We start from the raw sequence: 144,179 nt of genomic DNA, 5'->3' as shown, positions 1-144,179 counted from the left end.
AAGGAGGGTTACTTCTTAGGTTGTAGGAAGCGCTCGCAGCTCCTTGGGACCCATCATCTGCCCAGCCAGCCTATCAGACTGTGCCTGTTAGACTTCAGAGAAAGGATACATTCCAAATGAGTTGTAGTCTTTATTCTACAGCTGCTAAACATGTTCTTCACAACTATTGAGTTACAGCAACAAGCATAGCTGGCCAGCCACAGAATTAACGCTTGCTGTTTTCACTTTTCCCACGTAGATTCGTGATGCTACATCAACAGCTAGTACTTGTTTTTGGAGTATCACTGGCTAGTTACATATGTGCACTCAGAAGCTGTCACTCAGAAGACCAGGTGTCCCTGTATAATTTCTGCAACCTCACAGATATTCCACTCGTGCCAAAGGATACGGTGAAGCTTTTGGTAAGCTTCAACTACATCAGGCAAGTGTCTGCGACGTCGTTCCCCCTGCTGGAGCACTTGTTGCTGCTGGAATTTGGAATGCAGTATGTCTATCCTGTTACCATTGGAAAAGAAGCTTTCAGGAACCTGCCAAACCTCCGTATCCTAGACTTGGGATTCAACAAGATTCTTCAACTGGATCTTGATGCTTTTGTGGGCTTGTCAAGCTTGACTGTACTTCGTCTGTTTAACAACCAGCTTGGAGATTCCATCCTGGAGGAACGTTACTTCCAAGGTCTGAACTCACTGGAAGAGTTGGATCTCTCAGGGAATGAAATCGCAAACCTTCGTCCTCATCCCTCGTTTTGTAATCTCACAGTCTTGAAAACTGTGAACCTGAAATCCAACCACGTAGCCAGCCTGTGTCAAAGCAATCTTACCTGCTTCCAAGGAAAACAGTTTTTGTATTTAAGCCTCAGTTCTAATCTGCTTTACAAGACAGATGAAACGGCCTGGGCCAGATGCACAAATCCTTTCACAAACGTCAGGTTTGACTCACTAGACCTGAGTGAAAATGGCTGGAACACAGAGCAAGTCCAATACTTTTTAAAAGCCATTAAAGGGACTCCAATTAGTGCTTTAACATTTAGACATCATATAATGGGTTCAGGATTTGGCTTTGATAACCTAAAGAATCCAGACAGCGACACGTTTGCCGGGCTAGCAAGAAGTGATCTTCGTTTGCTTGATATTTCAAATGGCTACATTTTCTCTCTGAATTCCTTGGTCTTTCAAGCCCTTGGTAATCTGGAATTGCTGAACCTTTTCAAAAACAAGATAAATCAAATCAAAAGGCGAGCATTTTTGGGCCTGGGTAACCTGAAAACTCTCAATCTCTCAAGCAATCTTTTAGGCGAGTTGTATGATTATACTTTTGATGGTCTACATAGCGTGACGTACATTGATTTACAGCAAAATCATATTGGGATGATTGCTCAGGAAGCCTTCAGGTGGTTGGTAAGTCTGAGAGTAATTGATCTCCGAGACAATGCTCTTAAAGACCTCCCTTCCTTTCCACGTTTGACCTCTGCCTTTCTAGGCGACAACAAGCTAACGTCTGTAGCTGACACGGCAATGGCAGCAACACACCTTGACTTAGAAAGAAATTGGTTGGCAAACCTGGGTGAGCTGTATATTCTTTTCCGAGTTCCAGGTGTGCAGTATCTCTTCCTAAAGCAGAATCGCTTCTCTTACTGTGAGAAAACTGATGGTGCTGTGGGAAACAATCAGTTAATATACATGGATCTAGGCGAGAATATGTTACAGCTCGTGTGGGAGAGAAATTTGTGTTTGGGCGTGTTTGGGACACTGTCCAAACTTGAGGTTCTACATCTGAATAACAACTACCTTAGTGCTCTTCCACAGGAGATTTTCAGAGGCCTGACATCCCTAAAAAGACTTAATCTAGCTTCCAACCTATTGTCTCATCTTTCTCCTGGGCTTTTTCCACAAAGCCTAACAAACCTGAACTTATCTGGAAACCAGCTTTTTTCCCCTGAGCCCAAAGTCTTTATGACTTTGAGTATTCTGGATATAACACATAATAATTATGTCTGTGATTGTGCTTTACAGAGCCTGCTAGTGTGGCTAAATGAAACCAACGTAACCCTAGCTGGCTCGCAGTCTGACAGGTACTGTGTATACCCACCTGAATTTGCAGGGGTACCGCTGTCAGCTCTGATATATGATGGTTGCGATGAAGATGAACTCCAGGAGACCCTCAGGTTCTCAGTATTTGTCTTCACCTCTGTCACTCTTACACTGTTTCTGATGGCAGTCATCATTTTTACTCGCTGTCGGGGGATTTGTTTCGTCTGGTACAGAACTACCACCAAAAAACTGATCGACAGCCAGCCACAGGCAGCAGATAAAAGTGAATACAAATACGATGCCTACTTGTGCTTCAGCAAAAATGACTTTGAATGGGTCCAGAATGCTGTGATAAAGCACCTGGATTCACAGTATTTTGATAAAAACAGGTTTACTTTGTGCTTTGAGGAAAGAGATTTCTTGCCTGGGGAAGAACATATCAACAATATCCGTGATGCCATTTGGAACAGCAGGAAAACAATTTGCATCGTGACCAAGCAGTTTCTCAAAGATGGGTGGTGTGTGGAAGCCTTTAATTTTGCCCAGAGCAGGTACTTTTGTGATCTGAAAGATGTCCTCATTATGGTAGTGGCTGGGTCGCTTTCTCAGTATCAGCTGATGAAGCACAAACCAATTCGAAGCTTCTTACAGAGGAGTCGGTATTTGCGGTGGCCTGAAGATTATCAGGACGTAGACTGGTTTTTAAACAACCTTTCTTACCAAATTCTGAAGGAGAAGAAAGTGAAAAAGCAAGGCAGGGATGTAGCCTGCAGGGATATAGAGCTGCAGCCTGTAGCAGCAGTCCCACGCTGACACTGCATGGGTCGCTGCCTCCTTGAATATTCCATTGCCAGCTGGGCCACAGCAGGAATAAACCACAGCTGGCTTCGTCTTTCCTTGGGCAAGCAAGTAGGAAGTTAGCTATTTCAGTATAAATCCTACTAAACATGGAGAGAGTTTGCAAAGCAGCCAGTGAATAGATGGAAATGCAACAGTTTTATGGACTGTGACACACATTTTCAGAAGAATTAAACGAATCACAGATGCTTCACGGTTTAGGTGCTTCATTTCAGACACTTTAGTGCTGATTTTCAGGGTACTGTTTTCTCACAGGTCTGTTTCAGTTAGAGAAGGATGCCCCTGGTGGGTTTGTTTTAAAAGAGCCTAAAGTACTGCACAGGAGTGGCCAAGTATGCTTTCAGGTATGGCCTAGCTGGCTGTCAGCTCATGGGCTGCTTATGCCTGCGCTTTCTGATCACTGTAACTCTTCATGCTCTGCTTCAAAGGAGAACCAGTGCTTTGCACCTTTGTGCTTTAAACTGGTGCAACACAGATTGCATTTACTTGTTTTCTACTTAAGTTTGCCTCAGCTTCTCGACTGGAATGTACAAACCTTGAACTCCATTCGTCCCCTTGCCCTCCACAGTTTCTCTGCATGGTGGTAAAACTACAGGCATTAGTCTACTTCATTTGCTGCTATTTCAGCCTGGTAGCAGTTGAGCTGCCTCCTGCCCTGCAGGGAGGAGCAGGTATCCCTTCAGATGTGAAGCAAGCCTCAACTTGAAAAGCAAACAACAGACTACCTCAGCAGCCATGCAGGCTCTACACCAGTGACATCACCAACAGCCCAGTGACTGCCAGACAGCTTTCACATCCTAGGAGTGGGAAGTGTGGACAACTGGGGTGTACTTTGGGTTCTTCTCTCTACATTCTGTGTCCCAATCAGTTCTAAGGTGTTTTTTTCTGCTTCTGATGAAATGTTTTTCTAGAATCATTAATTCCTGCTACTGTCTTGCCTCTCTAATTGTATTAGAATCATAGAATTGTTTCAGTTGGAAAATACCTCTAAAATCTTCAAGTCCAGCCATCAACCCAAAACTACCATGGACATTAAACCACTGTGTGCCCAGGTGGCCAAAAAGGCCAATGGCATCCTGGCCTGCATCAAGAATAGTGTGGCCAGGAGGAGCAGGGAGGTCATTCTGCCCCTGTACTCAGCACTGGTTAGGCCACACCTTGAGTCCTGTGTCCAGTTCTGGGCCCCTCAGTTTAAGAAGGACATTGAGAGTCTTGAACGTGTCCAGAGAGGGGCAACAAGGCTGGGGAGAGGCCTCGAGCACAGCGCTGTGAGGGGAGGCTGAGGGAGCTGGGGTTGCTTAGCCTGGAGAAGAGGAGGCTCAGGGGAGACCTTATTGCTGTCTACAACTACCTGAAGGGAGGCTGCAGCCAGGAGGGGGTTGGTCTCTTCTCCCAGGCAACCAGCACCAGAACAAGAGGACACAGTCTCAAAGTGCACCAGGGGAAGCTTAGGCTGGAGGTGAGGAGAAAGTTCTTCACTGAGAGAGTTGTTAGCCATTGGAATGTGCTGCCCAGGGAGGTGGTGGAGTCACCACCCCTGGAGGTGTTCACAAAGGGATTGGATGTGGCACTTGGTGCCATGGTTTAGTAGTCATGAGGTGTTGGGTAAGAGGTTGGACTTGATGATCTTTGAGGTCTTTTCCAACCTTATTGATTCTATGATAAAGTACAATCCATGTGATGTGAATGCAGTTGTTTGAATTTAGATGTGCCTGTGGCTGATCTAATGTACTCTCAGTGCACCAATATACAGGATTTCTACTGATACAATTACTACAGTAAAATGTTACCTCCTTCCCAATCAGTGTGGTCACTTGGGAACACAAAAAGGGCTAAACCCTGGAAAATTGTCCAGGCTGCATGGGGTGTGGAGGAGCAGATTGAAAAAGGGATTGACTGTGCTGATGAAGCCCTGGGTGTCGCTGTTGGCTCAGTTAAGAGCCAGGGCTTCCCCATCTTCTCCTGCCTCCCCTCCCTGCAGCTGCTGCTGTCCTTAGGGAAAACCCTGCTGCAGAGGGAGGTTTGGAAAAGGACTTGCAGCCCTGGAGCCCCTGGGGGCTGTCAGAAAAGCTACCACTCGCATTTCAGGCTTTCATTGCTTAGATTTCTCTGAAAATGTCCCACACCTTTCCCCTCCTTCTTCCCCAAGCAGTGCAAATCTTTACAGGCAGCCTTTAAAGTCAGAGGTCATACCGGGGTGTACTGACCATAAAAATCGCTGAGAGATTGCCAAAGAAGGAATTAATCTGCAGAATGAGGATCATGTGCAGGTCTAGGCTGTTAGTCCCTGCATCTATGCATGGTGTAAGAGATGGGAACCTTAAAAGCATACTTAAGAAACTACATTTGAAAATGAAATAAAACACCTGAGCCCTCTCCAGTTAGGACAAGGCACTTCCTGTCTCTTCAGGTACTTAAAGGTTCTGCTAACTCCTGTATGCATGAATGTTAGGCAGATACAGAGGTTACCAAGATGACCTTTAACCAAAGGCTTTTCCATGTTGTTTTAAATGCTTTGGTCTACTTCATGCTTATGGCACTGGTGGGAGGTGGCTACAAAACTCTTGCATGTACTTCAGTCTCTGGAAGGCTCTGACTTTTTACCTAATGGTCTTAGTCAAACCTGTGGTGGAAATTTCATTGTCTGCCTCCATGCTTATTTGGGAAACTCAAAGAGATCAAACCTGTGTCTGGAGGAGCTGGGGAAACTTCTTTCTACCACAGAGGCACCTTAGAAACATAAAAGTAGCCCAGCACCTATCTGCCCCTTAGAAATCCTATTGCAAAGGGTCTACAAAAGGCATAAGAGGAGTTTTGGAGAGCATGCTACAGAAGCATTCCTGACTGTGGTTTGCAGGCATATGAATAACTGTGGTGTCAAACTTTGAAGAGATTCAAAATTGCCTTCTTTTCTACTCACTGTGAAACTGCTCCAATCCTGAAATTCTCAGAACAGATAGACTGTACTGACTCTATCACATGCAATGAAAAACCGACTTCAGGTAGATCATAGGACCCTGATCACCACCTCTGCAGAGTCACCTATTCTTAAATGACAAAGCCCAGGGAACTGTCAAGAGAGGGCTTGTGGCAGACTTTATACCCAGCTCAGCAGGAACCACAAAAGCATCCTGTACCAAAATGGAGAATGACTATGCTTGATGAATTAAGGCTGTAAATTGAGCCTCAACCTCCAGCTATTGATCAGGCTCCCTTCGGGCTCACTGGGTACATTACTGCTCTATTAGAATTTTATGGCTCCTTAGTTAAGGATACTCTCATCAGTTTTACTCACCTTCCTCAGTGGAAGACATTAACTTGCTGGAGAGTGTCCAGAACAGGGTATGAAGCGTGGCACTGGCTCTAAAGCAAGCTATTAAGACGGAAGCTGGTGAATTTATTTGCAGTAGCAGCACAGGGAACATTCAGAGGACAGTGACTCAGTGCCACATGGTATCAGCTCAGCTATTAGTAAAAGTCTAACCCCACCATTGCAACACATATTATTAACTGGTCAAGCAGGCAGTGTTGTTCAACAGAAACAGCTAACCAGCCTGTCAGGGAGCAAAATGTGCTTGGGCTCTCACTCAAAATCATAGAATCACAGAACTGTTGAGGTTGGAAGAGACCTTTGAGGCCATCAAGTCCAACCACTTGCCTAGAGCTCGCAATCCAATGACTACTGATAAGCCATTACCACTAAACCGTGTCCCTCAGCACCACATCCACTCATATTTCAAACACCTCTGCCACCTCCCTGAGCAGCCTGTTCCAATGCTTGAGAACCCTTTCTGGGAAGAAGCTTTTTCCTCATATGCAACCCAAACTTCCTCTGGCACAGCTTTCATTCAGTGGCTCCTACTCAAAATCAAGGCACTCGGTACCAGAGCACGAATAAGAATAAGAATAAGAATAAGAATAAGAATAAGAATAAGAATAAGAATAAGAATAAGAATAAGAATAAGAATAAGAATAAACCAAACCAGGTTGGAAGAGACCTTCAAGATCATCGTGTAAAACCCATCAACCAATCCAACCCACCCAAACAGCTAACCCATGGCACCAAGCACCCCAGCAAGTCTCCTCCTGAACACCTCCAATGACAGCGACTCCACCATCTCCCTGGGCAGCCCATTCCAATGGGCAATCACTCTGTATAGAACTTCTTCCTAACATCCAACCTGAACCTCCCCTGGCACAGCCTGAGACTGTGTCCTCTTGTTCTGGTACTGGCTGCCTGGGAGAAGAGACCAACCTCTGCCTGTCTACAACCTGCCTTCAGGTAGTTGTAGAGAGTGATAAGGTCAATTCTACAAGCATGCTCCTGTGGAGGTTAACAGAAGCCCACAGTGACATGCCCACATGTTATTTCACATTCATTTTACATGATTATTATTTCACATACAGTGAAATCAAGCTTCTCTTCCCCTCCCATCTGACATGACTAGTGCCAGCAAAGCGCTGTCCAATTACATTTGCTAATCCCAATTGCTAATCTCTCCTCAGAGAGACTGTTCCAGCCTGCTGGTAGATCTATCACCCTGTTAATTTACAGTGAGTATCCATCATTGCCCCCCACCCCAATAGCTGTACTACCTGTGTGGAGAACACTAACACAGATAAGACTACAGAGAGTTCAGTCTTGAGTGGGACACTCCTACATCTGTTGCCCTGCCTTTCATTGTTTTTGTGTGTCACGTCATTAACTCAGTTCATTTGCTGACTTCTGGATCTTTTTCAGCATGACAGCTCTCCTGCTTTTCACTGCCAGAGGCCATCTGGGTTTCAGATTATTGGATCCCACCTTCTCAATTTCATGTGGTGCTGATTATTTTACACTGGCTTGAGCATGTTCTCTTCTTGCTGGAATCGTGAGTAGCGGCAGTCCAGTTCCATCATAAAGCAGGGGCCATACCTGGCAAAATACTTACAGATGCAAAGCAATACACAACTGAGTGGCAGGAGTAAGTGATCAAGACACTGCAAATGGAGCAGAAGCAGCACATGCAAATTCCTGGGGAAGCAGCAAATTAGGGAGGGTACACGTGGCAGCCTAAGCATCTTGCATCAAAAGAGGACTTGGGTTCAGTGAAGAGTGGAAACTTGAAGCAAGCAAAGACTGACAAGGAGCACATCTTTAGGATAATGCCCTAGTACAGTAAGCAGATTTACCTTAGAATAGGACTAGCACTAGGCATATTGGTAAGATTATTTTTGCAGTACACAGTGCAGTATTACAGAATCACAGAATGACCAAGGTTGGAAGAGACCTCAAAGATCATCAAGTCCAACCTGTCACCACGACCTCATGACTAAACCATGGCACCAACTGCCACATCCAATCCCCTCTTGAACACCTCCAGGGATGGGGACTCCACCACCTCCCTGGGCAGCACATTCCAATGGCTAACTCTCTCTGTGACAAACTTTCTCCTCACCTCCAGCCTAAGCTTTCCCTGGCACAGCTTGAGACTGTGTCCTCTTGTTCTGGTGCTGGTTGCCCGGGAGAAGAGACCAACCCCTTCCTGGCTACAACCTCCCTTCAGGTAGTTGTAGAGAGCAATAAGGTCTCCCCTGAGCCTCCTCTTCTCCAGGCTACGCAACCCCAGCTCCCTCAGCCTCTCCTCACAGGGCTGTGCTCAAGGCCTCTCCCCAGCCTCGTTGCCCTTCTCTGGACACCTTCAAATGTCTCAATGTATTGTACATATACAGCACAGTGGGTGCCAAAAATAAGTCCACATTTCCTTTCCCAATAGGCAAAAGTCAGTATATAGGTATGACATGAGTTATTTCGTAGTGCAAAGACTATCTATTCATAGCAGACCATGTTTGTTTGAGACATGAGGTTTTCCTTCCTTTTAGATAGCCTATTGTTTTGTCTTTTCCATTTGTATTCAAAATAAAATCTTTGAAAACTGCAAGTAAGAGAGGGGGGCTAAAAAAAAACCCACATATATATATTTCTTCTGCAACTTAACAATTCTCCAAACAGGAAAGTTAGCTTTTTCCTGTTTAGACATTATGCTCAAAGAAAGGAAGCTGGGATTTTCAATGATAATAATAATAATAATAATTACATGGCATGTTAACATCAGTAAGTATCAAAGGAGGCTTCACTGTTTATTTAGTGTGTCCCAGATGCTACATGCTGCTGAGAGTACCTCTCCTCTGAAGACAGACAGCTCACCAGCCTCCTGCAACAGTGGATTGATGAGTATCATAGTATCATTCAGGGTTGGAAGGGACCACAAGGATCATCTAGTTCCAACCCCCCTGCCATGGCCAGGGACACCCCACACTAGATCAGGCTGGACAGAGCCTCATCCAGCATGGCCTTAAACACCTCCAGGGACAACACCCCAACCACCTCCCTGGACAACCCATTCCAGGGTTTCACCACTCTCATGGTGAAGAACCTCCTCCTCACATCCAGCCTGAATCTCCCCACCTCCAGCTTCATTCCATTCCCCCTAGTCCTATCACTACCTGAGACCCTGAGAAGTCCTTCCCCAGCCTTCCTGTAGGCCCCCTTCAGATACTGGAAGGCCACAATTAGGTCACCTCAGAGCCTTCTCCTCTGCAGACTGAACAGTAGTCATTGTACTGTGTTGATCACCTGTATGCAAGCTTCCACAGACTAAGACTAACAGCATTATCAGGCTGCCTCAAGCTTGCATGGACAGGAGAGCAGGAATGGAGAGGAGTGGAGCAGAGAATCCTCAAGAAAAAACAGTTCAGTGCAGCAGAGTTGGGGTTTTTGTATTGTCTGGATGACACATACTAGGTTGTGGAACCTTTTCATGTTGCTGCTCAAAGCTAAGTACTTGAAGCAATGAAGCTCCCTGCCATCTGAGGAAAGGCTGGGAGAACTGGCCTGCTTCAGCCTTGAGAAGAGAAGGTTTAGGGGAGACCTTATTACCATGTTCCAGTACATAAAGAGAGGCTACCAAGAGGATGGAGACTCCATTTTCACAAAGAGTCCCATGGAAAGCACAAGGGGGAATGGGTACAAGTTACTCCTGGGAAGATTCTGATTGGACTTTTTCACCATAAGAACAGTTAGAGATTGGAATCATCTCCCAAGGGAAGCAGTGGATTCCCCAGCACTGGACAGTTTGAAGACTCAGCTCAACAGGGTGCTGGGTCATCTCATTTCAACTACATTATCACCTAGAAAGGTTGGACCAGATGATCCTTGGGGTCCCTTCCAACCTGGCATTCTGATTCTGTAAGTCTGTTGATGCTGTTCCTAAAAACTGAATGGGCAATGTAATTTCAAAGATATTTGGTACATGTGGTACCTTGTAATAGTGAAACTAGAAGTGTTTTATAAAGATCAGTGCCTTTTATTATCTGCTCTTTAAAGATGGAAGAATTGAGGCTGAGAGAATGAAGCTCTGTACCTTTTGTCATGGGCAGTGCTGGGAAGAGGACTCAGCTTTGACAAAGGATAAGCTGTTGGGTCTGTTTGCTCTCTTGTGTGGGAGTTTTACAGCATGCATTTTCATTACCTTGGAAACTAAAATCTTCTTTATCTGAAGAAGTGATTGACAATGTAAAGTTTCCACTGAATGTGCTACCAGTTTGCCTGTGTGGGCCAAAAGTGGTTTTACAAGGAGAAGAAGGTAGCTGAAGATTCATTGAGAGTTGCCAGCTTGGGTGCCAGGGATTTGGGGATGGTCTCAGCCTGCTCAGGACAGGAGCAAGAATTCACTGGGCATTTCACTGGGAGCTGCTAACACTTTTCAGATAGCCACATGGGCTGGTATTTCTAACAAGGGCCTGCAAATTGAGAACAATAGGAAAACCAGTGAAGGACAAAAGGCTTGGTCCAGGTGAAAATGCACCTGTGGGAACAGCAGTAATGGAGTAGGGAGAAGGCAAAGTGCTTTCAAACACCTGAGCTCTCTTTTTGAGACCTCCTAAGGTACTAAAATCTCATCAGTGATCAGGAGAGAGCTTTGGAATAAGCCATTTGGATATGTGGCTTCAAAACAATGAAACCTCAGAATTTAATGTGAGCAAGATAAAAACAAAAAGAAAATAAGGTGAGAAATTGAATGTTAGGAAGTACAAGAAATGAACAAACACATCCCAACTACAACCTCCTTTTGCCAAAGATCTGACCTTCTGGAATTTATGCCCACAGCAGCCCATCACAAAGGAAAAGCCCAGGCCTATGCACCCAGCCTTCCATATGGGATGGTGACAAATGCCAGGGTGAATCACTTCTTTTGTTGTGAGAGTGTTAGCACCTGCAGCCCTCCTGACCTAAGCATTCAAAACCAGGCCTTGAATTTCTCACTCTTTTCCTGTTGGAAGCATCCTGCAATTCTCAGTGTCAGCTGCTTTAATTTCAAACCTTAACTGCTTTGCAGCTCCTTTTTGTAACTTCCCTAGTTCTTACGTTGTCAAGCATCTCTGGATCATCTTTGGTTGGAAATTGATTTGCCATCTGGACTGCACATTTCCTGCTAGAGGCATGACTTTTAAAGATGCCAGCTCAGCCTTCAGCTGCCACAGCCAGTGCTGCCCCTGACAAACTTAATGGCATAAGGGGAAATAGAAGCTCATAGAATCATTAAGGTTGGAAAAAATCATCAAGTCCAATCTTCCACCCAATACCCTCCATGGCCACTAGACCATGTCCCAAAGTGCTGCATCTACTTGTTTTTTGCACACCTCCAGGGATGGTGACTCCACCACCTCCCTGGGCAGCCTGTTCCATCACCCCCACCACTCTTTCAGCAAGAAATTCTTCCTAATTCCCCTGGCACAGCTTGAGGCCATTACCTCTTGTCCTCTCATTAGTTACTTGAGAGAAGAAGTCAATGCCAGCATCACTACAACTTCCCTTGAAGTAGATGTAGAGAGCAGTGAGGTCTTCTCTTAGCCTCCTCTTCTTCAGGGTAAACAACCCCATCTGCCCCAGCCTCTCCTGATAAGACAGGCCCTCCAAACCCCTCACCAGCTTTGTTGCCCTTCCCTGTACCTGCTCCAACACCTCAATGTCTTTCTTACACTGCAGTGCCCCAAACTGGACACAGTACTAGATGTGTGGTCTCACCAGTGCTTAATGCAGGGGGACAATCAGCTTCCTGGTCCTGATGGTCACACTATTGCTCATCCAGGCCAGGATGCTGTTGGCCTTCTTGGCCACCTGAGCACACTGCTGACTCATCTTCAACTGTTTGTCAACCAGCACCCCAGGTCCTTTCTGCCAGGTGGCTTTCCAGCTCATGTGGAACAAAGGAAAATCCAGCACACAAAGCACCTTTACCAAAGCGCCTCGATACCCTTCAGGGATGCATCCAGCAAGGGGAAAATGTGGACTGCCAGTTACTACAATAGTGGTATTTCACTCAGTTCTGTCTTCACAGTTCTTTATCAGGAGTGATTTTGAATATGACTTGATGGAGACCAGACTCAGGCTGGGAATGACAGAGCTTGCTGAGTTTAAATAATGAAGGCATTTCTTCCCTTTTGTTCCCAGACGGGCTTTACAAAAGCTCGTTCAGTTTCCTGCCCTGTTTTCCATTTCTGTGCAATTCTCCAAGCCTGGGTTCTGGCTGAAGATGGAAACAAATCACTTCATGGAAAACAGGTTGCAGAAGATCTGTAGTCTGATTTGAAATAGCTGAAGAACCCAGAGAAGCAAAAGAACTACCAGCACCAACGGCAGCAGGAAAATTATAGCTGAAGCGAGCAGAAGTTTCCAGTGTGAAGGAAGAGCAGCTGCATTGTTTCAGAGGGCAGTGTCCCTGCCAACTCACTGCCTGTTCCTATTGCAGGTGCAGGGACTAAAGGAAAGGTAAAAAGGGGTGTAAGAGGCAAACAACCCAAAATAAAGGAGATGAGTCCAACTTTCAGAGAATCTCGTGCAAATCACCCTCTTTGTGCCTCACCTCTCCATCTTCTTCCATGGGAAGACCAGCACAAGCCCTCTGTCCTGGGGGTGCTGCCACTGTAAATACATGAAAACTGAGAGATGGTTAAACAGCTCTCTGATGCAGCAGTGTAAACACAGAAGACAGGTAAGGGCTGCACTTCCTTTTAACTGACTCCCCTCCTAAAGAAGGAATCTATAGGCTTGTCCTGTGGCCATGGAAGCACACTGGCACTTGTCTTCACACCCAGGAGAACTTTCACTGAGGACAGACATTACTTCAGTTGCTTGCTGGGGAAAAAAATAAACCTTTCCTATGTAGCATGAGCTCTGAAAAGAAAATAATGTAGTTCACTATAAAGTAGGAACTCCCTCCCCATGGGTGTTCTTCCTTTTGAGTATTTGCTCATACTTCTGTGGTCATTTCTTTTTGCTAACAGTGTCCTTTTCATCAGTGTTCGTCTCTGAAGAGCCTCATTCAGAATATTCTCGTTTGGGTATACACACATTCGCCCCCTTGACACTTCAGAGCTCCACAGATCCTTTCATACCCCAGCACACACATCAGAAGGCTGTTTAAAAAGCCCCAGGAAGTTTGCTCAGACGTGCTATTTTAGGAGACTTGGACTGAGGCTTGGAATTTTACAATATTTAGAGGATTTGGCAGGGTGACTCTTTCCAGGGCAGGCCACGTGCGCCCTCAGGATGCGTGCCGTACACCTCATGAGAGAGGATTAAGCTACCTGAAAGCTAAGAGATAAAGAGGAAGGCCTGTAAAACGCTTGTGAGAAGCTGTAGTAAATATTTGAGGGAAGGACCAACCCAGTCAGCCAACAGCCTGATTCAAAGAGAGGAGCAGGCCAGGCTGCAGCTGGAATCCCAGCACACGCTGAGATCCATCTGCTGCCTGTTCTGTGTGCCCTGCATGGAGGAAGGGCAAGCACAGAGAGGAAATGTTGGTCTGTCTGAGGATGGCTTAGAACGTGGTGTCAGCTGAAGGGACAGAACTCATACAGTGCTACAAAGCTCTGCACAACTCCACTTCACCTGTGTATGTGTTTTGGTCCTAAAATCCTCAGCAAATGTGCTGAGGGACAGGGTTTAGCCCCAGCCTTGGGGCTGAGAATGAGGCTGGGGAGAGGCCTTGAGCACAAGCCCTAAGAGGAGAGGCTGAGGGAGCTGGGATTGTTTAGCCTGGAGAAGAGGAGGCTCAGGGGAGACTTTATTGCTGTCTGCAACTACCTGAAGGATGTTTGTAGCCAGGAGGGGGTTTGATCTCTTCTCCCAGGCAACCACAGTATCACAGTATAACTGAGGTTGGAAGAGACCTCGAGGATCATGGAGTCCAACCTATCAACACAGACCTCATGACTAGCACCAGAACAAGAGAACACAGTCTCAAGCTTCACCAGGGGAAGTTTAGGCTCGAGGTGAGGAGAAAGTTTGTCACAGAGGGAGTTGTTAGCCATTTGAATGTGCTGCCCAGGGAGGTGGTGGAGTCCCCATCCCTGGAGGTGTTCAAGAGGGGACTGGACATGGCAATTGGTGCCATGGTCTAGTAGTCAGGAGGTTTTGGGTGACAGGTTGGACTTGATGATCTTTGAGGTCTTTTCCAACCTTATTGATTCCATGATTCTATGATTGGACTTCAGGATGCTGAGGGTATTTTCCAACTAGGGCCATTCTGTGATTCTCTGGTTCCTAAAGATAAAAGGCCTGCCCAGTCATATGAAGCCTAAGGATGAAGAACAAATATGATCACAGTATCACAGTATCACAGTATCACCCAGGTTGGAAAGGACCTCGAGGATCATCGAGTCCAACCTGACACCGCAGACCCCATGACTAGACCATGGCACCAAGTGCCACGTCCAATCTCCCCTTGAACGCCTCCAGGGTCGATGACTCAACCACCTCCCTGGGCAGCCTGTTCCAATGATGAATGACTCGCTCGGTGAAGAACTTCCTCCTCACCTCGAGTCTGAACCTCCCCTGGCGCAGCTTGAGACTGTGTCCCCTTGTTCTGGTGCTGGTTGCCTGGGAGAAGAGGCCAACTCCCTCCTGGCTACAACCACCCTTCAGGTAGTTGTAGAGGGCAATAAGGTCACCCCTGAGCCTCCTCTTCTCCAGGCTAAACAATCCCAGCTCCCTCAGCCTCTCCTCATAGGGCTTGTGTTCAAGGCCTCTCACCAGCCTTGTTGCCCTTCTCTGGACACGCTCAAGTGTCTCAATGTCCTTCTTAAACTGAGGGGCCCAGAACTGGACACAGTACTCAAGGTGCGGCCTAACCAGAGCAGAGTACAGGGGCACTATGACCTCCCTGCTCCTGCTGGCCACACTATTCCTAATGCAGGCCAGAATGCTATTGGCCCTCCTGGCCACCTGAGCACACTGCTGGCTCATATTCAGGTGGCTGTCGATCAGCACACCCAGGTCCCTCTCTGTCTGGGAGCTCTCCAGCCACTCCGACCCTGTAGTGGGGTCGGATGATGCTGTAGTTTTCTCCAACATAGCTGCTGGCAGCTGCCAAAGGCACCAGAGAGGCACCCTGTTAGCAGAGGTGCCCAGGGACAATCCATCCTGCTGAGACTGTGCTGGCTGCCAGACTTACCAAAATTTCCAACAACAGAATGCTGTGGCAGTGACCACTCTACCAGCTTTATCCTTCTCATTCAAGAGCCAGCATGAAGCACCTGCTCAGACACTACTGACTGGTTCCAGGGAGCAGCACCAGGGACACTTCTTAGCAAACAGTAATTTCTGCCATTCAGTTACTCTCCACGGGCTCCTTGCAGGGTCCAGGGTTTAGGAAGGATCTCATGACTCACCTCAGGTTTGCATATACTCAATATTTGCAAACCACTGGGAGAGAGGCCTGGCACTACAGCTTAGGGACCCATCAGGACCTATCAGGAATAATATTTTCCAAAGCAGGTAGCTGTAAGTTACCACTAGGCTGGGCTCTTCCACCTTCTCAGCTTTCAGAGAAAGGTTCCACTTCTCATGTATCTGGTCTCCTACAGGAGCAAGAACCTGGCCCATACTTCTCATACAAAAGACACAGCAGTAGGTGATGAAATCCACTGAACAGACTTACATCTTGGGGAAGCAGCCCAGCAGCCCTTCTCTGCAAATCCTCACTCTTCCATCTGCCACACTGTAGATTCTGCTGCTTCTCAGATGACCTCAGAATACAGAGATTTTAACTTAATTCACTGCTCTCTGACCTCGGCTTTACCCCTTTGAAGGAAGAAGCTTAGCAGGAGAAGCTCTGGAGGGGGATGCTGCTTGTACTCCACATGTAGAAGCCCAGCTTTTCTTTCAGTGACCCTTTAGTAGCCCTTACACTCAGGTTGGAGATCTCCCCATATCCTGTTGACTGTATTCATTGGAATGACAAAGCAGCACATCCTGCCTGAACCTGTGAACCTTTGGCCAGACTCTCATCCTTGGGGCTCCAGGATACATGCATTAATAATGCCTGCTGAGCTATCCCCAGGTGCTTGATGCCTTAGTCACTGAAATTTGGCTTTGCACAATATGATTCTGTCCTCCTGGGATGTGCCTCTGAGGCCAGACTCTTCACTAAAAGAATAGAATAGAATAGAATAGAATTAACCAGGTTGGAAAAGACCTCAGAGATCATCGAGTCCAACCTATCACCCAAAAAAGCTGCTACACCCCATCCTCAGCAAACCCAGCAGAGATTTTAGACAGAAGCCACTGGATTTATTCTGACTTCCTGCAAAGGCTAGAGATGTATCAAGCCTCAGTTTTCCAAACAGCATCTGAGCTCAATGCAAAGCTTTGACACGAGTGGCTCAAGGTGTGAGGCTCAGGTTTGCCTCCCACAGAGATCCCGCAGCTGCAGGGACTTTTGACAGGCTGATAACTGTTTATGCAGCAGTAAATATTTTCATGCCCCAGCTATTTATACATTCATGTCATTTCAGGCTTTGATTTTTTTTTTCCTTCTATTTTTTTTCCCCTTTCCCAATCAAAGATGCCAGGAAGGCTATAGAATTCTATATGTTACTTCACAGCTTGATAGAAACAACATGACCTCGGAGGGTAAGAGTCTGAGAAGTGAGATGTGATTGCTTTAGCAGGAAGGTTAATTAAATAAAATTCCTCAAGATCTAATCCCTCCTGCCTAGCTCCCACTTGCCTTTTGTGACTGCTCTGCATGTTTCAATCTACCCACTGAGAAGTTGTTGGAGGGGATAATGGTTGCAGCCCTGCCTGCCCTATAGCCACTGGCTTTGAAGAGGAGGGGAAAAACAAGCCCTATGAGGAGAGACTGAGGGAGCTGGGGTTGCTTAGCCTGGAGAGGAGGAGACTCAGGGGTGACCTCATTGCTCTCTACAACTACCTGAAGGGAGGGTGTAGACAGGCAGATGTTGGTCTCTTCTCCCAGGCAGCCAGTACCAGAACAAGAGGTCACAGTCTCAGGCTGTGCCAGGGGAGATTTAGGTTGGATGTTAGGAGGAAGTTCTATACAGAAAGAGTGATTGCCCATTGGAATGGGCTGCCTGGGGAGGTGGTGGAGTCGCCGTCATTGGAGGTGTTCAGGAGGAGACTTGCTGGGGTGCTTGGTGCCATGGGTTAGTTGTTTAGGTGGGTTGGATTGGTTGATGGGTTGGACACGATGATCTTGAAGGTCTCTTCCAACCTGGGTTGTTTATTATTATTATTATCTTTGAACCATTTTTTTCCCTTCAGTACTAATACACCTACTAGAAATAAACCTAATCAGTAAGATGGTGACTGATTAATGGGTGGTTTGGCTTTGATGAGTCAGCTGACAGGAGAGCCTGAGAAATATCTAGACAGTTTGCAAGGTGGGTGAACTGGGAAGGAGAAATCTTACACAACTGTGTCATGGTAAAAGGTGAACCAGGGACCACAAGGCAGACAAAGCCAAAAGGGCTCAAAAATCAGAGAATCCTAGAGAAAACCAGAAACATGCAGAGAAAATCAAATGGGTTTTTTACATGTCAACATAGGAAGTTCCATCTAAAGACAAAGAGGAACTTCGTCGCTTTAAAGGTGGTAGAGCACTGGAAGAGGCTGCCCAGAGAGGTGGTCAAGTCCCCAGCTCTGAAGTCATTCAAAGCCCAACTAGGGAGCATTCTGTGCAAGCTGCTCTAGGTGAACCATCTCTGCCAACTAGGGAGCATTCTGTGCAACCTGCTCTACTTGAACCATCTCTGCCAACTAGGGAGCATTCTGTGCAACCTGCTCTAGGTGAACCATCTCTGCCAACTAGGGAGCATTCTGTGCAAGCTGCTCTAGGTGAACCATCTCTACCAACTAGGTAGCATTCTGTGCAGCCTGCTCTAGGTGAACCATCTCTGCCAACTAGGGAGCATTCTGTGCAGCCTGCTCTAGGTGAACCATCTCTACCAACTAGGGAGCATTCTGTGCAAGCTGCTCTAGGTGAACCATCTCTGCCAACTAGGGAGAATTCTGTGCAACCTGCTCTAGGTGAACCATCTCTGCCAACTAGGGAGCATTCTGTGCAACCTGCTCTAGGTGAACCATCTCTGCCAACTAGGGAGCATTCTGTGCAACCTGCTCTAGGTGAACCATCTCTGCCAACTAGGGAGCATTCTGTGCAAGCTGCTCTAGGTGAACCATCTCTACCAACTAGGTAGCATTCTGTGCAACCTGCTCTAGGTGAACCATCTCTACCAACTAGGGAGCATTCTGTGCAACCTGCTCTAGGTGAACCATCTCTACCAACTAGGTAGCATTCTGTGCAACCTGCTCTAGGTGAACCATCTCTACCAACTAGGGAGCATTCTGTGCAACCTGCTCTAGGTGAACCATCTCTGCCAACTAGGGAGAATTCTGTGCAAGCTGCTCTAGGTGAACCATCTCTACCAACTAGGTAGCATTCTGTGCAGCCTGCTCTAGGTGAACCATCTCTGCCAACTAGGGAGCATTCTGTGCAGCCTGCTCTAGGTGAACCATCTCTACCAACTAGGGAGCATTCTGTGCAGCCTGCTCTAGGTGAACCATCTCTACCAACTAGGGAGCATTCTGTGCAGCCTGCTCTAGGTGAACCATCCCTACCAACTAGGGAGCATTCTGTGCAAGCTGCTCTAGGTGAACCATCTCTGCCAACTAGGGAGCATTCTGTGCAGCCTGCTCTAGGTGAACCATCTCTGCCAACTAGGGAGCATTCTGTGCAACCTGCTCTAGGTGAACCATCTCTGCCAACTAGGGAGCATTCTGTGCAAGCTGCTCTAGGTGAACCATCTCTACCAACTAGGTAGCATTCTGTGCAACCTGCTCTAGGTGAACCATCTCTACCAACTAGGGAGCATTCTGTGCAACCTGCTCTAGGTGAACCATCTCTACCAACTAGGTAGCATTCTGTGCAACCTGCTCTAGGTGAACCATCTCTACCAACTAGGGAGCATTCTGTGCAACCTGCTCTAGGTGAACCATCTCTGCCAACTAGGGAGAATTCTGTGCAAGCTGCTCTAGGTGAACCATCTCTACCAACTAGGTAGCATTCTGTGCAGCCTGCTCTAGGTGAACCATCTCTGCCAACTAGGGAGCATTCTGTGCAGCCTGCTCTAGGTGAACCATCTCTACCAACTAGGGAGCATTCTGTGCAGCCTGCTCTAGGTGAACCATCTCTACCAACTAGGGAGCATTCTGTGCAGCCTGCTCTAGGTGAACCATCCCTACCAACTAGGGAGCATTCTGTGCAAGCTGCTCTAGGTGAACCATCTCTGCCAACTAGGGAGCATTCTGTGCAGCCTGCTCTAGGTGAACCATCTCTACCAACTGGGGAGCATTCTGTGCAACCTGCTCTAGGTGAACCATCTCTACCAACTAGGGAGCATTCTGTGCAACCTGCTCTAGGTGAACCATCTCTACCAACTGGGGAGCATTCTGTGCAACCTGCTCTAGGTGAACCATCTCTACCAACTAGGGAGCATTCTGTGCAGCCTGCTCTAGGTGAACCATCTCTACCAACTAGGGAGCATTCTGTGCAGCCTGCTCTAGGTGAACCATCTCTACCAACTAGGGAGCATTCTGTGCAACCTGCTCTAGGTGAACCATCTCTACCAACTGGGGAGCATTCTGTGCAACCTGCTCTAGGTGAACCATCTCTAGGAGAGGGATTGGACTAGACGATCTCCAGAGGTCCCTTCAAGTCTGTGATTCTTTGATTCTAAGCAATCTGAGATCTGACCCAGTTTCATCAATAGAAAGGTACCCAGGGAGTTCCATCAATCTTATTGTTAAAAGAAAAGAAGAGGCATTTTTACTGCCTCTTGAGTAGATTAATCCCACAGCAAAAAGGGCAATACTTGTTTCCCCAAATCTTAGCCCTCTCTGAGAACTTTTCAAAGCAGTGGTAAGATCTTGATGGGGAGAATCAGGTGACCTCAGCCTTGGATAAGCTTCTGATTTACAGCACCCAAAAGGACCAAGATTATTCTCCTGCAGATGTGGCCTTCATCATTTTAGAAATATTCAGCTCCCTGTGAATTCCACATCTAAGAAGTTGTTACAGAGAGGGACCACCATGGTGACTCACTGCTCTCAGAGCTGCTTTGCAAAAGTGATGTCTCTATCCCTTCCCAAAAGATGAGTCACAAATCTCTGGAGTGGGCCAGAAAGCAGCCCTCCAGTTCTCAGAAAATGGTGTTTGTAGCAGTAGCTTTTGTGGCTCATGATTCAGGAATTGCAAGGCCCCTCTGAGAAACAAAAAGAGCTGCTACACCCAGGTTACCAGCACACAGCATGACCCCTGGAGAGAAGACACTCTTGTGGATGAGAGTGAGGATGAGAAAACCAAGTTGGAAGGACTGCTCTTGATAAAGCACAACCTCTGTGTGTTCCCTGTGACTTCCATGGTCATAACAATTTGTCACATGGTAACAGAAGCTTGCCATACTTATTGTAAGTGATTCCCAGATTTTGATGCCTCTAGAAACTTCTTCCAAAGGTGTCTTAGCAAAGAGGTTCTTGTGTTTCCTCAGTAAATTAGAGTATCAAGCACACAGGAAAATCAGCTACCCAAGGACTTCTCTCAGTAGGAGTCCTGCCCTGGTGCATTACCTTCTCCATTAGCCTTCTGAAATGAGATGTGACTGTGAAAAGCAGTGTTCAGGTACCCTTGTCAGTTCCAGAGGCATGAGGCAGGAATGGCACTTTAATGACCCACTTAAAAGTAATGAAACAGCCATTTATCCTAATTGGAGGAACGCTAATTATATCAGAAAGTGGCTGCACTCTTAGCTAGCAGAGTGCAAGTGCTGTCTAATCAAACTTAATGAATAGGTGAGGTATCCTGACAGAGCATCTGTGCATCACTCAGGCATTCCTGCAAACAGAAGAATTAGCCTGTAGGGAGCTGATCTGGAAATGGAGGGTTTAAAATGGAAGGCTAATTATGGCAGTCGACTACATGAACTTTGTCTCAAAACAAGTTTGTATCACGAGCCTCAAGGGATGTTTTCCTTCTGAAAGCAGTGAAGATAGCTGAAGGGTAGCTGGACCATGGGGGAACACCCAGTGTGGAGGGGGTATGGTGGTTACCAAACACATGGGAGGGGCTTCCAGTCTTTAGTCACAGGACAGAAGAAGGAGAGTCAAGACAGCCTTGGAGTGAAGCTCACCACTGCTTCTACACTATAGGGGTAAATCTTATGCTGAAATGTCTTTGGTGTTTTCTCTAATTGGCTCCCAGTGAGCAGAAGAGAGAGAGAGACTCTTTGGCACTGCTGCTGACAGAGAAAGGTCAATCCCAGTATCTTCCCAGCCAGCCCAGAGTGCAGCAGAAGCAAAGTGGATGCCCCTGGGCTGACATGAAGCACATCACATCCTTCACCCTCAGGTTTAAGGACAACAGGGCTGCTTGAGCCAGGCTTCAAATGAGATCCCATTTGCTCTTCATTAGCAAGGAGAAGGGTGGTTGAATTAGCTCATAGTAAAGTATCAATCAGGGTTGGAAGGGACCACAAGGATCATCTAGTTCCAACCCCCCTGCCATGGGCAGGGACACCCCACACTAGATCAGCCTGGCCAGAGCCTCATCCAGCCTGGGCTTAAACACCTCCAGGGTCGGCGCCCCAACCACCTCCCTGGACAACCCATTCCAGGGCCTCACCATGAAACAAGATGAAACAAGGATCAGAGAACAGGACCTGGGGAAAGCATCAGAGCCCAGCAGTCCTGGAAGAGGAGATTATTACTACAGGGGAGGTGTAGGAGTCTTGCCTTCAGCGATTACATGGACATACTAATGTGTTTGTGTGAAAGTGAGCTGGGCTTTCTATGGGCTGTTCACAGCTATGGGACACCAACAGCTATGAAACAAGAATAAAAACTTTGCCACCTCTTAAAAGAAAAAAACCCCTCTGAGGAGGAATGGCAGTGAATTGACAAAATGGAAACCTCTGCCAATGGGGGGGAGGGAAAAAAGGCATCAAAACTTGCTCCTGTGAGCAAGACAGAATGTTAAAGTCAGAAAGCATTTACCCTCAAGCCACATTAGTCACAGCCTTAAAATATTAGCAGGATTGGCCTCATGGAAGCCATGCAAACAGCACTAGTTTTATACACTGAAGATGCCAAATAAACACACACTTCTGGAGACCAAACAAGAACTGCACTGACAGCTCAGCTAAAAAAAGAAAGGGGGGGGGGGGGGGAGAAAAAATCCATGAAGCATGTCATAAAACTCCAAGCAAAATGTGTTCCCAGCCAAAAAACAAAACAAACCTCAACAAGTCAGGATAAAAAGGCATTCACAACCTCTGCATGCTTACTGAGATTAGACATAAAAGACTCTTCAATTTATCTTGAGCTGTGCTTTCCTCTTAATGTCAAAGGGGACCCTGCTGCATAGGGAGATGTTTATACCCTCTCATGGGAAGCCAGAGGCTTCAGATAAGGGAGTGTCTTTGGAAGAAGAGCTCTTTAAAGGCTTGGGAAGATAGCCTTTATTATCAGCCAACCCTCTATTAGGTTGGTGAGATTCCTGTTTGATTTGGCTGCAGTTCTCTGGCCTCAAGTTCCTGCCCTAGCTTTTAAAATAGAATGAGATCTGCCTGCAGCTGAAAAAGGGCAAAGGGTGGAACGTGTAAATAGCAATTACAGCAAAACTCTTGTTTTTACCAAACCCTCCCCTAAAAGATACTTTGTGCTCTTCCCTAGTGGCCAAGGCTGGCAGAGCCAGAAGTGCTACACAAACCAGTTCAAGACAAATGTGACTTGCCCAGCTAATTCAAGCTGTGGGCAATACAATCCTGACATCACCCTTCCTTGCTCTCATGATAAAGAACAATTCAGCCAACAGGACAGGCTTCTGGACTGGGGGTTCATGAATTCTGGGGGCTGTTCTGGCTCCCCTATCAGTCTGCTAGGTAATTAACCTTGGGATATCTCTGTTGCTTTACCTTTCTGAAGTATTTTTGAGACCTATTAAGTTCTGGATCAACTCTTGCTATATATTCTTATTATCAGCAGCTATTGCTCCATATATATAGGTTGGTAAAATCTTGCCAGTGGAAAAACAAAACAAGTAAGCAAACCAAACTTGGTTTGGGGTGAAAAGGGATGTCTGTATTGGGACCAGTGCTGTTCAATATCTTCATCAGTGATACAGACAGAGATGGAGTGCACCCTCAGCAAGTTTACAGATGATACCAAGCTGGATAAAATACTTGAAGAGGTTGCCCAGGGATGTGGCTGAAGCCCTCTTTCCAGAGACATTCAAGATCAGACTTGATGTGTCCCTGGGCAGCCTGATCTAGTTGGAGTTGTCCCTGCTGACTGCAGGGGGGGTTGGACAAGACAATCTTTGAGGGTCCCTCCCAACCCAAAGCAATCTGTTACTAAGAGCCCCTCATCTCCTTCCTTGCCCTCATGGAGAAGCCCTGCCAGACTCATGCTTTGCTGAGTGCACTCAGCTCCCATTTACCATTCATGTTTTGTGACCTTACCTCATCTGCTTCTGAGTTTTTCACTGTACTGGCAGAAATCATGGCCATCTTGTCTCTCAGCACTTCAATCAATACATAAAATGTCAGCTCAGATAACTGCTACTCTCTCCATGCACACTAATGCAATTTCATAATGAGATTTCATTTTTCAGAGGGGAAAAAAAAATCCTAGAAGCTCTTTAGTGGAACAAGGAGAACTGGGTAATCAATCAAAGGCATGTTAAAGGCTAAATTCTTGGGAGCTTTGGGATCCACATTTGGCTTGGGATTATACACAAGTGGCTTCTGTGACTTCCAGGAGGAGAGGCTGAGGGAGCTGGAGCTGCTTAGCCTGGAGAGGAGGAGACTCAGGGGTGACCTTATTGCTCTCTACAGCTACCTGAAGGGAGGTTGTAGACAGGCAGAGGTTGGTCTCTTCTCCCAGGCAGCCAGCACCAGAACAAGAGGACACAGTCTCAGTCTGCACCAGGGGAGGTTCAGGCTGGAGGTCAGGAGGAAGTTTTACACAGAGAGAGTGATTGCCCATTGGAATGGACTGCCCGGGGAGGTGGTGGAGTTGCCATCACTGGAGGTGTTCAGGAGGAGACTTGACAGGGTGCTTGGTGCCATGGGTTAGTTGATTAGGTGGTGTTGGATGATAGGTTGGATGCGATTATCTTGAAGGTCTCTTCCAACCTGGTCTGGTCTGGTCTGGTCTGGTCTATTCTATTCTATTCTATTCTATTCTATTCTATTCTATTCTATTCTATTCTATTCTATTCTATTCTATTCTCTCTGCAGAGGCTACAAACCAAAACTGTTTCCAAAAGCTAACACAGCTGAGACAGGACAGAGCAGACTCAGAGGATGGTGAAGTGCCCTGTGCCTTGGGAGGTCAGTTAAGTCCTGGAAGCTTTTCAGCATCTCTGACTTCTTTGTCTACAGCATTAGTATCACATGGAAGAAGTCATGCTCCAGCCCATTGTTTTCAAGCTCATTTCCAAGCAATATCTGACATATGGGATGAATCTAAGCTACCACGTGCCTCCAAGTATGACAGCATTGTATAGAGATCTTGAAGAGCTGCAAGATGTGAGGTGTGAGATAGAATCAGCTACAGAACCTGGGGGAATGATATTATGGCTTTAAGAACTGGGATATCTTAAGCATAGAGAAGCCTTCCAAGGACCAGAAAGGTGCAGGGAGGGGGACACTAGGAAAATGTAATCTTTTGTTATTTCATCCCATCACACTTGCATCTCCCCTACATAAATGGACATTTCTGGCTGTTCTGCTCTTCTCTCTCCAGGACTGCAGCAGCTCCAATAGCACAAGCCCTATGAGGAGAGGCTGAGGGAGCTGGGATTGTTTAGCCTGGAGAAGAGGAGGCTCAGGGGACAAGGTGGTTGTAGCCAGGAAGGGGTTGGTCTCTTCTCTCTAGCAACCAGCACCAGAACAAGAGGACACAGTCTCAAGCTGTGCCAGGGGAAGTTTAGGCTGGAGGTGAGGAGAAAGTTCTTCACAGAGAGAGTTGTTAGCCATTGGAATGTGCTGCCCAGGGAGGTGGTGGAGTCACCATCCCTGGAGGTGTTCAAGAGGGGATTGGACGTGGCACTTGGTGCCATGGTCTAGTCATGAGGTTGGTGGTGTCAGGTTGGACTCGATGATCTTTGAGGTCTCTTCCAACCTTGGTGATACTGTGATACTGTGGCTCCTAGCTCTGGTTTGCAGGGGAACAGGGTTTTGAGCTGGCAAGCTAATTTCCTTGCTGTGCAGTGTGGCTTGGGGAGGGAAGCCTTGAGGCCTTTTGGCCTGCTGCTTTTGGGGGGGCAGGGGGAAGCAGTCGTTAGCCTGTTTGGGGGCATTGAGGTCTGGGGGTTTGGCCTGGTTGGCCTAGTGGGGATGTCAGCACTTGATTAAAGATGTAACTTTTCCTAAGAAAGAAGCAAAGAAGGAGGAGTCTGAAGAATCAGGTGTCTCCATGTAGAAAGTTCAGTAATATGAGAGAAAGAAAGGCATTTCTCTTCAAATCCTAAAGGAAGTTAAGACTTCACTGAAGCTGGATTTCATCCGGGGTTTCTGTTTGCAGGGACTCATGTTGCCATGCCATTAGACACACATGGCAGAGCTGAGAAGTCTGGGCAGATGCTGCTTTTAATCAGGTTACCTGAGAAAGTCAGAGCAGAAGGTGACCTTCGCTTGAGGTGACGGAGATAAACCAGATATCTTGGACCCTGTTACACAGAGACAACTTAATGTCAGTGCATGCCTTAAAGCAGGGAAGGTTATGTGGGCAATTTGACACAGGCATACCTGACATTTTTCTCAAATTGGAGTGAAAAGACCAGCCCATGATTTATACAGAGAGGAGACAAAGCTGCACAAAGGCCAGGGGCAGGAAACAGATCAAAGTTCCGCACAGAACGAGCTATCCTTATCAGATTGAGGCTTGGGGCTTGGTTTTGGTTTGGTTTTCCATTTCAGGAAACACTTAAAATATTAATTTCTAGCAAAAAAAAAAATCTTAGTATCAGAATCATCTTCCTCAACACCAAAAAAAATCAAGTCTGGATTAAAGAAGCTTCAGTTTTGTCGTCTTTTTTTGGGGGTTGGTTCATTTCTTTTATCACTTTTGCTCTGCTTTCACTCTTTTTTTTTGTTTTCAGTGACAAAATATAAAGGTTTAGAAAGAGAGAGAAAATTTCAAGCAGCCACAAAGAAACTTGGCTATTTTCTGGACAAAGGCTGGTGAACATCTGAATCAATGAGGTTTTGCTGTATGCAAAGCCCTTCAAATTAAAACTATTTTCTAAAGGTATTTTTTTCTTAGCACCATTACTTCCCAGTCCCTGAAGTAAAGCTCTGAGCCTTACAAAGTATTTCTGACATTTCAAGACTTTTCCAAGCTGCAATGGGATGAAAATCATAGCAATTACAGTCTAAACAAAGAATCATCCTGGAGGTCTGAGGCTCTGGATTCAGGTAATGGTCAGCATCAGTTTGAAAACACAGACCATAACATGATTGCTTATTTCCCCTCTACTCGGCTCTGGTGAGACCCCACCTGGAGTACTGCATCCAGTTCTGGAGCCCCTGTTACAAGAGGGATATGGAGGTGTTGGAGCATGTCCAGAGAAGGGCCAGGAGGATGAGCAGAGGGCTGGAGCACCTCTTCTATGAGGACAGACTGAAGGAGTTGGGGCTGTTCAGTCCAGAGAAGAGAAGGCTCTGAGGTGACCTAATTGTGGCCTTCCAGTATCTGAAGAGGGCCTACAGGAAGGCTGAGGAGGGACTTTTCAGGATCTCAGGTAGTGATAGGACTAGGGGGAATGGAATGAAGCTGAAGGAGGGGAGATTCAGGCTGGATGTGAGGAGGAAGTTCTTCACCATGAGAGTGGTGAAGCCCTGGAATGGGTTGTCCAGGGAGGTGGTTGAGGCCCCATCCCTGGAGGTTTTTAAGCCCAGGCTGGATGAGGCTCTGTCCAGCCTGATCTAGTGTGGGGTGTCCCTGGCCATGGCAGTGGGGTTGGAACTAGATGATCCTTGTGGTCCCTTCCAACCCTGACTGATACTATGATACTATTCTCTCTCTCTCTCTCCAGCTTCTCTTTTTAAAGACAATGTTTACAGGAGTACAGGGCTCACTGTTTCTTATCCCTGCCTATGGTTGAATGGCAAGCAGAACAAAACTAGCACTTGCTACTGCCAATCCATGGCTAGACACAGCTAAAGATACTCATTTCCAGGGCTTATAACCAGGGTTTATTTCTTTAAGTGGCTACATTTCTTGTAGTTGTGTTTTCCCTAAGAGTTTTCTGCTTCAGAAACGTTCTGAGGTTTTAACTTAAGGCTCAGGCCTCCCAGATATTGAGATTTCTGACAACTCCATGCTCATTCCTGGGCTGTGATTCTGCTAATTCTCTCCAGGCTGCTGGAATGACAAGGTAAAGCAGCAGTCAGTCAGATAGACACACTCATTTTCATCTCTCGTGCAGCTGATATCTGAGAAGAACATCTCAGAGAGGCCCTAAGGGCAACAAGGACTTTGATTTACTCCAGAAACTTTCTTAGACAAGTTGCTCTCTTGGCAAAATTTAGAACAAATTCCTGAGCTATAAAGGCTTGGGGAAGGTTCTGACTTCCTGCCTGGCTTGAACAAAGATTGTTTGCAGTGTATTTTGTGTGACACCCCCAAGGAACAACACTTACAATTTCCTGGTGGCATGTCAATACGCTGCGTGTTTAAAGCCTTCATTGTTCCTAGTATCAATAATTATTCTGCAAGCACAAGGCTGAAGAACTATTTCAAATCCTCATTAGCTTGAGTGCCAACAGGAAGAGGAAACCAGGGCAGGAAAACCCAGCAATGACTGTGATGCATTCCCAGTAACATCAGTCACACCGCATCAGGACACTGTCTGCCTTGTTCTTCATCTCTTCAGCTCAGATATCCTCTGGCAGAACCAGCTCCGAGAACAAAAGCTGGATTAGACATTTGTGCAAGTCAGAAGAGTAGCTAATATTACCCTAGCTAAAGGAAAAATGTCCAAAGATATCAACTGTCATGCTTTTAAGGGGATAAACTGAATGCCAGCTGAGGTCAAGACAAAATAGCTTCCCCGCTCCCCCCTGCCCCCACCACTTCGATGTGATCACAATGGGAACACAAGAGAGCATTTCAACCCTTATTTTGGAAACAGCCACAACTGGATGCACTGGCAAGAAAACACTTGAGCAGACAATTTATGTGCCTCAAAAATTCCTATAGCAGTACAGAAAACAAAGCAAAAAACTAGGCAGGGTAGCAATCCAGCCCAAGGTAATGGAGGAATTTTGGCTTTCCTCTGGAAATGCTGACAGATGGGCTACACGTGGCTGGCTGCTGCACTCCATGCCAGCACATTCATGAGTGACTGTTAAGGTATTACAGTTACTTTGCCACATAGAATCATAGAATAAGCTTGGCTTGGAAGGGCTGACCTCAGGTCATCTAGTCCAACCTCCCCTGCAGTCAGCAGGATCATCCTCAACTAGATCAGGTTGCCCAGAGCCCTGTTGAGCCTCACCTCGAATATCTCCAGGGATGGGGCTGCATCCACCTCCCCAGCCGACTTGTTCCAGTGCTCCACCACCCTCATGGGAGGATGTTGACTTGCAGGAGCGTGTCCAGAGAAGGGCAACTGAACAACCCCAGCTCCATCATAGGCCATGTACTCCAGGCCCTTCATCAGCCTCATTGCCCTTCTCTGGACATGCTCCAGCACTTCAACATCTTTCTTACAGTGAGGAGCCCAGAACTGAACATAGTACTCAAGGTGTGGCCTCATCAGTACTGAGTACAGGATCACCTCCCTGATCCTGCTGGCCACAGTGTTTCTAATCCAAGCCAGGATGCCATTTGCTTTCTTGGCCACCTGGGCACTCTGTTGGCTCATGTTCAGTCAACTATAAACCAGTACCCCAGGTCCCTCTCCAAGTTGCAGCTTTCCATCCATCCATCCATCCATCCACCCATCTGCTCATCCACCCATCCCCTGTATTCCCTAGCCTCTATTTACATGCTGGAAGACTCTGAACTGGAACTGCATTGTTTTAGCTTACAAAAAGCACACAAGATTTATAACTTTTGTATTAATATGTCTGCTGCACACAAAGAAATATTATCAGGTGTCCTGGGTGAGTGCTGTCTGCTGCTATAGACTAAAACCCACACCTTTTCCTGTTAAAACCTACACAAACAAACAAATGGGAACAATAGCTTAGTCATTTGAATGAAGCTTTCCCAAGCCAGCACACAGCTGATGGCTGACTGTTAGCAAGAAGATGAATTGGGGTTCAAGAATCATCATGGGAGAGGCAAGAGCTGGGCTCAAGGCATTGGGCCCAGGGTCTACTGATTCTACCCTATCATGAAACAGGTAATCAGTTACCCAGAAAAGGAGATGCTGTCCCTAAGAGGCAGCTATCAAAAGTCTATTAAATTTACTTCCAACAGCACAGAGATACATGCAGTAACTTGAGTACTGAAGGCAGAATAAATAAGACAGACCAGAGCTTGTGCTGTCCCAGCTCAATTTCTTTGGTGGCTAAGGGGAGAAGAGCAAGCATCTCAGGTAAGGCTGGCAACCCTTTCTTTTGCCTGGTCAAATAAAAAGATTCCTGGGAGTGAAGTAGCCCCTTTGCCAAGCTTGCTACCTCAAGGAGGGAGAAATATTTCACCTGTGCCTGTGCTTGTTCAACATTCCCATATTACCCAGTGAAACACTGGAAGAGGTTGGCCAGGGAGGCTGTGGATGCCTCCTCCCTGGAGGTGTTCAAGGCCAGGCTGGATGAGGCCTTGAGCAACCTGCTCTAGTGGAAGGTGTCCCTGCCCATGGCAGAGGGGTTAGAACTAGATGATCTTTCAGGTCTTTTCCAACTCAAACCATTCTATGACCATTCTGACTCCAGTCCCAGGTTTCATTTCACTTGTACATTAGACAACAGGAAACAAAGAAACTATACTGCATTGTTAGCAAAAAAAGAAATTGCAGCTTCTGGAAACCTTCTTGTCTGCTGCATCCCTACCCAAGCAAGCTGGAGCTCTCTGACCTCACTTTACTGAATTCATGATATGGCAAAACTTGGTAGCTGGGAGCCAAATTCTCAGTTCAGATTATCCATGTCAGAAGGGCTGGAAGAGACTCAAATGTGTCTTCTGACAGTTTGTTTTCCCCATTTGCTCTCCTGCTGTAGGAGAGGTGATACACTGAGACAAGACTTCAGATCATCTGAAGGAAAACCAAACCAGTCTGAGAGCTGTGATAGCTTTGAGGAAATCTACATTCAGACAGGCACACCTAAATGTAAAAACATGAAGAGGCTGTGGCTTCCTCACTGTCTGGGTTTCCCAAGGAAGGGTGGATCCACTTTCAGATAGCATGGACTTGGGTGGAGGGAAGGGGGAAGACACTAGCAGCAACAACATCTGACACAAATCTTTGTCCTCCTAATCTTAAAAATACAACAATGTGAAACCAGAGCAAGTGTGAAGGCTGAAGACTCCAGCAGGGTTTCACATCAATCAGGCTTTTCAGGCTGTAGTCTATCAGAAAAGAGGAATGAGACAGCAAATGTTATATGTCAGGATGACTTCTGAGCTCTTGCATAATCACAAGACAAACCAGGTTTAAATCCATTGTCCTTAGATTTACAGTCCACCTCAGAAGCTCACACTGCCCTGCCCTGCTCCCAGTCCCCAGGTGGCAGAGGTTGCAGTACAAACAACAGCTATCTATGGAGCAAGGCCACTTCAATAAATGAATCCTGCCAGCTCTCTGCCACTGACAAGGGGCTCCAGCAAGGCTGTACACAAGCAGCAGGGGCTCCTTCCTCAGCAGGGCCTCTTTGCATGCAGCAGCAGCAACTGCAGGGATTTGAAGGCCGCAGGCACCAGGGGGGAGCTGCTCTCGGCTGCCCAAAGGAGGGGCAATCACTGGCAGAGCAGTGTGACCACAATGCACAAAAGGCAAATTTAAGCCTAATACCAGAAAGAGAAATTGCTGAGAGTTCTTATGACTGGAGACCTAATCCTCAGGGATTGCATGGCCCAGTGCCCCCCTGCTGCATAGGCCATCCCACCTGCTCTGCTGCTTGAGATCAATCACTCATGGTCAGAGCACTAGGTGAGACAGAGTGGAATGTCTTATTCGAGTGCCGTGTCTGGGAACATGCACTCAAACAGCAGGCACACCATGGTATAATTGCTGCCCTCCCAAACTGCTTGGCCCCTTGCAGTATGACAACTTTCCCTTCAGGATTCATGTCCAGACACTGCATGAAAAAAGAGAGTTAGCTAGAAAGGAGAATCTGAAGACCTAAGAGAGGTTGAGGCAGCCTTGAAAGGAGGGTTGTGAAAAGGGCAAGTCTAGACATGAAGCATGTATATTATGCAGGCTTGCTAGCAAGTATACTGGGCTTGTGTTTTATAAGTCAAGTGTTTTGTCTTTCCCCCCCAACAAGTTGGTTCAAGAAGTTGTAAACTAGCTGTAGGTATTTTGAATCATCTGTGCATCCAGGCCTAAGCATTGCTATTTTAAAGACATCACGAAATACAAAAATGAAGTACTAAAAATGGTAAATTAAAACAGTTTATATGCCCCTACAGTGCTGGGCTGTTAAAAAAAATACTGAAATAATGATAACACTAAACAGCAGTTTATAATAGAAGAGCCTGTCCCCTCCCTCTTGACACTCAGCCCTCAGATATTTATGAAGATTTATTAAATCCCCTCTCAGTCTTCTTTTTTTCCAGACTAAAAAGCCTCAGGGCTCTCAGCCTTTCCTCATAAGGCAGTGCTCCAGTCCCTCAACCATCCCTGTAGTCCTCTGTTGGACTCTCTCAAGCAGAGAGAACTGGGGAGCCCAAAACTGGATGCAATATTCCAGGTGAAGTCTCACCAGGGCTGAGTAGAGGGGGAGGAGAACCTACCTCGATCTGTTGGGCACACTTCTTAATGCACCCCAGGATACCATTTGCCTTCTTGGCCACAAGTGCACATTGCTGTTGCTTGGATAACTTCCTGTCTGCCAGGACACCTAGGTCCTTCTCCATGTACTGAGCTACTGATCATCTTGAATAAATACAACCATCTATTGCAGGTTCATGGAATGCATCTTTTTTAACTACCACAGATGTTAAATGCAATACCACAGATATTAAACGCAATGAAGTTTTATATCCCCTAATTAAATATCAGCCACCTTTTACATGCTACTGCTTGTCCTTTTGAGAAGGACCACAGGGATGATCAGAGGGCTGGAGCACCTCTCCTATGAGGGCAGACTGAGGGAGTTGGGGCTGTTCAGTCTGGAGAAGAGAAGGCTCCAAGGTGACCTAATTGTGGCCTTCCAGTATCTGAAGGGGGCCTACAGGAAGGCTGGGGAAGGACTTCTCAGGATCTCAGGTAGTGATAGGACTAGGGGGAATGGAATGAAGCTGGAGGTGGGGAGATTCAGGCTAGATGTGAGGAGGAGGTTCTTCACCATGAGAGTGGTGAGGCCCTGGAATGGGTTGTCCAGGGAGGTGGTTGAGGCCCTGTCCCTGGAGGTGTTTAAGCCCAGGCTGGATGAGGCTCTGGGCAGCCTGATCTAGTGTGGGGTGTCCCTGCCCATGGCAGGGGGGTTGGAACTAGATGATCATTGTGGTCCCTTCCAACCCTGAATGAAGCTATGAAACTATGAAACTCTTTTTAGTCTTATTTTACTCTGAGATCATGAAGTTCTTGTAGTCTCAAATACTGTTCTTTACATACCTTTTCAAGGCATTTACTCCCTCTGTATCATGTACAAGAGTATTCCAGTGCAAACACTCCTTCCATTACTCTGTTTTAATGAGACTAATTGAAGGCTACATACCTAAGTTACCCAGTGCACCTACTGAGCTGCCTCAGATTCTTGCATATGGACATGAGCAGCTAAAACACTTTGGTTCAAGTGTCATATTGCTTCTCAGCTGCAAATGATGAAAATGACAGACAGAGCAACACTTGAATGATAGTCTTCAAAGTGCTCTGGAAAGTGATATTGTCTGGAGATGTGAGTGGCCTGCTGGAACAGCTGTTTGGTAACAGCATGCTGTCCACGTGGGACATATTAAGCTGAGTGGTTTAAAAAGTCCTTGTAGACTGAGAAAGCAGCAGAGCTTACCTGCTGGCTAGGCTCTCTATTCTCAGCATTTTTCAGTTTTATGTTGTTTTTTTGGCACAATACCTCCTGAATTACTACTTCCAAGTTTCTTGGTGTGAAGATAACGCTACACAAAAGAAAACAAGAGCAAGTCATTATCTGTCATTTATGTCACAAAATTCACCATGCCCATCTTTGTGAAGACTTTACATTCAATGCTGTGCCAAATAGAGCACCTCCAAATCACGTAACTACCTGCTGCTGGAAGTATTCAAACTAGTGTCAGGGTAACACAGCCCTATCCTGCCCTATTTAGCAGGGTAATCTGCTGTGAGCTGTTAAAAAGCTGACATATTATACTCCACAAAAGTAAATAAAGCTTCTCTAATAAGAAAGGATCAAAGAGATTATGCTGCACAACTTCACAAGCTGTGGGTCAAGAACTCCAGAAACATGGGAATCAACAGCTTTAGGAACACATGAAACACAGGGAAAACTGCTTACCTTCAGTGCACATTAACACCAAAACGAGCTACAGCTGCCACTTAACAGGTTCAGTCCTATGTCAGGGCATCTATGAATGCCAAAAATTTAGTCAGATGAGACAGAACAGTGGAACAGGTTGCCCAGGGAGGTAGTTGAGGCCTCATCCCTGGAGATATTCAGGGTGAGGTTCGACAGGCCTGTGGGCAGCCTGATCTAGTTGAGGATATTCCTGCTGACTGCAGAGGGGGTTGGACCTTTGGTCATCCCTCCCAACCCAGACTATTCTGATTCTGATACTCTTTTTCCTAAGCCACAGAGGAATGTACTGGGATTGCTATTAAGATAAATCTAAGGACAAGTTTGGTTAAGGCTTTACAAGGTTTAAGATACTTTGTTTAGGCCTCAAAGCAAAGCCACCTGTCTGCTCAAGACTCACTGCTGGAAGAGTTCAACTTCTCACTACCATCAATGTAACCAGCCTGCAACAAGAGGACACATGATATCTCTACTGCTTTTAAGAAGACTAATCAGCACTAGTTTTAATGAACTTTAATAGTTAGGGAACTAGACTCAACATATGCTGTTAGCTAATCATTTAAATAAAGACAACAGCCAGCTGCTTCTCTGGAGTCTTTCCACTTGCAGTTAGTGGCATTTCTCAAAAGCCAAAAATTGGAATCCAAAGCCAAAACCTGGAATCCAAAGCCAAGTTGCACAACATGCTCCCTTTATAAAGATGGAATCCACACCCATGCTGCACAACACATTACCTTTATAAAGAGGGAATCCAAACCCAAGTTGTATGTATTGCATTTAATGCAGTCCAGGAACCAACTCAAATTTACATGTCTCCAGGAGGCACCTGAGTCTATGCAACTTCCTCAAGTGGAGGCCTTTGAAAAAACGCTCTGAATAGTCAGTAAAGGGAAACAGGGAAGTCAGAGTCCTTGGACTGTAATACTACTTTGTATTCAGAAGTTGCATCAAGGTAGTACTTAAAAACTGCAGCTTCTCTAAGCTGTGTACAACCCAGACCTCAGAGACCTAGTAAGATGAGAGAAGTGGTGAGATACTCAAGAGGCAGAATGACTGATGCCAGATCAATATTATGTAGAGAATAAATAGACAGCAGGTAACAACATTAAAGTCAGTGTCACAGTGGCACTGGCTCCAAATTCACAAGTCTGCAGGGGTCTGTAATAAATAGAATAAAACTTAGAATAAACCAAACCAGATTGGAAGAGACCTTCAAGATCATCATGTCCAACCTATCAACCAATCTAACCCACCTAAACAACTAACCCATGGCACCAAGAACCCCATCAAGGATCCTCCTGAACACCTCCAATGATGGTGACTCCACCACCTCCCCAGGCAGCCCATTCCAATGGGCAATCACTCTTTCTGTATAGAACTTCTTCCTAACATCCAACCTAAACCTCCCCTGGTGCAGCCTGAGACTGTGTCCTCTTGTTCTGGTACTGGCTGCTTGGGAGAAGAACTCAGAGAAGCTTCTGCCTTTCTTGCAATCTCCTTTCTTTTGGGACAAAGGCAAGAGTTGTTTCACACTGTGGGAATATGCAGTATTTAGTAGTACTGTGCCCCACCTCACCCTCATAAATCAAGCACTAGATGCACAGGCACTTCAGGTGTTATTGGCAGAAGTAAAATTAAACAGAGCCTGCCAGCATGTGGAAAAAATTTAAAGTCCAATTCAATGAAGTCAGTGTGATTTTAGTGTGAATCACCCATATGCTACCTACATTAAGTAGTATAACATTCTCTATATAAATAGAATATATTCAGTTTTGATCACACCTGACATTTCATACGGCACCAACGTTTTAGTCATTTGTCAACCTGTATTTTTAGAGCTCTCTTGCACTGACTGCCAGGCCTCCATCTGGCAAAATCAGAGGTGTTCCTAATCCACAGGATTTGAAAGCAATTCTCCCACATTAGTTAAATACATATAAAATCAAATTGATGTGATTACAGGTGATTTTAAATTGACAAGAGATTCATTTTCCTAAAAAGCCCACAAACCATGAAATAGTAACTTAACAATCCCCTCTGTGTTACTATACCAACCATCTCACCCATCTAACAATACTTCCTATGAGGTAGCTGCATTCAAAGCAATCATATATTGAGCCTGGTGGCATATTTTAAAGGCTGTAGAGTAAGTTACTGCACCATTTTTTGTTAAACTAGTCACTGTATCACCCACATTAGAAAGGTGATTGTTACCTGAAAAACACAGGCCCTAAGGACAATATAAATGACTAAGGCTTCTATTATGTTAAATGTAAGTATTTCTTTCCCAGGGTGAGGTGAATTTGAGAGCTGGTCTCAGATACAAGCCCTTCTCACAGGCACATTTTGGTTTGTATTCTTTATTTCTGAAGAAAGTGTACCAGTGACTTCAGAGGCACAAACAGACCACTGTCTTTTCAAATAAAGCCTCTCATTCCTCCCTTGGATAATCTAAGTGATGTTACTTTAAAGATTTGCTGCATGTACAAGTAACAGTTAGGTCCTTCCTAGACTTTGAAAAGGCAGGAAGTTCATCTGTCATGTCCCAAGCTACAGGTGTCATCACTGCCAGAACAAGGACCAAATACCTTGCTCAGTTTGGTAGACACCAAATGGACAATCCATAGAAAGCAAACACTGTTATCCGCTAAAGCCACTTCATGGGGAGAGCACTAGCCAGTGGCAGTGGTAGGGCCCTAACCCCAAGTGGGAAGCCTACAAGGGAGAAGCACCAGACTTGGTGCCAGCATGGTGTGCACATATCCAAATCCACTGTGAGATCCCAATGCAAGGGAAGACCCCAGTGCCAGCAAAGAAGTTAATGGAAATTTGAGTATTCTAGGCAGACTGGCTTCCCTTAGGACTCAGCAATCACTAGCAACTCTTAAAAGAGATGCCTCAGTAGGACACAATGGTCCTCATTAAGATTTCCTGGAGTGGAACAGAATCTCCCCTTTCCTTGCTTGCTCCTTGTAGCTTGCAAAAACTTAATTAGTAATTTTTTTCCTCTCCTGAGTTTTCTGGGGATAGGGTAATGAGTAGCCTCATCAGCCTTCAGCTGCCACAGGAAATAAATCCTATTCTCTTCCACTCCCCAGAAGTTCTACTGATAAGGATTTTAGAGTCAATATACCAACTGACAATCAATGCTGCACACACACACACAATAATAAACTTATCTGTTTCAATGACTGCTCCTTGTCCAGCTAAGTGATTTGGAAAGAGTACAGGAGATAGCAGCAAAGCAATGGCAGAGTCACAAGGGCAAATACAACAGCGATACTGTTCGCTGGCCAAGTACATTACCTCATTTTAATCTTTACCAAGAGTATATTATGTCACAACTCCTTATCTGCCTCATTTTTTTCACTGTATCAGCCACTGAGAACATGTAAGTTTTAATGAACATACAACAGTACTACTTACCTCATCATCATAGAGGCAGCTATATTAATAAACACAGCTGGAAAATGGTTTCCTTACACAGAAAGCAGTTGTGGGAAGCTAGCTTAGAAAAAACCCTCTGAGTTCTGAGTTCACCAGCTCAAAATATCCTATGTCCATAGAATAGTTTGGGTTGCAAGGGACCTTAAAGATCATCTAGTTCCAACAACCCTGCCATGGGCAGGGACACCTTCCAGTGGACTAGGCTGCTCTCGGCCTCATCCAACCTGGCCTTGAACACCTCCTTGGGCAGTGTCTCACCACCCTCACTGTAAAGAATTTCTTTCAAATAACTAGCTTAAATCTAAGTTCTGTAGATCAATCAGCTGAGGACCTCACCTCCATGTCTGAAAAGGCACAGCTGTGAAAGACAGCTGATATGCTGGGAAAAACCATAAGGGGGGAAAAACTGGAAGGGGGGAAAAAAGGAAGGGGGGAAAAAAGGAAGGGGGGGAAAAAGGAAGGGGGGAAAAAAGGAAGGGGGGAAAAAAGGAAGGGGAAAAAAAGGAAGGGGGGAAAAAAGGAAGGGGGAAAAAAGGAAGGGGGAAAAAAGGAAGGGGGAAAAAATGAAGGGAGAAAAAAGGAAGGGGGAAAAAAGGAAGGGGGAAAAAAGGAAGGGGGGGAAAAAGGAAGGGGGGAAAAAGGAAGGGGGGAAAAAGGAAGGGGGAAAAAAGGAAGGGGAAAAAAAGGAAGGGGAAAAAAAGGAAGGGGAAAAAAAGGAAGGGGAAAAAAAGGAAGGGGAAAAAAGGAAGGGGGAAAAAAGGAAGGGGGAAAAAAGGAAGGGGGAAAAAAGGAAGGGGGAAAAAAGGAAGGGGGGAAAAAGGAAGGGGGGAAAAAGGAAGGGGGGAAAAAGGAAGGGGGGAAAAAGGAAGGGGGGAAAAAGGAAGGGGGGAAAAAGGAAGGGGGGAAAAAGGAAGGGGGGAAAAAGGAAGGGGGGAAAAAAGGAAGGGGAAAAAAAGGAAGGGGAAAAAAAGGAAGGGGAAAAAAAGGAAGGGGAAAAAAAGGAAGGGGAAAAAAAAAAAGACCCCATAAAAAAACCAAACCAAAACCAACCAACCAAAAAAAGAAAATAAAATGCAGAAAAACCAACCCCCCCCCAAACCCAAACCAAAAAACCCCAAACCAAAACCAGTCTGGACAACATCAGGTTTTACTACATGTAATGGCTTTATGAAAAGTATAAATGTTACTGTTCTATAAAATACATTATTAATCTTTTTTTTTTTCTTCTCATATTCCAAAATGCAAATGATAATCCATTGTTTATTCAGGTCTTTCCTCTTTTTTTTTAGCAGTTGAAAAGTTAACTTCTCAAAGAAAGACACAGGATTGCCAAGTGAAAGGTTTATTATAGCGTCTTTATTAGCAAGCTTTCGTTGGAAAGCTCTGGGCGCATTAACATAGGAGGCACATTGGCTTCGATGTTTGGCATTTGACAGTCAAAGGAATTGCACTTCACTGGGGTAGCCTTGCTACAGCAGCCCTCGTGGTGAGGCTCTCTCCCTGCCCTACTCAGCAGATGTTTTTTATCAGCTGGGTCAGCCCTCACCACTCGCTCGTCCCGCGAAGAGCGCTGATCTGCCTTGCTCTCGGCTTTCTTTTTCTGCTTTGACAGAGAGGCTTTCTTGCTTTCCACCCCGTTCACTTCTGCACCACCCTTTTCATCACCCTTGCCTGCCTGCTGACAGAACCCCTTCTGGGCCTGTGGCACGCCGTTTTCACATTCAGGGCAATGCACGAGCAGAGGGCCTGCGTTTCGGCAGAGGAACTGTGAGGAGCTCATCACCTTTGGACCAGTTCTTACGTTGTCCTCTGGGTTCTGATGAGCATGTGAATCTGTCCTATTTATTCTTTGATGTGCCTGAAACTGTTGCACAGACTGGAGGAAAAAATTTTTAGGCAGAGAGTTCTGTGTCATCGTTCTCTTGAGCCTTCCTTGAAGGCAGCTGCAGTGAAGGACGTGCTGGACCGGATGCACATAACCTTCGGCAGCTTGCTGGATAGCATTTATAGGAGCTACAGAGCTTTGGATCTGTACGGTCCCCGGTGAAGGAGAACACTGGTAACAGAAGGTGTCACTTAACTGTTGACAGGAGTGGGGACTCCACTTCACTGCCACTTGCTTATATGCATCAGGACAGCTACACTGCCTGTTTTGAGAGAAAATGGGGCATATGGTGTGTTGGTCAATAGATGTCTGTAGCACAGTTGAACTAGCAACGTTTTTTATGCTTTTACTCACTTCACTACTATAGGCTGAATGTATACATGTGCTTTGGGGCCTGCTGCTGAAGAGCTCTGAGCAGATATGAGTTTCTTCATAAGTCACTTTCTCTGCAGGGTTACAGATCCCCGTTTGTGTTGCCAGAGGCTCAAGCTCATAGTGCTCATGCTCCATTTCAGGCTTTTGACTCCTGGAGTCCAGCTGATATTTGCTAACAGGATGTGATTTATTTTGACCTCTGCCTCCTTGGACTCCTGAAAAGCTCTGAGAAAAGGCATTACACCGTAATTTTTTTGGTAGAGGGATCTGGCCACAAGTGCCCTGGGGTCCAAGGCATCGGCACATGCACTGGAAGAAGAAGGTTGCAAAAGCCCAACTAATGCACATGATAAGCATCATGAAAGTGCCAAGCTGTGTGTATGCCAACACTGTAGAGGGCATCATCATTGCTCCAGCTACAAATGTAGTCAATGCAGCCATTGCAATAGCAGAACCCATACGGCTTAAAGAGAAAATGACTTTGCCCTCCCGATCGGGGTCGGGGGCTAAGCGATAAGCCACTCCATAATGAACAGCAAAGTCGACAGACAAGCCAACAGCCACCGAAATGGTGACAGATTCTAACACATTGAGCTCCCACCCCAGAAGAACGAGAGAACCTACAGTGACAAAAATAGTTCCAGCTATTGAAACTATTGCATAAAGGCTGATAATTATATTCCAAGTTGTAAGAAGCATTACGCTAAATGCAACAGCAACTGAAAGACCCATGGCAATCAGAGTGCCATCAGAAAGACTGTCCTGAAGATCATAAAATTCAAGGTTACTCACAAACCAACCATTACTAAGACCTTCAGGAGCAGAACTAAGCTCACTTGAAATCCATGAGTCCACCTCTTTGTAGAACTGATGCATTTTCTCATAAGCCAGTGTGAAGAGGTAGGTGCTTTGGAACTCCAACACCACCGCCCTGATAGTGTCATTTAGGTCAAAGCGAGGCCCTGGGGTCTTACTGTCTAAATGGTACCCTGTGCTTCTTTCTAGCTCCATTATAGCTCTCTTGATACACAATTCAAAAACTTCTTGTTTGTATGGAAAGCTCCAGTGGCTGCAGCAGGGGTAAAGAGATGGCTCATCACAGTCTTGATTTTCCATCCACTGCTTAAACGTTTCAATGAAGCAGCTTGTGAAGTCTTGCTCCTCAGTCTGATAGAAAAAGGTTTGATTTCTTAGCTTCTGACAGAAACGTAGAATCCAAACCTGCGAAGCTGGGCTGGCAATATTGAAGCTGCTGTCTAACTGCAGCTTTCCTTTACTTTTAGGGTTTAAAGGGTCACCGTTATCCTCAGGAGTGACCCCCCAGATCACTGTAATCGGCATGTGGAGCTCTTCCCCATGGTGGACGCGTTCGAACATAAAAAGCTTTTTGTATTCTGCGTCGTATCGTTCGAAGGGGTGAGAAGACCTAAACACCTGAAACTCAGAGAGCTCCAGGGAGGGCAACTTCATCTTTGGGTTTACACACACAATATATGCTCCACCGACTGTTAAGGCAAGGAACCAGAAAAGCCAAATATATCGGAATTTGATAACAATGCACGGCAGAACTTTCTCAAAGAATATCCTGGAGGCTTCGGAGACGGCAAAAATGACCTTGTGGAACATTTGGCACAGCACTGTCCAGTAGTTTTTGCTGTTGTACACCCTCTGCTGAGGTTTCTTAAAGCAACTGAAAATATTGAGGAGATAACGTTCGTGGAGGACAACTACAGCAGGTAGCCAGGTAACCATCAAAACATAATTCACCAAGATGGCAGTGCCAGCATAAACACCAAAGCACCTGATTGCCGTGATGTTGCTGACGTAATTGGCGTAGAAGGCAGCGGCGGTAGTGAAACTGGTGACGAACATCGAAAGAGCAGCGTGCTGCAACGTGATGCTCACTGTCTCAGAGGTTCCAGCATGAGGTTTGTCAAATTTGGTGTAGTTCCAAACGTCGCATAGGACAAAAGCGTCGTCTGCTCCAATTCCGACGAGAATAATCAAGGCTGTGAGATTCATGAAGGGAAAGAACTCAAAATTGAACACCACCCGATAGAGAAAGTAGGAAATGATCAGGGAGCTAATTATTGCAAACATAGTCATCAGTGTGATAAACATGGATTTCGTGTATACACACATCACTAGTAAAACAATTACAATGGCTATGGCAGGATACACAGTATCCATCAACAGGTAGTCTTGAAACAGTCTATGCTTTATTCCAAACTCAATCCCTGTGACAGTGGTGACGCCATCAGAAGCGTTCCAGTTCTCAAAGTTATCTAGGTAAATATTCATCATGCTCTCCCCTTTCTCCGTCGGGGAGAAGAGCATGCTGTATTTTAAAGCTGGTAAGACATAGTCAGCTGTCTTTGGGCTTAGAAAATCCTTGTCCACTAGGTAGTGGAGGATCTGGTAAACAGCATTGTACTTGGTACATTTGCGAGGCACGTTTGTACACTTGAGTTGGTCCTTCCTTTTGGCATTCATATCCCAGCAGTCCGGCCCCAGGGTTCCGTTGTAGTAGTATTTGGCACATGTGCGAAGCAGCTTTAGGGTGTGAGAGACGTCCCGTTCCACGATCTTCTGACACGATGACCTGTTGTTCAGAATGGCAATGTAGTTGCCCAGTGTCCAGCTGGGACAGCACGAAGCAGCAGTGGCTCTCTGGCAGAGATCACCAAACTGGGAATGAGATCTGATCTGTATAAAGACAGGCAGGGCAAAAAAAAAAGACACCAAACCCAGTTTAAGGTAATTGTCTGCATTAGTAAAAACATTCACCCACCAAAAAGAAATAATCTTGGAAGTGATGAAAACTCAGCTTACAGTCCTTTTGTGTTCATGTTTATACATTTCTTATTTCCACATACTTTTTTTTCCCTCAGTATCCTCAGCAGACTAAACCAGCAGTAACTGTACACTGCCTTGTCACAGCAGCAAAGTGTTAAGATCATGGTAATTCTGTTGTCTAAAGAGGCACAGAGAGGTGGTTGGCTTTTCCCCAGGCTTGAGGACTGTAAAGTCTCTCTTTTTAATCTTATGCTATACTCCTGACACTAAACAGCAAGCCATACAATGTGTCAGTGAAGTTTCATTCTGCTTGGAATCACATTCTGCAGTTCCCAGGAGAGGCCAGGGACTTATCATCCAGAAAGAAAGGATGTTACAGCTTCATGAAGACCTCCCATCACCTGACCACTCTTCTACAACTCTCGCTTTTGGAGTCTCTTTCAGCTCTTGTACAGCTGACAGACATTTCCCTTACACAAGTTACCTTGCCACCCAGGCACTGTGTGTCCCTGTCATGCAGGATTCCCAAGATAAGCACACAAGCACGAGTGAGTTCCATTGTGGCACGAAGCACCCCAAAACAAGCCCAGCCGCACAGAGACAACAGCCATGCTGCACACATCATGGGACAAAGTCTCAGGAGCTGACTCAGGAGTGAAGTGCACTGCTAGGCAAAACTGAAAGTATTAAAACTAGAACTGAAACTCTGAAGTAACAAGGTTGGATGAGAGACATTTTCTCAAGTCAGGAAAACTCAGCCTTGCTAGGGCAAAGGGGATGCAAATCTTAGAAGTCAGGACTTCTGTTTTGTTATACATGACCAATTAGAATTGATTCTTCAGATAGATACATGTGAGATTTCAGTCTCAATCAAGTTACAGAGAATGAATGCTTATTAGTAGAACCACATCAATAAATCCATGTGCTTAAGAGCTTGCATGATTGAAATCATTAGCTAGATTGAAATCATTAGCTATGCATATCTTAAAATTCAGGTGAGCGGAAACAGAGCACTTTGCTGGTTTTATTTTTGGCTGGGTTTTTGTTTGCCTGTTTGGTTTTGTTTGGTTGTTTTGTGTTTGGTTTTTTTTTGTTCCCTTAAGCAAAACTGAACAGGTTAATTATTAGCAGTCTTTCATAGTGCAGACAGAAGAAAAACCTGCACTTGGGGATTCTCATGGCAGTTATAAAAGCTTTTATATGGACTTAATTTTGTCAACTAGTTTCTGAACAACAACAGGCTGGCATTCCACAAAAACAGGATAATTCACATTTGATTGTTTCCAGATAAAAACACTCATGCATGCAAACTCAGGAAAAACTGAACAACCTACTAAATAAAAGGAAGCACTGGAATAGCATATCTGTGTTTTTCATGGCACATCTCCAGGTTAATCCTATGAGGATATAATAGGCAAATCAAGAGGAAAGGATTGTATTGTCTTCTCTTATGTATTCAGGTTCAAGATGGGACAATGTGGTTTGTAGGCTGTTCTTCCCCACTTGCTGCAGGCCACAAACATTCACTGGTAAAGTAACTGTTGCCAAAGAAAGTAACACGAGCTGGCAGCTGGAAATTAGAAATTAAAATCCAAAATGCAGCTCCAGATAGCTCATTAAATTGCTAAGTAAAATGTTAATGTGTTGCAGCCCTGAGCTTTGTTGGTGATCCAAAGAAAGTGAAAAGACCGTTTTGCCGTTGCCAGACCTGCTCTGCCACTGGCAAAATTCTCATTTATTTTGGAACAAGGAAGGAAACTAAGCTGTGCAACCTGTGCACATGTTGCATCTGAGGGTAGATCTGCCCCAAATGGTCCTACACAGTGACAGAGCAGCACACACACAAGGTTTGGGGGAAGCAGCCTGAACAGATCATTTACAGCCTTTGAAGTTTGTAAAATAACTGTTTACAGTTTATGGGGAAAACATTCTGCAATTAACAAGTGAAAGAAAAAAAGAGCTCTGCTCTTATCCAAGTAGTAAAAAATCAGAACACCTCCTATAGCTATTTGGTATATAAAGTTTCCATGAGGATTATAGGAGGACCATATGCTAAGCAGCTGCAGGATGGAGCCCCTAAGTGTCAGTAAAACATACAGTTAAAGTAGTTACAAGCAGATGGGAATACAATTAATACATAGGGGACATATTGTTAGTTTATACTAAAGTAAATATTAGCTGGTGCTGAAATTCTGCTTATCATCAGGAAAATGCACACATTCTAAGGTCTGCACCTTCAGCAAACAGCATCTGATTTTCCTGTCTTGGAATACAGAATGCTTTGCCACCTATTTCAACAGAACTGTGGCCCTAAACAGGCATGAATTCAACAACAAAAATAGCTACAGCCAGGAGACAGTCTGTAAGACAAGGTCACTGAAGTCATCAATTACATCCGATAGCTGTAGTTAACATCCATGCTCTCCAGGGACTGGCTGCTAGAGAACTTAGCATTCAGAAATGGGGCATACAGCAGCACTGCCCATTTCTAAATGGTATTAGAAGTGCTTAGAAATTGTTAGAAAGTACTAAAATGATTTAAACATGTAATAGAAAAGAGAAAGGAGAGGGGAAAAAAAGGAGGAGAAAGGAGAGGAAAAAAAGAGGAGAAAGGAGAGGAAAAAAAGAGGAGAAAGGAGAGGAAAAAAGAGGAGAATGGAGAGGGAAAAAAGAGGAGAATGGAGAGGGGGAAAAAGAAGAAAAAGGAGAGGGGGAAAAGAGGAGAAAGGAGAGGGGGAAAAAGAGGAGAAAGGAGAGGGGGAAAAAGAGGAGAAAGGAGAGGGGGAAAAAGAGGAGAAAGGAGAGGGGGAAAAAGAGGAGAAAGGAGAGGGGGAAAAGAGGAGAAAGGAGAGGGGGAAAAGAGGAGAAAGGAGAGGGAAAGAAAGAGGAGAAAGGAGAGGGGAAAAAAAGAGAGGAGAAAGGAGAGGGAAAAAAAGAGAGGAGAAAGGAGAGGGGAAAAAAAGAGAGGAAAAAGGAGGAGGAAAAAAAGAGAGGAGAAAGGAGAGGGAAAAAGAGAGGAGAAAGAAGAGGAAAAAAGAGAGGAGAAAGAAGAGGGAAAAAAAGAGAGAAGAAAGGAGAGGGAAAAAGAGAGGAGAAAGGAGAGGGGGAAAAAACGAGAGAAGAAAGGAGAGGGAAAAAAAGAGAGGAGGTAGGAGAGGAAAAAAGAGAGGAGAAAGGAGAGGGAAAAAAGAAGCTTGAGCCCTTTCTGAGCCCCTAGTATCTAATTTTTATTCTAAATTTACATACAAACCAGAAAGAGTTGCCAAACCTTACCAGAGCAATTTCCTTTGCCTAGTAGCTGGCAAAAAATCAACACTGCTATCATAATGCAGTGTTGTTCTGCCCAGCTGTTTGATTCCTATTACTCTTAATGCCTAAATTACGAGAGTGCCATAGAAATATTACCTGAAACAGTATTCTTTGTAATTACCTGTGGAATCGTGGGTGTAGCTTAAGGAGACAACATTTAATTTTCTCAGTTATTCCCCTTTCAAAGGAAGAGCTAATTTTATGGATGCAAGATGCATGGTGCCTATTTGCTGAAGCAGTTTCACCCTTCCCTCACAAAGTAAAGCACTATCTGAAATAATAAAGTGTGCATCTAGGGTGGAAAACAAAGAGGAAAAAAGTCCTCAGGAGTAATGCAATACTTACAAATATTATTTTTCAGAGGCAATTAACTAACTTTATTCTACTACACAGAATTTCTTCATTCAGACTGCATTGCTTTGCAATAATCTCTCTACTACCTGGGATTTACTTATGTCACCATTCTTTGTGACTAAACTTCTACAGTTGAAGACACAGATTAGCATCTCCTCCCTAGCTCTTAATTGTAACCTTTGTTAAAGGTTACTCTCATCTCATCTCCTGATTGAACTGCTGATATGATGATTCCATAGCTCTGTTCATTCAAAACTGAGATGGGTTAGTTTAAACACTGTATTTTACTCACCTGGCTCATTCTGATTGAAAAAGATAAAGGGTAATCAGATGAGCCACTCGGTTGGTGCAATAATCTCTGATGGGGAAACAAGGACCATTTCAGGAGTATGTGAAAACAAAACCTACTTGCACCAACAGAGGCCAACCAGCACAAAATGCCTGTTTAGGGGAGGGCCAAGGTAGAGTCATTACACAATGTTTCACTACAGCTCAAACACCAGCTGTTAGGGGAAATACAATGATAAACTTAATAATGAGAATATTCCTTCATGAACTAAACGTGCAGGATGAAAAAAGGAAATGAACAGATCATTAACAGATGGAAAACACATGGCTTTATTTCTGTACAGAGCCACTACACAGCATACTGGACAAAAATGTATGGTTACTCAGCAGTTCAATGGAGTTCACTCCAGCAAGTGACAAGCTTGTATTTACAAATGTACCATCCAAATGCCTCTTTTGTTTTGGCCTTCGTCAGGCAGCTTCCATCAGTTGAAACCAGGCACTGATTTCAATCAGGGTGATAAACTCCCTCCCTAGCACATGTAAAAGAAGTTATGGGAATCTCTGGAGTGGGCTGTTACAATGCTTACTTTGACTATGCAAGGTAGTGATTACAAGGTAAGCCAAGAAAAAATGACAACAGGGCCAGACAAAGCCAAAATGTCTCCTCTCATTTCCTCAGTTTTACAGAGAAAATGAATGTTATTCTCAAGTATCACTACCCACATCTAATCAATGGAGCTATATTTCTAACTACTGCATCTGTGTTCCTTTGATATCCATCTACCAGCTTATTCTCTTTTGACCTAAAAAATGCAACATCTGAGTGACCCACTGGGTGTCAGAGAAAGCTGCATATACTATGGATGGGGATGCAGTAGTTCACCTGGAGATGGAAAAGCAAGAGCAACTAATTATTGCTAGGAAACAAGAGCGAACACCCGTGGACTAATACTCTAAGAGGAAATACACAGCAAAAGCCCTTTCTGCAAAGCATCTTCTAAAGCAATCTGCCTCCACTTCATTCTGGATGGTGTTAGTAGCAAACCCAAACAGGTTCCCTGATTTAATCTGATTTAGAAACTGACAATTCTCTTTGAACTTTGTCTGCACGCTGACTGACCGTTGGCAAAAGATGTGGAAAACACTGAAGCTTCTCCTATGTGACTGGAGGGCAGCAGGCACTGAAACAGAGTTCCAAAACGTGTGCTCCACGTCTGCAACTTCAATTACATGCCATCTTGACTTACCTTCAAGTTATCCACATTGCACATGGACTTAATTGCGTTCAGATTCCATAAATTCTCGCCTTCTGTTGATGTAAACACCACTCGTGAATAGCGATCACCTGGAATGACAGGAGGGGGATTTCACAGGTTGTTTAGGTGTGCCTGGTATCAAAGGCTGAGGCAAAATCCCTCTATTCAAATTACACAGAAGAAATCTCCGTCGGGTCACGGGAATCCACCTCCTTTTCAGGACGCATTATCTATCTGGAAGACTCAGCCCGCATGAAAGTTTCGGTTCCCTTCAAGTGCTTACAGTAAATATGGCATCTTTGTATGTACCACTTAGAAGCTCTACAGACTCCTAATTCAAGCATATTTCATTCTGAAATATGACAAACAAGCAGAAATCAAGAGATCTAATCAGCAAACTATGAAATTCTTGGCACAGCATAATGGCAGCACACAGATAATAGTAATCAAAGGCTGATTTACTAAGCCATTTGGGAATATAAATAATAATTATGGAGCTGTTTCTACAGGAACATTTTTGCTCCAGAAGCCAATGACTGCAGTAGAAATTGTTGTGATACCCTTCAGGCCATTTGAAAGAATTCTCCAGCTTAGAGACACACAGCTTAAATTACATATTAAATCACATCCATTAGGAGACAGCTTTTAGGAAAGGAAATAATTACTCAGTGGCAGGGAGATCTTTATGCATAGCTAATAAGGAAAATATATATACAAACACAAATAAAGAGCACTGCATATGGTACTGTGGGGTAAGAAACATGATGATGTTAATTACAATATTCCTAAAGCTAAGAAGTGGAATTTATTCCACTGCTGTGAAGATGCAGAATTTTTGCCTTTCACCAGACTGTAATGCAACAACTCAGGAGCAGCGCTTGAGGATCTCTGATCGTGCTTTAGCATCAAGGAAACTGCAATCTGCAGATCCTGGAGCAGACAAAGAAAGATACCAGGAAGGACAAAAATGGGTCAAGAGGAAATCAGCTGTTTTCTTTATAAAATGAACTTTCCCATGGAAGCACAATTCCTCCATGACTGCCACAACTGAGACTAGACAGAAACAGCAGTGGAAAGAATGAGAGTGAGACTCTGCAGATACAGCAAGCAGGATAACAGGAGTTAAATCTGCTTCAAGTGCACAGTAGAGTTTCAAGTTCATTTCCTCTTCCTTTCACAAGGCATGCTCAGTCCAATTCAGTTCTGCTCACAGGAGCAGAACTGACAACCTTGCTCACACCTCACTTAGATGTAAGACCATAACGTAATAGGAAAAAAATATATCACAGATCCCTTTTTTCACCTTTGTTTTTTACTGGTCAGTGCACTCTCAGATCAAGTAGTATAAACAAATCATTCCACAATCATGTTTTTGTGCTCTGTTATCAGTCTTCACATATTGAAAGAGCTGCAAAAGCACCCAGGTCATTACATGAATAAAGGCAAGATCTGCATTTGCCAGTGCATGCTCTCTGCCAGAACAGGACTTATCAAAGTTTTGCAGTATGCCTTGGACAAAGTCAATAAAGACTTCTTTGTCTTTCTCATCCTCTAGCTTAATTTAGACAGCTTCATAAATCTTCAGTACCTTAAGATGGTTGGTTTTGGTTTTTCCTTTGAAAAGGGTGTTTTGTTTTGAGATTTGTGTGTGTGTGTGTCTAGGATTATTTTTTGGGGGGAGGGGTGTTTGATTTCTTGCTTTCCTCTTTTTTTCCCCTAAACAACCCAATAAATTTTGTACAGTTAGATGTCTTTTAGGACATATACAGGCAAAATATTTTGCTGTAGGGTTCTTTGAGAGTCAGTGGTACAGTTATAACTTCTTATCTAGTACGAATTAAATGCTACCTCTAGAGGCATCAGCATTACCAATAATTAATCGATATCTGTACAGGAAACAGAGTCACTTAAAGGAGGCACTTGAAGTAAACACAGTTGCTTCCTGGGAAGAACCAACAGAACACAACATTTCAGCCCAATTCATTCAAAGACTTTTGCAGCCAGGAGGAAGGTATACCTGTTGTGAATACATTGAGCAAAAAGTACTTTCCTAATAAGGCATACAACAGCTCAGAAATCCTTCAACTGGCTGAATATTTTTTAGCCTGCCTTACATCATGTCTCCACTTACTTGGAATATCACAGAAAAAGGTATCCTTGTGGAAGTTCCACTCTGCTTGCCTCTTCTCTCTTTCATAGTGATCATCTGACCATCTGTCGTCTTGATGACTAAAACAGAACAGTTTTACCTTAGCTTAGCAAAGAGATTGTTGAGACAAGCTGCACATCTTAATAGGCATTATACATGAGAAAATGTGGCTTTGGTAGACACAAAGCAAAACATTCACTGAATTTTTTTGTTCTAAGGAAATGACATTGAGCCCAGTACTGAAAGTATCCATAATTCAAAGAGTAAACTAAAGAAGTGTCTAATTTTAAGGAACTTGCAATGGGAACTCTCTAGTTCCACGTGAAAGGCCTTGAGAATTGTAAATTATCAGCTTGAGTATGTATTGAAATCAATGGCAGTATATTGCCTTCAGAAGGTACTGGAGCAAGAGCTGTGTAGATACAATCCCCTTCCCCCCAACAAGTCAAACTGCATTTTTAACACAAATGCTTACCTTTTGGCTTGCTCATCTGCATATTTGAAAGGATAGTTTGCAAGTGTTGCTTTGTACCCTGTGTTTTTCACCATATTATTCCATGTAACCAATCTCTGTCCTATGGCTGTCCCTCTTGGTTCAAACCCCTAAGCAAAGAGCATCATGAAATTCCATTAATACTTCTCATTCTTTAGCTCAAGCAGCAAAGTAGAAACATGATCAAAGTGATGGATAGTTTTCATTATGAAGCAGAGTGACTCCAGGCATCTACTTTTAAAAGTAAAATGCTTTATGACAGGTGAGACAAAATAATGACCAACTGTAGAGAGTGACAAGGGATTAAGAACTCTTGCACCTACTACTTCTCTCCCTGAGAAGTGGTGATGATTTAGTCTATCAAATGGTCAGCACTTAGTTTTCAGACAAAAGGCATCCTACAAAGTCCTCTTCTGTGTCTCAGTTACAGTGCTTTACTGATTAAACATGATTAAAACCCACTTAAGTGCGTTTTCTCTGTTTCCACAAGAGAGAGGCAAAACTAAACAATTTTGAATGTCACTTTGAAACCATTTGAATTATTTGGGCTGTGTTCAAGACCTCTCCATTTCATATGTTTAGGTACAGATATACCCAACTACAACAATAAATCAGAGTAACTTAGAGGAACAGTCTATTTTCATTTGATGATAACAACTAAATGCAGTGCACTCAATGAAAGTCCTGAAAGTCACTCATAATAGATAAGACAGCTCATGAAAAAGAAGGCATGAGTGCAATATTTAATAGAGTCTGATAAAAATTACTTCCACTCTTCCAATATGGATATAATTTCACCCCCAGAAGGCACTCTGAATCCCTTTTCCTTTAATAGATCCTGGCCCTTGGTCTTTGAAACCTGATTTAGAACGTATGGTCTGCATTGTACATCTAATTCTGGGATGAATTTACATTATTCAATCCACAGCAGTTCTGTTGAAGGACATATGACCTTTCAACAGCAAAGTGTAGAAGGAATTTAAACCAGGGGGTTAATACTCTCTGATAAGAACTGCATCTTTGTGCCACCATTAACTGCTTCCAATGTCAAGATTATTTTTAATCAGAGGAATTACAAGGCTCTTTAACAACTCATTTCTTTCATGGATTCATTAGAGCTTGCTTCTGCAAGCTTACTAGCAATTGAATCTCCCTGGAAACTGATTCTCAAACAGATTTATGGTGTAGCAAATCTTTTCAAACATATGAAGAGTCAGGTTTTTTTTTACCCCTGGGCAGACCTTAGCTTCAGAGGAATGTATCATCTGCTGTTTACTGGTATTACTGAAAAAGAAAAAACCCAGCAAATACAAAAATACTTCATTCTGACAGCACAACTGATGAACATTCACCTACCAGCAATGGATCAGAGAAATCAGGAAGATCTGGAACTAATATCCCAACCAGTGCACACACCACTATTAACACAGTACACATGCCCAGGACCACTACAGGCCAGTCGGCTATCAGCGCAGCATAGCTACATGGAGAGAAGCAGAGAAAAAGGTGATGCAGAAATTAAAAGTTGCACACAAAATGAATCCACACTTCTCTGAAGAACCACCTTGACAACCTGACCAGTTTCCTTTGTTCTACTTACAGGATATTAAGCCAGCTATCACAAGTGGATGGAAACTGGCTATTTCTACCTTTTTTCCCTCTCCCTCTTTCCCTCTCTCCTTCTCCCTCTCCCTCTTTCTCTCCTTCTCTCTCTCCCTCTTTCTCTCTCTTTCTCTCCTTCTCTCCCTCCCTCTCTCTCTCCCTCTTTCTCTCTCTCCCTCTTTCTCTCCCTCCCTCTCTCCCTCCCTCCCTCTCTCTCTCCCTCCCTCTCTCTCTCCCTCTTTCTCTCTCTCCCTCTTTCTCTCTCTCCTTCTCTCTCTCCTTCTCTCTCCTTCTCTCTCTCCCTCTTTCTCTCTCTCCTTCTCTCCCTCTTTCTTTCTCTCCTTCTCTCTCTCCCTCTTTCTTTCTCTCCTTCTCTCTCTCCCTCTTTCTTTCTCTCCTTCTCTCTCTCCCTCTTTCTTTCTCTCCTTCTCTCTCTCCCTCTTTCTTTCTCTCCTTCTCTCTCTCCCTCTTTCTTTCTCTCCTTCTCTCTCTCCCTCTTTCTTTCTCTCCTTCTCTCTCTCCCTCTTTCTTTCTCTCCTTCTCTCTCTCCCTCTTTCTTTCTCTCCTTCTCTCTCTCCCTCTTTCTTTCTCTCCTTCTCTCTCTCCCTCTTTCTCTCCTTCTCTCTCTCCCTCTTTCCCTCTTTCTTTCTCTCTTTCTTACTCTCTTTTCTTTTGTTTTTCAAGTAAGAAAGCACAACAAAAAGGCACTTTCTATCAAATCTTTGCACTGAAACATTCTATTTCTAGTCTTTTCATCATCAAACCATTATTCCCCCCCCCCCCCCCCCCCCCGATTCTGACAAAAATGAAGGCTTTATCTTAGATGTTCTTTGTGCTGCTACAGAAGGGATTAACTACAGGATACTGAAATCATAGAATCATACAATCAATCAGGTTGGAAGAGACTTCAAAGATCATCAAGTCCAGCCTGTCACCCGAGACCTCATGACTGCTAAACCATGGCACCAAGTGCCACATCCCAATAGATATTTATGTTCTTTTGCACCTACTGAAAAAATCTCAAACTGCATAGCAATAATTTACATCAAATGCTTTTACACTAAAAATAATGGGCAGAGTCCAATGGGATGGCATTCAACAAGTCCAAGTGCCGAGTGCTGCACTTTGGCTACAGCAATCCCATGCAGAGCTATAGGCTGGGGTCGGAGTGGCTGGAGAGCTCCCAAACAGAGAGGGACCTGGGGGTGCTGATCGACAGCCACCTGAATATGAGCCAGCAGTGTGCCCAGGTGGCAAAGAGGGCCAATGGCATCCTGGCCTGCATTAGGAATAGTGTGGCCAGCAGGAGCAGGGAGGTCATAGTGCCCCTGTACTCTGCTTTGGTTAGGCTGCACCTTGAGTACTGTGTCCAGTTCTGGGCCCCTCAGTTTAAGAAGGACATCGAAACACTTGAGCGTGTCCAGAGAAGGGCAACAAGGCTGGGGAGAGGCCTTGAACACAGCCCTGTGAGGAGAGGCTGAGGGAGCTGGGATTGTTTAGCCTGGAGAAGAGGAGGCTCAGGGGTGACCTCATTGCCCTCTACAACTACCTGAAAGGTGGTTGTAGCCAGGAAGGGGTTGGTCTCTTCTCCCAGGCAACCAGCACCAGAACAAGGGGACACAGTCTCAAGCTGCGCCAGGGGAGGTTTAGACTCGAGGTGAGGAGGAAGTTCTTCACCGAGCAAGTAATTCGTCATTGGAACGGGTTGCCCAGGGAGGTGGTTGAGTCATCGACCCTGGAGGTGTTCAAGAGGAGATTGGATGTGGCACTTGGTGCCATGGTCTAGTCATGGGGTCTGTGTTGATAGGTTGGACTCGATGATCCTCGAGGTCCTTTCCAACCTAAGTTACACTGTGATACTGTGGAAATAAACCACTAACCAAAACAAACAGCAAAACAAGCCAAAAAAAAACCCCAGATGTGAAGTGAAACCTTCTTTAAGTCTAAGCACAGTTTTGGTTTTTTTATATAGACACTTTTTTGTTACTGTGAGACTTCATTTTTGGCAGGGCTATTACCCACGGTGGGGTATCATTAGAAACAGATGCTTTGTTAATGATTTAATTACAGAAAGCACCGCAGCTCCTCCTTTAAACTTTTGAAAGAAAAAAATATCAAAGAGGAGGGAAGAAAAAAACCAGAAAAAAGAAATCAATTTGAAAGCAGCACCCCAAAAGAAAACATTTGTTCAATACTTAAAACAGTCATTAAAACACCCCCTCAAACCTTACAGACTAATGACCCATAAAATCCATTGTAAATGCAAAGGTGCAAAGGAGTTGCCACACGATACACAAACTAAGCAACACTAATTGTTTCGTGTTCCAGTGTCACACACTATCATTCTGAATTTTAAGAGCCTAAGAACTTTTATATGCAAATCCAATTGTCAGCATTTTCAAACACTGCAATTTTTCTTAAACTGACAGAAAAGTAGCAGGAAATGAAACCCAGAGATCCTAATTTCCTAGTGAGTTTTCTAAAATGCTTGAATCCACAGACTTTGTTTCAAGGGCAACATAAAGTTCAAGAGGAGACTTGACAGGGTGCTTGGTTGCATGGTTTAGTTGGTTGAGTGGTGTTGGATGATAGGTTGGACACGATGATCTTGAAGGTCTCTGCCAACCTGGTCTATTCCTATTCTATTCTATTCTATTCTATTCTATTCTATTCTATTCTATTCTATTCTATTCTATTCTATTCTATTCTATTCTATTCTATTCTATTCTATTCTATTCTATTCTATTCTCTCATCTTAGGAGGACAAAGACTAGAGAGAGTCCCATAAAGTTTAAAAGGCATGAGTAAAAATAATTACAGGGTATGAATCACTCTGTATTGATTGTCTTTGTACACACTAGTTTTGGTCGAGGAGATCTATACTCTTATTTCCTCTTCAACTTACATGCAACACAGAATAGAACAGAATAGAACAGAATAGAACAGACCAGAACAGAACAGACCAGATCAGGTTGGAAGAGACCTTCAAGATCATCATGTGCAACCTATCACCCAACAACACCTAATCAACTAAACCATGCAACCAAGCACCCTATCCAGTCTCCTCCTAAACACCTCCAATGATGGTGATTCCACCACCTCCCTGGGCAGCCCATTCCAATGGGCAATCACTCTTTGTGTGTAGAATTTCTTCCTAACATCCAGTCTGAACCTCCCCTGGTGCAGCTTGAGACTGTGCCCTCTTGTTCTGGTGCTGGTTGCCTGGGAGAAGAGACCAGCCCCTGCCTGTCTACAACCTCCCTTCAGGTAGTTGTAGACAGCAATAAGGTCACCCCTGAGCCTCTTCTTCTCCAGGCTAATCAACCCCAGCTCCCTCAGCCTCTCCTCACAGGGCTTGTTCCAAGCCCCTCACCAACTTTGTTGCCCTCCTCTGGACTCATTCCAGCGAGTCAACATCTTTCCTAAACTGAGGGGCCCACAACTGGACACAGGACTCGAGGTGTGGCCTAACCAGTGCAGTGTACAGGGGCAGAATGACCTCCCTGCTCCTGCTGGCCACACTGTTCTTGATGCAAGCTAGGATGCCATTGGCCCTCTTTGCTGCCTGGGCACACTGCAGGCTCATGTTCAGCCTACCATCGACCAGTACTCCCAGGTCCCTCTCTGCCTGGCTGCTCTCCAGCCACTCTGATAACATACAGGATCATAGCAGAGTACTCCTTCACTTTTTTTATACTGTCTTGAAAGATTACGGTTCTTTCTGTGATTCAGGGCAACTCAGTATCTAATCAGGGCTATTTGCCTCACAGAAATTTTCTGTCCTGTTCCTAAGAAGGGAGGTAATGCCCAGCTCCTCACTCCATCAGTTTCCCAGCTTTCTAATTGTAACATCAACAGCAGTGAGCAAGCTTATTGCTGACTTTCCATAACATGTAGGATTAGGTATGGTCTAGGGGTCTAAATAGAGCTTTAAGAAGCAAGGAAGTCCAAAGCACTGGGTGTATCTCAATTTCCCATTAGGTGAATGTGGAATAACTCTTACATTCTCACACAAGAGGTTAATTAGCAAAAGCTTGAAAAGCAGTCTGGAGTGTAAGTTTTTATTAAAGCGAATCACAAAGGGGCAGCTTGCCAAATGAGCAACTGTACAAAGCAGGAGTGAAGGGCAGCAAATGACCTAACAGAATTTTCCTATTTATAGGACTAAATGTTTTCATAAACACCAAGATGTTTGCTCTGCAGTCATAAAAATTATACTCAAAAGATGTTTTTTTCTTTCCTTTTCATCACTAGATTTACCACTCTGACATGTTGTCTCCACACTTCCATTCTCAGTTGTGCAGCTGTTAAATTGATTAAATTCTTCAGGCCCTAGCTGTAAAATAAACTATGTCCTGGGTGAATTGTTTAACATGTTTAACATTTAAGGGCCAGGAGGATGATCAGAGGGCTGGAGCACCTCTCCTATGAGGACAGACTGAAGGAGTTGGGGCTGTTCAGTCTGGAGAAGAGAAGGCTCCCAGGTGACCTAATTGTGGCTTTCCAGTATCTGAAGGGGGCCTACAGGAAGGCTGGGGAGGGACTGCTCAGGATCTCAGGTAGTGATAGGACTAGGGGGAATGGAATGAAGCTGGAGGTGGGGAGATTCAGGCTGGAGGTGAGGAAGAAGTTCTTCCCCAGGAGAGTGGTGAAGCCCTGGAATGGGTTGGCCAGGGAGGTGGTTGAGGCCCCGTCCCTGGAGGTGTTTAAGCCCAGGCTGGATGAGGCTCTGGCCAGGCTGATCTAGTGTGGGGTGTCCCTGCCCATGGCAGGGGGGTTGGAACTAGGACACCTAGAATTGGATTCAATACTCCAATGTACTGAATGATGAATTCTCAGTAACTCTCTGACACTCACTGGAATGTCCTCTTTATGCCATTTCACCTCTTCCTTCAATCTAGCTGTTCAAACCCCTACTCTGGTCATGAGGTCTGTGGTGACAGGTTGGACTCCATGATCTTTGAGGTCTCTTCCAACCTTAGTGATACTGAATACTGAAATGGTAGCACTACTTTAAGCTGCCTTCTCCATCAAAATGCACACAATTTGCACTCATTTGTTTCATCTAGATTTTATTCACACATCTGAAAAAAAGTTTGTGCTTGGTTGTTGGGCTTTGTTGGTTTGTTTGGGTTTTTCATTTGGTTTGATTCCCCCCCATGTTTTAAATATTTTAAAATGCTTAGGAGATATGGCAAGTAATTTAAGCTGTACTTATCTCACCCATTTAGCACCACTCAAAGACTGGTTTCAAGTCATTTGCCCCAAGGTGATCTAAGACCTCATAAGGCTTCCTTCAAAAGAAGATGCTAAGAAATAGTGTTTACTTTCCTTTCCCATTGTAAGCTACAGCACATGGATGGTGTTAAGCTTTTCCATTTAGCACCCATATGAAAACATAGTCAGGCTAAACCATTACCCAGTGTCAAAAAGAGAGAGAGAGATAATATCTCCTTATTGTAACAATACACAGTTGAATCTTAAAGAGGTCACTAGGAGCAACAGACACTTGCATGACTGAATTTCTATTAACAAACAGATTTATGCAACTCAAAAGAGATACCTAGAGGACAGGCCTGAAAGCAAATCCCAGAGGTAAGCTCTCTTTTTTTAAGGTATTTTCACTTGAAATGGTTTCTTGTTGCTGTAACTGATGCACTAACAGTGCCATCAGGTAAAGTGTTCTGTTGGGGTTTTTAACGTGACCCTGTCTTTCTTCAGACAACATGCAATCCAAACCTAGTGTTCTTGATTTTATGGTGGGTTTGGTTGTAGGAGGAAGATCATTATGATGACATTCTTGGGGAACTTTTCTGTCAGGTTGGTTTTTGATGGTACAACCAAGTCGCTTCTCAGAACAACCCTCAGTTGAAACAGTAGAGTCACAGAGTTATTAGGCTAATGTATGTGTGCACAAAGAGAACAGAACAGATTGTAATTGCTATGAAATAGCTGAAGACAAGGAACATGGACACCTGCATACATTTTAAAGTTCTAGCCCAGTATTTCTGGAGAGACTACTTGTCTCTCCATAGAGCATGGGAGCTTGGCCACCTTCTGTGGTCTGTCCCCTTCCTGTTCCCCCAGGATTCAAAGAAGTGTGATTAGGGATGTCAAAGAACTTGTCCCCGACTCCTCCTTTCAGTGTTTATTTAGGGATCAGTTCTTCCAAACGTTGTTTGAACTTGCTGATGCTATCTGTCTCCACAATCTCCTGTGGCAGCTTCAGAAATTCACTACCCACTGCCTGAAGAAATACCTTTTGCTTTTTAAATCAGCCTTGATTGCCTACTATTTTCCTTGAACATTCCTTACTCTTGCCTTGTGTGGGGGGGGAGTAACAGCTTTGCCATCACCTCATCTACTGCCTTTAAGATTCTGCAAACATCACATGCAACAGTATTAGATCTTACCTTTTTGGTAACTTGAATGGTCTGGCTGGCCTGGAAGGAAGAAAAAAGAAGGTGACTGTCAATACAAGAAATAGACATACACAGGGCACTTTGTTTCATTCTTCCCATACATGAATAAGCAAAGAAATGATGAAAATCAGACCTTTTCAAATATGAATTATATTAAAAGGCAGACAAGCCTATCCAAAGGAGTCTTTGCAACCAAGTAATTCAGAGAATAATTCCAGCTACAAAGACAGCTGGGTTTGCAAAAGTGGAATTTCATGAAGCTGACTTTTGGGATTGCTGGCCCAGAGGCTTCACCAGTTTCCAACAAGGGAGCAAACAAACTCAGATGACAAAAATTTGGTGCCATTCAAAAATCATGCCAAAGTTGGCGCATGATGGAAACAAGACAACCCAAACACCAGGTTCAAACACTGCAATTCACCTTAATTCACCTAATTCACCTTAACCTTCTTAATGATCCTTCCTAATTCCCTTATGAAGAATTATATTGGACATCAATCCTGCCTTGTCATAACACAGAATGACAGAAGGCACACACATAAAATAACTTTCCTATGCAAGTTGCTGTTATTTATTAAGAATCCAATATGAACAACATTCCTTTGATGAGGAGACAGCAAACAAACAGAAATGACTCTTATCTGCCACTGCATGGTGAGCACAGCCTTTTGTGAGCTATAGGATCAGTAAGTTTTACTTGAATGTCATTAAAACCAAACTGAATCCCATGAAGCATCTGCAAGTCCTTTCAAGAATTGTCTATTAATGTGACACTGCAATCATTCCAAAGATGCAACCAGACTGTGGCTTCATTTAAGCTATGGACTTTTTGTTTTACCACCAAGGACTTTGTATTACTTCTTAAAAAAGGTATAGAAAACAATGAATTTAGAAGCAGCTGCTTGCATAAAATTTCATGGACCTGTTGATCCAAGTCCAGAGGGGGGCCACTAAAATGATCAGAGGGCTGGAACATTTCTGTGAAGAAAGGCTAATAGAGCTGGGGGTGCTCAGCTTGAAGAACAGAAAACTCCTGGGAGACCTTACTGTGGCCTTCTAGTACTTGAACAAGAGTCTGTAATAAAGATCCTGAATAGAGAGTCTGAAATAAAGCCTTTAGTGGGGCTTGTTGTGACAGGGCAAGGAGTAATGGCTTTAAACTAAAAGAGGAGAGATGTAAACTAGATATAAGGAAGAAACTTTTCATGCTGATGGTGAAACACTGGCACAGGCTGTCCTGAGAGGTGATAGATGCCCCATCCATGGAGACATTCAAGGTCAGGTTGAACTGGGCTCTGAGTAACCTGATGTAGTTGAAGATGTCCCTGCTTACTGCAGGAGGTTGGACTTCACAGATCCCTTCCAACCCAAAATATTTCCCTGCTTACTGCAGGAGGTTGGACTTCACAGATCCCTTCCAGCCCCAAATATTTCTATGATAAAATAGATGACTGAGGTCTCCAAGAGTAGATTTGCATGTTTTCCCATCACAGGATAAACAAAATTCAGACTCCTTGTATCATAGTATCATAGTATCAGTCAGGGTTGGAAGGGACCACAAGGATCATCTAGTTCCAACACCCCTGCCATGGGCAGGGACACCCCACACTAGATCAGCCTGGCCACAGCCTCATCCAGCCTGGGCTTAAATACCTCCAGGGATGGGAGGTGTTAAACCACCTCCCTGGACAACCCATTCCAGGGCTTCACCACTCTCATGGGGAAGAACCTCCTCCTCACCTCCAGCCTGAATCTCCCCACCTCCAGCTTCAGTCCATTCCCCCTAGTCCTATCACTACCTGAGATCCTGAGAAGTCCTTCCCCAGCCTTCCTGTAGGCCCCCTTCAGATACTGGAAGGCCACAATTAGGTCACCTCAGAGCCTTCTCTTCTCCAGACTGAACAGCCCCAACTCCTTCAGTCTGTCCTCATGGGAGAGGTGCTCCAGCCCTCTGCTCATCCTCCTGGCCCTTCTCTGGACACGTTCCAGCACCTCCACATCCCTCTTGTAATAGGGGCTCCAGAACTGGACACAGTACTCCAGGTGGGGTCTCACCAGGGCTGAGCAGATGCAGATGTTCACAAAAGTTTACAGCTTAGTTCAGTGCTCAGAAATGGGATTAGCTGTCTTTCAAAACATAAAAGAGTCAATTCACTGGGTTGAAATTCCAGTCCAGAGGAACTAAAAGTTTTGAGGTGATCATCTCAAGGTAGGTGCAAGCTCATCCCCACTAAGTGTGAACACTGTTTAGACCATACCTATTTCTAACTCTGAGCAACTGTAAAGGGAACAACACTTTGTTAGACCAAGCCAAAAAATACAATCCATGCAAGCTAGCTCTTCATGGAGCAGCAAGCCTCTTTAGGTACATATTCAAAGCACTGCAAACTAACAGGACAGCAAAAAGGTGATAAAAATCTAATTGACAGCCCAGAGAAATAAATACTAATAAGAATATAAATATACATATAAATCCTCTTGTCCCTTTCCTCAGCAGGAAGGATGGCAAAACTGAACTAGGATAGCTAAACACTCATGCTAAACTCTCTTTTACTCTTCATCTTCATCCAGAGCGTGTCACAGGCACTATTACCCATAACTATGATGGAACATTCCACCAAGATATCCAAAGCTATTATATTTATTTCCTTGGGAAATATAAATCCATTTTAATGTAACTGTTTGAAGAAATAAGCATTGTAAGAAAGCAAATTTCTGTCAGCTGTGATTCATTGATGTCTGGAAATGCTCCAACACAACGAAGCAGCAGCACTGCCAACTGGCACATGCCTGCAGGTAGCACAAAGTAGTAAAAATTCTCCTGCTTCCTCATGGCTTCAAGGAGCAAGAGAGTGAGAAGAGCAGAATAACCTATCTGCAGCTGCAGCACCCCGAAGACTAAGGAAATGTACACACCAGGAGTTTCTGTTAAATCTAGCCACAAAAAGTGAAGCTTCAATTTATGAAACATCACCAGCCTTCAGACTCCAGTCCAAAGTGCACAAATCTGACTCTCAGAGGTACTGCACAGACTCAGTTTCACAACTGAGAGTGAGCAATCTGATGTTGTGTGATGTGTCCCTGCCCATGGAGGGGGGTGGAACTGGATGATCCTTGAGGTCCCTTCCAACCCTAATAATTCTATGATGACTTCTATAAAGGTTTATTATTATCAGCAGACAAAGCTGTCTTCCATTCTGTCAGGTTTTGTCAGTTTTAACATCCACTTTTAACACACATGTAACCCACAAGGTTGGCAAAAGAAGCAGGTCCTGGATTGAGAATTAGCTCCCATCAAGATAACATTTCCATCTTCCTGGGCTGTAACCCTGCTGCCCTCATCATCATACACCATTCTGCATGGCTGTTACCATGATCTCCATGACTCTATAAAAGGGTTACCTGGTTCATCCCAGAGAGCCATGTCCACATGACTGTGCACAGCCCCCAAACACAAGGGTTTGCTTGGACAATGATGTACAGAACCTTATCTGATGACCATGAACAGCTGGCAAGCCAAACACTTGTTGGGAACTGATAACACCCTGGGGACAATGCAGGTATTTTCTCAATGTATCTTCTTCTTATGCATACATTCAATACCTGGAAAAGGTGATTACCTAGAAAGGAAGGGTGTCAACCTAGAAAGGGTGACTATACTCACTCTTTCTACAGCTCTCCCTGCCCCTTCTTTATGCAAAACCTTAGTAGATGGGTATGTTTTAAATCCATCTCCTCAATCTTTCAATTTTCTCTGCAACTATTTGGCAAAACAGATTTCCCCCACAGAACATCAAATTTGGTTTAGATAAAGCTTTCAAAACCTGCCTTCACCTAATCTGCCTCACATAAAAGGGCTAAAAATGCCAACACAACCACTCCTCATCTTCCCCCTTTCCCATCAAAACCAAACTACATTTCCCTCTGTTTCCTCCACCTGCAAAATATATTTGGTGCTGCACAAATGATGATGATTAAGTTCTTCAAAGTTAGGGAGGGTTAGAGGTCACACCTGCCATCAAACTGTTTTGTTTCGAGAAGCATGCATTGAAAAAGCCGGCGCAGGCCCGGGTGAATTCCAGCAGTGTAACCAATCCCTTGCAGCTGTTGTGATGACTCTATTACACTGGTCAATAGGAAAAGCTATCCCTGAACACTATGGCCAAAAAAAATTCTTTAGTTCTGCTCTAAAATACAGAAATGCATGGCAAAGCCCAGATCTGTCCCACTTCATTAATGCTGCTGTATCTAATCTGGGAGGTATTAGTACTTTCATTTAAAGAACACCACTGTCCTGAAGTGAAAAAACCAAGTCTAGACACAAAAAGAAATCCTCATCAGTTTCCATGAGAAAGAAATGGTGAATTCCTTTATTTGGCTGGGACAAGTTGATCTGTGTATTAAGTTACCTCTGTGCTTAGTTCTCACAAGTTTGCTAGCAGAAAGTGACAAAGTCGTTCCTGACGGGACCAGCACAACCAAGTTATTACATCAATGACAGTCACTGATTAAAATCTAACACATACTGTGCACCAAGGGGGGGACAAGGGTAGAGGGAAAGAAAAAGAGGGGTTCTGTTCTATTCTACCACTATTTACTGCAAGTCTCAGCTCCTGATCAGCAGAGACTTTGTTTCATCCTGTCTTTTCCAACTGGGGAGTTTAGACAGAGTGTAAGTATTAGTATCATAGTATCAGTCAGTGTTGGAAGGGACCACAAGGATCATCTAGTTCCAACCCCCCTGCCATGGGCAGGGACACCCCACACTAGATCAGGCTGCCCAGAGCCTCGTCCAGCCTGGGCTTAAACACCTCCAGGGATGGGGCCTCAACCATCTCCCTGGACAACCCATTCCAGGGCTTCACCACTCTCATGGGGAAGAACCTCCTCCTCACATCCAGCCTGAATCTCCCCACCTCCAGCTTCATTCCATTCCATTCCATTAGGAACTACATAAAACCAGGGTGGTTAAAACCCCCCAGACATTTCTCACCGTCAAATGTATTTGGTTGACCAGCAGCCTTCTGTGCCACATGGTGGAAAGGAGAACTGATGGGATTTTTTAATGTGTTGGTATAAAGCCTGAAAGTTTACTGTAAGAAACAACAGGAGTATCAGGAGGGTGGGCTCAGGGCACCAGTTGAGACTGTACTATCTCTCAAGCCTAAATAAGCATTTAAGCTGTTCTGAACAGCAAGGTAATACAAAACATTAGTTTCCTGGTTTGTGTATATATTTCTACTGTTTGTGTAAATAGCAAGTTGAAGAGAGGCAGTTCACATGGATGAAAAATACTGTTTTACATAGTTATCAGTTTGAGGAAGAACACAACTAGTGCTCTGGCCTCCTGAAGGGGAACAGGCTGTGCCACTCAGTCAATCCAGCCTCCAGATTCTCAGTGAAGCCAAAGTTTCCTCTCAGTTACAGCACTAAATGAGCTTTCCCATGAAAGCTGCCAATTACACCCATTGGCAGGGGTTTAACAGACAGTTTGCTCCCAATGTCAAGAATCAAAATCAAGCATTTGGAGTACCATCAGTATTATTAAACCTTGTTCTATAACCTTCACATCACTCAGACACGACATGGCACAAAGCAATGTTTCATGAACATGTTCCTCAGCATGGGACCATTTCAAATGCATTTAACACTTAATAGAATTATGGATGGTTTACTGCTTTTGCAGTGTATTTGTTTCATTGATTTAATGCCTTTTAGGGAAATAAAAACCTGAGCATGTCAGAGGACAGCAAAAGAATCTACATATGCCAAGAGATTCTTTCCCAGTCTTTCTTCACAAGCCTCAGCTGTGAGCACAGTATCAATTAAAGTATCCCCCTTTCTCACACCACAAAGAACCCAGGCTAGCTGCTTCCTCAATGGGTGCAAGAAGCCTTGCAGAAGGTAGCCAGGAAAACTGGGAAAACAGGCTATGCTTTGAAGCATATTTTGAAGAGAATTTTCTACATGTTGTGGAACCAGCAGCATTTTAAAAAAGATAGCTATGCTAATGCAATAACCTAAGATTTTGAAAGAGATACTAATATGATTTGGAACAGAAGCAGTCCTGTCTGCATTGATAATCTTGAGAAGAGAAGGCTGAGAGGGGATCTTATTAATGTCTATAAATATCTGAGGGGTAAGTGTCAAGATGAAGGAGACCTCATTGCTCTGTACAACTACTTGAAAGGTGGTTGTAGCCGGGAAGGTGTTAGTCTCTTCTCTCTAGCAACCAGCATCAGAACAAGAGGGCACAGTCACAAGCTGCACCAGGGGAGGTTTAGACTCGAGGTGAGGAGAAAGTTCTTCACAGTGAGAGTCGTTCGTCATTGGAATGTGCTGCCCAGGGAGGTGGTGGAGTCAGCATCCCTGGAGGTGTTCAAGAGGGGATTGGACGTGGCACTTGGTGCCATGGTCTAGTCATGAGGTCTGTGGTGACAGGTTGGACTCGATGATCCTTGAGGTCTCTTCCAACCTTAGTGATACTGTGATACTGTCATTACACCTTCAGTTTCTGGCAGTATGGTCAAACACTGACTGCTTGACACCAACTTAATTCTGCTCTCCCCAGGCAGGTGTTCATAAAAGGGATGTGCTCTTTCTCTTCATACAGACATCATAGCCATAAATGTAGATGGCCTATTTGTCATATGGTGTACTCTTTAGGACAGAAACTGGATCTTCCTTCTGAAATACACTGTGTGCCACAGGTGTCTAAACATAGTGATAGCAAAAAGAGTCAACCATTACAAAGCCAGCAATAGAAGAACTAAATTTGCACTCTTGCCTTCCACTTAAAGATTCACTTGGGTCAAAAATGGTAAGCTGCAATAAATAGTTGTACTTGCTTAGGGGGGGGAAAAAAAAGTAAAACTCAATATAAACACTCCTCTGTCCATGGATTATGAGGTGTTTAACCTCAGTGCTTTACTTTGCCAGGGGGAAGGTATTCCCTTTGTTGGCAGATCTGGTTACAAGAAGTGAGAAAACATAGCTTTTTGGCATTATTATACTCAAGGACAAGCTAAATCCCTGCAGGACAGATTTGAGATCTGCAGCATATTGTACACCTTCCATTAGAACACATAATGCGAGCTAAATCCCAGCAGAGGAAGAAAATCCTTCTGCTTTCAGGATGTCGTTGACCCAAGAGACCAGTTTGAATCGCTCTCCCATATCAGGGGAGCTTTTGCTGCCGTATCAGGTGTAACACCTATGTGCCTTATCATTTACAAATCACTCCAATCACTCAAGGCAAAAAATCCAACAGATTAAGTTGCCAAAAGAGATTTTACAAGCCCCCCCAATTTAATATTCTTTTTGCTATGATATATGGAGTTTTCCTTCACTCTAAGAATGAATGAACTCGAGGTGTTTTTAAACATAGCATGTTTATTGTGTTTGTAACTTGTGTTACTTTTACATGTATAGCTGGGGAGGGGTTTGCAGCACAAACCCTAGGAGGAGAGGCTGAGGGAGCTGGGGTTGCTTAGCCTGGAGAAGAGGAGGCTCAGGGGAGACCTTATTGCTCTCTACAACTACCTGAAGGGAGGCTGTAGCAAGGTCAGGGGTGGTCTCTTCTCCCGGGTGGCCAGCACCAGAACAAGAAGACACAGTCTCAAGCTGCCCCAGGGGAGGTTTAGGCTGGATGTTAGGAAGAAGTTCTTCATAGAAAGAGAGATTGGCCATTGGAATCAGTTGCCCATGGAGGTGGTGGAGTCACCATCACTGGAGGTGTTTAGGAAGAGACTGGATGAGGCACTTTGTGCCATGGTTTAGTTGATTAGGTAGTGTTGGATGATAAGGATGAACTTGATGATCTCAAAGGTCTTTTCCAACCTGGTTAATTCTATTCTAATACAGGAAGAACAGGACAGAGCAGAAGCATGTTGTCAAGATGACAGAGAATTCATTTTTCTGCTAAGTTGCTTATTGAAAGCAAGAAAAATGAAAAGAATTCTCTTGTGCTCTCACACAAAATGTCAAGGAACAATCCAAGAGGATCTTAGTTTTTATCTCTAAATTATGAGGGTGAGGTGATCTGAAACTAACCACCATTTCATCCCATTAAAAAGTGGAAAATCTCAGTGTTGCAGCTTTACTTAACCTCATTTTATGGATTCTTTTTGTTGAGGCTATTTTTAAGCATAAAATTAAGCAAAAGGAAAGTCTCTGTAACAGAGACCAAAAATCAGAGTATTCTAGAGGTCACTCACATTTTCATGGCTGAGATGCCAAACTTTTATAAAGGTTCTTGTCTGCTCTTGTGTATTCTTACAGTTCCACCTCTGGATCTGCTCTGTATTCACAGCAAGTATGAGACAATAACATTGTCTGTCTGCAAGGACAGCAATTGTAATGAATGTGTTAACAATAATGAAGTAATTGGCTGAGTGATTCTTGCCCTGACTTCAATGTAGCACAGAAGGGTATGCTTTACTGACCTACAGCTCTCACACTGGGCAAAACTAGATTCCTTGAATCCCTACATACTTAACTAAGCCAAGGTTTTGCTATGAAATCAATGCTAGATTTTATTAATCCACTGTGAAAATCATCTCCCAGCAACTAACTTCTGGCTCACGGCAACATAGAACAGGAAAAAAGTGTTTCCATCACATCACTAGACAGGAGAAAAGGTCAATGCAATCATATTGACATCCCCTACATGTATATTTCCACTTGGAAGTCACTTTGATACGTTTAGTACCCCAGAATCATAGAATGGCAGGAGTTGGAAGGGACCTCTGGAGATCAAGTCCAACCCCCCTGCCAAAGTGGGACCACCCAGGGCAGGTCACACATGGACACATCTACATGGATCTTGAAAGTCTCTAGAGGAGACCCCACAACCCCTCTGGGCAGCCTGCTCCATCACCCTTAAATAAGTTTATCCTCATTATATGTTAAAATTAAAACTTCCAAACAGATTACTTAAAACTGAAATGCTGACATAAACATCTGCAAGGTTTGAGGGTTTTGGTGTCCCATCCGCTCCCTTTCCTTGCTGCCCCCTAGGGTATACATAGAACTGTTGAGGTTGGAAGAGACCTTTGAGATCATCAAGTCCAACCATTCACCTAGAGCTCACAGTCCCACCACTACTACTAAGCTATTACTACTAAACCCCATCCCCATGTTGTTTAAACACCTCCAGGTATGGTGGTGCTAAGGAGCCTAGGATTTTATTTACCAAGTTTGCAGTTTAAGGTTCTTTAGAAGCTCATTTTTGCAATACTTACTCCTAATACCTTCCCTTTTTCATCTTCAACAACTGACCCAATATTATCAACTACCAGGACAGGTGGCTCTTTCCTTTAAGAGCATCTACTTGGTTCACTTGTCTTCAAGAGAAAGTAGATCATCTTCTCTGCAGGAAAATCCAACAGTGTACGAAGAAGCCACACACCCCCCACAAAATTTGTTCCTGTATTCTTCCTCCCCTAAACTTTCCTCCAATGAGTGTAGCCACTTTTAAACACAGTTCTTCAACTATCAAGAAGAAAGCTGCCATCCAACATTACTTAAACTGGATTGTCCTAGCTTTAAATGGCAAAGTTTATACATAATTCAAAGTGTATTCTGCTTCAAAGGGCTTAATTGAAGCTATATATATATATATATGTATTCCTTTACCTTCTGAAGCACTAAGGGCAAGACCACATACAGCACTGCTGGGCAAGTTAAACAAAAGTTCTGAACTATCCAAGACAATAAAAAGGGCTTAGTAAAATACCACCATGAATCATTGGTTGAAAACAAGCCAACAGCTAATTTGGAGCAGACTAATATTATTTCAAGAGCCTTCACGAGTCTAAAGCCATTAAGTCTTTTTTTCTTCTCTTTGTAATTACAGTGAAATTAATAGATATGTTCTGGGATTTAAATGATGGCTAGAGCAGTTACCAGCATTTTTACTGGCAAAAAAAAAAAGAGAAAAGGTTCCTTCCTCAACAATATTTTATTTCAAAGCTGTTTTTCTTCCACTTCCCAGTTGAATGGAGCAACGCAAGGTCACGGTCACATCTTGTGTTTCTCTGGCAGACAGGAAATTAACGTGAACCAAGAAATCACAACATACACACAAGAAAAGCTCCATCCCATGATACCAGGGAGAGCGAGAGAGAGATGTACAGAGCACCTATTTTCATGCAAGGGATTTCTCCACAAGGGCTGAAATCCATGTTCTTACAGGCATTAACGATTGACATGAAGCATACGTTAGCTTGCCTCTGGAGCAGAGAGCCTTCAGACTGTCATATATCACACTTCAAGTGGTACAAGCTTCAGCCCTCCTTCCTGTGCAGATGTAAGAGTTTGTGAATGCAAGGCACCAGGGGAGTTCATTTTTTGCTCTCAGAAAAATCTCCTTTGACCAGAGAGCTTTCCTGAAAATAGACTACAATCCTTAAGTAATCCTCCAAATTCTTAGCCTGACTACGGGGACAAACACTAGTTTTGAACCTTTCCACATATTTCATCTCTGGCAGCAAATGAAGATATTGTTACTTGAACAATTTTGTTCTGCATTTCATTCCCAAAACACATTTCAGTGCTGAGCTGGTGTTCTGGTGCCTGTGAATCTAAGTTACTTTGAAGGTCGATTTTGAAATGATATAAACCAAGTTCACACAACATTCAACACAATTAAAAGATAGAAAAGGATTTAATAAGCAACTGCACAAAGAAAGCTTCTCAGATGATACTGACAGAGGAAAAACTGTACATACATACCAGAATCACATCTCCTGAGATTAGATTTGTTTTGTTTGCTCAGTAACACATGAGGGGGGAAAAAGGGGAGAGGAGGGGGGAAAAAGGGGAGAGGAGGGGGGAAAAAGGGGAGAGGAGGGGGGAAAAAAGGGGAGAGGAGGGGGGAAAAAGGGGAGAGGAGGGGGGAAAAAGGGGAGAGGAGGGGGGAAAAAGGGGAGAGGAGGGGGGAAAAAGGGGAGAGGAGGGGGGGAAAAAGGGGAGAGGAGGGGGGAAAAAGGGGAGAGGAGGGGGGAAAAAGGGGAGAGGAGGGGGGGAAAAAGGGGAGAGGAGGGGGGAAAAAGGGGAGAGGAGGGGGGAAAAAGGGGAGAGGAGGGGGGAAAAAGGGGAGAGGAGGGGGGAAAAAGGGGAGAGGAGGGGGGAAAAAGGGGAGAGGAGGGGGGAAAAAGGGGAGAGGAGGGGGGAAAAAGGGGAGAGGAGGGGGGAAAAAGGGGAGAGGAGGGGGGAAAAAGGGGAGAGGAGGGGGGAAAAAGGGGAGAGGAGGGGGCTATCAAATATTGAAAGGGTCTGCCCAGGGCAGCCTGTGCATCTGACATGGTTTAGTGTTGACCCTTCAGTGCTGGACCAAGGGTTGGACTGGATGATCATTGAGCTCTCTTCCAACCAGATATATTCTATGAGTCTGTGACCCAAAAGATTTTTATTTCTTTTTTTCCCCTTTATAAGACACTTTTTTCCAGTCTTCCTATGGGAAGGGAGTAAGTTTGCTTGGTTTGTGATATAGTATATGCAGATGTATATTATACAAAAGGTTGCAGCACACATGTCCTGTTCAAAGCAAAAACTAAAGGATCTTTTAATGCATGAAACACAACAGAAGCTGAGAGCTTTCAAAATGAAAGCACTTGGAGGGGTAGAAAACACTTTGTTTAAAAAATCCCATGCAGGAGTTCCTGTGAATAGTTGCTGAAATGAGAAGAGTTGAAAACATTGTCTGTGCATGTATACACATAATCAGCTCTGCAAGCCTGCAGAATGTACGAGATAACAAAGATCCTTCTCCTGGAATCAAGCAGAGAGCTGTTTCACAATAATGTCTTGTTACTCAGATTGGTATTTGGCAACCATGCCCTTGGTTTTTGGAAAGAAAAAAACAAAATACAACCACCAACCAAAAGCTTTTCCTTTCTTTCTGCTTCTAATCTTTATGCCAAGTAACTAGAAGGAGAATATAAGCTATGTAAGAGCTAGCTCCAAGGGTTCTCCCCTCACTTCACAGCATGGTTTTGTATTAAAGTGTAAGTATTCAGGTCTATCTGCAATACTGTTTAAAGAGTGTGTGGCACAGAACTCTCTGACATACAGCAGAGCTCAGAATCCCAAACCACCACATAAATCTCCAATGCCAAAACAGTTCAAAAGAAGGCTTAAATCTAAATCTGAATAGAAGATGTGCAGTGAGCCTGGAGATAAGAAAGCTCTACCAGTTTCCTGACTCTGCAGTAATGTGGGGTTTGCCTTTCTTAGAATGTGAATTGGTCTAGCAAGCAAAACCTTTGAGTCCACCTATTCCAACTACCCAAGCTGGTAGGGGACTAGGAGCAATTCATATATGTGAGCAATTCACATACTCCAGAACTGGAGTACTGCATCCAGTTCTGGAGCCCCTATTACAAGAGGGATATGGAGGTGCTGGAAGGTGTCCAGAGAAGGACCACAAGGATGATCAGAGGGCTGGAGCACCTCTCCTATGAGGACAGACTGAAGGAGTTGGGGCTGTTCAGTCTGGAGAAGAGAAGGCTCCCAGGTGACCTCATTGTGGCCTTCCAGTATCTGAAGGGGGCCTACAGGAAGGCTGGGGAAGGACTGCTCAGGATCTCAGGGAGTGATAGGACTAGGGGGAATGGAATGAAGCTGGAGGTGGGGAGATTCAGGCTGGATGTGAGGAGGAGGTTCTTCCCCATGAGAGTGGTGAAGCCCTGGAATGGGTTGTCCAGGGAGGTGGTTGAGGCCCCATCCCTGGAGGTGTTTAAGCCCAGGCTGGATGAGGCTCTGTCCAGCCTGATCTAGTGTGGGGTGTCCCTGCCCATGGCAGGGGGGGTTGGAACTAGATGATCCTTGTGGTCCCTTCCAACCCTGACTGATACTATGATACTATGACATCCCAAACTCTCAGAACTTCAGCCAGCTAATGATTCTGTGAGGCTTTATACTGATTCTAGTCTTGTGTTCTAGCATGAGATAACTGCATGATGATAGAGAGGATCCCATGTGTCCTTTTACCCTGTCTTTTTTAACCAGAGATAATTGAGATGCTTTTCAGAATAGTTCTCTTCAATCATCTGCACTAGCCAAAAGCATTGACATTAAATAATAGTAGGTGATATAGAGCAGGTCTAGTCCATGCAAAGAGTACTTGTATCAATTTATTGGGTCAATATTGCAGAAGTGCAAGCACAGAGGCCATCTAGAATGATTTCCTTAGCAGCAGTACTATCAGTTCTTTCACAGTTCCCTGACCTCTCTTACCCCACCTTGTCTCCAGTCCGTAGATCTAAGTGTTCTAGTATACTTGGGTGCAACAAGAAGAGGGAGGTTCTCTTCCCACTCTATTCAGCCCTAGTTAGACCACATCTGGAATACAGCTCTGGGCCCCCTAGTTCAAGAGGGGGGCAGGGAACTGTTGGAGAGAGGTCAGTGGTGGGCTGTGAGGATGATTACAGGAGCATCCCTCTTACAAGGAAAGACTGAGAGACCTGGGGCTAAGTCTGGAGAAGAGAAGGCTGAGAGGGGATCTTATCAATGTCTGCAAATATCACCTGAAGGGTATGCATCAGGAGGATGGAGCCAGTCTCTTTTCAGTGATGCCCAGTGATAGGATGAGAGGCAATAGACAAACTCAATCACAGGAAATTCCATCTCAACATGAGAAGAAACATTTTTACTGTGAGGAGAGGTTGTGGAGTCTCCTTCTCTAGAGATCTTCAAAACCCACCTGGACACGTTCCTGTAGGACCTGCCCTAAGTGGTTGAGGGAGGCTGGACTAGATCTCTGGAGGTCACTTCTAATCCCTGCCATTCTATGGTTTTAATTGTAGAAGAGATTCCAAAAGAGCTGGCATCAAGATTAGCAAGGATACAGGTAGCTTTTAAGCGGTGTCTTCCCAAGAAGGTGGTCTCATACAAGTCTGAAAGGAGCAATTCAATTTGGTACCAGAAAAAGCAGCACTGCTACTTTCCACAACCCTGAGGTGACTTTCTGAAAGCACATTTTCCCCTCTTCTGCTCCTATTTACATGCAGAAACTCCCACAGAAATAACACAGTTTGAAAAATAACCAGGAACATTTTAAAGGGTATTCTAGTTTTTTATATATATGTATATCCACTTTAGTGTAGTGTTGAGATCTGCTAGAAGATGCAACCCTTCATTACTTATTTGACCCTGCTTTCATCCCAACTAAACATGCTGCTGGGCTGCATAGTTTTACTCTTCCCTAGGGACTCCTAACTCAGTGCTTCCAGTTGTCAAGCACCAGCCTTTATGCTTCTTCCACCTCCTCAGATTTAAGAGCATTGCTTGGTTATTCCTCCTCATTTCTACTGTCTGCTTGGTGAAGGTTGCTGATGATTACAGAAGCAGATGGCAGCAAAGGAGGGGCAGTAACTACCCACCTTCAAGTGGCTCTAAGCCCCACAGGTTTCTTCAGACACCTAAGTGCATCTAGACAAAAAAGTACTTCAGTGCAATTCCTCAAAAGGGGAAGGGTTGAAAAAGATCTTCCAATAGAACCTGAAAAGAAGAGCTAATTATACCATGCTCCAAACAGGTATGCTTGGAAACTGATTGCCAAAAAGCAGATCAAGTCCTGAAACAACTGCACTCTGATGTGGAAGGACAGCTTGAATTTCCCAGGAGGTGCTGGTGTGATCAAGATACTGTACACCCACTAATAAAAAGTATCAATATGTTTGAATGAACTGCATCTTAAACACACAAAAGCACATAAAAAAAACTTGGGCTCAAGATCTTCCAACCTCAGCAAAACATCTTAAAGTCACTGGAATCATTACAGTTGTTTTTCAGCTACTTCTACAGTGGAATTTTTCTGCCACCATCATGTTGTAAACCACCAGCCACTGAGAGAGACTGTTTACAAGGGTCTGTGGTGATAGGATGAGGGGCAATGGCTTCAAACTAGAGAAGAGTAGATTGGATGTTAGGAACAAGTTCTTTATCATGAGGGTAGTGGAACACTGGAACAGGTTGCCCAGGGAGGTGGTTGGGGCTCCATCCCTGGAGATACTCAAGGTGATACTTGAGAGGGTTGTGGGCAGCCTGATCTAGTTGAGGATGACCCTGCTTACTGCAGAGGGGGTTGGACTAGATGAGCTTTGCAGGTTCCTTGAAAGCCAGCCCATTCTATGAATCTATGCAAGTATTTGCTTTTATGCTACAAGCCTTGTTCACCACTCTAAAAGCTTCCCAGCTGCCCAGCCATTTCGGTTGCGGTGTGTAAAGGACATTTCAATGTAATTCAGTTTAAACCTCAAAGCTGAGCACACTACCAAATTCCAGATCCAGCCCAGCTTTTAAGAGGATAGGACAAATGTGGCATTACTTCAATCTGTCTTCTTTATACACTCCAATCTGCAATGATATACCAGAGCTGCATTCCTTTAATATTAGCTCACTGAGGAACGTTAAGCCTTGGGCTTCGAGACCTGACAAAACCTGTCCTGCTGAAACAATTGGTTACCTGCCCAGAGCTGTGAGCACTAGCAATCCAGTTTGTAAAAAGTGTTCATCTCCCCCCTATCTAATCAGATCTTTTTTTTTTCCCTCTCCCTTCATTCCTGACAATATTTGAATGCATTCTTTACAAACACAAAGAACCAAAACGAAAGCTAACTCGCCTGCAATGCTGAATTTCATTAATGTGTCCTATGAGAACCTGCATTTTAAGTAACCCTGTCAAAACATGCATATGTTATAAAGCTGGGTGACTGCCAATGAGCCTTGCAAGAAAAAGTCTCTGGAGAAGAAACTGTTTTGCAGATTATAGGCTCAAAATGTAATAAAGTGTGGAACAGAGATCATGTTAAAATATCACACACTTCGGTATTGCTCTTCTGTGTACAGAAAGTTATCTGAGCATGTGAAAAATGAACACACACAGAACTGTAGAACTGTTTTGGTTGGAGAAAGACCTCTAAGGTCGAGTCCAACCTTCAACATAAGGCCACAATGGCCAATAAACTGTGTCCCAAAGTGCCACGTCCACACGTTTCTTGAACACCTCCATGGATGGTGACTCCACAAATTCCCTGGGCAGCCTGTTCCAATGCCTGACCACTCTTCCCACAAAGGAATTTTTCCTAGTATCCAACCTAAATCTCCCCTGGCACAAATTTCACAGTATCACCAAGGTTGGAAGAGACCTCAAAGATCATCGAGTCCAACCTGTCACCACAGACCTCATGACTAGACCATGGCACCAAGTGCCACGTCCAATCCCCTCTTGAACACCTCCAGGGATGGGGACTTCACCACCTCCCTGGGCAGCACATCCCAATGGCCAAATAACTCTCTCAGTGAAGAACTTTCTCCTCACCTCCAGCTTAAACTTCCCCTGGTGCAGCTTGAGACTGTGTCCTCTTGTTCTGGTGCTGGTTGCTAGAGAGAAGAGACCAACCTCCTCCTGGATACAAGCACCTTTCAAGTAGTTGTACAGAGCAATGAGGTCTCCCCTGAGCCTCCTCTTCTCCAGGCTAAACAATCCCAGCTCCCTCAGCCTCTCCTCATAGGGCTTGTGCTCAAGGCCTCTTCCCAGCCTTGTTGCCCTTCCCTGGACACACTTCAGCAATATCTATCACCTGCAACACTTATCACCTATTCTCTTCAGCACTGTAAATTAACTACCAGTGAGACAAGTGGCTTTTTCCTGACCTTACATCCATCCACCTGCAAGGCTGCATCCAGTTGTTCCCTGTTTTTAGGCAACTGTCAACATCTGTATTAAAAGTGGCCTCTCAGTAGGATAAAGCAGATTGACAATGCAATGGGAGGCCATCACATTTAGATTCATGTTGTGGATTATTCAGAGAGAAAAGAAGCTTTTGGTTCCACACTAACACCCCAAGTGATACAGTCTGACATATGCACTGTCCATTAATGCAGCCATGGCCGGTTTAGGGAGCTAAAATGCATATGAGAAGTCCATCATGGCATGGGACCTGAGTCCTATTTACCAAGCAGACCTAAGAGAGCAGGCAACAGCAATCAGAAGCTAGCTGGCTTTTAGATGGACTCATTTGATTTGCTGACCTATGAGGCATATTGCAACTGTATTGTTGCTGAGAAAAACCCAGTTGCCTCAGCTAGAAGCAAGCCCAGAAGAGGAACTAATTGATAGGGATATGTCAAGTATGCTATTGAGTAAATAAGTACAGGTGCTTTAAAGGTCAGATTTGTATCCTTATTTTGACTGCTAACAGTAGGACAAACACTTATCATGAATCATTACTTATCATTTATGTACAGATGTACACCATGGTATGGAAGTGCACGATGAAAAGAAAGCCTCTTGATTCAACATCCCAATCAGAGTCCTTCAAACAAAGCCCTAGTATTTGTGAACTGCTATGGAAAATATTGGTTTACAGTATCTGGAAGAACTTTTCATTGTTACTTTTTCTAGACTAAGAACAGAAACAGGCTGTGGCTCACATTTGTTCCCTTCCTGAAGGCTGTGGAAATACAGATGAAGTTGCACAGTGCTGCTGCACAGCGAGAAAAATCAGGAAGTTAGTGCACCCATTCTGACAGCTTGCAGAGGATGAGTGACTTGATGCTGCAGTGGTTCAAGCTTCTGCATATGCCTTTGCAAACAAAGTTATATAAAGGTTTTCATCTTTACTTAATAGTTAAACAAGGGGGAGTTTGAATAAACAGTTTGTTTGTAAGCAGTCCCAACAACTAGGATTTTTTCCTCTTGTAAAATGAGTGATTGGCAGAGAAAAGCTGATTTTTACTTTATATTGCTCCCCTTATTTTCATCTGCTTTCACCTTCAGGAAAAGAGCTTTATTCACTTTGATTTTTTTCCACATTACACATTTGTCCCAATCTGGTATTTTCTGAAGGTTAAAATTAGTTCCTACATTTCAGCAGGGCAGAAGCGTTATACCTTACTGAGCAATGCTTGTAACTCCAAGTATTTGAGCAAGGACCCAGATGTTGGATGGCAGTGAGATGGGCAGCTCTTATTACTCCACTGAAAACACATCCAGTTTGGCCCAATTGTAAGTCAGGAGGGACTCTTGGACTGATTTTTGCCCAGGAGCAGCAGGCTGTAGAAGATCTTCCCCGTGGCTGCTGCTCATTGCAGCTGAGACTACTGTAGTGGAGCTCCAAAGCTAACAAAGAGGCGAGCTCATACAAAGTGGAGGATAGAAAGGATTATAACCTGGAACAAGCAAAAATTTCTCAATCCAAGCACAGCTTTGAAGCTTTGCAGATACATACACTGGGGAAACTCACTGAACCAGCTGATCTGACAAAGAAAAAACACCCAGCACACTTATGAATAGAGTTTTTTTCAATGCATCTTTTTGAGGAGATATGGATTTTGATTAGACTGTGCAGACACACCAGCTCTTTCAGTGTTTTCTTAGCTATCTCTGCTTTGCTTCACACAATACAGGTGTACACTGTGTCTTCTGAAAGAGCTTCCAAACAATCCCCAAGAAAGAGGAAAACCAGCTTTTTTTTTCCCCCCTAGAAAGAACTAATTCATTTCAGGAATACTCAAGCACCCCAGCAAAGCTAGGAGGGGGGCGGGGGAAGTTGGTAATACATTGAAGATTAACTTGTAAAAACACTGGGGAAGAGATTTGCTTCACCTACATTTTAGACCTTCTGTTTTCCTAAGAAAACAAAATGGTTATGGAAAAGGTTACCCATACTGAGAACTAACAACCAACACAATCCGCTTACCTTATCCTGGCTATATGTTGCTGCACAGGCTGATGCTGAAAATGGTCAGGCCACTGATGGTGAAGGCAGAAGGATGGGGAGGGCTGAAGACAGCAGGCAGGCTGATATATGGGGGTGTGTTTTTGGCAAACAGATGCTGAATACTCAGTATGTGGCTGCATGCAGCACGAAGTCATAGGAGATGATGCTGAGCTGCCAACCACCGAGTGACATTCTTGCTTGTTAGTATGGCTATTCAAAGAGTGGTGGTACGGACAAGGGTGGCAGCACTGCGACAACATCTGCTGAGTTCTTTGGTTGTCTAAAGGCAGAAAGGATGGTTTGATTGTACCATTAAGTTGCAGGCAGCCATTTGGACTTGCTTTTGCTCTTGGCGTTTCCTTGGATGGGAGCTGTTGGACCACGACATCTCCCTCATTAGCCGCGACAATACCTGGGCCAGTAGCGTTCGACAAGACGCTGCCGTTGCTCAGAACCACCGAGTCGCTGACATCGCTCATAGCCATGCTCCAAGTTTTCGGCAGACACCTGCTGACCCTGCAGAAACAAGTAAAGCAAAGCTTACAGAGCTGTGTTGTTTTCAGAGGCCCATAAAGAACTTTATATTCAAACGAGTAGAACTCTTCTCACATCTGCATCTTTCACAAAGGATTCGCATGCACGTTGCCAGGAGCATTCTGAAGCTGTTTGTTTAACAAGAAGTTGAGCAAAGTTATGTAGATGCTCAGTGATTAACCCAAAAGCTAATCCAAATGGACAGACATTTGAGAGGCTCTGGGTCACAGCTAACAAGCGATGCTTGAGATGCACAGGAACAAGACAGTGGTGCACCAGGCTGAATAATGGCCACTATTTATGAAAACAGAGTTTGCTATAAAGTCTGCAACCATCCACACCTTGCACTGTGATGTGCCTGTGTGCCTTGAAATCCCACAGGAGACAGCACCACACAATAGATATTTTTTCAGTAATCATTAAGGTGCTGTTTTCTGCAATCCCCTTTCCTGCCTCCAATTTCTAGTGGAAATGAAGCATATTTGTATTTTGGAAGAAACTCCTTTAAAATGCCTTATTTAAATAAATCATAGAATCAATAAGGTTGGAAAAGACCTCAAAGATCATCAAGTCCACCCTGTCACCCAAGACCTTATGACTACTAAATGATGGCACCGAGTGCCACATCAAATCCCCTCTTAAACACCTTCAGGGATGGTGACTGCACCACCTCCCTGGGCAGCACATTCAAATCAAACCACTTCAGCAGACATCCATCCATCCAAATTTGTGGATGGTAAATTAGGTCTTTAGCAGAAGCTCAAGATGAAGTGTTAGGAATACTAAAAACACAGAATACAATCATGTTTCCTCCAAATTTAGAGGGAAAAAACCCCAAAACAACCTAGGATTCAATTACTGCTGACTGAAAAGCTCATGCTTCCCAGCAACAGGTAATGCAAAGGCAGTGAAGAAATGCCCTGTGCTGTAAATAATAGTAAAGCTCTTTTTCCAAAGTCCTGTCTTTTTCAAGCAAAATGTAAATAAGTGAAGACTACTAATGCTGGAAAGGTGACTGAGGAGCTTGGCTCAAAATCAAGACTTGCCTCTGAGGTGCTCACAGCAGCCAATTTCCCCCATGTTAACTATAATCACCTTTTAATAAGATCTGAAAGCAAGCTGGAGATGACTGCTCTGATAAATAACATGAAAGGTCAAACATCACACTCAGATAAGAAATTGTTTCCCAAGTTGCATGGCAGGGGAGGGAGGAGGAGGAAGGAGAAAGAGGAAGAAATTAGTGCACTAATTAGGTACTATCTAGAAGAATGAATCAAGCCTTGCTTAAAACCCAGCATCAGTTAATTACAACTGCTTTGGCTAACAATGCTACCCTTGTAATACGGAATTCCATCAACAACATTCCAAGCAGAATTTGCCAAGCTTGCACTACAGACACTGAACTTTGCAGAAAGACACAACATACAGATAAGTGAGGAAGTTTAACTCCTTTTCTTCCTGGATACCTTTTGCTGAGTGCTCAGAGAGCTAAGCCTGCCCAGCGAGCTGAGCTATTTAATTGCCTGAATGCTAATTCTCAGCAGAGAGTGTTTTGCCGAGAGGAATGCTACCCCTGGCAGCGCCCCCCCCCCAAGCAGCACCTCCCCTAGATATGGCTAAATCCTTCACTTCTCAAACAAAAATTAATCCTCTGCTATTTGTTCTAGATCATGTGCAGAGCCAGATGCCCTGGGAAATCACTTCAGCTTAGATAACTGCTCAGAACAGAAGAATACACTGCTCCACAAGCATGGTTTTTCCAGCCTCCAATTCCACACATTCCTGCTGGGTACCCCCTCCCCAGCCCAGGCAAGTCAAGCCCACGGAGGACATTCTGCCAAACACAGAGAGGAAACTCAAGTGGCTGGCTAACCTCAGTTTCAGTCTGAAGAGACACATTAGTTAAGCAAAATACTGCAGTGCTGTTTGAGCAGGCTGGTTTTTCTCTTGCACTGCAGGCAGCTTCAAAGCCTGCTGAAGTGGACAGACCGAGAGCTGGAAGTCAAGGCAGAGCAAGCTCCTCCTGAGGCATCTGGCAGCATTTGAGGAATTTTTGGCTGCTTATTTTCACACTGGCCCACGTAAGAGGCTGTATGGAGGGGTTGCTACATTTCCATGCCTAAGGTAGTTTGACATATTCATATCATCACTTGAAACTGCTGTATGTTGATCAAAGTTACAGATTCACAGACTGCATTGGGGTGGAAGGGCGCCTCAAATGTCATGTTGTCCAAGCCCCATGAAGTGAACAGGGATACCTCCAACTAGAGCAGGCTTCCCAGGGCCACAAGTCATCGAATCATAGAATCAATAAAGCTAGAAAAGACCTCAAGGATCATCAAGTCCAACCTGTCACCACAGACCTCATGATTACTAAACCATGGCACCCAGTGCCACGTCCAATCCCCTCCTGAACACCTCCAGGGATGGTGACTCCACCACCTCCCTGGGCAGCACATTCCAATGGCTAACAACTCTCTCTGTGAGGAACTTTCTCCTCATCTCCAGCCTAAACTTCCCCTGGTGCAGCTTAAGACTGTGTCCTCTTGTTCTGGTGCTGGTTTGCCTGGCAGAAGAGACCAACCCCCTCCTGGCTACAACCTCCCTTCAGGGAGTTGTAGAGAGCAATGAGGTCTCCCCTGAGCCTCCTCCAGGTTAAACAACCCCAGCTCCCTTCTCGCAGGGTTTGTGCTCAAGGCCTCTCACCAGCCTGATCATGAATGTCTCCAGGAACAGGGCCTCAAACACATCCCTGGGCAACCTGCTTCAATATTTCAGTGTTCTCATTGTGAAAAGCCTCCAAATAAATCTACCCTGCTCCAGCTTAAAACTGTTGCCCCTCTCCTGTCACTCCTGTTCCACAGACTCCTACTGTAACTGAAAACAAGGTATGGAGATGTTGCAAACACACAGCCCTTCAAGAAGACAGATGCACCACCCTTTTGCTTTAAATCTCAGGACATCTGCAGCGTGCACCAATTGAGATAACAGGGCCTAATTTTTAGTAGCCATTTCAAATCACTTTCTAAATGAAACCACAAATGTATATGCAAGGCACACGTGTGCCAAACAGCTCTCACCCACAGCATCACAGAACACCAAGCTGGAAGGAACCACAAGGAACATGTGGTCCAACCTTTCTGGGTGACAGTGTGGTTGAAATAAGATAGCCCAGCACCCTGTCAAGCTAAGTCTTAAAACTGTCCAGTGTAGAGGAATCCACTGCTTCCTTTGGGAGCTCATTCCAATGTCTAACTGTTCTCAGACACACAGACAGGCTTGGGATGTTCAGTATGTCTGGGCCCCTCATTAATACTGACACAGGAATTACAACTTTTGTTCCAGACAGCCTAGAATTCTGGAAGAAATGCTTTACTTTCAAGAGCTAAAACATCTACCTGCATGCCTTTCAGTTTAAACACAACCTTCAGAAGGACTCTTCAGAAACCAGTGAATTCAAAGAAAGCAAGCCAAAGATCATCCCCATCATGAGTACCACACCACACAGTTCTGCTTTTGTTCTCCTGATTATTCCTCACCTATTTCAAGATAGAAATGTTTTAACAGACAAGCCAAGTCTGTCTTTCTTCCTAAGCCTTGAGAAACTGCTGAGTTATGTCCATTTTTATGGAGTCTTGGAGCAAGGCAATGGAATTATCTGCTTACCTTGTAGCTCTTTCAATGTCAGTCTGCTTTGCATGTTTAAGGCAACCAGCTGATGAAGTATTTTATTCAGTCACAGCTAAGAAGAACTAGGACTCCAACCAGTTCTCCAGAATATGAGTCAGGCTGTAGGCTTTCATTTGGTTTGGTCACTTTGCTTTTTTCACCAAATGTGAGATGGTTGATGTCAGTTGACAAGTCTAATGTTATCTGAGCTTAGTTTCACTCATGTTTGGGGGTATTAAAATTACATATTATGGTACTTCCTTTATATTATGCCCTACACAAGCAACTGCAACTACACTGACAGCAAAACTTCACCTGCAGCTGTTACAACAATCTATCTTTTATGATGATATTCTTATCTCTTCGCTGTATTTTGTCTCTTCTGCCACAACTACAGTGACTGGCAAGTTACTAAGTGATGTAATAACAGCCCAAGGAAACAGTTAAGTGAAAGGATGTGCAAATAAGCCAGTTAAAAATGCAACAAGTAAAAGCACAATAAGATGATAGTAGTACATGGACATGAGAAATTAAAGAACGTGCTCATCAGGAAAAGAATCTGGACAGAAGAACCTTTAAAGCACAGTCTGTGAGAATTCTGACTGAATTCTTTCAGTGCTCAAGTTTATTCCTGCTGTATTCCTCAATCTGCTTCAAGATTTGGTGTGCTCCAACAGGCTGGGGTTTTCAGACTTACACCAATTGATATCTAAATGCTTTGAAGCAGTGGACAGAGTCTGAATAATGAGGCTGTAGACAAACATTTTATATAGGCAGCCCTACTTAGCAGGAACCACAGAATCATTAAGGTTGAAAAGGACCTCTAAGGTCATCAAGTCCAATTTTCTACCCAACAACTCTGACACCACTAAACCATGTCCTGAAGTGCCACATCTACTTGCTTTTTGAACGCCTCCAGGGAGTGTGACTCCACCATCTCCACCTCCCTGGGCAGGCTGTTCCAACACCTGACCACTCTTTCAGTGAAGAAATTCTCCCTAATAGCTAATCTAAGCTTCTCCTGGTGCAGCTTGAGGCCATTTCCTTTTGTCCTGTTGTTAGTTACTTGCAGATTAAGTACAAACAGAAAGAGAGTTAACCTACCTGTTTAATATGCTGCACCAGTATCCACCTCTCTAGTTGGATACAAGATATTTCAAACATCAACATCTGTGAAAAAATTTTGTCAACTGGACTGCTAAGGCAAGAAACCCAGGATAACCTTTAAATCCTGCATGCTTGACAGCAATAACTGCTAAGGAAGCACTTCAACCATGCAGCCCAGAACAACAGCTTAGAATGAGTGTCCTAACTGGGAACTAGACAGTCTGTGGATGCAATGTTACTTAGTGACAGTTTTATGGAGTAATACCTCTATTATTATTATGAACATGAGCCTGCAGTGTGCCCAGGCAGCCAGGAGGGCCAATGGCATCCTGGCCTGTATTAAGAACAGTGTGGCCAGCAGGAGCAGGGAGGTCATTCTGCCCCTGTACACTGCACTGGTTAGGCCACACCTTGAGTCCTGTGTCCAGTTCTGGGCCCCTCAGTTTAGGAAGGAGGTTGACTTGCTGGAACGAGTCCAGAGAAGGGCAACAAAGTTGGTGAGGGGTTTGGAACACAAGCCCTATGAGGAGAGGCTGAGGGAGCTGGGGTTGCTCAGCCTGGAGAAGAGGAGACTCAGGGGTGACCTTATTGCTCTCTATAACTACCTGAAGGGGGGTTATAGACAGGCAGAGGTTGGTCTCTTCTCCCAGGCAGCCAGCACCAGAACAAGAGGACACAGTCTCAGGCTGCACCAGGGGAGGTTTAGGCTGGAGGTCAGGAGGAAGTTTTACACAGAGAGAGTGATTGCCCACTGGAGTGGGCTGCCCGGGGACGTGGTGGAATCACCATCACTGAAGGTGTTCAGGAGGAGACTTGACAGGGTGCTTGGTTACATGGGTTAGTTGATTAGGTGGTGTTGGATGATAGGTTGGACATCATGATCTTGAAGGTCTCTTCCAACCTGGTTTCTTCTATTCTATTCTATTTGTGGAGTTCACAATGAACACAGCTTACCCAGCAGACATCTGCCATCTGCACTGCAAGCCCTTCAGGAAATAAAGTAATGTTGTACCACACTGCAACTCTGTAGGATCTGTTGTTGCCTAAGCAGGGTGTTCTTTTTAGCCTCGGATTAAGTTCACCTGTTCCTTTGGCTGCATCTGAAAGACTTTTTCTTTGCTTTAAAGTGCCTTTTTAAAAACAAAACACAACACACCAGACTTTAAAAACAACATTGGTCCAACAAATCCCATCTGGACTCATAATGCCTGCAACTCAGAATGACAGAAGTGAAAATTAAAGAGGGAATGATGTAGTGGAAATTCAGTATAACCTAGTATGTAAGTAGAAATAATTTATAGATCTTCTAGAAGACAACCAAGAACAGCTAAGCATTGAGGGTTGTTTCAACCCTATAAGAAATCTCTACCTGGCACTGAAAAAAAAACCCCAAAGTCAGTTAGACTTCACCATTTTTCACTTCAGGTATGACAAATCCCCAGTTTCATTTAAAAGTGATTTAAAGCCTCTCAGCTGCAGTCAGCACCGCACCATTCAGCCAGCTGAACCAGCCTAGGCTTTCTGGACCTTGCAGACCTGTCAGCTACAGAGTGTATGGGTTCTGAGATGAACATCATGTCTGAAGTAAGAAAAACATCCTTTCATGTCAGAAGTTCATCTAATCCAGTTGGACTGGAAAAGCAGTGCATTCTTGGAATCAGCAACATTTAACAATCCCAGCACTACCTCTTAAGTTTCCTTCCAGATGAAATATTATAATGGCCTTATAGTCCTCTTTAAGACACTGAGGTTTTTCAGTGGGGCAAATGGGTTATGTGTTCTCAATCTGTAAACTCAGCTAAATCCTCTCCAGACCCCATTAACTCTGCCAGCCAGGGCAGAGCCACTCTCAGGGGGGAGATTTCTCCTCCTTCACATCACCAAAATTCCTTGCATCTTTGTGTTTTCTCGGTGCTCGCAGGAGTAACAGGTGGTGACTGGTGTTTGATACTGGGTTTTATGGGAGATGTCTGGTTATCTATTATTGCAATGGTCTTTAGCAAGTCAAACAGCTTTCTAATGTTTTATGGCTGTTGATCTCCATTTTGGCTCTCAGCTAGACATTTCTCAAATTCTCCAGCTCTTACTCTTGTGTGTTCATACGTGGGGCTTGGTTTCTCTCAATGCCCTGATTCTTGCTTTCCCTTTTCAACTATTAATCTTCTCCTGAAAAGCTTTCCCTGCACAAAACACAGACACTTACTACAACAAGCCCAGGACCTCTCCACTTCTTTTCTTCAGGTATTTAAAGTATATTTTAAACACACATATTACACTTTCAAGAAGACTCTCGAACTCTTATCCCATCAACACACAAATTCAGGTGATATCTTTATTAATACAACTGTTTGAGGACTGATGCCACATAGCTGCTGGTTTTGAGGAATGCCATTATGGTCAGGGTTTGTTTCCTGTACTATCTATAAATACACAGTTCTCAAGTAATGTCCTACCAACTAGTAGACCTAAGTACCTGCACCATGCAGTAGTAGTTGGAAGACAATTAGGAAGCAAAAGAGGCTTGCAGAACTAAAATTTCCCCTCCTTCATTTTGTACCCAGTGTTTCAAGAGCCAGGTAGCCCTTCCATCCCTTTCCACAGCCTGCAAGGTTGAGAAGCTGTCCCGTCCTGAACCCGAGACACCATGAGCTCATTTCCTGCGTCGCAGGCCGGCTCAGGAGTTGCGATTCCTGTGACAGGATGTTTCCAGATGTCACCGTGCCAGGACCACAGCTCATGCTACAGATGGGCACTAACAAACCAGTGTTGCCAAGCTGGCACATGAACTGATCCACCAGCGACAGCTGTGGGATGAGGGAGCTGGGAAAGCCTGCAGAACGGCAAGGAAAAACAGCGCTCTTCAGGACTTCAGAAATAGATTTTTGCTTTGCTTTTAAGCTAAAGTTACTTCCCTTGGCACAATCAGTAAAGCAACAGCAGACCATTTACAGAAACAAGTTGCAAAAGCTCTGGCTGAAGAAATCAATTGTGGTGCCTGAACTACAGAGTCAGGATTCACAATAAATAATTAAAACACGGAGGCGAGCGACCATAAGGAGCCCTGAAAATTCTCTTCCAGAAGTCTTGGAAGGATGTTAGAATCTAACTTAAAATTGACTTAAGCATATATACATGCACATAGATGTGTATAGATGTGTGTATACACATAGATGTGTGTATATATACGTGGGAGGAATGGAAGAAAAAGAAGTACTGCGAATAGATGAGAAAGTTTCAAACACTCATGAGTTTTGGAAAGAGATACCAGCTACAAACAGAAGTGACTGGAACAAACCAAATTAGTTGAAGAAGACAAATAAATGTGCATAATTCTGGAAGAGAGGTATCCCTCAGCACAGTTTAAGAGCATGGAAAGCTGTTAAAAATAAACCCCCAACTGCATCACCCTCATCACACCGAACCTTATTTACACAACTCGGTGACTTTCCATTACCCCAATGACAAACATTTCAGTGTTAGCAGTTGCAATCATTCTGACCCAACACAGCTTACTCAGAGGAGGGGGGGAACCAAAATATGTCTCATTCTGGGTGTAAAAGGAGTTACTGGCATTGAAGGTTTTTTACTTCATCACGTTATGAGATGAACATTTAAATGATCACAGCTTTAAACAGGCACAAAAGCAATACTCTCTAGGATCCAGCTCTACCTATGCCTACCATCATCATCCTCCCGACTTTAGTGTTACATAAGAGGTTAGGAAACTTCCCAATGGTATGTCTAAGATTGGATTTTGTTCTAAAAGCGATGTTTGAACACCCTTAAAGAGTCTGCTGCTAATAACAGGGTGCTTCCCCCCCCCCCTTCATATTTTAATAGCAACAGCAGCAAGTTTTCAACTACTCTGTATTAGACGAGCGAAACGCCTGTCAGAGCACATCAGGCAGGTACACATCGGCAGTCACATCTACAAACACAAAGTATTCTTTGCATTTAGCCACAGAAGATGCAGCACAAGGGTTTCACAGCAGCAAGCAGTCCAACAATAATGTTCTTTGAAAGCTAAACATGCAAGATTTTGCCCCCCTCTCCGCTTTGTTTCCCAAGCGTACTTTGGGTTTCAGTCCCCCCTTTGCTGAGCAACACTCTGAAGGCCAGATGATAAACCTCATATACCACTTTCAGAATAGCACATCTGTTGAAACAGCTGGATCCCGAGGCAGGAGAGGTGTTTTGCTTTCTCACCGGGCTCTGCCGTTAGCAGGGTCCTGCTCTAAGCTCTCCAGCTGCAGTCTTTTACAAGCCCAGAACTTTACTTGCATTACAATGTCACGTTTTAGTGTGACTAAACTGAACGTACACAATAGTCCGACTCAAACCTAAGCTTAACGCCGTCTAAAAGCCCCAGCTGTTCCCGCTGTAACCTACGTCCGCCACGGGAAGGCACGGCCAGATGTGGAGAAACCCAACACAGCGCACTGCTCACTTACCCGAAAGGAGAAAAGCAGCGCCTTCGTGATGCAGGTATCTCCCCACCTACGCTCCCGCTCTTCCCACAGCCACCCGGGAACCTGGCCCTCTCCGCTGCTCGCCTCAGCAAAGACACCGAGCCGAGCCTGCCGCTGCTAGCGCTGCTCTGCGACGGGGAGCCGGGGCCGTGAGCGGAGCCGCTCCTCTCTGCCACTGCAGGTCCGGGAGCTGGCAGCGACCCGCCGGCTCCTCCCTGCTGCTGTCGGAGCCCTGGGGCCGCTCCCCGCCCTCGGTTCCAGCCCCCTTTGATCCGGTCTGGTTGATGTTAAGGCTGATGAGGAGGAGATGGAGATCCGCGCTCTGCGGCTTCGTCTCCTTGTGGGACCTGCAACCGCCTCGCTCCTCTCCCAGCTTCGACACGCGTGGCTTCCGTGGGAAGGACAAGTGGCATCACCTTGCCAGCAGCAGTTTTAAAGAGGCACGAGCTGAGGAAGGTGTGAGGCTGACAACAGCACCAAGCGCCAGTTGGAGGGGTGTTTTTCCAAACTCATTTCAAGCCTCGCTAGTTCCTGGCAGTGCCTCGCTCCCCAGCCCCCAGCTCTTACTTCATTCGTCGGGAGTCAGGTGCTTTTTAACAAAACAGCTCTGTGAGGCTACAAATCTCTGACACCTCTCTAACAAGAAAAAAAAATTACTTGGGAATAAAAAAAACCCACCAAAATAATTAAAAAACTAAGCCTTCCCCCCACCAGATCTTAGGACGTTTGTAGCTAAAATGCTTTTTTCCCCCTGGAGCTTTCTTCACACCTGAGAGCACTTGAGGACCTGTTAGCCATAGGAACGTTTTGGTTGGAAAAGAACCTTAACAATCACCAAGTCCAACCATTCTCTAACTCTACCGAGCCTGGTGCTAAGCCATGTCCCTCAGCACCACATCTCTGTGTCTTTTTAATACCCCTCAGGAATGGGGATTCAACCACCTCCCTGGGGAGCCTGTTCCAGTGTTTGGTAACTCGAATGTATGCAGAGAAGTTTATTTTCAGACTCCTCAGCCACACTTAAAAAGACTTTGTAAGTAAACTGAGTTCTTACATACTATTAACACAAAAGACCTGCAAATTCCACGAGCAGAGGAGATAGCCTGGACATTTTCAAGATGAATAAAAACACCTATTGCCAAATTCTGGTGATATTTAAGCCCTCAAAGCAGCAGGTTGTGTTCAGGAAGAGTGCACTGCTCAGGGAGGAACACTCTACTCAGTTTGCAGAGCTGTAGTGTGGGGAACTCCAAAAAACCACAACACACCACTATTACGGGGAATACTACAAGCTGGTCTCAACCAGCTCTGCCAGAGAATGCTCACACTAACTCCTAAAACCACACAAGCCTCATGTGTTGGGATGTGACTCCTGTTTTTTCCTCAGCTCTGGGTATCTCAGATGCAAACCTCAGAACTAGCATTCTCCTGGGGCAGATCTTACAAACCTTTCCCCTGCCACTCCAAGAAGATCACCATCCACCTGGGACTGGCTTTTTGAAAGGGCTCTCTGCTGAAATACAGGAGCTCTGATTTTGGGGTTAAGCTGAAGCGATTGTAGCAAAATAAACTGCTCACCTGCAAGCATCTTCATCTTTGTGAAAACAAAACAAAAACTACAAAAGGAAACACTCTGGGGCTCAATTTCCCTCAGTGTGACCTTGGAGTTATGCATTCTAACTCTAGTCCAAGTTTTCACACAAGGCAGCTCTTCCTGCTCCCTGGATCTGGTCTCTAACAGGTGGTGAGAGACTGTGCTGCTTCCTCACTTCTAAGGGGAAACATTTATTTTGAAGCCAGTGTTCCTTGCCTTTCTCACTTAGCTTCAACTGGAAAATTTCACTGCCATCAGCTGCCCTGTCTTTACCTTCCACACATTATCTTCTGAATCACAGAATGGTTTGTGTTGGAAGGGACCTTAAAAGATCAGCTAGTTCCAACCCTCCTGACATGGCCAGGGACAGGTTCCACTAGACCAGGTTGCTCAGAGCCCTATCCAACTTCACCTTGAACACTTCTCAATTTAACAGATTGTCTTAAGGAAATCTTTAAGTAAACACACTGCTCTGGGCAAATAGAAGTACTTTGCATCTTCTGAGAAGTCCTTACCATGATAGGTGGCTTTCTTACTGAGATCTTGAAACATTTGTCCTAGTATGCTTACCTAAGAGAATCAAGTAGTAGTAAAAGTACTAGTACAATTCCCAGAACTCTAAATACAATAATCCTTAGGCAAAACCAAAAAACTTATGATGACAACCACAAAGAAATTAATTCTACTTTCTATTACATTAAAAGGGGAGATCTTACTGCTCTCTACAACCACCTGAAAGGAGGTTGTACTGAGGCTGGTGTTGGTCTCTTCTGCCAAGTAACTAGCAATAGGATGAGAGGAAATGGGCTTAAGCTGTGCCAGGACAGGTTTAGATTCTCTGTAACTTCCTTGCTGGAAGCCTTCATGTGCCTCACTTAATAGTGAGTGAACTTAATAGGACATTAAACAGATTGTCCTTGTCACAGTGGGGTCTTTTAAAAGGAGAGATTCAGCAGCAGTTGAGGGACTCTAGCAGTGCTAAAAGTTAATAGGAGAGCTGGTGGCAGTTTTTGGGTGCTCTGGGGACAAACTGTAGCTGGAGGACTCCACAACTGCTCAGGGAAAAAAGTGTGCAGAGGCTTTGGAAATCCCTGAAGACCAGACAGAGGGCACCAGAGGCACTGTGGAGGTTCTGCTGCATTGCTACTGAACTGGGAAGAATAAGGGGGAAAGGAAGAGAAGCAAAGAGCTAATTAAAGTTGAAAATGACAGCATTCCAGTTCTGTATGTGGCATGTGTACTTGGCAAGCATTTCATTACAGCTACATTGGATTTTTATTACAATTCCTATCCACCTACAGAATTTCCTGAGTAGTGTTTTTAACCTTGGGCACGATATTCTCTATGACATCTTAGACACTACAGCACAGTACTTGCAGTAAGGCAATTCACCTAATTCCATATAGCCCCACCAATCAGTGGGAGACATGTGGTAGGGATCAACCACTTCAAGTATGAAAAGCAGTACAGAAGTAACAATGAGATAGCAGCAGCTACTTTAATTATACAGAGGCACACAGGGCACATACTGGGATCATTCACCTTCTGGCAGTACATGGGGCATGCTAGGAGCACAGCAATGAGAAAGTGAATGGGATTGAGTTGGTTTTGATTCAGAGATTACTAGGTCTAGACTGCCACTGTCACACTTGACAATTTTGCAGAGATATCCAAGTACCCACACGGTGCTCCCAAGGGCTTTTGGGTCCAGAAATATGAAACAAAGACACAAACTGACTTATCTCAGACTAAAGCCACAGAAATGTGAGCAGCCTGCTCCTAGACCCAAAATGAGCCTGAAAACCAGATGGCTATGTCTATAAGGCATCACCCCTGAGATGGAAACTCTCAGAACTGGCATTTTTGGAGCTGCTCAACAGACAGTGAAGTCAATCCACAATCTGTGTTACCCATCCAGAGATAAAAGAATACTGTAAAAGATAAAAATCAACAATGATAAAAAAAGCCAACAATGTACCTGGGGGTTCATTACTGGGAGAAAAATTAACAAAATACAAAGCATTAAACCCAAAATCTCACATCCTCTTACACTGGTGTTGGGGTTTGGGGATATGTCAAATGAAAAGAGGCTGAGGGAGCTGGGATTATTTAACCTGAAGAAGAGGAGGCTGAGAAGACACTTTATTGCTCTCTACAGATACCTGAGAGGAGGTTGTGGTAAGGCTGGTGTTGGTCTCTCCTCCCAACTAATGAGAGGACAAGAAGTAATGGCCTCAAGCTGCACCAGAGGAAGATTATACTGGATATTAGGAAGACTTTACTGAAAGCATAGTCAGGCATTGGAACAGGCTGCCCAGGGAGATGGTGGAGTCACCATCCTTGGAGGTGTTCAGAAAACAAACAGATGTGGCACTTTGGAACGTGGTCCGGTGGTCATGGAGGTGTTGGGTAGAAGGTGGGACCTGCCTGATGATCTTAGAATCACAAAATTAAGGTTGGAAAAGACCTCTACACACTCTTCTTTGCCCCAGAAAGGAAACAAACCTTCATATAAATATAGGTCATAATAGAGGCAAAACTGATTCAGTATCATCACATTACTATGGCTGAAGCCTTAAGTATTGAGCCTTCCATATTCAGGCCACTAGCTCCATGAAAATGAAACATGAACTGATTAACAGATGAAGTAAACTGACTGTCCTTCACTTTCTGCTTGCCAGACTTCATCTTGAATGCTTGCACATTTGCTACCCTCAAGAAGGGCAGAGAATTGAGTCCAGAGGCTGAAAAACCCTTGAGCATTGCAAAGCAGCCTTCTCTAGCACCGGTGACAGGGGAAATGTTAGACAGGAGTGGTGATCATGTTTGTGTTTTCAGATGAGCCAAGATTGCAACTGGGAGATTTAAGCTCCACACATTACATGCAATACAACATATACCAACACATTCTTGCAATCATCTGGAAATTGGATATTTCAGGTCACACCATCTTAAATATCACTGAAAGGCAAAGCAGAGAAATCCATTTCTGGAGGCAAAGAGGAGCTCTCATTGTCCCTGAAGTGCCTAGAACAATGTGCTCTCAGTCCCTAGTGTAATTAAAGAGTCTGTTCAGTATGGTATTGCAAACAAATGCAGCAGGATGCTAAACTATTTCCTTTATTGATTCTTTTTTTAAACTCTCAAAGTGTGATAGAGACATTTTCCAGGTTTTGCTCACCCCCAGCTGGGGCATGACACTAGCAGCATTTCTCTAACTTTCTCATTTCTCATTGAGATGCTGAGGTTTTAAACTAGGTAACAAGAAGGTTGAGTTTTATTAAACAGAAGACTGTCTTACCTGCTTACAGAATGGAAATAGAATCAATAAGGTTGGAAGTGACCTCAAAGATCATCAAGTCCAACCTGTCACCCAACACCTCATGACTACTAAACCATGGCACCAAGTGCCACATCCAATCCCCTCTTGAACACCTCCAGGGATGGTGACTCCACCACCTCCCTGGGCAGCACATTCCAATGCCTAACAACTCTCTCTGGGAAGAGCTTTCTCCTCACCTCCAGCTTAAACCTCCCCTGGTGCAGCCTGAGACTGTGTCCTCTTGTTCTGGCACTGGTTGCCTGGGAGAAGAGACCATCATCTTCCTGTCTACAACCTCCCTTCAGGTAGTTGTAGACAGCAAGAAGGTCTCCCCTGAGCCTCCTCTTCTCTGGGCTAAGCAACCCCAGCTCCCTCAGTCTTTCCTCATAGGGCTGTGTTCCAAGCCCCTCACCAACGTCGTTGCCCTTCTCTGGACTCGTTCCAGCAAGTCAACCTCCTTCCTAAACTGAGGGGCCCAGAACTGGACACAGGACTCGAGGTGTGGCCTAACCAGTGCAGTGTACAGGGGCAGAATGACCTCCCTGCTCCTGCTGGCCACACTGCTCCTGATGCAGGCCAGGATGCCATTGGCCCTCCTGGTTGCCTGGGCACACTGCAGGCTCATGTTCAGCCTACCATCAACCAGTACCCCCAGGTCCCTCTCTGCCTGGCTGCTCTCCAGCCACTCTGACCCCAGCCTGTAGCTCTGCCTGGGGTTGTTGTGGCCAATGCTCCAGTACATGAAGTTTGCCAGACACTTTCATTAGCATTTCAATTAGTTTCCAGATACCAAGATGAAGAAAGTTTGTTAACAGCACAAAACTCCTCTGGAATCAGAATTGAAGATTCCGTACTTGGGATTTATCTGCAGCTCACCACATTTTGAAGGTGGTTTTTAAACAGTCTGTCTTCAGCTGTAGCAGTTTTAGGCTTAAAACAGACTGCCCCACCAGTAAGTGACATTAAACTGCAGCTGCATCAACATGTTTACACACAGTCACATTTTCTCAGTCACATTCCTCCCTTGCAGGTGTATGTTTTCCACTACGACCTAACTACATTTAAGTCTCTCTCATGTGAGTGCACACATGCATAATGTCACTTGTAAAACAGTCCAGGCTGACCAGAGGGGGAAAAAAACCTAACAGAATGCTTTATCTGAAAGTAAAATAAACAAGTGACATAAAAAGCAGTCATTCCAACACTTGTACAGCAGTACTTAAATAACAACCACTACCCTGATGCTGCAGTGAGAGTGACTAGTCTAGTATTTTCCAAGTGACAGGAGAAATGCACTTTGATATTGGAATAGAATAAACCAGGTTGCAAAAGACCTTTGAGATCGTGTCCAACCTATCATCCAACACCACCTAATCAACTAACCCATGGCACCAAGCACCCTATCAGGTCTCCTCCTGAACACCTCCAGGGATGGTGACTCCACCACCTCCCCAGGCAGCCCATTCCAATGGGCCATCACTCTCTCTGTGTAAAACTTCCTCCTGACCTCCAGCCTAAACCTCCCCTGGTGCAGGCTGAGACTGTGTCCTCTTGTTCTGGTACTGGTAGCCTGGGAGAAGAGACCAACATCTGCCTGTCTACTACCTTCCTTAAGGTAGTTGTAGCAATAAGGTCACCCCTGAGTCTCCTCTTCTCCAGGCTAAGCAACCCCAGCTCCCTCAGCCTCTCCTCACAGGGCTGTGTTCCAAGCCCCTCACCAACTTCATTGCCCTTCTCTGGACACTCTCCAGCAAGTCAACCTCCTTCCTAAACTGAGTGGCCCAGAACTGGACACAGGACTTGAAGTGTGGCCCAACCAGTGCAGTGTACAGGGCAGAAGGACCTCCCTGCTCCTGCTGGCCACACTGTTCTTGATGCAGGCCAGGATGCCATTGGCCCTCTTGGCTGCCTGGGCACACTGCAGGCTCATGTTCAGCCTACCATCAACCAGCACCCCCAGGTCCCTCTCTGCCTGGCTGCTCTCCAGCCACTCTGACCTCAGCCTGTAGCTCTGCCTGGGGTTGTTGTACAACATCACCATACTAACATTAAACCTATCTATAATCATATAATAGATAAATAATATATCATTATATATAAGATTATAATTATATATGATAATAATTTGTATTATAATTATATATTATAATAATTACAATTATTGTAATACATAAACAATATTATATAAGCCAATATGATATAATCAAATAAAGGACTTCATTTCTCCCACCCTTTGGAGGAATTCACACAGCACCAGGCCACAAAACATGACTCCCCACTCTTTCTACCTCAGCTAGAAAAGCACAGCAAAACCCTCACTTTTTCAGAGTGATCATCTTAGTTCAGGAACCAGCAAAGTCCTGAAATATAAAGGGACCAATTACTCTTAGGACCTTTGTTTTGGAAGTAATTCCAGGGCAACTAAGAACGTAACATCAATGTTTATGGCCACTAGTATGGATGCAACATGAACAATTATGTGCAAAAGAAGGATTTCTGTTGCAGATGTCTGAAATCCTCCATTGTGTTGTTCCTTCACTTTCACAGCTAAGTAGAAGGTTCTTGCTACAAATTAGGTGACAAGTGTAGTTCTACCTATTGCAAGTTCAACCTTCAACTTCAGTAAGAGGAGAGAAAACCCTTACCAGCTTCTTAATAGTTCATTTTCCTAAAGGATTTTCAAAATCAACTGCCTGAGCCCTGGAACAATGCAGGGAAAAGCTGCCCTCCTTTTGTGCACAAAGCACATCACACCTTCACCTTGCCTGATTAGGAAAGTGAAGTAAGAACCAAAGCTAATCTTTCCCACCACTCCCCCCCTCCTTTTTTTTTTCCCTGAAGAAGAGAAGGGGGGGAAGATCTAAGTGTTTGGAGTAAACAAGCATTGTCAGAGTCCATAGAAGAGCTTTTATTTGATGTGAGCTTTACTGACACACTAAGGAAGGCCTGGCAGACCAGGCAAAAGAAAATGCTCTTTGAGCACAAACTCAATGTTTGCTCACTAGGCTGCTTGCCTGCTGGAGGGTTACCCAAACACAGCTCCTGCAATGGGAAGTCAATCTTCTCTAGCTGTCTCTTAGCAAACAGATGTGAGCCTGGGAATTTCTCATAGGTTCAGATAAATCAAGAACCAGACCTTTCAGAGGGCTAACCTCCCTAAGCTTTAGAGGGAGATGGCAGATTTCTCTGGGACTCTGATTTCACACTGTTTAGACTAAATTTAACTGTTTCGTGTTTAGAACAGAATAAACCAGGTTGGAAAAGACCTCAGAGATCATCAAGTCCAACCTATCATCCAACACCATCTAATCAACTAAACCATGGCACCAAGTGCCTCATCCAGGCTCTTCCTAAACACCTCCAGGGATGGGGACTCCACCACCTCCCTGGGCAGCACATTCCAATGGCCAGTCTTTCTTTCTATGAAGAACTTCTTCCTAACATCCAGCCTAAACCTCCCCTGGCACAGCTTGAGACTGTGTCCTCTTGTTCTGGTGCTGGTTGCCTGGGAGAAGAGACCAGCCCCCTCCTGGCTACAACCTCCCTTCAGGTAGTTGTAGAGAGCAAGAAGGTCTTCCCTGAGCCTCCTCTATTCCAGGCTAAGCAACCCCAGCTCCCTCAGCCTCTCCTCATGCCAGTTACTGCCTAGCACACACAAGTCACATCATTTCCAATGCTGCTCACTAAAGATATTGGGATACATGTCTGTGTTACCTGCTACTCAAAGTCAAAAGCTTTGAGACAAGCCTAAGCAATGAACATCTACATAACATTCCCCTAAATTTATGGGGTTTTAATGCAGTATCTATTCCTTTCATATTATGCCTAGAGGTACTAAGGTTTATCTTCTCAGCAACCTGATTTAGTTGTTTGTTTCTTTTTCCTTCCAGTGCAGTGCACAGGCTGCCTGGAGCCACGCAGGCTGAATTCTATATTCTTGAGCTTTATTCTTGTCAGTACAAAACTGCAACTGTGTACAGCTTCCTGATCAATCCTGAGGAAAAAAAAAGCAACCTTTGGCAAAGCAGAGGGCATACAGAAATTGCATTACAGTTGTATTACAAACCCAGACACAATTTCCCTGCACAAGGTCCATTTAAGAAACCCCATTTTTATATTTAAGATGTCCAGTATTGACCAAATGTCTCAAGTTGATGTAGAATAGAATAAACCAGGTTGGAAGAGACCTTCAAGATCATCATGTCCAACCTATCATCCAACACCACCTAATCAACTAACCCATGTAACCAAGCACCCTGTCAAGTCTCCTCCTGAACACCTCCAGGGATGGTGACTCCACCACCTCCTCAGGCAGTCCATTCCAATGGGCAATCACTCTCTCTGTGCAAAACGTCCTCCTGACCTCCAGCCTGAACCTCCCCTGGTGCAGCCTGAGACTGTGTCCTCTTGTTCTGGTGCTGGCTGCCTGGGAGAAGAGACCAACCTCTGCCTGTCTACAGCCTCCCTTCAGGTAGTTGAAGACAGCAAGAAGGTCACCCCTGAGCCTCCTCTTCTCCAGGCTAAGCAGCCCCAGCTCCCTCAGCCTCTCCTCATAGGGCTTGTGTTCCAAACCCCTCACCAACTTCGTTGCCCTTCTCTGGACTCATTCCAGCAAGTCAACCTCCTTCCTAAACTGAGGGGCCCAGAACTGGACACAGGACTCGAGGTGTGGCCCAACCAGTGCAGTGTACAGGGGCAGAATGACCTCCCTGCTCCTGCTGGCCACACTGTTCCTGATGCAGGCCAGGATGCCATTGGCCCTCTTGGCTGCCTGGGCACACTGCAGGCTCATGTTCAGCCTACCATCAACCAGCACCCCCAGGTCCCTCTCTGCCTGGCTGCTCTCCAGCCACTCTGACCCCAGCCTGTAGCTCTGCATGGGGTTGTTGTGGCCGATGTGCAGAACCTGGTACTTGGATGTGTTCAATCTCCTGCCGTTGGACTCTGCCCATCTGTCCAGCCTGTCAAGGTCTCTCTGCAGAGCCTCTCTACCCTCCAGCAGATCAACCCCTGCCCCCAGGGTTTTTTTCCTTTGAAGGCTTGAGATTTACATTCACTAAGTACAGCTGGAGAGGTATTTAGAGACTGAATTCAAGATCAGACTTCTTAGATTACTTCTACTACAGCTTCTGGGATGCATGTAGCCAACTTGGACAATATTGGGTTTTTTTCCAGTCACTTACAGGGGCTACTCATTTTGTGTGGACTATACAGGCTCTGTTTCAAGGAGATAGGAATTAATTCTTTACTGGTTAAATGAATTGTAAGATCAGATTAACTCTTTTCAGATAAGAACTAAGGAATCTGAAGAGGATCAGGTGCTGAAATGTACTCAGGAACACAGTTTCTTTCTATATCCAGGAACTGAGGATCATGAAGTGCTCCGGGACTGTGAAGCATCAAGACCAATGCCAGTCTTCTGCACAGAAACCAGGGTATGAGAATTGAGAGAACAGAAGGAGGTGTTTGGAGGAGGAGGTGTTCAGGAGGAGACTTGATGGGGTGCTTGGTGCCATGGGTTAGTTGTTTAGGTGGGTTGGATTGGTTGATGGGTTGGACGCGATGACCTTGAAGGTCTCTTCCAACCTGGTTTGGTTTAAACAACCCAGTTTAAACAAGAAGTCAGTTTTGGTCATTACAAGGTACAGCCATGGAGATTTCTTTTTCAGATTCTGGCAAAAAAGAGTGCCTGGGTGTATGCCAGCAGAACCACAGCTGTACAAAGTCAGCACCAGTAAATGACCTCTGCATCAGACACGGAGACAGGCACACAGCAGCTGCTGCAGACTTACAGCAGCCCTGGGGCAGCAGCAGCTGCACAGCCATCCCATGGCTAGGAGAAAGGTTTGGTCCCTTTGCAACTCCTTCCCTTTCAGCTTGCTTAATTGGGCCAAGTACCTTTTCCAGGGCATGGGCACTGCTAATTTTAATAAAGCTGAGGAATCTGTTTACTACCAAGCCACTGAAACTTTATAGAAGTGTTCAGATATTAAACCCTGAATATTCTTTTTTACAATTTAAAATCTTATTTAACAGCACAGTCTTGTTTAGTCTACAGCATTTAACAGTCATCAGCCAGACACTATTTTAATATGAGCAATGCATGCATGAGATACTGACCTGCCCAGCAAGAACTCTCAGCCCAATCAGCTATTAAAGGAAAAAGAGCAACCACAGGAAGGTTGCTCCATTTGTCAGAAGACACTGATCTTTGCATACAACCTTTCAAAACAGCTATAAATCCACCACCACAAAACCTTTCCTGAACAATGTGCTTCAGAGACAAAGATAAGGAGAACAAAAAAAAGCAATCTAACCTGGAGGAAAGCATCTCAATCAATTTTGGATGACTTGTTCTTCATGCTTTCATGACACATCCACTACATTTATGGTTGTCTTTTTTTTACCCCTTCATAGGGAACACAAAAGTATCGCATTTGGATTTGGTCAGAGCACTGAAAGCCAAAGGCATGCAAAGTTATGGCAAGGTATTAGAGAAGACCACTATCTGTCAGTGTTGCTCTTGCCTTCCCAGTACAACTGAATGTGAGATGTCAGGCAGGACCAGCAGTATTTGTGCATGGCACATGGAAACAGGTGACCCTGAGCTCCTTGGTTACTGGCACATTGTAAGCCAGGGGTGAGAGCAAGCTGTGCATTTCAAGGGGAAGGGGGCAGGGAAGAAGGGTGAGAAGGGAAGCCTGGAAAGCTCAGCCTGAGGTCAGAGGACATGGAATTTCACAGCTAGGTGATAATTTTAGGAGGCAAGTGCCTATCACACAAACGTGCTAAAACACTCACCCACATGCTGTCTCCTCACTGATTAGTTTTAATTCCAATAAATTGTCTAAATTTAGCTCCTTGCATTCCCACCTCCACATACCTGCACAGGCACATTTGCTGGGGTAAAGATGGCAACCAGAACTGGCAAGAATAACCAGGAGGAGTGGGGAGATGTGCTTCCTCAAGCAACACTAATAATTTAGGTCCACTTAGAACCATGTATGCCTATAATGTGTATATTGCTGTATACACTAGCAAACAAACAGCTTTAGAGTTGACACAGCACTACACAAATCTTTTGAACATCCTGCTGAAGAACGGAGAGCACAACTGAAAGAGAACTGCAAACTGAAGAGAGAAGCAGAAGCAAGATGCTTAGTTTCTGGTTGCACGTTGTCTAGGGGGGGCCAGGGAAAAGAAGTTGTTTCTGAAGTAGTTTTGAACCCTCACAAACCAAGGAAGCAGAACAAAGAGCTGTGTTTGAAATGCTTACAAACCGAGATTCCAGCCCTCTGCATACAGGAATTTCTTTCCTTAGGACAAGATGGGGAAGAACTCCGCAATTAGCATTCTAATTCAACGCTAAAAAATAGCTGGGTACAATTGCGAAAGCCACTGAAAGGCTTTTCCCAGGTTTCTTGCTTTGGTGTTGAATGACTGCACTTCTCCTTTCAGAGCTGAAGTCGTCAACAGTTCAACAGCGTCATTATCTTCCATGACTTCCACAAGTGCTGCATCACTACTCTACTTGCCCGGCTATTGTAAACAGCAAGTAGCAGCATCCATGCTCTTCAGAAGATCAGAGCAGGACTGAAACGGTCAGGTAGGTGCACAGGACAAGTCTAAAAGATGCCAGCCACCGTAAGCTAGTTTGCAAGGTCCCAGATAAACCTATGAGTGACAGTGTTCCATTAAAATAGCCTGGGTGAAACATAGGTTTGCCCTCAGACAGAGGAATTCAAGCAAAATTGTGCTGCCTGTTACTGAATTCTGCAGAGTACTTAGCAAAAGCCTCATGACTTCAAAAAAATAAACCAGCCAGGTGCTGCTAAATTTACTATGCTCACACCCTCCTCCCCCTTACATTTAAAGATGGAAAGAAATACTTCCCTCAGGGAAGGGGGGGCCCAAGCTCATAATTTCTGGATTAAACCCATTACTATTAGCTACAGAGTGAAATTATTAGTGACAGGTTCACTGAATTACCTCTTAACAGAGGTCACTAGAGCTTCCTAGAAACCTAAAACTGCCATTGTAAATTTAGCTTCTAACAAGTGAGTTTTGCAACCCATCACAACTGGAGGCAAGCCTAATGAACAACCTGTTTTAATAACCTCATCTAGTCGTGCACAGGAGTACAATCTATCTGCATTCTCTTTGCTTCTATCATCAGAAAATAAAGGAGTACTGGCATGCCCCATGTCAACATTTTACATCCACAGAGGTGAGTGCAGAGTTTCTACTGATTTTCAACCATTTCTACTGATTTTTCTGAAGACTGCAGCACAAATCAAGAACAATCTCTCTGGCAAGTACACAAAACACAGCACGACCAGCACACTTAAGATAGTATCAAAGGAAGGCTTAAAATAGGATCAAGCAGAAGCTTTCACCAAATTCTGTCAGGAAATCAATCACTTTTGCAAATATCAAGAACCTAGGAAAAAAAAAGAAGAAACCAGATGAACAAAACTCTCATTTTCATCTTGTTTTCCTTACTGCCATTTTAAAGCTTTGCTCAATTATATACAAAGGGCCTGAAGACAAATTGTTCAATCTATCACTTGGTAGGGACCTCCAGTCCCACCCCTCTGCAGTAAGCAGGGACATTCCCAACTAAATCAGGTTGCTCAGAGCCCCCAACCCCTCTGCAGTAAGCAGGGACATTCCCAACTAGATCAGGTTGCTCAGAGCCCCATCAAGCCTGACCTGGAATGTCTTCCTGGGATGGAATCTCCACTGCCTTCCTGGCCAACCTGTTCCAGTGTTCCACCACCCTGCCTGTAAAGAATTGGTTCCTAACGTCCAATCTAAACTTACCCTGCTCTAGTTTAAAACCATTGCCCCTTGTCCTATCAGTACAAGTCCTTGTAAACAGTCCCTCCACAGCTTTCTCCTACGTCCCCTTCAGATACTGAAATACTGCCATAAAGTCTACCTGGAGCCTTCTCTTCTCCACAGCCCCAACTCTCTCAGCCTGTCTTCAAAAGCATGATGCTCCAGCTCTCTAATCATTTTGTGGCCTCCTCTGGACCCTCTCCATCAGGTCCATGTCCTTGTGTTGAGAGCCCCAGAGCTGGTCAAAGTACTCCAGGTAGGGTCTCACAAGAGCAGAAAGGGCAGAATCACCTCTCTTGATCTGCTGGTCACACTTTTGAGGCAGCCCGGGATGCAACTGGCCATCTAGGCTGCAAGCACACGTTGCTGGCTCACGTCCATAGCACACAGACTATGCTTAGTGCTGTTTAAACTTCCAAGACTGCTAATAAACTGTGCACTATTTAATGTAAAATACATAGATTCCTCCAAGTACAGCCTGTTTTCCCCCAGCCCCAAGTAAAGTACTTCACCATTGGATTACAAGGTTCTGTTTCTCTTGGTTTTGCTTTCCCTTGCTCTGGTCTTGCAAATTTCGAGTTTCTAGTTGTACAAAGGATGCCTTTAAACCCAGTCTAGTAAGCAGCTGGGCAGTTAAGAGTCCACTGCTCAGTAAGAAACCTGGAATTTGAAATTCTTCAGCTGGATTTCAGCATAAAATCTGAATCTTCCTCTTCTCAGCAGTTCTATCAAACCATTGCAAAACATTTGGAGTCGCTCCTTGGACTGCTGTTGTGGAACTCGGGACACTGGGGCACTGCTAAAAAGAGCACCAGGCACAGCCACTGCTCTACAGCACACCAGTAGCTGTGCTGCTTAGACAGCAAAGGGATTGGAATGTGACATTTAGCTAAAAATCCCCATTCCTCCCCTGTGCAATGAGGGCCTTCATCCCTGTTGTCCCTCTTAAATGCTGATCTTTGTCAGATGTTGCTTCTTGAAGTAATGATGCCCTACCCTAGCTAAAGGCATTTGGAAATCCCAGTTTTCAAACAGGGTAACATAAACATCATTAATTCTGCAGGTTCTTAAGGAACTGACTGGCAAAGCAGTGCTGTTGGTGAATTACTGGGGAAGAAATGGAACACTCATGATCCATCTTACACTGAAGCGTCATCTGCCGCTGCTGAACTACATTCATCAGTATGGGACAGCAATCCATTAAAGTTCTTAAACAGATTTAAGGCATGTTTAGTTATGATTTATTTTACCTGCAGAAAACTATTGCAAAGATACCTGAATGACACTGACCTTCATCATGAGTTCCCTGGAATTAGGGCCAAACACTCAACAGTTTTCATACAGACACTGTATCTGAAGTAGACAAATATTAATTTGCTGTCAAGAGACTAAACTACCACAGAGTGCAGATTTCATAGTCTAAATTCAGTTGGCTGTAAACTCAGGCTGGAGGTTAGGAGGAAGTTTTACACAGAGAGAGTGATTGCCCATTGGAATGGGCTGCCTGAGGAGGTGGTGGGGTCACCATCACTGGAGGTGTTCAGGAGGAGACTTGATGGGGTGCTTGGTGCCATGGGTTAGTTGATTAGGTGGTGTTGGATGATAGGTTGGACACAGTATTGAAGGTCTCTTCCAACCTGGTTTATTCTATTCTATTAATTTTTTTCTGCTTAATATTGTAAAGGGTTTTGTTTCAACAACTAAGACATCTCATACAGTAACTGGAAATATTCACTAAGAGATGATGATGCAAAAGGCTGGAAACAGTGCTTGATTAATCAACTCTGAGACTCAATATCACCTTCTGTGCAGGACACAGCTGCTTCCAAACAAGGCAGACAAACAGCTGCTTCTCTGCTCTGCCAGCATCTGCATCACTGTGGTACAGAGCAAGACTACATTGTTCAATTACTGCTTGGCACTGGGTTTAGCTCTTCAGATGTCTAGGTTGAACAAATGACATAACTGAAGTGAGAATTTCTTAGAATTGTTTTCCAGTGCAGAATTTGCAGAGTGAATCCCAGAATGTCAGGTTGGAATGGACCCCAAGCATCAATCTGGCCCAACCTTTCTAGGTGATAGTGTAGCTGAAATGAGATGGCCCAGCATCCTGTCAAGCTGAGTCTTAAAACTGTCCAACGCAGAGGAATCCACTACTTCCCCTGGGAGATGATTCCAATCTGTTCTCATTATGAAAAGCTTTCTTCTATAGTCCCACCAGGAGTAACTTGTAGCAATTACACCCTGTCTTTTCAAGGGGACTCCTTTTAAAAAGGGAAGTCTCCATTCTCCTCGTAGCCACTCTGTGTACTGGAAGATGGTAATAAGGTTTCCCCTAAGCCTTCCCTTCTCAAGGCTGAACAAATCCAGTTCTCTTTTCTCATATGGCAGTTCCCTGATCATTCTCAAGAAGTCCTCTCAGTAAGATTAAGCCAGTAGGGGACAGGCACTTGAATACCAAAGTGTTTGTCATTCCACCAATGAAACTTCAAAATAACCAATATCCATGTCAGCAGGTAGCCAAAACACCAAGAAACTCACAAGAAAACTCAGGCCTTGAAGCCTGAAGTGGCCTTAATTACTTTATCTCCAAATACTACTCTACTGTTTCACTAATACATTTAACTATTTCACTGCATGTCATTCTGTTTCTACATTTCTGTTGGTCTAGCTGCTCTTGCAGCAACTGGCACCCCAATCTGAAGAGCAACATCTGCTAGCCTTCAGGACACTAGGTGATCTGAAATTCAGCTAACGATGCTGGGGGCTGCACTGAATTATCTACCACCTGGAAGATGTAAAAACCAAAATTACATCAAGGGTAACAAAAATACTATTAACACATAATGGTGAGGGTGAAGTTTGACAACTTGGCCAACAGAGCTAACTGAAAACTGCTTGAAAGACTCCAGCACAGAGCCACAAAGATGATTAAAGGAACAGAACATCTCCCTTGTGAGGAAAGGCTGAAGCACCTGGGTCTTTTTAGCTTGGAGAAGACCTCAATGTTTACAAATATGTGAAGGAGGAGTGTTACAAGGACAGCACCAGGCTCTTCTCAGTGACATCCAATGACAGGACAAGGGGCAATGGGTGCAAGCCGGAGCACAGAAGGTTCCAGGTCAACATAAGGGAAAACTTTCTCCCTGTGAGGATGACAAAGCACTGAAACAGGCTGCCCAGAGACATTGTGAAGTCTCCTCTGAAGACACTCAAAACCTGCCTGGATGCCTTCTTAGGTAACCTACTTTAGGTGATCCTGCTCTGGTAGGAAGATTAGACTTCTGAGGTCCCTTCCAACGCCCCAACATGCTGTGCTTCTGTAATTTTCCAGTGACAACTTCAAGCAAGCTCAGTAACAGCTAAGATGCCTGAGTGATGTGTGTGCAGCTATCCTTTCTTAAAGGCACAGCCTAAACTGTCACACTGAGGCATCAGATAAGGCTACCCACCAGGGTCTTCTACCTGTGGATATAAACTCTACAAAGAAATGTAGTATTTTTTTTTGTGTTAGCTTTTAAATTGGGTTTTTAAAACATTCAAAACACTGCAGTTCTTCGCAAAAGTAGAGTTTCCTTTAGCCAGCCAGCTCTTTAGGGTCTATCTCTGAAAAACACAGCAGGGTTCAAAATTAAGTTAAAGGATTATTTGGAGTTGCATTGCATAAACACAAGCCAAGTATCAGCTTAAGTTACTATAATGGTCTTTATAAAGGCTCATAAGTCACACAGCAACTCTTGGCAGAAACAGACTTCAAGTCTTCAGGACATACACATTTAGGTATTTGAACAGAGTGCCAAAAAAATCTCCCAAAGATAAGTGAAATACACCAGGAAAACTGGTTTTAATATCCAAAGAGTTACTCAACCTGAACTGAATTTATCAAGATAAAGAACACATTTTTCAGGCTATTCTGAGGACAGATGAATCTTTCTGCTCAATATCTAACAGCTGCTGCAAACAACAGATGCTAAAAATTCTCTGAGACTCCACCAAAAACCAAACAATCTTTCATAAAGCAAAATACTTTGCAACTTAAAACACCACAGTTACTATAACCAAATCAATTTCTATGCCATGGCCTTAATTTCTCAGTCTACTTCATGTATTCCTTTATTAGAATAAACCAAACCAGGTTGGAAGAGACCTTCAAGATCATTGTGTCCAACCCATCAACCAATCCAACCCACCCAAACAGCTAACCCATGGCACCAAGCACCCCATCAAGTCTCCTTCTGAACACCTCCAATGACGGCGACTCCACCACCTCCCCGGGCAGCCCATTCCAATGGGCAATCACTCTCTCTGTATAGAACTTCTAACATCCAACCTGAACCTCCCCTGGCGCAGCCTGAGACTGTGTCCTCTTGTTCTGGTACTGGCTGCCTGGGAGAAGAGACCATCATTAGCCTGTCTACAACCTCCCTTCAGGTAGTTGTAGAGAGTGATAAGGTCACCCCTGAGTCTCCTCTTCTCCAGGCTAAGCAACCCCAGCTCCCTCAGCCTCTCCTAATAAGGCTTGTGTTCCAAACCCCTCACCAACTTTGTTGCTCTTCTCTGGACTCGTTCCAGCAAGTCAACCTCCTTCCTAAACTGAGGGGCCCAGAACTGGACACAGGACTCGAGGTGTGGCCTAACCAGGGCAGTATACAGGGGCAGAATGACCTCCCTGCTCCTGCTGGCCACACTGTTCTTGATGCAGGCCAGGATGCCATTGGCCCTCTTGGCTGCCTGGGCACACTGCAGGCTCATGTTCAGCCTACCATCGACCAGCACCCCCAGGTCCCTCTCTGCCTGGCTACAGCCTCTAAGCTTCATATTCAAGAATACTTTGAGGTCCCTTCCAGCCTTAGGAATACTGAATCTATTACTTGTGTGCCTTCTGAGTTTTGATGCTCTTCATGAGTGAGCAAGTGAATCATACTAATACTAATAATGTTATTAAGTTATTATACCAGCAGTAGCTTTCCATAGAAAGCCTTGTTCACCTAACAGAGCTAATCTTTGCTCAGTGAAATGCCAAGTTCCTGCAACCTGTCAGAATGTAACTGACCAACAACATAGTGCAGTATGACAGAAAAGGCAAAAAGCCTGAAACAAAACAAAAGCAAGCACCCCTCAACACAAATCAAGCCCCCAAAATGTGCAAACCCAACCCCAACCACATGCTAAACAGGCTGTGGTTTTAAAACCTTGAGCTTTCTTGTCTGTGCAACTGGGTAGTTTCTTCCACACAGAGTATTCCTTAATCCAAAAAAAATGAACACAGTAACCTTTCACCAATTTACTGAAAAGCTTTCCTCTTCCCCGCCCCCCCCCCCCCCCCCCTTTTCCACCCACATTTTAAACTCAATGTGTCTCAGCACAGGACCCCAAACTTTCATTTCTTTCTCCTTCTGCCATTGTTATGCCAGCCCTTCTAAATATTTACCCTTCCCAGATTCCTAAAATGGAAGGAGCCCGTGGGGTTCTTTTGTAGTGCAGATGATTTGCACAGCCCCCAAGAGGTGGGGAAATTCTCACGCTTTCATGGGAGGGAACTGGATTTAGGGGACACTTTGTTCACGACAGGCTAAAGTAATCTCTAATAAATTTAAACTGAAGGCTGTTTCTTACACAGAGGGATTATGTATACTTTCCTCCTGGCCAGTGATAAACACCAAAGGTATTAATAAACATTCCTTAGAGACCTGCAGATTCACATTTTTCATGGAGGGTAGATGTGATTAAATTGCATCTGTATCTGGAACCGTTTAGCACTAAGCTGTTGAAAAGTTACTTCACTGGATGCGACACCTCCATTTATCTGCCCCAAAATTAAACTGCCATTACAGATAAACAATCAGGGAAAAAAGCAAAAGCTTCATCAAGAAGCTTAAAGGACAGACAAAATGCAAGCAGTGAACCACATGAAAAAAGGGGGGAGCAAAGTGCCAGTTTTATGTTTGGAATGAATGTTTTGGTGTCTCCACAGGGAGAGCTGGACCCACTGCTACCAAAGAGGGAAGGCAGCTTGGACTTTACTGGCATCACATACGTTTAGCACATTGATCTACAAAAGATATGTTCAATATCCTATTTATTAAATCAAACCCATAGTCCCACAAGTTGAGCCACAGTAAATCCAAAGGAGATGTAAACACAGAGGATACTGTGGAGTAATCAGAGACAACAGCAGCCTTCCATTTCTCCTCGTAAGCACACACTGCCTTAAATTCTCCTGCTTAACAAAAATCTGTTGCTGTGTCATTTATTCCTCCTGTTGCAAAGGAACAGACAGAAGGCTAATTAAAACCAGCTAAAGCCATTGATCATGCCTGTTTAACTGAAGCTGTGAATGAAAGTATCAATATATAGTAGCACTCTTTAAACTTGTCCAATTACGCACTCTAACTGGAGGGAAATCCTTCCAGAGAATCTTTTTCTACACTAAGCCTCTTTTGTTATCAAAGTAAACATTTCTTGGTATGCATATTCCAGCTGATGAAGTTGGATTTCTCCCCCTTATGGCTACTGAAAACTTTGGGGCTAAGAAACTAAATGAGATCATTGCACCCATATAGCCCAGATTTCCTGAAGAAGCTCTACAAGTACGTGCAGTAACTGACAGAGGAATATAATGCAACTTAAACTACAAGAGTTTTCTGCACAGTGGGAAGCCACTGCCAGTCTGTCAATAACCATCTCTGGTGCCCCAGGTGCAGCACCAGTCCTCTTTTACACAAAACCTTCGCTTCTTTCTCATCTTCTGCTTCTAGTTTTATATTTACCTTCTCTGTTACAGCATTTTCCTCATTACAAAACCTTCTGAATGAGCAGAAGCAGCAATTCACAACCTTAATTTCTGGAAGCAGCGTAAGAACGAAGCAATTTCTGCCTCTGTCCTGTAGGCAATCTTACCATGTTGAATACCTCTCTGCATATGTATTATTTATCATTACAAGCAGCACAGATGTGCAGGGCAGTTTTAACATGTAACCAAGAAGATCCTGTGGGCACACAGGTTCTACAGACCCCATTAACCACTTTCATCTTTTCATCATTGCAGTGACCTGCACTACATCTGCGCTTTCCACAACACTGAAGCGTCAGGCAGCATAAAGCTCATTGATGAAGGCATGTCTCTCATTTTCCCATTTTAGCTTTAATCTCAGCCTTTTATCCTCCCAAGGGAAACATTTGGAAATGGAAAAACAAATCAGAAATGTTGTCCCCCAATTCAGTGAGAAACTCTGCTATTCAAAAATCATCACAAACACAATTTGGTTTTCACAGACTGATTTCACCCAGAACAACATTTCAGCAAACCCCTCCTGCAAGACTTCTCCTCAGCTGGTAAGTGACAATACAGTTGCATTCCACCAATTTCTGATCAGGACAGCCAACTACTTCAAGCTACCAAAAGATCAAACAATAGCTATTAATTACTAAAGCGCCATCTTTGTGAGAGGAAACACTGAAAATCAGCACTAGAACTTTAAACTCCCAGACAGGGAAATTTAAACCCAACAATAGATACTGATAAATTGCAGGCACTTATTTCCCTTAAGCTTTTTTTTCTGTATACTTAGAAAAGCTTTAGTAGTAAGAAGGAAAACAAATAGATAAAGATAAAAGTGTAACTCTTTACACCTCTAATATTTAAACCCAGACCTGAACAGTTCAAAGCCCCATGTGCTTACTGAAAGGCATACAGGCACATTACTCAACTCCATCTTCAGTATGATCTCTGATCAGTCAAGACTACCAGGATTTGAAGCAACTGATAATCATGGAGCACTCTAGATAATCAGAGGAGATAGGGAATTTAAACCATGCAAGTAACATGACTCTGGTTTATCATAGTATCATTCAGGGTTGGAAGGGACCACAAGGATCATCTAGTTCCAACCCCCCCTGCTGTTTACACAGCAGGCAAGTCAAGGTGCATTGTTTGTAACTAACTGCAGCTTAGAAATACTTCCCACATACTTTAACATACTTAAACTCTTTTAAAAGGTTGATGTAATATTACTTTAATTAGAAAAAGAGGAGAACGAGCCTGAAGCCATCAATGACCATACTAATATATAGCAGAGTGATGTGTTTCCCACAGCCTGGTCCTGGGATGTAAATACAACCCATCGGTTAGCTTCTATTTGCCTTTGCCTGAAACCAGAAACGAAGACAAGGTGCCATGGTTTAGTTGATTAGGGGGGTTGGATTGGTTGATGGGTTGGATGTGATGATCTTGAAGGTCTCTTCCAACCTGGTTCATTCTATTCTATTCTATTTGCAATACAGAAGAATGAAAATCCTGAACCCATAGCTCCTAGCAAGCAACCCTTCCCCTCCTTACCCAGCTAAGTGTGACTCATGAGAACCAGCTGACTGCACTCAGGAGGAAGCCTCCACTGGAAACCAGGCTCATGTGTTAACATTTGATGTCCTTCAGGCAAGTGAAAAACTTCATTATAACATTCCAAGCAGGTTTCCACGAGCAGCAGCAGACTGAATTAGGGGCTACAAGGAGAGGAGCTGTCAGTCCTAGGTGCATCAGAAAGAAAAACAGGAACACATTTCCTGGGGTTTTTGAAATTACACTTCAAGAGCTGCTGTCACTAATAGCTGCTCCAAGCTGTAAAAACTGCAACCTCAGAGGGCAGAAGTCAAAGAAACCCTACTGATTTCCCCCGGATTACTCACAGAATTAATAAGATCGTTTGGGAGCCAGCCTCGAGGTTATCAGAGATCTCTCCCCACATGCCCACAGTACACTCTTTGCAGCATTTGTGTTTACAACTCTCTAATGAGCTGCAGCACTGAGGCGGAAATCCTCTTGCCTGTGAGCGGGCAGTGCTGGAATGCCGTTTGGGTATCTACAGAGCTTGTGTTTCCAACAGCAAAACTGAGGGGGGGGAAGCAGGTAAGCCTTTAGCAGTTTTTCAGTACACAGTTCTAAGACACCTTTGCAAAAGGTTATTCACCACTGAACTAAGTATATCAACACTTATATACACTGGAAGTGTTTAAGAAGAGACTGGATGAGGTGCTTAGTGCCATGGTTTAGTCGATGATCTCAAAAGTCTCTTCCAACCTGGTTAATTGTATTCTATTTGATGGTGTTGGGTGATAGGTTGCACTTGATGATCTCAAAGGTCTTTTCCAACCTGGTTCATAGTATCATAGTATCAGTCAGGGTTGGAAGGGACCACAAGGATCATCTAGTTCCAACCCCCCCTGCCATGGGCAGGGACACCCCACACTAGATCAGCCTGGCCAGAGCCTCATCCAGCCTGGGCTTAAACACCTCCAGGGATGGGGCCTCAACCACCTTCCTGGACAACCCATTCCAGGGTCTCACCACTCTCATGGGGAAGAACTTCCTCCTCACCTCCAGCCTGAATCTCCCCACCTCCAGCTTCATTCCATTCCCCCTAGTCCTATCACTACCTGAGATCCTGGAATGAGAGAGTGGTGAAGCCAGGTCAGAAGATTCCCAAGCCTATTCCAATCAAGGTCTCTTCTATGCATTTTAGACTGGGTGCAGAGGGCTACAGGAATTTGCAGTCAAAGGAACTGTGCCATGCTGATCTTGCCTTGCAGATGAATATCAGGTACCTTACTCAGTAGCCAAAATGTAATCAAATCTGTCTAATTTAAATAATTGGGAGGTAAATATTTGTGTGCAAGCTGATGGCAGATTTCTAATACTCTTAAAACCTGTCAGAAGTATGACCTCATGTTTATATGTTAGAATAAACCAGGTTGGAAGAGACCTTCAAGATGATTGTGTCCAACCTATCATCCAGCACCACCTAATCAACTAAACCATGCGACCAAGCACCTTATCAAGTCTCCTCCTGTTCTTTACTTAAGGTGGGAAACTAACTAGAACAAACTATTTGTGCATGTTTGCCAAGATGACACTGTTGCAACAGATCCTTGAGGGAGATCTGAGGAAAGTTTCTCATTATCATTACCAGAACACTAAGCCACTTAACACTTCCTAAACTATGTTTTTCTATTAAATAAGATTCTTCTTATAGTTTGGAAGAGAGTTAAAAAAAAAAAGCAGTAGTTGTACCTGGATTGAAGAATAAACAACATCTGAACTGATTAGGCTCAGGAGGGCAGGAAGGAATCTCAGTGTAAATTTGTAAGTGAAGCTCTGCTTGGAATTTCAACAAGGTAATTAGGTAGAGACCACTTCAAAGGGGGACATGTCTATACTGCTCACTGGAACATACAGCATTGCAGAAAGGGGAAGTCAGTACTTCAAAACAGCATCTGATTTCACTGGGATTTTTAAAAGAATCTGTACTCCACAAGAATCATGCCAGAGTACTTGAGTGGGCCTGCCTTCCCCCCCTCCCCACAAAACATTATTGATGTCCCCATACAAATATTTGTTAGCGAGCAGCAGAACTTAGCTGTTTCCTTCAAATACCTCAACATAATGGAAATGGTTTTAAACATTAGTTATGCCATGGTTCCTAAACTTCCTGTGCAGGCTGCAGGGTACTGCAAACCCAGTTTGTCTTCTCTCTAGCTGACCTTAGGCACCTGAACTCATCCTGCTGCAATTCAGAGGTGTGCCTCTAATGTCTCTCCTCCAGCTCATGTCACACGTGACACTTAGTTTTGTTGATACATGATGTGTGCCAACATTTCAGCTTCTCTCTTCACTCTGCTAATTTTCCCCTATCACCTAACCTATCACCCAACACCATCTAATCAACTAAACCATGGCACCAAGCACCCCATCCAGTCTCTTCCTAAACACCTCCAGGGATGGGGACTCCACCACCTCCCAGGGCAGCACATTCCAATGGGCAATCACTCTCTCTATGAAGAACTACTTCCTAATATCCAGCCTAAACCACTCATGGCACAGCTCTAGACTGTGTCCTCTTGTTCTGGTGATGGTTGCCTGAAAGAAGAGACCAATCCCCACCTGGCTACAACCTCCCTTCAGATAGTTGTAGAGAGCAAGAAGGTCTCCTGTGAGCCTCCTCTTCTCCAGGCTAAGCAACCCCAGCTCCCTCAGCCTCTCCTCATAGGGCTGTGCTCCAAACCCCTCACCAACTTTGTTGCTCTTCTCTGGACACATGCCAGCAGCTCAACATCTTTCCTAAACTGAGGGGCCCAGAGCTGGACACAGGACTCAAGGTGTGGCCTAACCAGTGCTGAGTACAGGGGCAGAATGACTTCCCTGATCCTGCTAGCCACACTGTTCCTGATCCAGGCCAGGATGCCATTTGGCTTCTTGGCCACCTGGGCACGCTGCTGGCTCATGTTCAACCTACTATCAACCAGTACCCCCAGGTCCCTTTCTGCCTGGCCTCTCTCCGAGATAAGAATGGGCTGCTGGGCTACTAGTTAACTGGTGTTGCAAAACAGTAGCTAACACAAACAGTAGGGCAACTGCCTGCTATTTTGGCAAAAAGGAGTTGCAGCTGCTCTAAAAGATCCAGATTTCTTTTAGAAGGCACAGGGGAAATTCACTTGTCTCTACCTTAAAATAGAATTCCTCCTTTTCAGTCTGATATTTCCAGAGGCTTTTATGAACAAATCTACAATTCTGAACATCCAATGACTATATCCCAACAACCAAATCTGCACTGACAACACATTTTGTGGACTGAGGTGCATGGACTCAGTGAACTGAAACTTTGCATGACGTGATGTCAGCCAGCTGCAAATGGCTTCTAGGTACTCTGTCAGAGCTGGGAGTACATGCCAAAAGTCCTACTTCCTTCCCTGGAGACCTTGACAGAGACAGTTACATTTCACTTGTAGGATGGAATACACAAAGCAATATACCTGTCCTTCCTGACAGAAGATAACTTTGGTGGATGACCAAAGAGGACTTCGAATGCCCCAACAAAATTCAAGGTGTTTCTTTGGTTTTGTTTGCTTGCTTTCAAAATGCAGCCCCTCTTTTCCAGCCATATTTTGTTCACTAATCTTCAGAAAGAAAATACACTGCATTCTGCAGATTTGCAAAGTGAGCACATATGCCAGCATTATTCACACCACAATAAAAAGAGCATGCTGCCTGTTCAGCTGAACATCTCTTCCTGAGCCCTGCACGCAGATGGAAGCAGCTGTTGCCACTGAACAGCTCAGAGCTGAAGTGTATTTGACAAACTCCTCTCCACTCCCCAGGCAGGAGGTGCTCTTAATGGGCTGGATGGTGTAGAAAGCAAATTGAAGCAGTGGCACACTTTGTCATTCCCTCCCAACCCCTAACAAGCTATGAAAAGCCATTCATGCTGCTCTGAGAAATGTAAAGACTAATAGAATGACCAGTTTCTCTTACAATTAAGCTAAGCAGCAACATTAAGGGCACATTTTCATTTTACAGCACAGTATGAGCAAAAAATTAAGCTTCTTGCACTAAACCATTAAGACACAATTTACCTATCATGCCACTATAAGAGTAAGCAAAAAAAGTCATGCCTGCAACATTGGCTTATACTGAGAAAACAAAGAGGCTAGAGAATGAGGTAATGGAAAGAGGGGAAAACACTTTATCACTCCACTCACTCTCCCCTCCTAGAGGGCTGAGCACTTAGGAACAGCAGAGGACTATGTTCCTACTCATGACCTTTCTTTGAAAAAGTGCAGTACAAAGTCTCAAAAACTAACAGAGAAGTTGGGGTGGAGACAGAAATCTGGCATTCCAACACTCCCACTCCCAGCTTAAAACTTCAAGGCAGGCCGATGGCTGTTTCACACTCTGCTGATTTGCTCTACTTGCCACGAACCAAGACTGCTTAAGAACTGCTAACTTAATCTCTGCTTAAGGTCTCAGGCTAATCATGTTAAAATTCTGCTTCTGGAATTTCTTAATGTGATCAGTGGCAGCAGTGGACTATTGGAAGCGAGTGTTCAATAAGAAAAAGAAACCTAAGAATCTGCGTGCTCAGGATGAGCCAGGACCCCTTTCACTTGAGGATTTTTAGACAGGTTAGTTTGGTTTGCATAATTTTAGACAGATGTGCACCTATAGTAAGAGAAATTGCATGTATATCAGTACAGAAATTAACACTCTTCCCTCCAACATTCACCAAGTCATGAGAAACTATCAGCATAATTATCTATGGGTTAGATCAGGTGTTACTGCTTTCTGTAGCACATGAAATCATTTCTCTTCTGTTGTAGACATCAGGTACAACACTGTACACTGCTATATATATGGCTGTAGCTATTTGCACTTCTGTCACTGGATCACAGGAATGATTGTGCTGAACCCAGGGAAGTGGTGGAGTCACCAACCCTGGAGGTGTTCAAGAGGGGATTGGACGTGGCACCTGGTGCCACAGTTTAGTCACGAGGTCTGTGGTGACAGGTTGGACTTGATGATCTTTGAGGTCTCTTCCAACCTTGGTGATTCTGTGAATAAACACACCAGATACTGGAATTTTGCAGTATTCAAAAACACTACCAAATATTTGATCATTCCAAGCAAAGTATGACTGTCACAAGATGAACACCTGAGGAATGCGCTCTCTGGAACTGATTTGGGCTGGAAGTTTGTAACTATTAGCTGGGGAGTTTACTGAAGGGGAAAAAAAGAAAACATGGAAAAGTAAAATGAAAAATGATAAAAGAAAAAGGGGAGAAAAAGGAAAAAGGAAGGAAAAACCAACACAGGGGGGGAAAAAAGAAAAGAAAAAAAAAAAGCTTCACATTTGGAGGCCATGATCTATTTTTAATGAAGCTTCATATATGGCAGAGGCCCCATCCCAAAAACATCAATTCTGCAAGCATCCAGCCAAATTTTCTGCTTGCCAAACAAGGTATGCTTATTGTAATCCATCTCATACTTCCAAGAACTCCAATTCTTGCATTAATCAAAGCAAAAGTACATCTGCAGAAATGGCCAGCACTGGACAGAGTCGTCCCTGTCATAGCATCACTTTACCAACCAAACGATTACAAGTGCCATGGCATACACAGAGAACACACAGCACCTCAGCACAGACAGATACATCCAGCCAGTCTCTAGGCAACCTGTTCCAGCATTTGATCATCCTCACAGTAAAATGCCTTTTCATTATCTTTTCCCTTATTGTTAAAAGGAATTTCTTGTATTGGTGCCCACTGCCCCTTCTCCTTTTGCTGAACTGGGATGGAAACAGCAGTGAGAGCCGCCAGTGAAAACTGCTACTCAGAAGGAGCTCCCCCACACAGTAAGCTGTCAGTCCAGGGGGAGAACAGAATAAACTTTAGGTACAGTTGCATTGTTTTGCCTGGAACTGTAGAAGGTAAATATTTCTAGCCTGCTATTTGGTCACTGTTCCTTTAAAGACATGAACCAGGCAATGCAGACAGGGAAGCAGGAAAGCACCTACACGCTAGTGTTATTGGCAGCTTTTATTCCACAGCCTGTCACCTAAAAAAAGCAACACATTTTCCATTTCTGCAGAGAAACCATGCCAATATCTTCACTCAGCTCTAGTTTTCCCTTTGGCAAATGGAAAAAAAAAAAGAAGTTAATTCTACATTTCAAGCAAGCATTCCTCCAGTCACCTCCAGACTGCACTCCGTTACTTACCCAAGCAACAAAGCAAACAGCAGGAGGAGGAAAATAAAACCCCAAAACCAAACCAACATTCCATGAATCACATGGGATTTATTCAGCTCCCAATGCCATGATCAATGCTTCAGTTAGGCATTGATAAAATGTTAACGGCACACCCTGCCCTACTACAGGACTTCATCCTCCAGAGCTTCTACCCAACTTCCAGGCAAGGGTCTTTGTTCTCACCTCTGCAGCAGGGTGCACTTATGTTTGCACTGTATTTTAAATCATTGAGTAGTTGTACCTGCTTTGTTACAGAGTCATTACCTAATCAGATGTAACAATCATTAAAAGGAAAAACATAAAATAAGTCTAAGAATTAGTCAAAAGAATCCTCACTTAGTTAATTGCCTTTTACATCTAATACATCCAAGGCCTCTGCTTCCAGTTCTTTAGAGATACTAATGGCTCACCTGACCAGCTCTTTAGAGTCAATTACTGTGCCGGTAAAAATGCATCTTTAATGTAACTGCCACCTGAGACTTCACCATTGTTGCTCTCCATTGATTCCTCAGGTGTTTCTCTGAAAGGAAAGTCCTTGTCAGTGTCACAGCCTCTTTCTCTAAGTCCTTGCCTTTATTCTTACCTGCCGGCATCAAGAAACCTATTCTCAATCACAGAATTTCCAGCTAACCTACACCCTGAATCTCCCTAGTAAAACAACTCTTGTCATTCTGACTATAACACTTTCCCAGAAAGTCAGAAGAAAATGTATCAAAAAGGCACTGAACTTAAAGAAATCATTTACCTTGCAAAGAAAAGGGGTGCATCATACTAACACTTATATGGAGAACAACTGCACAGGGAATTGCTTCAGTCCAACCATCAACCTAAGACCACTATGGCCATTAAACCATGCCCCAGGTGCACAGGCCCACACATTTCCTGAACACCTCTAGGGATGGTGACTGCACCACCTCCCTTGGGCAGCCTGTGCCAACACCTGACCACTTTTTTTCAGTAAAGAAAATTTTCCTAACATCCAACCTAAACCTCCCTGGCACAGTTTCAGGCCAGAATAAGGGAATTTCTGTCCTTGTATTCTTAAAGGGTTAGGAAGTCTCTCACACTCACAAGACTTGAATGTTATATTCCCACCTTTTATTGTTTCCCCCTCAGCTGCCTGCATTCTATACATTTCCATAAGGCACTGGCATTTTTTGCCACCCCTCAGGTCCTGTGAGCAAAATGCAGCTGAAACCACCAAGCATTTGGCACCTGGAAATCAGAAAGCAGGAGACAGACAGCGAAGTCTTATTACAGCCAGATGTTGCTCTTCCTGGAGCTCCACACTCAGGAGCCTCTTTAAAAAGAATATTGTTCCCAGTTGCAGCCTAACAGTGGAGAGAAATAAACAGAAGTTGTCTGCTCATGACAGGAGAGCATTCAATAAAAGTCTCAATTTGGCACCTTGATATCTTTGAGATCAGTCAGCCTTTAGGAGTCACGAGCAGTGACTACAGCAAGATTTACTGCACTGCAAAGTTTTATGGTTGCTAAGAACATTTAGCTGCTTATACTATTAATGCTATTGGAAGAGAGATAAAAATCTAATATTTGAGATGTTAAACTCTTCATGTCTCTGGCTCAAACCATAATGAGTCATTTCACCCTCTCTAAGGTGACATGATTCCTTACAGTAAGATTCCAGCCCTGGTGCTCTTCAGCTCCTGAATTAAGCTGCTTCTATTGGCAACGGTAATGGAAAACCATTGTCCCCCATACTCCCTCGTACTAAGTTGCATTTGTCCCTGGTTGGCAAGCCAAGCTGACCCAAAAGTGAACCTGATGCATGCCAGAGCTGATGTAAAAACAAGGCTATCACAGTGACTTAGCTGCAGAGTGCAACTTCACTCCCAGAACAAGACAACCTCAACTGCTTGCTGAAACATTTGTCTTCCTGCTGTCCTGGGAAACCTCATTTGAAAAGAGCAAGACTCTCTTCATTTCATCTAAAGGGAGCCTGACTAGGTCCTTAACTATTTTAAGAGCTAAACTCATCCAAAGCTCTCTAGATGAGCTCTTTCTTAAACTAGAAAGTCAAGGCTACCCTGGCAAAGAGATTGTCCCAACTACCCACCCACAGCACTTTCTGTTTTGTCAAGCTTTTGGCAGTGGTTGGCATCAGACATCATGCAGTAAAGAGCCACATGAGGAATCAAATTCGGCACAGCCATTTCTGGATTCTTTAAACATCCCTGTGGAGAACAGATCTTATTCTCTCTTGCTGCTTCTCCTCCAGACATCCCATTTACTTGCTTCACTCTTCAGAAGCTTGCTTTCTCTCCAGTTTTCTGGGAGTTTGGGGTTTTTTGATGCACTCTCTCCTCCTGCTTCTTCTGCTCCTCCAAGCTTGCAAGAGCATCATTCTTCCTACACATTCCCAACTGCCTGGCAGGCCTTGTTCAAATAAGGACTTAACTTCTTTCATCCTGCCCAATAATATTAATGCTCTCTCATTTCTATGCAAACTACCAGAACATTAAAACCAGGCTGAGAATAAATTGGGACAAAGGGTTACTGGACAGCTCTCTTCTTTCACTAATAAGTCCTTTCATGCCCTAGGCAAGATGTGATGGTGTTTTTTTCCATGTTAGGACCAGCACCAAATTAATATGTTTGTTCAGTATCAAAATTGTGGTGCTATCAAACAGTAATCTCTCAACTAAATATTCTCAAGAAAATAAGTTCTACAATTAATATTTATTTTTATCTATAATGAGGATTAGAAGGGTGGGGGGGAAATTCTAAAAGCCTGACTGAAGCAATTCCAAGGCACACTATCTGGCACTTCGTGATCACAAAATGCAGTTATCTTTACACTGAATTATGACAAGCTATGCAGTCATAGTATCATAGTATCAGTCAGGGTTGGAAGGGACCACAAGGATCATCTAGTTCCAACCCCCCTGCCATGGCCAGGGACACCCCACACTAGATCAGCCTGGCCAGAGCCTCGTCCAGCCTGGGCTTAAACACCTCCAGGGATGGGGCCTCGACCACCTCCCTGGACAACCCATTCCAGGGTTTCACTACTCCCATGGTGAAGAACTTCCTCCTCATCTCCTTCAAGTTCTCATGTGTTGAGTAACACAACAAGCCCTACCAAAAGTGTTCAGCTCAGATAAGGCATCCTCAGTTTAACCATAGAACGGTTTGGGTTGCAAGGGACCTTAAAGATCACGTAGTTCCACTACACCAGCTTGCTCAAGGCCTCACCCAACCTGACCTTGAACACTTTCAGGAAGGAGGCATCCACAACTTCCCTGGGCAACCAGTTCCAGTGTCTCTCCACCCTCACTGTAAAGAATTTCTTCCTAATATCCAGCCTAAATCTGCCCTCTTCCATCTTAAAGCCATTCCCCTTCGCTTGTAGCCTATCGCTACAAGTCCTTGTAAAAAGGCCTTCCCCAGCTTTCTGGTAGGCCCCTTGTCATCACAGGAGACAGTAAAAATCTTTATGAGGATCTTGTGGTCAGATAACAATTACATGGCCTAGCAAAAAGAAATCAAATACATACAAGTATAGTATTGGATTTCTACTTTGTAGCTAGAAGTCCCAAAGTAACCATATGTGGCCTATTAACTTGTTTTCTTCAATCCCCACATCCATACTTTCACAGACCATGAAGGTGTGACTATGTTGTGCTCACACACATGCAGGTGTAGGAAAGCAGAAAGTATCTATGGAAGGTTTCAGGACAAGGAAGAACAGGCCACTGATACTGGAAGGATGGCTTGATGATGAAGAGCTGACCGTGGTAAACAACCTGACGTGCCAGACAGAAGGACACTTGCCTCCATGCTGGAGAAGATCAACCTGATATGGGATGAAGATAACAATGGACAGCTGCATATCAAAGGAGAAAACTCAATTAGCAGCAGTGGTGCAAGAATATCAGGGAATTGCTTACCCTGCTCGATTTTTCCTATCTAAGCTGCTTGTTCTGTACCAATAAACAATTCCTGCTTCACCAACAAGGGAGTCTGTGCATGCTTTCCTGAAGTGCAGGTGCTGAGAAACACGTCCTTCCTTGAATTCAGCAAGGGCATTCCAACTGGGAAACCACACAAGAAACATCCCTGAGACAGAATATGGGAGGGAAGGAAAGGCTCCTCCTAGAGGAGCAGAAATTCTGCATCACTCCACATTTGTAAACACCTTTGATTCAGGGATTCAAACAAAAAAAAGGGGGCCTACAGGAAGGCTGGGGAAGGACTTCTCAGGATCTCAGGTAGTGATAGGACTAGGGGGAATGGAATGAAGCTGGAGGTGGGGAGATTCAGGCTGGATGTGAGGAGGAGGTTCTTCACCATGAGAGTGGTGAGACCCTGGAATGGCTTGTCCAGGGAGGTGGTCGAGGCCCTGTCCCTGGGGGTGTTTAAGAGCAGGCTGGATGAGGCTCTGGCCAGGCTGATCTAGTGTGGGGTGTCCCTGCCCATGGCAGGGGGGTTGGAACTAGATGATCCTTGTGGTCCCTTCCAACCCTGACTGAAACAATGAAAACTTCCATGACATGCATGGAACATGGTCTCTTAGCACACAGGAACGCTTCACGACTATGGATAAATGTTATGTTGTGAAATGCTTTATTTCTGTTCAGAACTTACTGAAGTTATAGAATCCTTCCAAAGCCAGTGAAAAAGGTGTACTGACTGTATATGAGGTACTGCAAATTGAAACAACAGAACAGGCACACAACAACACAAGTAAATTATCATTGTGTCTTTTCATAGAATCAACAAGGTTGGAAAAGACCTCAAAGATCATCAAGTCCAACCTGTCACCACAGACCTCATGACTACTAAACCATGGCACCAAGTGCTCCATCCAATCCCTTCTTGAACACCTCCAGGGATGGGGACTCCACCACCTCCCTGGGCAGCACATTCCAATGGCTAACAACTCTATGAAGAACTTTCTCCTCACCTGGAGCCTCAACTTCCCCTGGTGCAGCTTGAGACTGTGTCCTCTTGTTATAGTTGCCTGGGAGAAGAGACCAACCCCCTCCTGGCTACAACCTTCCTTCAGGTAGTTGTAGACAGCAACAAGGTCTTCCCTGAGCTAAACATGCCCAGCTCCCTCAGCCTTTGCAACTATTAAGTTCAGCTTGGCTATGCACATTCTACCTAAGAACATGATTCCTAAAAGGTGAAGATACTGAATCAAGTATAAACACATCAATTGGAAAATCAGGATAAAGCTATCAAAAGCTCTCCAGAACTCTGGGTACTCTCAGATCACTGTTTCTTGTTTATGACAGATGGATTTCTGTAGGAACACTTTCATTCAATCAATCATAGCTAAAAATCACTTCACTGAGGTTATACTGTGCAGATGAATCTCTCAAAATCCATACCTGTTCAGACAGATAATTCACCCATTCCATCAGAGCAGTTTGGTGGCATTTTTTTTTTGCCAGAAGTGCTAGTTTAGCCTAACTCAAATCACTACCCATTTCTGGTATCCTAAATGAAGTAACCTGGTTGTCTTCCAATTGCCACTTAACCTCAACTAAGGAAAAAAAACCAATAAACAAACACACCAAAAACATTACCTTACTGACACTGAGTGCCCAGGCTAAGCAGCAACCACAGGAAGAATCCCATTTGGACAGAGTGAAGCCCTGGATATCCTGCCCCTAGCTTCTCAGGTGACCCCTGATGACCCAGAACACTTCAACTTCAGCAGCTTTTTCATGACACATTGCAACTGCAGCACGGTACAGAAAAAGCAGTCCCCAGCTTATAGCACTTTCAACACCTGCAGCTCTTCCCACCACTATAAAGCCATGAATTAGTATTTTGTCAAAAGCCAAAGTCCACACACTAATTCCTGTGAGATTTTTACTGTCATCCCCTCCCAAGACCAATTCAAAGTATTTTGCAAACAAGATCTTGTAAGCAATGTTTAAGTCCTTCCCCTTGGCAGCAGGACACCATTTTATGCAAGGTTAAGGTACTGCAAACCCATCTAAAAAGCACACTGATTCCTCAGGTAGTTGGACACCATTGGAAGCAGGATAGCATTTTGCGCAAGCTTAAGGTACTGCAAACCCACCTAAAAAGCACACTGATTCCTCAGGTAGTTGGATACCATTTTGTGCAAGTAAGGTACTGCAAACCCATCTAAAAAGCACACTGATTCCTCAGGTAGTTGGACACCATTGGAAGCAGGATAGCATTTTGTGCAAGCTTAAGCTACTACAAACCCACCTAAAAAGCACACTGATTCCTCAGGTAGTTGGATACTATTTTGTACAAGTAAGGTACTGCAAACCCATCTAAAAAGCACACTGATTCCTCAGGTAGTTGGATACCATTGGAAGCAGAATACCATTTTGTGCAAGTAAGGCACTGCAAACCCACCTAAAAAGCACACTGATTCCTCAGGTAGTTGGATACCATTTTGTGCAAGTTTAAGGTACTACAAACCTACCTAAAAAACACACTGATTCCTCAAGTAGTTGGATACCACTGGCAGCACAATAGCATTTTGTGCAAGCTTAAGGTACTACAAACCCACCTAAAAAGCACACTGATTCCTCAGGTAGTTGGATACATTTTGCGCAAGCTTAAGGTACTACAAACCCACCTAAAAAGCACAGATTCCTGGGGTAGTTGACTCTTCATTAACTGAAGTATTAAAGCTCTAAACTGTACCTTTTCTCAAGTAACTGCAGCAGCTCTTGAACAAAGCAGCAAACTGTAGGACAGGATGAATATTCTCACTGTCTCCTTCTGGCAAGTAATTTCATTTCATCAGTGCCAGTTTCGCTGGAACTACCTTCCACTGCTTCGACCCTCACAAAGTTTCCCTGTTTTGTAACACCCTGGAAACCCCAACTTCTTGCTTTGAAACAGCTTTTAAGAGCTGGCCTCTGGCCAACTTGCAACTGATACTACAGTTTAAATACCTTCCCGGCAAAGTTGCACAAACTTCAAAATACTCTGGGATCAGTCATTAAAGTGTTTTTGTTTCGGTTACGACACTAATGAAAACCAAATGTCTGAATTTATTTTAGCTAGCTTAATGGTCTAGGGACTTAGCTGAAGAGAAAAGGTCTGGATCAACCCTCATTTACCCAACTGAGTAGATGAGCAGCACAACACTGTGCAGAGATAGGGATAATACTTTAAAGAAGATTTAATTATAAGAGTGTTTCGGCCACAGATTTAATTAAGGAGGCCAAATTAATTGCCTCAATTGGATTGTTCTTCTCTGAAGTCTTCAATTACAGCACACCCAAACCCGTGCACTTTTAGCTGCAGTTTTACAGGGTTCACTTTGCCAACTGATTTAAGACCCCCAAACTAATGCTAAACTACAGGAGAACCTATTGCAAACTGGATGGTTTTACTGTCAAAATTAAGGTACTCAGGAGCAGATCCTGCCTTAAGTTTAAGCCTTCCCAAAGTGTCTGCTTGGAAAAGATTTCACTGTGTTATGCAAGCACATGTCTCAGTAAATACACATGCCACATTCAGTGAACATAAGAATATTCTGGGTGGGAACAGTAGAATACTAAATGAAATGCTCCACACAAAGCTGTCTTTCAGCTAAGAGCCATGACATTCTGCTGCTGGTTTAATCCATTCACTCTAAAATTAAGCCAGTAAATTCTATGCTGGTTTTGCACAGGCTTAGCAATCTCAAATTTCAGCAACATTTTACCCCTAAATCATTTTAGAGTACTTTGTACATATTCCTCAGCAGTAAGGAGTATCAAAGTTCTGCTAAAACAAAATCAACATAGGGCTTATGCAAGTATCTGCATTGTCAATGACAACATTGTTGGCCACCATCTCTATCTCAAGATATTTAGAGCATGCACCACCTGTTTCCAACTAGCATTCAAACTGTTCAACTGCACAATTAATGACAGCTGCTAAAGAGTCTAAAATATCAGGAGAAAGAACTGAAAAGTTTAACAGCAGCTATGTAGGGTTGAGGCAAGCCAGAGGCTTTTGCTAAATATGAGTCATTTTAATACACAAAATACTCTAACAACACGTGTTTGCACTTCACAGCATGCTCTTCAAAACCACTGTCACTCAAAAAACAACAGTTTCTGTCCACAAGAACAGCAATACCTGTGTTAAACAATGGCTCTTAGGAGAAAAGGGCAAGCTACCTGCTTGGTTTGGGCTGGAAGGGACCCAAAAGATCATCTAGTTCCAACACACACACACCTGCTGTGGGCACAGACACTTACTAGACCAGCTTGCTCAAGGCCCCATCCAACCTGGCCCTGAACACCTCCAGGGAGGGGGCATCCACAACCTCCCTGGGCAGCATATTCCAGTGTTTCACCACCCTCACTGTAAAGAATTTCTTCCTAATATCCAGTCCAAATCTCCTCTCTTGCAGCTTAAAGCCATTTCCCCTTATCCTGTCACTACAACCCCTTGTAAAAACTCCCTCCCTAGTTTTCTTTCAGGCCCCCCTCAAGTACTAGAAGGCTATTGTAAGGTCTCCCTTGACACTCTGCATCTGAGGCATTTTCTCACTGTGTATTAAGGGTTAATCTGAAAACATTTAATAGTGATTGCTCCATGAATATTCAGGATCTTGATGGCTGGTAGCATCAGCTTTGGAAACAGAGCTGTTGGGTCAGGCCAAAAGGATTGATGGAAAATGAGGTAATCCAGCAGATGTATATAGCACATAGGATTTTCCTCCCGTCACTAGCCCAAGTGGCTTCTCTGCCTATGGCACAATTTCCAAGTGTGGAAAACAGACACATGGGATGATTAGAGAAGAAGAAAGGAAAAAAGAGTCACTTTTACCTAGAAATCTACCTGGAAAGTAAGCTTGAATTGCCTTAAAAGAAGGTCCTGCATCTGGGTCGAGGCAATCCCAGGCACAAATACAGGCTGGGCAGTGACTGGCTGGAAAGCAGCCCTGAGGAGAGAGACTTGGGGGTGCTGGTGGACAAAAAGCTCAACATGAGCTCTCAATGTGCACTTGCAGCCTGCAAAGCCAATCAGATCCTGGGCTGCATCAGGAGAAGTGTGGCTAGCAGGTCGAGGGAGGTGATCCTCCCCCTCTACTCAGCCCTGGTGAGACACCACCTGGAGTACTGTGTCCAGTTCTGGAGCCCCTATTACAAGAGGGATGTGGAGGTGCTGGAACGTGTCCAGAGAAGGGCCACAAGGATGATCAGAGGGCTGGAGCACCTCTCCTATGAGAACAGACTGAAGGAGTTGGGGCTGTTCAGTCTGGAGAAGAGAAGGCTCCGAGGTGACCTAATTGTGGCCTTCCAGTATCTGAAGGGGGCCTACAGGAAGGCTGGGGAGGGATCTCAGGTAGTGATAGGACTAGGGGGAATGGAATGAAGCTGGAGGTGGGGAGATTTGGGCTAGATGTAAGGAGGAGGTTCTTCCCCATGAGAGTGGTGAAACCCTGGAATGGGTTGTCCAGGGAGGTGGTCGAAGCCCCATCCCTGGAGGTGTTTAAGCCCAGGCTGGATGAGGCTCTGGCCAGGCTGATCTAGTGTGGGGTGTCCCTGCCCATGGCAGGGGGGTTGGAACTAGGTGATCCTTGTGGTCCCTTCCAACCCTGACTGATACTATGATACTATGAATAACAACCCAGGAGTATTTGGTTCCTGGCAATAACCAGTGGAGGGACAGTTTGTTATTAAGACAAGACTTAATATAATGCAATAAGCATAGACTGCAAAAGGCACTCATGGCCAGGCACTATCGCTTCATACCATCCTGCTGAACTTGCACCTTTGTGGTTTATGGCCTACATCAGAGCCAGCAAGTGGAACCACACTGTATCAGGCCTCAAAACCTGAAGCTAGACATCTCAGCAATTCCAGTGGCAACTCTGTTTTATTTAACCATAGATGCTTGATACCAGCCTCTTCAAATCCACATCTGCTTTCTTACCAAAGAACTTTTGTCAAAGGCAACTAGACCACAGCTTGCCTTGCTGTTCTGTAAGTTTCCCACCTTAAGGCAAACTCATGATTGGATTGGCTGCAAAGAAGGACCCAACTAAACTGCTCCTCCAAACAGGTGTGGGAAGTACAGAACATGAGTTTTGGACTCTGAATGGAAAACAGAGATGTTCAAAGGCAGTGCCTGCTAAGTAGTATTTATCTTGCCTGAATCACTCAGGAGATTTTGCACTACATCTATACAAGCAATGAAAGAGCTCTTCTCTTAAAACAGTTTATAACACATCTATCTCTGTACCTATCACTTCACAAAGACAGCTCTCTGGCTATTGCTGGCTACCAAACCCATAGCCCATCTTATTACCTCCATTTGGACGCTCAGCTCAGGTGTACAGCAATAAAATTAGCACTATGAGTGTCTTTCATGTATACAAAAGACACTCTTCAGTAGAGAAGGTTTGTGGACACGTAAGGTGCAGGACTACCACTTTTTATGAAGATATCTTTAATAGACTCTACACAAGACATTTAAAGCAAGGTTAACAATAGAGCTGGTAGAGGAAGTGATTGGTACACAAAGCTGTGCTACCTGGACAGAGTATCTTCAGATACAAATCTGCCTCTGATTGTGAAGTGGAAGGGGACAAAGACATTGTGGAGTTCCACAATTAAGTTTCTTTCAGCATGGGCAAAAGCCACAGTTTCACCAAGAAAACTGCTACTAATTATTTTCTTCTACCCCATTAAAAGTGGTTATCTATCTGTTAGGGAGCTGCTTCTTCCTTAGGTGTTTGTCTTCCTTACTCATTTTTCATTTCCCACACAAGAATGTTCACCTTCTCACTCTTTCCCACCACGGTGCCATCTGACCTCCAGCTTCTCTTTAGGCTTATTTGATGAACAAAAGCCCCAACCCAAACCATGTGTCCTGTAGGATTTGTTCACCTTGTCCTTAAAACCTGCAGAGAATGAGACATGAGCTGTACTTAACCTACTTGTATCTTTACTGTGACAAAGATAAGGCTCGTTTTCTTCAGCTTTCAAATGTTTGCCCATGCCTCTTCCAGCATGACCTGGGAAAGAAGGAAGTTAATATCTGACTTCTGTTTTGGTTGTGTACTTTTTCTAGTTGTTAAGTTAACAGCAGTCTGGTGTGCTGTGCAGGTAGTTTGCATGGGCCCAAAAGTCAGAAGTCCATACTTATGAATCAAGACTCGAGAGGTTGCCTAAACACATTCATCTTTGTGATCCTTACCGTGGAAGAAGAGAAAAGTAAATTAGTAGTTAAGAAGCAATGAAGCAGATGGTTTAGAAGGCAGAGAACTGAACAGAAACACATTTCAAATGTTGCATTTATGTAAGTGGCCTCTCCTGGGCATTTGATCTATGTCCAGGAGTTTTACAGTTTAATTTCATTATTATGCCAGCCACAAGTCACCATCTCCTTCTCCCAGATAATGGGAAGTCTATTACCTTTACTTGCTTCACCAAGATACAAGTCTTGCAGTGGCAATGCTGCATTCCTCTGTTTCTGGGCACTGCAATAATGCACTAGCTATTGAAATGCTGAAGGACAGGACTGTGGGGCACACACCACCAGCAGGCACACAAAACCACAGAGGAAAGAGCCCTGAACAGCTGAAAAGCTAGCACAAAGAAGAGGCATACACATGAACACCTCTGCATTAACACCTTCCAGAGCGATCTTAATCCATTTCCAAAGCAGGCAGTAGAATTTAGATGCACTGGCCAGAGTTAACTCCAAAGGAGAACAGCATCATTCGGATGCAGAACACTCAATCCAAAGTAGCTAGCGTGAACCTTCTCTACCTCATTCCTCCGTCAACAAACATTAAGAACCTAACATATCCATGGCAACTTGTGCTGTGGAAACCAGAATTCAACATAACCTTTTTTTGAAAGACGGTGCCAGTTCTTTCACAAAGAATTCACTGAAGAAACTATAAATGCTGTAGGGTGACACTGTAATAATAAATGTAAATGTAAACGTCAGCGGAGGCCTAGCTTCAAACCCACACCTGCACAAAGAAGCCTGCAGGGATTTCAGGCTGATGCTACCAGTTGTAAAGGAAAGGTATTTCATTGCCCTGAAGACCCCACACACCCTCTCAGTCTTCAACACTGTGGGTGTGCAGAACCAGAATGACATCATCCCTGCACGGGCCCCAGTCTCCTAAGGAACTTAAATCAAGAAACCCCCAAAAGAAATGCATAGGATGACTGTGTTGCTGTAATAAAACACAGATCAAGGGCATACTGATGCAGCCCCCCCACACTTAGAAAAGCTAGGTAGTAAACAGAACTGGAATGCAATTAAAATTTAAGCTTTGCAAGTTTTCTGTGCCTTATCAGTCACAAATGGAGCCAAAAAGCTATGCTATGCATCACCTTGAGGACTGTGTCCAGTTCTGGGCCCCTCAGTTTAAGACAGACATCGAGACACTTGAACGTGTCCAGAGAATGGCAACAAGGCTGGGGAGAGGCCTTGAGCACAGCCCTGTGAGGAGAGGCTGAGGGAGCTGGGATTGTTTAGCCTGGAGAAGAGGAGGCTCAGGGGAGACCTCATTGCTCTCTACAACTACCTGAAGGGAGGTTGTAGCCAGGAAGGGGTTGGTCTCTTCTCCCAGGCAACCAGCACCAGAACAAGAGGACACAGTCTCATGCTGCACCAGGGGAAGTTTAGGCTCAAGGTGAGGAGAAAGTTCTTCACTGAGAGAGTCATTTGCCATTGGAATGTGCTGCCCAGGGAGGTGGTGGAGTCACCATCCGTGGAGGTGTTCAAGAGGGACTGGATGTGGCACTTGGTGCCATGGTTTAGTCATGAGGTCTGTGGTGACAGATTGGACTCGATCTTTGAGGTCTCTTCCAACCTTGGTGATACTGAAGCCTTTGAGAAAGGAGCCATCTTCAGTAGCAGTGGGAAAGAGGAGAAAAATATATTTTATAAAAGGCAACAGGAAGAAAATAAGAGGCTGCATTTTCCATATACAAAGACTAGGGAAAATACCACAGTGAATTCTACTGTGACAGGCATTTTTGATATACCAGAAGTTTAAACAGTTGTTCTACAACCTGAAGGTCCCATAGCAGTTGTAGTGAAACACACCCTAATAATCATGAATGAAAACCATGCTAATTTTTCATGCAAAGAGCTACATGTCCTAGAGTTTTCAGCTCTGTAGCTACAGATAAAAAATGAATCCTTACAGCACTATATCCTGTGTGTAGGAAAAAAAGAAGGGGGAGCCAGGAATTAAACATGCCCTTCAGCAGATCATAATTCAACATTGTGTCTAAGATTAAGATGCTGACAGTTGTCTCCCAGGCCCAAATTCCTCCTACCAGACTCTTCTTCATGCATCTTAATTGCTAGGTTTAGGAAAAGAGAGCATGCAAGATAAAGGCTGGTATCTGCTAATGACAGAATGCTTGATTTCATATCTTAATTCTCATTTGGAGTAATGAGCAAAGCAGTCTGAATCTCAGAACCTGATCTCAAATTTACCATGGGGTGTGAAGACTCCAGTTTCTCCTTTGTCCCCAAAGCAATTTTACATGAAGATGGGGAAGACAGGAGATTTTGGATGTTTGTAGCCACTGCTACACACTTAGTGTATCAAGTGGAAGATATTTACAGGAATGAAATGGAAGTGAGCCACAAGATATATAAAAGGATTTCCCTCCTCTCCCCAATGCAGTATTACTTCTTTGAAGAGCAGGGAGTGGAAGTGAGGGAGGGCAGATGTACAGTTTTGAGAGCAAGACCCATTAGCACAAATGAGAAAGTTATTAACATGGGCCCAGTGCTATTAACCATTTTGAAACCTTTCTAATTTGTATGCCCCCTGCTTTCTAGAAACCCTTCCAGGATTTTCTAGTACTGTAAAATAATGGTTGGAAAGGAGCTCAATAAATCAGCTAATACTGCCTCCTGACTGGGGGAGAAAAGCATGGTCTAGACATAGTTAATCTGGCAGTGTAAAAATGGAAACACTGCAGCCTTCCCAAGCAATTTGTTCCAGTGGTTCACAATTTTTTTTCCTAGTGTCCATTTACACCATCATTCTTGCAGTTTAAGCACATTACCAGTGGTTCTGTTGTCAGAGTAGCCAGACTGGGAAAAAAACACTCTCTTTTATATCTCACCTGAAGACAGCTCTTCCTTCTCCCCATAGTCTTCTGGTCTTTAAATGAAAGTTTAAGTCTCTGTGATTAAAAGACTTATTTTCAAGACTTTGATCTCCCTCTTCCTCTACACTCTCTCAAGGTACTGTTTTGTTTTTTTCTTGTCTTAGAATGAAGGGCTGGCACACTATTTATGGAACATTATCCTGCTGAGGTACATCTGACTTGGTTGCAACACTCTAGTAAGAACACATTTGCTGCACATAGCAGTCACATCTAGAACTTAAACACCTTGATAGTGTTAATGATGGACAGACTCTCAGGAAGCTAGTCTATACAAGTCTAAATCCACAGGAAGAAGGCAACTCTAAGACAGACAAATTTAAGCAGTGGAACAAACTTGCTGCATCAGTTCATACCAGCCCACCCTTCCTTCTGAGTGTTTCAGCCCAGGTTTTATCACACTAAATAGTAAATCACAGAGGACTACACAGAAGCAGCACACAAGAGATAACCACACCTTATTAAGAACTATCAAAACATTTCCTTTGTTCAAGCTTTTCACTTACTGCATTTCTGTTTTCTACTCTGCCCCAGTCATCCTGCCCAGAGCTGTACTACAACAGGGAAAATGTGTAACACAAATGTGAATATGAGTTTCCAGTGAAGATAAACAAGATCACAGTATCACAAAAACATTCAGGTTGAAAAAGACCCTTGGGATCACCAAGTCCAACCAATAACCCTGCTCTACAAGGTTCACTCCTAAACCATACCCCCAAGCACCACATCCAAACAACCTTTAAACACACCCAGGGTTGGTGACTCAACCACCTCCCTGGGCAGCACATTCCAACGCCTGACCGCTCTCGCTGGGAAACTTTTTTCCTGCTGTCCAGTCTAAACCTACCCAGTCACAGCTTGAGGTGGTTCCCTCTTGTTCTATCCCTAATTAGCTGTGAGAAGAGACCAGCACCAGCCTCTCCACAACATCCTTTGAGGTAGTTGTAGATGGCAAAGAGATCTCCCCTCAGCCTCCTCTTTTGCAAACTAAACAGCCCCAGCGCCTTCAGCTGCTCTTCATAAGATTTATCTCCCACTGAACATTCTCTTAACATGGCTGATAAAAGAGCTGGCACTGAACTTTGAAGAGCAAAGCAGTATAATCATTTTGGGATATCATTCAGACCCACTATTACCAGTTTAGTACATTTTAACTTGGAACCTCTGACAGCAACTAGTGGACCCTTCCCTGAAACTGAGAGGTGGGGTAGACGAGGAGTTCTGTTAACTACCACTTTTGAGGTCCCACAGGAGGAAGCCTCAGTATCTCATAATCCCATTATTACAGCTGAAGTTTGTGGGTTCTACAGATTTAGCAGCCTAACTTCTAAACACAGCAAGGAACTCTGAACCACCTATTTAGATCTTTGGGAGTTAGAGGAAAAGATGTCAATTGAGGGGAACAACAAGAACACCCCACACATTTGGCACAAGCAGAGTAGCATTTGTCCTCTCTGGAGAGTAAAAAACAAATAAATAAGAATTAGAAATTCCTACTTCTTAAAGTCAGTAACTTCTTTATTGTGTATGTTACTTGTAAAGCCATGACAAAGTAGTTAAAAAGCTTTGCAAAGTCAGAGATTGTGGAAAGCTAGGAAAGGGACAAGTGCTCCCCTCCCAATCCACTCACCAGCACACATCAGTGAGCTAAAAATAAATCTATTTAAAGTGAAAATAAAAACCTTTCAGAAGTGTTTTCAAAACCTCTCCATTTCCCCAGAAAGCAAGTGTGGTTTGCAGAACTCAACCCTATCCAAAGCAATAACAAACAGGCAAGTGACCCTCTTGTAGAAAAGGGGGGAGGAGAGGGGGGAATACAAAAATAAGAATAAATAACTAAATCTGCCTGGAGTTTGTGTTGGCCAGGCAAATCAATACACTCAGTCATAACTCAACAGCATGACTTACAAAGCAAGTAATTGTTTCCCCACTAATGCCATCTCTACCACTTGTTAACAGAGAATGAGTTGCCAAAGCACCGAGCTTGCAGCAGATCTTATGCTCGACGGCAGATTAAACCCACAGAAACAGTTTACTGCTGCAACAGTTAAGCAGTTACACACCTCCCCACCCCCAAAATAAAGCAGCCAGTTGAGAGTTCAGCCAGCCATAAATCCACTTTCTTCAGCTGTCTTGACGTATAAACGTTATGATAGCACAGTGATGCATTTACAAACACTACACTTCAAAACCCTTGCTACCCATCCTGCTTTTTCATTTCATAACGTTTCACCCCAGAAAACATCCAATGACCAAGGCACAAAACACTCCTAGGACTGTTCAGGATCTTGGACTTTACTGCCACATTAATGATCTGATTTTGAGTTTCAATAATGATTTTGGGGGTTTAATTCCATTATGTTTTTATTAAGGTATCAGCACGGCACACATTTCACGTGACTTAACTTCAAAGGGTTAAGATTAAGTTACTGAATTCTTGCAATACCTGCTGTAGCTTTTTTTTTTTATGGTATTAAAGAAGCCATCAACAATAAGTGAGAACATATGTTGAAGACTAGGGTAAAGTTTATTCCAAGAGGCAAAAATTCCCTTCAGCTTTATGTAGTTATTTCCAACTACATATTTTAACCTATCGCTTCAAACTGTGTGGCGTAGTACTCTAATTTTCTAAGCCCAAAACATTGTAACTGCAGCAGTAGAATCATTTTGAGAGATCATTCAGACCCACTATTACCAGTTTAGTACATTTTGACTTGGAACCTCTGACAGCAACTAGTGGACCCTTCCCTGAAACTGAGAGTGAGTTCTCAAAATCCCCATCTTCCTTCCTGCCACCCCAAGATACCTCCACATCACCCAGTTTTTTGCCCTGTGACTTCAAGAACAGCTGCCCCACCAGGGTGTTTCAATACTGAATATTTTCACCTCCAGAAATGAATCCTACCAGCATACAAACTGCTTCTTGCAAAAAGAGGGAAGACTCCTAAAAGTCATATTATCTTAGTATCAGTCAGGGTTGGAAGGGACCACAAGGATCATCTAGTTCCAACCCCCCTGCCATGGGCAGGGACACCCCACACTACATCAGCCTGGCCAGAGCCTCATCCAGCCTGGCCTTAAACACCTCCAGGGACGGGGCCTCAACCACCTCCCTGGACAACCCATTCCAGGGCTTCACCACTCTCATGGGGAAGAACCTCCTCCTCACCTCCAGCCTGAATCTCCCCACCTCCAGCTTCATTCCATTCCCCCTAGTCCTATCACTACCTGAGATCCTGAGAAGTCCCTCCCCAGCCTTCCTGTAGGGCCCCTGCAGATACTGGAAGGCCACAATTAGGTCACCTCGGAGCCTTCTCTTCTCCAGACTGAACAGCCCCAACTCCTTCAGTCTGTCCTCACAGGAGAGGTGCTCCAGCCCTCTGATCATCCTCCTGGCCCTTCTCTGGACACCTTCCAGCACCTCCACATCCCTCTTGTAATAGGGGCTCCAGAACTGGATGCAGCACTCCAGGTGGAGGTCTCACCAGGGCTGAGTAGAGGGGGAGGATCACCTCCCTCGACCTGCTAGCCACTTTGAAGCTGACATGAAATCCAGAAGCATCCTCAAGTACCCACCGTGCCCTACAACTCATAGGAAAGGGCAAAAACTCGGAGGACCACAAATGAAGCCTCACAAAAACTCAAGCCAAAACAAATGGCCAAAGCCCTCAGCCTCAGATCCAGCACTATCCTGAAACACAAGTGTAACCTGAGCTGTAGCACTCCACTCACATTCCAGGTAGAATGGATTTCATGTTTACAAAATGTGTCTTCTCCAATCTCACTCCTGGTGCTCCATCCTGTGTACAAATATTTCCATCTCAGACAAGCGCTTCACAGAAGGCAGCTTGAACACCTATCAACGGCAAATGCAACTTTCCCAAGCTAAAACACAGAAAAATAACCTAAATTTCACATGCAATTAAATAAAAGATTGGTTAAAAAGCCTTAAAAAGACATGCATGGAAAGAACCAAGTCAGTTATTTTACATCTAAAATGTTTTTAAAGCATGCTCACTGATCAGGCAGGCACAAGTCACAGGAAAGATGATGCTGCTGTACTCAAAACACTCACACCTGAAACACCCCTCCAAAAAACCACCACTCTCTTCAAACACTTGGGAAAACAGCCAGTGTGAGACTTTCCAAAAGCAAGCCACAAGCAGAGACTTAGCCGTGGCAATAACCCTTACTGCCTTCGAGATTTACTCCTTTGTACAGCTCCAGCAGGCACCTCTTATCACATGCAAGGATGGCAATGGCAGAGAGGAATACCAGGAAGTCTAAAGCAAGGCTGTTTACAATCCTTGACCAACCTTGGTTACACAAAGGCAGAAGATAAAGAATTAACACTCTAGGAGGGGGCCAGAGATTCTTGACAAGCCAGAAATAACAATAACTTCTAAACCTTATGGCTCTGCATAGGAAAGCACAACTGCTGAGTATGCACACTTCCCCCAGGAACCTAAGCCTTGTCAGACGACCGGGCAATATGTCCTGGTGAAGTCAGAGCTATCTCCTCCTCATTTTATCTGCATGCCAAGTTCATCAACAAGGAGAGGCTACACAAAACAGTATGCATCTGTTAACTCTTCCAACCTGGTTTATTCTAAGAGTTACAGCTTAATTCAGTCATTTTTATTAAGTTATGTTGTACTACAGACAGCACAAGGATGGTTTTATCATGCTGTGTTCAGCTGTTCCTACAAAACCCACCAATGCTGCAGGTGAAGAGGAACAGCAGGACCTCTCTTCAGAGACTCAAATGCAGAAAGCTAACGTTATTTCCACTCGTGTTGGCTACACTGATCCACCATCAAGCAAGTTTTCCACCTCTCCCACAGAGGAGAAAAATGTGGGAAGGACTAAGAAGAGAGAGGGCAGAAAGTGTTTCACTTGCAGAGCCTAAGGTGAGCACACTGTGCCCACCACTTCAGGCTCTGCACCACTGAGGACATTCAGTGTGGCATCCTACCATTCCCCTTTTAAGAGGGGCTCCTGTTATTTTAGGCTGCATGCCTTGAGCTGTCTCCATACCACAGGTTCCCCACCTCAACACAAATTTGTTCTCCCAGGGACAGGCTCCACAAGCCTATAGTCTCATTTCCATCCACATACTTTGAGCCCATCTACTACACAGTAACTAGTTCATCTGCTGCCCATCACTCCTCTCAGATGTGTATCTACTAAATTTCTGGTGGCACTTCCCTGCCTATATACCAACCAACAGTTCCTCATTCTCTCTCTCTCCTCAATGCCACCCTCCCAGAGAACTCTCCTCTTTCAGAGTCTATGCTACCCTACATCACCACTTGCAACCTTTTAGCTTCCCATGACCTCTGGCTTCACCCCACTCCACTTTCCAACACCTCTCTCCTTGTTTTTCTTTGTCCCACTCGTCTGGCCTGATTTCTTCCACCTTTAGATCTCTTCCCAGTCCACCATCTGACACAGGTTCCCCTTCCCTTACAACTCTCGGAGACAGATTTACTTCTCTTAATATCACATGCTGGAGAATCTCCTGTGGAGCAATTTAAACTGCTGTTAATAAACAGAGAGTAAAGGTCAGCTTAAAAAGAAATCCACCTTTCACCTTTATAAAATTGCTTCACACACAGCTCGGGGCTTCCCAAGCAAGGAATCCTCTCCGTTATTCTAGCTTTCACCAACGCAGCTGGACTGTGCTCCTTGATGTCCAGAGTATCTCTCCAAACCTCTTGACTTGTTTGATTTAGTAGTCAGACAAAATTCAAAGTTTTTGATTACTGGAAGCCTCAAGAAACAAACAAACAAATCATGATCTCTGAGGTCTTTTCCAACGTGGTTGATTCTGTGATTCCGATGGAAACCTCTGCAGCTGTCCTGGTAAGGTCAAAACACGCAGCAGCAGCATTACTGTAGCACAGCTCCAGAAGAGATCCCCTTGAAAGTCACTGTAACAAGGGTCTCATTTCTACAGCAAAGCTAAGAAGTATTTTGTTGACAACAAAACACTGTTAACAGCAATCTGCATTCAAAGCCACTGTCACACAAGCAGCAGTCACAAGTTACAACCTCACTCAACATATGAGTTAGAGGCTGCAATCCACTCTCACACCAGAATTAAAGCAACCTGTTTTCTTTGGGCAGCAAAACTGATTTAATTAATTTCATTTTTTATTTTTATTTTTTAATAAGAACTTTTCACACCTTCCCATGGTGTTTAATTTTTGCTGCCCTTCACACCAAAGCCCAGCTGACTTTGTAAAACCGGCTGACAGGAAGTCACACTCAACTCAGAAATACCATATGGTCACTGAGCAAGAAAACAGCCATGGCTACCAAAACAAATGAATGCCATTGATCACTTGAAAGAGAGATAGCTGTAAGGCTTGCTAATTAGCCAAGGTGCTTATTGGGTATTTCAAAGTTTGACAGTAATTCTATACTTCTATCAAAGCCAATAAATCAATCATCTCCGTTAAAGGCTTGGAGGGAAAGTAAAGCTTGCTGCTCAAATCTATGGTCAACATATGAGAAACATTACTATGAAAGCCATTTGAAAAGCCTCCTCATGGGAAAGGGTAACATTATGAGTACTAAGTGTTTTCACATGTTCCTTCTACCTTTGTTCTTTTACAGTCTTATTTTTCACCTCTTCCACAGCAAGATGGTTTTTTTTTTTGGAGGCTACTAATCTGAATTCCATCTCTTTCTTCTCCAGGCCCCTTGGGACTTGCTCTCCCCCATCCATGTCTTTTATTCCTGTGACAGTAATTCTCTGTTCAGTCAGAAACAGCTTCACGTGGCATTTTCCAACAGAGTCAGGAATCTGCAATGGTAGCAGATTTGGAAGGGAGCAAGAATAGAAATCATCTGAAGGGAAACACCCTACTTTCTTACAGCTAACTTGTTAAGACTGTCTGCTGGGAACCCAAAAAGAACATGCTCCATCCTCAAGTCATGCCTCTCATGCATGACTGAGCAAAAGGAGCCAACTAAACTGAAGCAAAGGCACCACTCTGTACACAAGAAAGCCCAGCCACCAAGGCAAAGTCACCAATGCAGCCTTATGTATTGTGTTATACCAACTGCAGACAGCCTGAACTGCACTATGATGAATCAAAAGCAGGTTAAAAAGAAAACAATAACGATAATACTAAATAAATAAATATAAACCAGCAAAAAACCCACACAAACCCCCCCCACAACCACCTCCTAGGCTATGCTACCAAAGTCTCAAAGCCTAACTCAAATTCTAGTCTTCTATTCTCTTCCTATTCTCTCTTCTCACCACAGCATCACGTCCCGTTTTCAACATTCCTCTGCTTTTAGTACACATCTAAACCTCCAATCTCAAAACAACCATGTCCTCAAGCCAGGCTATTCTATTACCACAGGACATTACTCACTTCACTATAAAGCAGGAAAGAAATCTCTCTGCAGAATTTGCATTTTCCTTTCTATGTAATGACTCACAAAACACACTGTGCTGCAATCAGGGTGTAGCTCAGCCACTCACTCCTAAACAGAACATGAGTGTGAAAGGCTGTTATGCTTTGTTACTTTCAGCTCAATGTTTAAAGACAAGTCTCTAAAAAGCCCCTAGATGTTTGCCTCAAATTTGCACCACAGCTCACTTGTGCATTCAGCAATCAGCACAGAGGCACCCCACAGCAGCTGCAGTTCCTAGAAGCTGTTGAAAAACTGAAAGCAGCACAAGTCATATTTATTTTACATTCAAAGCTGAGTATATGCAAAATATATATAACTTGTGACTGTTATAAACATCAATAATAATGCCTATAAACATCCACAGTATGTTATGAAGTCAATAATTTAGTGATGACAAGCTTAAGCATTTGCCACAAGAGCCTATAAATGCTGATGCTTTAAATGTTTGTATTTTCCTAGTACACATTTTTCCCCACTCCAAAGATTGTTGCCCCTTTCCTTGGCTGTTTCATACTGGATCTCTTCCCCTTGCATCACTGCAAGCTGTTTGCTTCAGGCTGGTTTCCCTTGACCCAGTTAGGAACTACCATTTTCCTCCCGGTCCCTCTCTGTCACAACTGCTTTCTTGCACCTTTACTCCCCTGCAATTCCACCACTCAACATTTTCCTGTCAGCCCACTGACAATTTGGATGCCTTACCTAACTGTTTGTTACTAGTTTACAGTTTTTCCTAAGCCAGATATTCCATAACAAGTTACTTGCAATACTGATCAGAGTTTTTGTCCATTTCATAGAGCTGTTGAGGGTGGAAGAGACCTTTGAGATGATCCAGCCCAACTGCTTGTCTAGAGCTCACAGTCCCACCACTACTGCTAAGCTACTGTTACTCAACCATATCCCTCAGCACCACATCCACATGTCTTTTAAACACCTCCAGAGATGATGGCTCCACTATCTCCCCTGAGCAACCTGTTCCAATGCTTGATAACCCTTTCTGGGGAGAGATTTTTCCTAATAGCCAACCTGAACCTCCCTTGACACAACCTGAGGATGTTTCCTCTTGTCCTGTCACCTGTTGCATGTGAGACCAACCCCCACCTCTTTCCAACCTCCTGTGAGGTAGCTGTAGAGGATAATGAGGTCTCCCCACTGTCTCCTTGTTTGACTACTAAGCAACACCAGTTCCCTCAGCTGTTCCTCATAAGACTTGTGATCAAGACCCACCACTAGTTTTGTTGCCCTCCTCTGGACCTGTTCCAGCACCTCAATGCCCTTCTTGTAGTGAGGGGTCCAAAACTGAACACAGTATTTGAGGTGTGGCCTTCACCAGTACCAAGTAGAGGAGGATAACACCACCCCTAGTCCTGCCAGCCACACTATTCCTGATCCAAGCCAGGATGTCATTGGCTTTCTGGGCCACCCGAGCACACTGCTGGCTCATAATCAGCCGGCCAAAAGCACATTTAAGTAAGTACAGGAGGGGAATGAAGAGCTGAAGAGGCCTGCCTCTCATTTGGGGCTATACAACATGAATCAGTAACCATTCAGCAAAATCTTATTTTTCAATCTTATCTTGAGGCTGAGAAAACAAAGTGCCCTATTGTCTCTCTCACAGAAGTGTTTTCAGCTAACCTCCTAACATCCTCTCTTCTCCTAGGGGAAAGATGGGAAGAAACCATCAGGTGAGCTGTCTTTGAAACAGAAGCTAACCCATTCTGTAAGCAAGTTACAATGGGAGTTTCAGTGGCTACGGATGCCACAGTAACTGGGTGCTTGCAATGAATCAAACTGAAGGGGCTTGTGTGTGCACTGTCCATAATAGATACACGGTTGTAGAGTTGCAGGTTGGAAGGGACCTCAAGGATCATTTGGTCCAACTTTTGTCACAAAAGCATGGTCTAGATGACCCAGCATTCTGTTCAGCCAAGTATTAAAACTGTCCAATGCTGGGGAATCCACCACTTCCCTGAGAAGATTCCCTGGCAGATTGTTCTTATTGAATCTTGTAAATCTCCTCAGGAGTAACTTGTACTTACTACTGCTCATCTTTTCCACCTGACTGCTAGTAAACCCGGAGTTTCTATCTTCTTTGTAGATACCTTTTTAATACTAGACCACGGTGATAAGGTCTCCTCCCTTAAGCCTTTTCTCAAGGCTGAACAAGCCTAATTCTCTCAGCCTTCCCTCATACGGCAGGCTTCCCGGTGCTTTGATCATCTGTGGGGCCCTTCTCTGGAGGAGCACATAAAGAAGGTAACATACTCCTCTCTGGACAGAACTCTGCCTTCACGGTCTCTCCAATAACTTCAGCTTCTGCCACCACCACTGCAAGCAACGGTGCTGCATGGGCAAATCAGGAGTAACTTCCCAAGACAAAGGGTGCCGTTATACCCTTCGGGAACCACTGCCTTGCCGACCTTACATTACCAGAGGCTTTTTTTTCTCCTCTTAAACAAACTTGCAGCGTATATCTGAACAAAAGACCAAAAAGCACACGAAGGGCTAATCGTATTTCAGACCACAATGAATGAAAGTTAGGTGCCTGCACATCTTTTTTCGTGAAACAAACCCAAACCACAACAAAAACCCACTATACACACACAAAAACAGAATACCACCACCACCCCCCAACAATATTAATTTTTACATCACGTTTTAAAGTGAGGCTCGGAAGACACAAGGGCACACACAGCTAGCTGCCCAGCAGCTGCGAGGGCAACCACGACTGCCTGCACACCTCCGCCCCTACACGAGCTCTCCCGCCGCCGCGGAGGAGGCGCCGGTCCCCCCGCGACCAGGGAAACAGGGGGCTCCAGGGCACTGAGGAGCACTACCCCGGGGAGGAGGGATGCTACCCCCCGCTACTGCGGCCGCCTGAGCCACCATCACCTCCCCCGAGGCGCCAGCTCGACCTACTCCAAAGCGCAGGTGGGAAGGGGGGGGGGGGGGAAAGCCGCCCCCGTACGGAGACGGAGCGGGGGTCCAGCAGACCGCCCGGCAACCCCAGGAGACTTAAAGAGAGGGGAGCCGTCCCGGCGGTAAGTCCGGCGGACAAGAGACAGGAGGGGTGCCGGCCGCCGGCGCCGGGCTGAGGGGCCGAGCCGCCGGGTGCTCACAGGAGCCGGCTGCGGCTAAGGCGGCCGGTACCGCCCTCCCGCCGCGGGGGCCGCACACCTCAGCCGCGGCGGCACAGAGAGACCGCCCCGCAGGGCCCGCCCGCCCCCGGCGAGCTCCTCTCACCTCACGACCGGAGGCGGGCGGGGAAAGCCGCTGGCCCGCCCGGTGGCGCGTACCTGACGGCTGCGGGTAGTAGGGCCCTGGTGGCAGGGCCCCAGAGGTAGCTGCCCGTTGTTGTGGCCCGGCTGGCGACAGGAAACAAGCAGCCCCCGCGGTGGCGGCGTCTCCACCGTGGCGCAGTTACCATGGGACGGACGCCCTCTCCCTCCGGAAGTCACCGCCGGGGGGGGCGGGGAAGGGGGCGGGGAGAGGCGCCATCTTGAATGTGGCACCAAGCGACCGGCCTGGTGTCTGCCTTCCGCCATCTTGAGCGTGGCGCCGACGCAAGGCGGCAAGGGTAAATTCTTGGAGGGCATATTCGAACCCCTGTGCCTCCCCACCAGGCCCCGTCCCCGAGAGCGGGAACTCTAAAGAATTACAGCGTTATACACACAGAGGTAAAAAGAGATCAAAGCAGAAAGTCATACCTGGCCTTGAAACGATTCTCTTCGGCGCAATAAAATTGCGGTAAGGAAAAGAAAGGCACCGTAATGTAGCTCGGGGGAAATCTGTGGCGATTTGTTGTGGTGGTGGTTAGTTGGTTGGTTTGGCTGGTTTGGTTTGTTCTGGAGAAATTCGGAAACAAACCACACTTCCCTCAGCAGCCCCCTTGCCATCTGAGGTCCTTTGGCATCACAGCAAGCCAGGGAAGAGGGCAGAAAGCCCAGCAACGGCAGGCAGGAGAGGAGCACAATGAGAGGCTCAAGCTGGGCTCCTCAGCCTCACCCTCAGCTCCAGCAGCCAGGACTGTGCAGGGCACAGTCCTCAGATGGCCCTCAGATGGTTTCAGCTCAGCCTATAAACCTTCTCTGGCACATGGAGCATCCCCCCTGTGCACACTGCACTTGCAAAGACAGGTTGATGTTGTCTGTGAAGTTGCACGTAGGAAACAGTGTTCTCTGGAGGGATCAATGCAGTGCTGAAGTGCTAGGAAAAGCTTGCTACAGCACTAATTGCTAGATGTTAGGAGGAAGTTCTTCATGGAATGAGTGATTGGCCACTGGAATGTGCTGCCCAGGGAGGTGGTGGAGTCACCATCACTTGGAGGTGTTTGGGAAGAGACTGGATGGGGTGCTTGGTGCCATGGTTTAGTTGATTAGATGGTGTTGGGTGATAGGTTGGACTCAATGATCTCAAAGGTCTTTTCCAACCTGGTTAATTTATCCCCACTCCATTCCTATCCCCACTCCATTCCTATTCCCATTCCATTCCTATCCCTGTTCTATTCTAATTGTGCTGCCTTGTGTATATATGTTTTAGTTTTTAATTACATGATTGCATGCCCTTTTGTCCCAAAGGACTTCTGCCTCATTTAGTGCACAGAACTGGGCTGAAATATGGTTGTGATTTTACTTCAGAGATGTGGAAGTTTTCTAACCTTTGAGCACTTGCTTTTGTGGTTGTAATGAAAGCAGGTGATTTTAAGAACTAGAACACAACATGAGATAATCTGCAGTGATCCCTGGCACGGGACAAGCTGTTAGGCTTTCATCTTAGCGTGAGGGTAATTGGCTCTCTGCAAGTCACTCAGAAGCACAGGAAACACCTCAGGTCAGCTTGTCAGTGGTTCCAGAGCTGGAGTTTGCAGCCTGAGTCAGAGTCACCAACCCCCTCCTTTCCTCCTTATTGTTCCTCTGGAGTTGATTTGACATGTTTTTTTATTAAAGACTCATTATAATCTTGATCTCTGACTCAGCCTTCATTCTAAACACCAGCAGTGCTTCTCCTGTACCAGCCCAAGAATCATAGAATCAATAAGGGTGGAAAAGACCTCAAAGATCATCAACTCCAACCTGTCACCCAAGACCTCATGACTACTAAACCATGGCACCAAGTGCCACTTCCAATCCCCTCTTGAACACCTCCAGAGTTTGGTCAGACAGGAGTAGAATCAGAGCATGAAATGCTGTGGAGGTCGATGGGTTTAACTCTGTCGTGTCTGCCACTAGAGCTGCACTTGAGGAGCACAACAGTGAACGAGAGAGAGAGAATATGAATTTTAGAGATTTCTGTGACTCAGTATGAGCAAATGGAAGAGGAAAAGCTCCAGCCCTTCTGGCTGCAGGAGGACTTTGCCACCAGGCTTGGTCAGTTCTGCCATTTAATCTCCAGTTGTGCTGATTTCTTCTATCAACTACTGAGTCACATAGTTTCTGTAATTCCTGTAACAGCATCGTTTTCTTCACACAAATGAACCCTAAGGACTGTTGTTTCCACGCCACAGCTCCTGTCTTTCAGTGCCATCTAGTGCTCACACGTGGAAGAGAGGTTGTAGCTGATGGAATTTCTCATCAGGTCGGTTTGAGAACTGATAGACTGCACTGATACTGTATCAATTTACAAACAGGGGGCTGAGTGCACCCTCAGGCTCATGAAGGGCCTGGAGCATATGGCCTGTGAGGAGCATCTGAGGGAGCTGGGGTTATTCAGTCTAGAGAAGAGGAAGCTGAGGGGAGACCATGTCAGTCTTGACAACCTCCACTGGAGCAAGGAGAGGTCCAGCCTCTTCTCCTTGGTGGCAAGCAGCAGGACTAAAGGAAATGGTCACCATCTGCACCAGGGGACACTTCAACAGAATATTAGTAATTATTTCTTCACTGAAAGGGTTAGCAAATACTGGAAGGGTCTGCCCAAGGTACTGGTGGAGACACCATCCCTGGAGGTGTTCAAGTGGTGTGTGGACCTGGCACTTAGGGACATGGTTTAGTGTTGACCCTTCAGTGCTGTGTTGAGGGTTGGACTGGATGATCTTTGAGGTCTCTTCCATCCAGGTGTAATATATTCTGTTTCTATATATAAAATCTAGAGACATACCTATTCATTTGTTATTTTAGGGCACTAAATTCTGACACAGGTCTCTCTTACATTGCTTAAAATCAATGGCACTCACAAATCAAACACATACATATATATATATGTGTATGTATGTATATAAAAGTTGGTTTCTGATCCTTCTATCAGAAGTGAAATGAACAATCTGGCCCATCACACATCCCCAGCACCATGAACATGCACCTCCATCTCATCAGTCTGGGGAATAACATTCCTAAGGTTGGTTTTAACTTGTTTGTTCATGTTCAAATATCAATCAAAATGTCAACACACAGTAAAACAAAATCCAGCTTCAATGCAGTGACTTCAGAATGCACAGAAGGACTGGTGCTTGTGTAATAGGAGACATAAACTAATAGTCACCCTGAAAGCTCTGCTGAAGCTTTCAAATAGCTTTAGGTACATCAGTGGAAAAAACTATTACAGAGCCAAATTTGGATTGTTCAGGGTTGAAATCAGATTTTAACATCTCTTGTGGCATCAAGAGTTAAAGCCTAATGAAGCACACCCTTTCCATACTCCTGAGCAAGATACAGCTCTTATTTACCCAGTTCTGTGTCCTGTTGTATTCCTCTACTGTGACTTTGTAGCTGGGTGCACTGAGACCAAGGAGTGTGGCAAGTGTCCTTTTAAGGGACTCCCATTCTGAAAACACCCAAAAGATGGGTATTAAATGGAACATCTTCCTTCTACTGACGAGCTTTTTACAGCAGGCATTTTGCATGATGGCAGAGAATTCCATGGAGCAGTCATGCACATGAACATAAAAGCAGCAGCAGAGGAGATGACATAGGGCAAAAAAATCATTTATTTAAGTGAAAAATCTTCTCCTTGTTTGGGAAACCTCCTTCATAATCCAACCTTTACAACTTTTTCCAGAGGTCTGGCCAACATTTCTGGGATAGCCATATCTCACTTGCTCCATTCCCTGTCTATAAAAATTTCTTCCAGGCTATGTTGCAATTAAATGACTTGACCTTGGTTTAGTTAATGACACGACCTCAGAACTATCTCAGCACAATTACCTCTTCCACCTCCTTGCTCTTTGTTAGAGGTTAAGAAAGAGAAGTGACATTTTTTGAACTTGAGGCAGCTGCTGAGGAAAATGAACTCATTGCAGCTGCTTTCAGGCCCCACCTTTTCAGCCACAGCACTGCCCTGCCTACAGCAAACTGACAGAGATTGCCTGGAGTAAACATCAGCCAGCACCATCCTGCTGTCAGCCTTCTGAAACCGTGTTCTTACAGCACTTATTGCTATGGTCCTTTTTCTATGGAATGGAATGGAATAGAATAGAGCAGACCAGGTTGGAAGAGACCTTCAAGATCATCCTGTCCAACCCATCAACCAATCCAACCCACCTAAACAACTAACCCATGCAACCAAGC

General features: G+C 44.5%; 2 protein-coding genes across 4 annotated transcripts; one reads left to right on the top strand and one right to left on the bottom strand.

The window, feature by feature from the left end:
* Positions 1-245: 245 nt before the first annotated feature.
* TLR5 (toll like receptor 5) lies at positions 246-4,858 on the top strand. The gene has a single exon (XM_068153537.1). The coding sequence runs from the start codon at positions 246-248 to the stop codon at positions 2,841-2,843; it is 2,598 nt and encodes an 865-aa protein (XP_068009638.1). The 3' UTR covers positions 2,844-4,858.
* Positions 4,859-38,698: 33,840 nt separating this feature from the next.
* On the bottom strand, positions 38,699-140,071 carry DISP1 (dispatched RND transporter family member 1). 3 transcript variants are annotated; one of them, XM_068153536.1, is made up of 8 exons: positions 139,977-140,071; positions 77,001-77,537; positions 58,285-58,314; positions 51,626-51,749; positions 50,252-50,379; positions 49,759-49,856; positions 47,619-47,716; positions 38,699-42,327 (listed from the first exon to the last, which is right to left on the bottom strand). In XM_068153536.1, the coding sequence occupies exons 2-8, from the start codon at positions 77,504-77,506 to the stop codon at positions 38,707-38,709; spliced, it is 4,605 nt and encodes a 1,534-aa protein (XP_068009637.1). In that variant the 5' UTR covers positions 77,507-77,537; positions 139,977-140,071; the 3' UTR covers positions 38,699-38,706. The 3 variants fall into 3 exon arrangements, with proteins under 3 accessions (XP_068009637.1, XP_068009634.1, XP_068009636.1); XM_068153533.1 differs by lacking the exon at positions 139,977-140,071 and adding an exon at positions 139,924-139,939; XM_068153535.1 differs by lacking the exon at positions 139,977-140,071 and adding an exon at positions 86,783-86,972.
* Between the last annotated feature and the right edge of the window lie 4,108 nt (positions 140,072-144,179).

The sequence above is a fragment of the Melanerpes formicivorus genome, unplaced genomic scaffold, assembly GCF_026170545.1.
Source record: "Melanerpes formicivorus ecotype bairdi unplaced genomic scaffold, bMelFor1.0.p_v2 SCAF_26, whole genome shotgun sequence".
NCBI classification, from domain to species: domain Eukaryota; kingdom Metazoa; phylum Chordata; class Aves; order Piciformes; family Picidae; genus Melanerpes; species Melanerpes formicivorus.
This window is presented reverse-complemented; position numbering and strand designations above follow the sequence as displayed.

Excerpts from the sequence above, each read along its gene's own strand:
- TLR5 (XM_068153537.1), top strand. The coding sequence starts at position 246 with ATGCTACATCAACAGCTAGTACTTGTTTTTGGAGTATCACTGGCTAGT.
- DISP1 (XM_068153536.1), bottom strand. The coding sequence starts at position 77,506 with ATGGCTATGAGCGATGTCAGCGACTCGGTGGTTCTGAGCAACGGCAGC. Across the intron at positions 51,750-58,284 it reads CCATTCAAGTTACCAAAAAG|CTATGCTGCGCTGATAGCCG; the intron begins GTAAGATCTAAT and ends CTCTCCATGTAG. Across the intron at positions 42,328-47,618 it reads GCAATGTGGATAACTTGAAG|ATCAGATCTCATTCCCAGTT; the intron begins GTAAGTCAAGAT and ends GTCTTTATACAG.